At 44.1% G+C, this 121,896-nt stretch overlaps 1 protein-coding gene and 2 pseudogenes across 1 annotated transcript; 2 read left to right on the forward strand and 1 right to left on the reverse strand.

The window, feature by feature from the left end:
* Positions 1-463, forward strand: part of LOC119055231 (protein SET-like) — an 857-nt pseudogene extending 394 nt beyond the window's left edge.
* A 17,505-nt stretch (positions 464-17,968) lies between these two features.
* Positions 17,969-20,035, reverse strand: LOC119055232 (transducin-like enhancer protein 1; annotated as a pseudogene).
* Positions 20,036-58,046: 38,011 nt separating this feature from the next.
* Positions 58,047-121,653, forward strand: PCOLCE2 (procollagen C-endopeptidase enhancer 2). Its single transcript, XM_037153399.2, has 9 exons — positions 58,047-58,495; positions 59,576-59,684; positions 87,691-87,946; positions 94,761-94,885; positions 95,914-96,050; positions 107,803-107,957; positions 112,123-112,206; positions 116,269-116,436; positions 121,135-121,653. Exons 1-9 carry the CDS (start codon positions 58,419-58,421, stop codon positions 121,263-121,265), a joined length of 1,242 nt encoding a protein of 413 aa, XP_037009294.2. The 5' UTR covers positions 58,047-58,418; the 3' UTR covers positions 121,266-121,653.
* The last annotated feature ends 243 nt before the right edge of the window (positions 121,654-121,896 follow it).

A 121,896-nucleotide genomic window follows, 5' to 3' on the forward strand; every position in this document is an offset into this window, starting at 1 on the left:
TCTGATGAAAATTCTTACTTTAAAAATAAAGTTCTCCCCAAAGAACTTCATCTGAATGAGAGTGGTGATCCATCTTCAGCGTCCACTGAAATCAAGTGGAAATCTGGAAGGGTTTCGGTGAAACGTTCAAGTCAAACACAAACTAAAGCATGAGGAACCAGAGAGCTCCTTCACCTGCTTTACTGACCACTCTGATGCAGGTGCAGATGACTTAGGAGAAGTCAGCAAAGATGGCACTTGGCCAAATCCGTTACAGTACTGCTTGGTCCCTGACACGGATGCTGAAGAAGGGGAGGGGGATGATGATCATGAAGAGGAAGGAGGAGGAAGAGGTGGAGCAGGAGGAGGAGAAGGAGGAAAAAAGTTTGAAGATATTGATGAAAAGAGGGATGAGAATGAAGGTGGAGAAGCTGACGATGATGAAGAGGGGGAGGAGGGAGAGGAAGATGAAGAAGATAGCTAATCAAATATTGGTAGATTCCAACCTTTTAACAATTTTCTCCAGTCCCTGGGAGCAAGTTGCAGTCTCTCTCTCTCTCTCTCTCTCTCTCTCTCTTTTTCTCTCTAGTGCCCAGTTGCCCTGCTTTTGAGCCCTCTTTTCTCTCCTTTACACCATTGGTTCTCATCTGATTTGGGGGGGATAGGCCTTGAGCAGAATACAGTAGGGAAAAAATCTCTACCCCTTTCTGTCCCAAATTCATTCTTTCCTACCTCAAAAACCCATTACAGAATCAACAGCACCGTGCTCTGTGGGAACAAAGAAAAACCTTCTGCTCCCTTGGCCCTGCCAGAAGGTGCAGGGTGCTGGGACCCATGGAGTGCACGGAATTTTAGCTCCTCTCTTCCTTTGCTATATGCTGTGCTCAGAGATTACAGTGTCTCTGTGTGAATACGGACAGTTAGCATTTACCAACAGGTATCTGTCCACTTTCTCGTTTTTAAGAAAAGAAAACCCCTTTTAAAAAAGTGGGGAGCGGTTATGGAAGGCCAGCAAAGGGTGGGTTTGAGATGTTCGGGTGGTCATGTGGGTACCCCGCCAGCATGGCTTCTCCTTTGGCATGTTTAACTGTGATGTTTAACTAACATCCTTAGAATTTAAGATGACACTTTTAAAATACACTTTCCTCCTATTGTTGACTTGAGCCCTGCCACCCGATGGGATCTTATTGGAGCTGACATTTCTCTATTTGTAATTTTGTTCCCATTTATTTGTTAACTTGGATATAACTGTTATATCCAAGACAAAACTGTTATAACCAAAAGCAAAGACGAGGCTCAGTTTTAAATGTTAAAAGTGTACAGGTTGCTTTGTTATAATAAAACTGAGGGTGCACACGTATGTACAGCATCCTCTGCAGATTTAGACATTCTTACACTGACATGAGAAAATGGAGTACCAGCAAGGAGAGAAGCACCTGGACAGGAGAAACAGTCACTTCTCTGGGATTGTGTTTGGCTTAATATTTAGTTCTGAATGCTCAGCTCCCTGGCATGATTCTAAGAACCAATTTCTTACAAAAATTGTATTTGTCTGTGAATTTCCTAGGAACATTGTTTCGTGGGGACACAAAATTAGGTGGCTTTAGCTCTTTAAATACATGAACTGGCTCTTCGCTGACACGACTGTGTTTTCAGGTGGAGGCGTGTCAAGCAGAGCCACCTGCCGCCGCCCGGGGCAGGCCCAGCCCCCGGTGGCAGGCGCGGTCCCCGGGCGGCACTGTGTCTCCGGCTCCCTCGGACGTGCGGCAGCAGACCTTTTCTCGTGGTTTCCTGACAATGATCACGTAGCAACTCATTTGTTTTTATTTGGGATCCCATTTTTAACTATTCATTATAATAAAATTAAAGTATAGCTCAATATTTGCTAATGCACTGGCACTCTTACTATTGGGAAAAATCTATCTCTCTGGCATTATAAAGACATTGAGTTCCAGAATATTCTGAGAAAAGTCAGAAACATTCAGTAATAATCCCTACTTTGGCCAGGTTCCCAGAATGTCATTGTGCCTCTTTTAGAATTGCTGGCTTCTCATCTCTTAAACATGAGCAGTAGGGAGGGCCGCCCTTGTGTGATGTAAGAGGTTTCTCTTTTGGCCTGACTCCCTTTCTTCTCTCTGACCATCTGTCTTCCATCAAAAAGTGCTGCATGAACAATTTTTAAAATAGGAGGGAAATTAAAATGGCTGTGTGTCGAGGGTGTCCCCCGCAGAAGTCTGGGTCGAGCCTTCAGAGAGTCGGCTTCTGTCAGTAAAACTTCATCCCTCTTGATGAACCCTTTTATGAATTCCACTAGCATTTAAAAGTTTTATAACTGACTTACTACTTAATCCTTTTTACTTAATAAAAAAACTTAGAAGTGGGTTAAAATAATTTTGTCAACTAGAGGATGTTAGAGAGGCACCCAGCTCTGGAGGGACCTGATGTCCCATTTTCACCCAAGCAGTAGCTGGGCTTGGTCTCTGGTCTAGGCCCGGGGTGGGGGTGAGGAGTGCACCCCATCGCACACCCAGGGGGGCACAGCAGTGATGAAATGTGCAAGGGCCACACAGTCCTGGCATCAAATGACCCGGATCAAATCCCCTAAAACCACTTGGTGACTTTGGGAAATTCCTTAGCCTAGTGAACCCCTGTTTTCTCATTCATGAAATGGAAAACTGTTACATCCAAGACAGAATCCATACCAGGTGTCTGAGCAGTGAGAATTTTAGATATGTAATTGTCAACTAGCTATACAGTTGCTAACTAGGTAACAAAAACGGTAAAAAAAAAAAAAGGCACTAAGGAATTACTACAAAAGCAACTTCGGGAGCGGGGTTTGGGGAAGAACAGCCCTCCTAACCCCAGAGGTGGGACAGAGAAGAATTTAGAGGAGGGACCTGGGGTCTCTGAGAACGGGGTGCCAGTGGGCCTCAGTGCCCGTGTCTCTGGGTGGGAGTGGGGTGCAACGAGGCTGGTCCTGCAAGTGAGGGGAGGACAACACAATGGCTTCAGACAGCAATGGGAAGGCACCGCCCCGCTGGGATAGATGGACCTCACTAATGTGATGCTCACAGGGACACCAAGCAAATAAAGCCCAAGGGGAAGGAGCTAGTCCCTCCTCCCGCCCCCAGCCTTGAAGTGTCCCTCTGGCTTCCCCCTTTAGCAGCTCCCAATGCAGAGTAGTTTGTAAAGCAGAACCATGTCCTGCAGAGTCCCAGACAGAGCCAGCGCCACAGAGCACAGCACGGAAGGGTGGGCTAGAAACGAGAGACAAGAACCTAGTAACTGACACGCGTGTCATGTACCGTGTGCTCACTCCAGACCAGGCCCAATGCCCAGTGCTTCACCTGCATGACTTTAATTAATTAACAACTTACCAGAGCATCTCCAGTTTATGGGTGGGTAAGTGAAGAAGCCAGGTTCTGGCTTCTTAACTCCCCTTCTGTATACAGTAAGACACCATCTGAGCTGCATCTCCTAAGCAGATGCCGTCCCTCTCACCTTCCCCTCCCCTCCCTGCCCCAACCTACTCCACATGCTCAGAGCCTGATGGTCCCTAGGGAGAGGCCAGGACAGTGGAGTCAGGCAAATTTACGGAGGAGGTGCAGTGAGGAACTGGACCACTTTTGTGATTCAGAAGTACGTTGTGTGGCCCTGACTAACAGGCAGACGGGAGGAAAGAGCAAGAGAGCTGCAAGAGAATTCATCGGCAGGAAGGAGGAGACTGAACTAATGGCTGAGGTCCACACGGGAACATTAGTGCTGGTCACTGGCCCGAGAGGGTTGCTGGGATAAAAAAGTTCACAGGAAGGGCTATAAAGTTGGGCAGAGCTCCTGGGAGAATTGCTGAGGGAGAAACCAACATTCTTTGTGTCCTGAGCTGTCACTGTGGCCTGGGCAGGGACCTGCACAGGGGCACTCAGGCCAGAACGGCAGCTCCAGACATTCAGGCTGAACAAAGAGTTCAGGCTTTAGAGCAACAGTGGTGAAAAGTGGCATTTTTCTGAATTTTCAAGGTCACGGTGAAAAGCAAGACTATACAGCAGTAACAGCATATTTTATAGCAACTAGTTGCCATGTCACCTTAAAACCTCCAGAAATAAAGCCAGTCTACAGAAGGGGCTGTCAAGGTGAGAACTGCAAGGCTGTGTGAAGGACACGGTCCACATGCCTGGGGCCAAGTTCCCTGGAGACAAACCCTGACACGGAGACTTGTGCGCAGGGGGGTCCCTGAGGGGTGTAGTCAGTAAGAACATGTAAAGATGGCACAGAGAGACAGGTTAAACTGCAACGCAGATGCAACTGAGCTCTAGTTAATTCCGTCCTGAGGGGGAACTGGGATGACCCTCCAGAATATTTCCCAGTTGGGACCGATGTGCTAATTCCCACATAGAGCAGCCCCTGGGGACTGTCCTCAGAGAGGCTTGTAACCTTGTCCTGCTGGAAGTTCTCAGATGCTAGTGAAGTCTTCAGCAGCCAACACCCCAGCAGCTGGAAGAAGGATGCTTTGATCCTACAGAAGAGGTCAAGGAGGCCCACCACTCCATCTACTGCATGTCCATCAACTTAAAAAAGTATTTATTGAATTACTATTCACAGTATAAGTCGTATACTGTGCTGGGCGCTGGAAACACAGCAGTGATCAGTACAGACAATTGTGTAGCCTCTAGACAGAGAGTGTGATTTATTAAAATTTTTTGTCTCAATGACCTATAAACTGTGGATAATAACAGTGCCTAACTCATGGAATTATTATAGTGAACATAAAGCCCTTAAAACTCTGCCCAGCACATAGTAAGCTCTCAATTAGTACTAGATGTTGTTAAGTGTTTATAACGTCCACTCTACAGTGTTTAAGGGATGCCAGGAGGACAGCAGGGCCGTCAACTCAACTGCTACCGTGCTTTCCAGGCATGGATTTGCATGAAGAAAGGAGCTATAATGGAGAAAGAGTGGGAATGCCGGGCCTGGCTCAGGAGCCGTAATTAGCTGCCCTTGAAGGAGAGGCATGGTTCTCCGTAGTCTACAGTGTAGATTGATGGCCAGGCCAGCCCAGCCCCCAGGGACCCTTAGTGCAAGAGAACTGCAAGGAAGAGTGAATAGTAACACACTGGGCTGTCTGAATACAATCTCCATGGCCAAGTAAGCACAGCCCCTCTCAGAATATGGTACCCACCCAGGGAGCTGCTCTGGGAGAACAGCTGTGGGATACTCAGGCAATCAACTCAGGCTCAAGTTCATCTGTCCACTTTGGTGCTGCTCAACTCGTCCCCACCTTGCCGGATAAAAAGGCCCGATTCCTTCTCGCCCCCTCTCCCCGGCCTAACACTCTTGCCCCCACCCCCACCAACCTGCTTACTTGTGGGTGGCACACATCACCAGATCCTCATCTGTCAGGAAACAAGGACTGGATGGCAGAAATGGGAGTGAAGGGTTGTGTTGGCATGTGGAAAGATACATTATTTTTACAAAGAGTTTGGTCCTTCTGGCAACATACGCAGTGCCTCTGGAGAGGTGCAGACCACAGGAGCAGCACTGTGCTTTGAGTACCTTGCTCTTAGCGAGCACAGAAACATCACAGGGAAGAGGTTACAGGTTCTGAGTGCTGCCCCTAAGAACTGTTTCAGAAGTACACATAGGACTCCTCACCAGAGTCTCTAGAGACTCCCAGAATAATTTGAGAGGAAATTCAGGGGCTGGAGTCCCCTCCTAGCAGAGCGGGATAGAGCCAGAAGCATTCTAATTTGTATGCCCTTACTACTCTGCTGTCCCCCCCATCTGCCTCCTGCCAACGCTACCACCCTTGTGTGGCCTGTGGTATTAAGGGGCAGATGTGGGTAACTGGTATCTGTTGCTGTGTCACTCAGCCTCCGTGGTCCCCGCTGGTAAACAGCACAATCTCCCTCAGGGGGATCTCCAACTCTTCCTCTCAGAGACCATAAAATGAGGGCAGGGTTGACCGTATCCTTGGTTCTAGGTGTGGGCACGTGACAGAGCCCAGACCATCAGGGAAAACATGGCTTTTTCCTGGCCACCACAACTGGTTCGGGTATGGGTGCATGATCCAAATAGAGGCAGTAAGACTCAATGAGGTTTTTGCTGGGAGTTCTAGGAAATGACAATTACTCCCTTCTAGTAGACTTCAATGAGGTCTGCTGCTGCTTGAAACATCTTGTGACCACAAGGGACAGCAGTGTTTGGAAACTGGGCCAACAGCAGGGAGAACGGAGGTGAGAGAGAGCAGCTTGGTTCCAGGGACACCATGGGAACCCAGATACACATCTTTGAGTTTTTCAGTTGCGACAGCCCCTGGGTTTTGTTTCTGCTTCTGGCACGTGGGTTGTTTTTCTGTTACTTGCCATCAAGAAAACCAAGACAGAGCATTCCATAAAATAAACAGCACAAGACTAGGAACGTAAAAGGCATGCAAACTTTATTCCAGTCCCCCTTCTCTCCCTTCATTTAATAGTTATTACAACGAGGAGATGTAAGTATGAATGATGGTGCTACTGCCCCTTGGAAAATATGATAAAATTGTGCCATTGGTATTGTGAATGACTTGACCAAGGGCTTCTTGCTAACAGATGATAGACCTTAAGTTTGGGAAACAGGAAAAGTCAAAAGATCAACACACCAAACCAGGACAGTCAGTCAGACCTACTTACTGGTGTTATCTTAAGGATGGTGTTGAAAAATTATCTGATGCTTCCAACAATTTCCGTTTACATCTACAGTGTCATTCTACTCTGCTATTGGTTATATTTACAACTCCATGCAGCTCCTCTTATTCATGGACAAGAAAAGTGCTTCTAAGAAACTAATTCAATTGATTATTAAAAATGTATTAGATCCTAAACAAGATGGTGGAATAGGTGGATATTATGCTCACCTCCTTTGGGACCACATCCAAATTACAACTAAATTATAGAACAATCAACCTGAAGAACCATCTGAAGACTAGCTGAACAGAACCTTGTAACTAAGGATATAAAGAAGAAATCATGCTGAGACTAGTAGGAAGGGGAGAGATGCCAAACGTGAGGCCCCACCCCCACGAGTGGTAGTTGAGAACTGGGAGGGGTATCTCAGCTGTGGAGGTCCCCCCACGGAGTCATGAGGAGCCTTAGCCCCATGCTGGGTTCCCCGGGCCAGAACACTACCCCTGGGAACAGGAGCCCACGCAACATCTGGCTGTGAAAATTAGTGGAGATTCTGTCCACCCAGGTGAGCCTGAAGGCTGCTAGAAACCCAGGCTCACCCAAAAGGGCCTGTGCACAGACTCTCACTTGCAGGCACTCACCCTGGCTCTGGCAAAGGGACAGCGACTCAGGGGGCATCAGAGAAACTAAGTTATGTGACTTCAGGGTGAGGGCTGGAGAGACGGCCACCATTACCCCTGTGTTGAGCCCTCCTCCAACATAGCCAGCAGGCAGTTGAACATTTCTGCCCCTTACAAGGCCAAATCCGAGTCTTCATGAGCCTGGTGAACTCTACTCACTCCACTCTGATGACTCCCCAAGACCTGCCCCACCCACCTCTCACACCACCAGAGGCCCCTGATGATGGCAGGCAGCCAGGCTTAGCCTGTGCTGCAGTCTTTCTCTAAAAACTATCAAAGAGCTGTAGGTCCCAAGCCTTGGTGTACTCCGTGACTTTGTTGAGTGACCCGAGGCTCAGCTCTGGTGCTAAACTGAATTATCCATGAACCTGGTGAACACTACGCACACCACCCGAGACCCTGCCTCACCTAACTCACATACCATCCAAGGCTCTCTCAGTGGCTGAGCCTTATGGGCAATGGGCAAGTAGCAGCAGGCCTCCAAGAGCCCTGTGCCTTTTTCTGACATGCTCCAGGCCAGATACTAGTGGCAGCTGGCCTCAGTTTGCAGCGTTACCTCTCCCAAGTGTGTCCAAGCTCAGCAGAGGCAGCTACTTACCACTTTGTAGATCCTAACAGGTAGCCCTGGGCCACCCGCAGGCAGTGGCTGACGCTGGCCTGCAACAGAGCCCCCTTCCCAGCACTGACATACCTGATGGACAGCTTTAGACCACAGCAAAGCACTGCTCAATTAGCTCCTTAAGTGGCACACCGAAACAGTGTCTCAGCAGGCACCAGACCCCACCACGGCAAATCTTGTTTTGTGGGATCTGTCTCCATAGAGAAGCTTGTGGCCATGGCCAGTTCTCATAGCCAGTCAACCTGAGAGCCAATCCCACCCACTGACAAGCCAATAGTAATCAAGGCTCAGCTACAAAAGGAAGGGGCACACACACAGAAAAAGGGGATATGCTTGGAGCACCCAGCCCAGGAAACTAAGGAGATTATGCCACTGGGCCCCACAGGACACCTGCTTCATAAGGTGGCCCTGCCGAGACTGGGAGACACGGCAGAGCACCCTAAAGCATAGAAACAAATGCGGTGAGGCAGCCAAAATGCAGACAAAGAAACACACCCCATGAAAAAGAAAAAGAATACTCAAGAAAAAAGAACTTAAAGAAATGCAGGCAAGCAATCTACTAGATGCAGAGTTCGAGGTGCTGGTTATAAGGATGCTCATGGAACTTAAGTAAGAATTTCGGTAAGAGAGAGTAAGCACACACAAAAAGACACAGAAACCCTAAAAAAAGAACCAGTCCTAAACGAAGAATACAATGACTGAAATGAAGAATACACTAGAAAGAACCAAAGTCAGATTAAATAAAAAATATGACCAATTCAGAACTTTGAAAGACAAGGTAAAATAAACCACAAATTTGTAAAACCAAAATAATAATTTTAAAATGAGGATAGTATAAGGGACCTCTGGGACATCATCAAGCAAGAGAAGAGAGAGAGCAAAGAATTTAAAACCTATTTGAAGAAATAATGATTGTGCCCTGGCCAAGTGGCTCAACTGGATGGAGCACCATCCTGTGCACCAGAAGCTTTCGAGGTTGATCCCTGGTCAGGGCACGTATCTGGGTTGCGGATTCAATTCCTCGTCAGGAGACAACCGGTGTTTCTTTCCCAACCCCCACCCTCATCTCTCTGTGAACATGAATAAAAGCATATACTTGGGTGACGATGAAAAAAAAAAAAAGAAATGATGATTGAACACTTCTTTACCTGATGAAGACATACAAGTCTGGGAAGCAAATAGTCCCAAACAAGATAAACCCAATGAGACTCGGACCAAAACACAACCTTCTTAAAACAGATAAGGTTAAAGACAAAGAAAAATCTCAAAAAGAGCAAGAGAAAAGCAGTTAGTTAGCTACAAGAAGCTCCCATTAGACCGTCAGCTGATTCCTCAACAGAAACACTTCAGGTCATAAGGGATTGGCACAAAATATTCAAAGTGATTAAAACGAATAACCTACAAGCAAGACCACTCAAATCAGCAAGGCTATCATTTAAAATTGAAGAGCTTCCCAGAGGGGATAAAGCTGAAGGAGTTAATTAGCACCAAACTAGTACTGTAAGAAAAGTTACAGAGATTTCTTTAAGAAGTAGAAAACAATGCCTAGGCTGGTGTGGCTCAGTGGACCGAGCACCGGCCTGTGGACCAGAGGGTCACTGCTTCAGTTCCCGGTCAGGACACATGCCTGGGTTGAAGGCCTGCAGGAGGCAAACACACATCAACGTTTCCCTCCCTTTTTTGTCTCTCCCTTCCCTTCTCTCTAAAAGTACATAAATAAAGCCCTTTAAGAAGTAAAAAAGTAGAAAATAATTAAAAATATGAATAGTGAAATGGAAATAATTACACACCTATTAATAATCACTCTAAATGTAAGTGAATTAAATGCTCCAATCAAAAGCAATGGAAAAAGATATTTCATGCAAATAGGACCGAAAAAAGCTGGAATAGTAATACTCTTTAAAACTAAGAATATAACAAGAAACAAAGAAAGACATTTTACAGTCGCAAAGGGACTGATCCAATAAGAGGATGTAACCCCTGTAAACGTTTCTTCACCCAACGCAGGAGCACCCAAATACGTAAAGCAAATCTTGATGGGAAAGAAAGGCGAGACTGACAGGGACACAGTCATCACGCACGGTGCACTGACACCCGTGGACAGATCTCCCAAGACAGAAAGTCAAGGAGGAAATGTCAACCTTAGATGACATGGGAGGACACCCCAAACTAACAACTGACCTTCTAAATGGGAAATTTTGCATGCAGTATTTACTATTAGCAATTTCAGCAAATGTGACCTATGCTAGGTATGGTATATGTATGATTCAGAACAATATAAACACATGCATGTATGAGTTAGAGACAGAATTCATCATTATAAAAACTATGTTGTTATTTTTTGTTTATTAAGGGTTTGGGTGGGGTGTTCCTTTGAGAATTTGAAGCAGCTGTTCCATGATCAAAAAACATGAATTCAGCCCTGGCTGGTTTAGCTCAGTGGATTGAGCACGGGCCTGTGAACCAGACAGTTGAGGTTCGATTCCCAGTCAGGGCACATGCCTGGGCTGCAGGCCAGTTCCCAGCGGGGGACACGTGAGAGGCAACCATACACTGATATTTCTCTCCCTATCTCTTTCCCTTTCCCTCTAAAGATAAATGAGTAAAATTTTTTAAATAAGTAAATAAATAAATAATATGAATTCAGAATAAGAAAATGTGTACTAATTTAGATACAGACTACTTTACTCTAGCTAGTGACACTTCTATTAGTGTCCACCAGATGGCAGAAGACCATCAAATCATCTCAAAATGTGTGTGAGCTACTCACCTAAATTGTCATTGTAGTAACATAATTCCTCAGTTTTGCTTGTAATGATTGCCAACTCCACTTTGGAAGGTTAAACATGATTTTGGACAATATCGCTTATAAATTTTGTCCTAAAAAAACGAATCCAAGGTTTTAGAGTGTGGGAATGACAGTGATAAATAATTTTATTTATCCCCCAAATAAAACAATGGTATATAAAAATGCATTAAAGTTTCATGCATTCAAACAGAACATAAAAATTGCTTGAGAGAAACATAAAAGTATTCGCTGCAAAATAACCCAGAGACTACTCCCTAGAGATCCCAAGAAGGCTGCAGAGGAGGTGGAAGCTACAGTCACCTGCTCCTGGCACCGAACCAGATTTACAAGTAAATTATAGCGCAATGGACCGAATAACCAACTGAAGCTAGCTGAACTGAAATATAAAAACTAAAGACTTACAGACTGAGCCACATAGGGACTGGTAAGAAATTGCAGGTAGGGCTGGCCCCTGCACTCAGGTGCTGCAGGCTCTGAGAAGCCAGAGGGGTATTAAAGCCACAAAACTCCCTCCCTGCAAGAGTGGGCTCTCAACCCCACACAGAGATCCCCAACCCAGACCAACAGAGATGGGAGGAAGTGCCCACAGAGCATCTGGTGGTGAAGACCAGTGGGGATTCAGTCTGCCTGGGACACCCAGACACCACTTTCCCACAGAGGAGCACTCCTATTGGTGCAGCACTGGCCTGGGGAGTGCACGGCCTGGTCTCTGACTGCTGGTGAGACCACATGGCCACACTCATGTCCTGCAGAGGAGTCTTCCAGCTGCACCCAGCAGTGACTTCTATGGCCCTCTTTTTCTGGGGAGGCTTTTCATGGAGACTCAGTGACTTCACTGTGGCTGAGAGAGAGGGCTGGTAGGAGAACCGCTCAGAGCTGGGACATTCAGAATGTGAGTCCTCAGAGGCTACTGTTTGGGACCCTGGGACAAGCACAAAGTGCTTAGCTCCCTGCTTGCATCACACCTAATGGTAAACATTTTTGATCTGTTTTCTTGAGCCCAGGGTGACTGAGCTCACTCCTGCAGCTGGGATGCCTGGCTATACCCAACCTGAACCTGAACCTGCAGTGAGCCCCTCCAGGGAAAACTAGAATTGGAGACTCTGGCAGAGACTGAGTACTTTGGCTCTGGAGTAGAAGCTAATTTCACCTCATTAAGTGCCTGGCTGTGTTATCCCCAAGTAAGGGACCCACTCATCCTGCTCTCCCACCCCAGTTGCCCCACCCTACTGAGCTTATAACCTGTGGGAGAATATGTGTGTCACAACCAGCCTGAGCCCACTCTATGGTCTCTCTTCACAAGGCCCTGGAAGAAAACCAGGCAAACTCAGGGGGAGGTGGAACAGCTGACAGGTGAAAACTGACCTCAGGGAGTCTTGGTCCTTTTACAGATCTGCCCCCCACCAGGAAGAACCCAAATTTTATACACAGATTGACCCCTCCCATGCACACCAGGTCCAGTACATGCAGTTACAAACAGTAAACACTGTGGTAGCTCCAGCCAGGTAGCCAAGGCCAGTTACAGATCAGGAAGACTGTGCCACTCCCTACAGACACATTCATCACACACCACCATAATAGCTTGGGAGTCACAGCAGATTTACCTAGCACACAGAGAAAAATGGGGAGACAAAGAAATGTACCCCAAATAAAAAGATAAATACCCAGAAAAAGAATTAGATGAAATGGAAGCAAAAACAACAAGATACAGTGTTTAAAACAATAGCTAAAAAGATGCTAAAGGACCTTAGGGGAAGAATAAGTGATTTCAGTGAGAACTTAAATGAAGAGACAGTAAGCATTAACAATGACATAAGAACCACACAAAAGAACCAATCAGAAATGAAGACTACAATATCTGAAATAAAGAATACACTAAAAGGAATCAAAAGCAGGTTAGATGAGCCCTGGCTGGTGTGGCTCAGTGGATTGAGCGCGGGCCTGGGAACCGGACAATCGCGGTTCGATTCCCAGTCAGGGCACATACTGGGGTTGCAGGCCGGTTCCCTGCAGGCCAGTTCCCAGCAAGGGGATGCATGGAGGGCAACCATACATTGATGTTTCTCTCCCTCTCTCCTTCCCTTCCCCTCTAAAGATAAATAAATAAATCTTTAAAAAAAAAGCAGGTTAGATGAAACAGAGGGTCGAATCAGTGATTTAGAGGCAAAATAATAATAAGCACCCACAGATGCAGAGAAGTGGGTGGGGGAAAAGTTAGGGGATAGAGGGATTGAGAAAAAGGGAAAAGGACTTGTGGACATGGACAACAATGTGGTGATTGCTGGGGGAAGGGAGGTTTGAGGGGGACTACATGGTAATGGAAAAAAAGTACAATATTTAAAAAACAAATGGTAAGCACCCATGGAGAGCATCAAAAAGAAAAGAGAATTTCAAAAAAATAGGAAAGTCTGCCCTGGCTCGTGTAGCTCAGTGTATTGAGCACGGGCCTGTGAAGCAAAGGGTTGCCGGTTCAATTCCCAGTCAGGGCACATGCCTGGGTTGTAGGCCAGGTCCCCAGTAGGGGACACATGAAGCAACCAAACATTGATGTTTCTCTCCCACTCTTTCTCCTTCCCGTCCCCTTTCTCTAGAAATAAATAAATAATTTTTTTAAAAAAAGTAAAGTCTAAGGGACCTCTAGGACAACATCAAATAAAATCATCCTCATTATAGGGGTACCAGAAGGAGAAGAGAGTGAGTAAGGGACAGCGAACCTATCTGAAAAAATAATGGCTAAAAACTTCCCTAACCTGGTGAAGGAAAAGTCACACAAGTTCAGGAAGCACAGACAGTTCCAATTGAGATGAACTCACAGAGTCCCACACCAAGTCACATCAAAATTAAAATGGCAAAGGTTAACTGAAGACTTGAGAGAGAATCTTAAAGGCAGCAAGAGAGAGACAGTTACCTACAAGAGAGTTTCTATTAGGCTGTCAGCTGATTTCTCAACAGAAACTCTGCAGGTCAGAAGAGATTGACATGAAATACTCAAAGTGATGGAAGAGATTGACATGAAATACTCAAAGTGATGAAAAGTAAAGACCTGCAACCAAGACAGACTACTTTCTTTAGTAAGGTTCTCATAAAACTGAAGGCAAAATAAAGAGCTTCCCAGACCAAAAAAGAAAAAAGCTAAAGAAATTTATTACAACCAAATCAGTATTACAAGAAATATTAAAGGGCCTGCAAGAGGAAAGAGAAGGATAATGACGAGGAGGAGAACAAGAAGAACAAAAATGGGGAGGGGAGGGAAAGGAGAAATACAGTTATAAAGAATAAATAAGTATCTATTAATGCTAACCTTAAGTGTAAACAAATTAAATGTTCCAATCAAAAGACATAGGATAGCTGAATGGATAAGAAAACATGACCCATATGCATGTTCTCTACAAGAGATCCACCTTAGAACATAAGATATACACAGAGTGAAAATGAAGGGATGGGAAAAAATTCCATGCAAATGGAAACAAAAAGAAAGCTGAGTTAGCAATACTTATATCTCACAAAAAAGACTTCAAAACAAAGGCCATAAGAAGAAACAAAAAGATCAGTAAAGATCCAATAAGAGATATAACCTTTGTAAACATGTATGCACCCAACATAGGAGCACCTAAATATATAAAGAAAATCTTGGAGACCTTAAGAGAGACTGATGGCAATACAGTCCTAACAGAGGATTTTAACACCCCACCGTCATCAATGGACCGATCTCCCATATGAAAAACAGGGCAATGATGACCTTAAATGATGCACTGGGTTGGATGGATTTAATTGATATTTACATCACATTTCATGCTAAAGCAGCAAACTATACATTCTCAAGTACACATGAAACATTTGCAAACATAGACCACATATGAGACACAATAAGTCTCTTTTTTAATTTTTTATTTAATTATTGTTCAAGTACAGTTTTCTATCTTTTACTCCCATCCCAGCCCACCCCACAGTGCTCCCCACCTCCCTCCCATTTCTACCCCCCTTAGTTGTTGCCCATGTGTCTTTTATACTAGTTCCTGTAAGACACAATAAGTCTTAACAAACTCAAAAAATTGAAATTAAATCAAGCATCTTCTCAGATCGCAGTGGTATGAAACTAGGTATCAACTACAATTAAAAAACTGCAAAACACTGAAACACATGTGAGCTAAACAGCATGTTTTTAAACAATAAATAGGTTAGCAATGAGATCAAGGAAGAAATAAAAAACTACTGGAAACAAATGAACACACTACAACCCCAAATCTATGGCACGCAACCTTGTTAATTACATATACGTACACCTGCAGGTGTTCAAGAATAAAGCTGGGTAACGACCATGAACTATATTATTAATTTGCACTCAATTTTTCAGCTTTTCCTTATATTTCTTATTGAAATTAGTTTAATTATCTTACTGGAAGGACATATGCTTTATAAAGCACATCATCTGGATTTAAAATCAAGAGAGGTTTTCTAGATTATTATACAGGCAACAAATACAAGCTACCAATTGACATAACAAAATAATAATGAAAATGTAATTTCCTTGATTATGGGGAGTCCAGACTACACTGAGGTCCCATTTCCTAGAGCAGGACTGCATCACCGTCCCCTGCTGCTTTCCACAAGCTACATGTGATCTGGGTCATAGTTACTGAGTCTTTAAGGCACAGCTTGCCCCCAACAACCCCCAAGTGAACCAGTACCCTCCTGATCTCTACCTCCTGTCCGCCCCTCCTCCCCAGCCCCGGTCCATGGAAAAACCAATCCCTGGTGCCAAAAGGTTGGGGAGCGCTGCTTTAAGGAATTCTAGCCAAGAATGAGAATCTGGTTTCTGCAAGTCCTTGAGTCTGAGCCAGGCTGTGACAATCCTATGCTCCATGTCATGTCACAAAAGTACAAGTACCAGTAACTGCTACAGTGAAAATGTAAAGGATCCACACATAGAAAATGTAGTTCCCTTCTTCAGGATGCAATAAATGTTCTCACTGAAAAATGTGTGCTTAACATCCAACTCTCACCCACCTGGGTGCGGCTCTGCTGCTGCTGCTGCCCCTGACTCCACGAAGCTCATTCCTATGGTAGCCTCAACCCTCACTGTAGAGTAAGCTATACAACACGATGGGTGTTTTCAGTTTCTAGGTTTCAGATTCTATTTACAGAGCAATGCAAAATAAACCTGTAAAAAAACATGCCATTTAGACCAAATCAGGTTGTGCTCTTCAAAATTACACATTTTTCTTACTAAGAGTTGTAAAAGCTTTACAGACTTTCAGCTGACAGAGTGTCATTTATCCTCGAATCGTTTATATGAACTTACGCAAAGGGTGAGCACCTCACACGTGAGCATGTGCGGGACTTGGAGAGGAAGTACGAAAGATGAATAAGCACAGCACTGGGGCCACAGGGAAACAGGAAAAAGTGGGAGAGGGAAAAGGAGAGGCGAAGTCCACGTGAGGAAAACACGGCTACTCTGGCTGTGGGAATCTCTCGGCGGCTAATCCTGAGGCTGGCGCAGCAGACGGTCAAGGGGAGAGGTGCGTCTCCTGCTTTGCTGCCCCGCATTGGAAGGAGGGCAGTCAGCACTGAGGGAGGAGGTCTAGCCTCAGCTCCATAGATTGAGCGAACATGAAAAGGCTGAATGGTGATTCTTGGGGAGCACCCAAGAAAATGTCACAACTGCCCAGGATGTTATTTTACATTCACTTGAAGTTTGGTGCAGTTTCACACAGTCCATGACAAAGTATCTTGTTAGCACATATTGACAAATCTACATCTTCATTTGAGGTTTATGAGCACCATTTAAAAAACATTGTGACAGTCACCTGGACAACTATTGTGAGAGGACCTTAAGGATTTATAGACTTAGAAGACAATCAATAATAAGGCTGTGATTTCCGCTCGGGGAGTAGCAGATCTTGGCAAAACTAATATAAACATCGCCACTGTTAGCACAGTCAGGGCTCAGGCAGCCAGTGGCGGGGTGAACACGGGACTCAGGGGTGCCCCGTAGACTCCAACCAGCTTCCCTGGGTATGTGGCCATTGTGTCCAGCAGCCGGAGGCAGGCTGAAGGCTGCGGCATCTCCGGGCTTCCTGATGGGATCTGCAGTGCCCCCTGCCACCTCCCACCACTGACACTGACCCACCACAGACAGGGAGCAATGGGGAGTCTCCCCCAGCGGCCAAGAAGGCACAGGGAGAGGTTCTTAGACTAAGCAGGCCAAAGGCTAGAAAGATGAATGAACAAGGTCGGGTAGAACAAAAGCCCTCCCCTCTCTATACCTGTAAGAACCTTGGGCTTGAGCAGGAAGGGGATACGGTCTGTGAGGTGAGTGCACGCCATTCTCCCAGGTCCTGGCACCTGAATAAACCTCTTTCCTTTTGCACTAGCACCTGTCTCAGGAATTTGGCTTTCACTGCAGCAGGCAGCTGAACTTGTGTTTCTGGTTACACCACAACCATTAAAAATAATAACTAAAAATGATCTGTTACTGGTTTGTACCTCGAAAGCATTACATCATTCACCTGAGATAAATAGCCAAAAGAAATCTTTCAGTTAACCTTCTCTAACGGTACACAGCAACTTTGTCAATAGTCTGATTCGTAATACGTAGTCTTCTAAGAAGTAGTATCTCCACACCACTTCTCTGTATATAGTCAGAGCATAGAGTTAACGTACATGTGACATTAATGAATGCTACTTATAACTACTGACCTTCAAGAATGTGAGTCTGCTGATGTATAATTCATTGTGACATTTCTCAGGAAATTATAGAAAGTTTCTCATTACTCAAATATAACATTAAGATATACACTTCTTTTATGCCATGCTGCCTTGAAAAAGATTTTATATATATATATGTGTGTGTGTGTGTATAGAGTTTGCATTAAATACATTACAATGCTAGCAAGTGAGATTTGAAGTGTATTTATAATTCCACTCAACAAACAAAAGCCTTAAACACAGAAAACTTGCATGGCACCCCATACTTGCTGCAGCAGCTTGCCCCTCATAGAGACATATATGCACACACATGCACACACACGAATATGAGTGTGTTTTCACACACACTGCAATCACAGTAGCTATCAGTCCAGAGTACATTATGTTCAAAGGACCCATCTGCTTTGCAAACTTTAGTTCATGTACATTCTACCACGACCCTTCAAGGCAGCATTTTAACTCTCATTTATAGGTGAAAAACCTGAGGCTTTGATAAATGAAGTAAATTGGCAGTTTCTATATAGCCAATCAGTATTGGCACTGGGGTTTGAAACCAAAAGCCTACTGGACTTTAAAGCCCATGGCTTGTCCACTGTGCTCCCCGAGGCCCCTGCTCCTTGTGGGGAGTCTTGTGAGTGGACTGCAAGGGCAGACAGAAAGTGTCTGGCACCTGGAGAGCGTGGGACAAAGTTGAACTTCACTTATTTTATGCTCACGCTATGTCTGTATGGTTATTCAGCACACATATTCACCCTTATCTAAAAGCCAGCTTTTACTAACTCCTCCAAGGTCCAGTGGTTCTACTAAATGCTGGGAATCTTAGAACATTAACCACACAATTCTTTCAGTAGATAACTTCGCAGACTGTAGCCTTCTTGTCCCGAGCCAGTGACTAGTAGCTCTCACCCACAGCAATGTCACAGCTGAGCAGGGGTGAGGGATCTTTGGGCTGGAATGCACTAGCTCCACAGGGGGTCCACCAAGCAGTGTGGGGGCTGTCTTTTCTGGTACTCACAAGCCACTGACCACAATAAGCACCTTTCAGGGACAGCACACAGCTCTCCTGGAGATCCAGCTAGTGCTTGTCTGGCTAATGCTTGTTCGATGGAGAACTTCCCGGTTGCTGGTATCCATGCCCACAGCCAGCCACTCCCAGTTGGGCAGTCCATGAGAGTATCTGTGAGGTGCTACCATGCTGCTACAGCTGCGTCCCTTCTGCAGGATCTGACTGTGCTGTCCACACCGCGGTCCAGAGCTTGGGTGCCATCGTTAGGAGTGCCAGTACAGCTGTCCTCATCCGTGTGGACCTGGAATTGCCTCACCAGCGTCTGTTTGTGCAGGTCCCACATGGCAGTGCTGCCATCACTGCAACAGAAGCCGGTGTAGGAGTCGGCCAGGGCACGGCAGGCTGCGGGAGTCAGGGTAGGGGGCTAGGCCAAAGGACTGGGAGATGTCGGCGCTGCCTTAATGCACAAGGTCACAGCAGACAGGTCCCAAATGGACAAGTGCTGACCTCCCCTTCCACTATCAGAGTACAGCCACCAGGGAGCAATTTGCCAGAGTGGACGTAGTTACCTCCACTTAGTCTAGCTGAGAAATGGGGCTCATACTGCTGGGGTGGCTGATGTCCCAGACCTTGACGCAGCCCTTCTCACTCATGCATACATGCCTCAAGGGGTGGCCGATGGTCACTGCACCCACCACCTCCCAGTGGATCAGGGTGTTGATCTGGCAAGTGTGTCCAGGGATGCCAGGCACGAGGGCATCAGGAGGAAAGGGGACAGGCTGAGCCCACCCACCTGACATCATGTAGAAGGAGTGTGCAGATTTCCCCAGGGATTCCTGCCAGTCTGGGAGGGATCCAGATACTCCCACGTGAGGGGGGAGCATCAGACACAACCACAGGGGCACCCCCAGTAGGCCACCACAGCGGCCACGGCACTTGTCTGCCTGCACTGTTGCAGAGGCGGGAGGAGGTGCTACGAGGGCTGGTCAGCTTGCCCTTCACGCTGGTGCAGGGACACCATGCCCAACGGTCTGGGACACAGGCTGACAGCACCTTGGTTAATGAGGAGGTCCCTGGCAGGAGGCTTGCAGAGGCCTGGGCAGAGCCCTGGAGTGGTGCTGGGTGGGGTGCGCTGGCTCTTTCACGCAAGCTCATTTCTTCAGATTTCCAAGAAGAGTAGCTTCCCCAGCAGGCCGTGGACATCTGGCTGCAGAAAGCATCTTTCTTCTGCAGGCGGTTTTTGCCAATCCCATTTCCCTGGGTGAGTGGGCGGGGCGTCCTCTTGGATAAAAAGGGTCTTCATTAGACACATTCACAACTAAATTGTCACTGCTTTTGTCACCATCTCTGTCACAGTGGCTCCACTATGACACCATAGTATCATAGTAGAGTCCTTATCGTCCACCTTTCTTTTTTTGATGTTGGAAAATTCAGGCTCATTTCCACATTTATCTGTGCCTCTCAGCCTGTCTGGGACCACAAGGGGGAATGACCACTTGGGCCCGGTTCTCTCTCTCCGTGGTGTTCTGGAAGCTGTATTCTCAGCTCTAGCCCATTATAACCATGTAGATACATGTGTACGCCTATTTTTCAAAAGAAACTAGAAATTTCTATTTTTAGGTAAGACAGCTAATTTTAAACTTTGGGCTTCAATTTAGAAAACAACATAAGTGCTGCCTCAGCAAGTTATCACTGGGGCCATACACACCGGGGCAGTCTGGTCGAACCAGGAGAGCCGAATTCTGGTCACAGCACCTTCGGGATCCAATATTGGGGTCTTCCCAGCACGGAGAATGTGAGAGAGTCCCCGAGGGCTCCCGAGAATGTTCTGGTCCCTGCCCGCCCCCAGAGCCTGTAAGACCCTGTTTGCTGTGTCTGGGGGAACACACACCCACTCAGAGCTCCTTAGCTCCTTCCTGAAATCTGTGCGTTTCCCCCCCACCCCACCCCCAACCCCGGCGCCAAGCACTTCCAGTGGCCACTGGGAAACTGAACCTGACACTCATCGAGGTCCATTTGCAAGCGTTCTCTGATGACGATGATGATGATGGCAGCGCCAGGCCGGTTCTGGCAGATTGCCCAGTGTCTGCGAGCCAGGGCTGGAATGTTTTTACAGACGATGCTCCGGCTCAGAGCTACCACAGAAGTGAAGGCACTGGAGCAGAAACAGGGAGGAAGCACCAGGCCCGCAGGGTGAGGGCGTGGCCCACAGGTCCTCCCTGGGCGGGGGCCCCGGCCACCTCACCCTGCAGGTCCCAGCAGGAGTCTCCCAACTTTATTGATGCTGCACCCCCAGACCACACTGGGTATTCGTGATTTCACACTGGTATTTGTGCGCTGTGTATGTACAATAGTAGTGAGGCTTCATTTCCTTTCTGATACTGAAAAATAAGATGATGCACTTCCAACATAAATGTTGAGTGAACAAAGCAAGTTGTCTTCTAGTTACGGTGGGATTCGATTGAGACGGACATTTAAAATCATGCAAAATGAATCCCAATACTGTTTAGGAATCATCTCTATGTGGAAAAACTACACAGGCAGGCGTCGGAAACTTCAAAGGTTCATGCAGCTGTTGCCCCTGAAAGGGTGGTGGGTGCACAGATGTTCATTAAAAAACAACTGTTCACACATCTTTTATATACTCTCTAGTATGTATGTGTATGTTTTATTACCAAAAACGTTTAAAGAGAAATTGTGACTAGAATTCTAAGTGTTTTCTCCCCACAGGCCAATGGAGTACACGCATCCCCCTCTGGCCTACAGGAAGCTCATGCCTTTCTGGTAAGAGTGTCACTGAACGGATACATGTTGAACATCTATCAGGTGCCAGGCGCTATACTGGGAGACAGGCAAAGACCCTGTCCTCAAGGAGCTATGCAGGGAGATGACATACACACCATGCACGAATCCAACAGGCCCTTTCAGACAGTGACATACACTACAAAATCGGTAAGTAAAGATGCTGTGACAGCAATTATGGGTGCCTTTGGGAGGCAAGGGACAAGGCCCGCTTTACTGCAGTGGTCAAGGAGACCTCCCTGAGGAAGTGTCGGTGAAGCAGAGACCTGACTGGGCAGCAGTGGGAAGGTCCGGGATGAGCATTCTGAGCAGACCGAACAGAAAATGCGAAGTCCTGGGAGGGGAACAAGCTTGGGGTTGCCAAGGAACAGGAAGGATGAATTAGAAGATGGTGCAGACCAGAGCTTGGAAAGGAGGACACCCAGGGGACAAGAGAAGACCCAGGGCTGGAATTTTCTCAGCTGCCTCAGGAAGCACTGAAGGGCTGCAGCTGTGATACTCACAGGGTCCCATCTCCCCAGCCCCACAAGAGGAACAGGCAGAGTGGCTTGGTGTTGGCGGCAGTGATGGGGGTGGCTACAGATAGAGCTGATCACACTCGCTACGAACTGATGGGCTGATGGAGCTAAGGGGAGAGTTGGGGGAGGTGTAAGAGAAAGACAGGCATCAGAGTGCCTTGTGGGTAGAACCATTTCCTCATGTCAACATAACCCCACACAGGCTCCGAAGGGAAGATGAGCTAGCCCTCCTTTACACAAAGATGGCCCACTCACCTGCAGTTTCCTTTTGCATAATCCTCAATATTACTTTGAAAGAGAAGATCTCACCCCAGACTTCTCTCTCTGGTTATAATAAGAGCTCTCCGTGCTTGAGAGCCATGGCCAGCCACCGGGCTAAGCGCCTCATTCTCTCCAACCTGAGCTCTGGCATGGGAGTTGCCCTAAAATTGAGATTTCTTTAAGCACAGTTACCCTGTATGAACAGCATCAGAGGTGAGCTGACCCACTCCTTTCCAGGGGCATAACTGGCCGCTCCTGTCCTCTTTCCCTCCGCTCCTGTGTCTCACGCCAGCCTTCTTCCTGCCTCAGGCCCTTTTGTCTGTGGGTACGTCTCCCTAGCAGCTCTCTCAGTCCCTGAGCTTCACATGCGTGGCTTCTTGTCATCATTCATGTGACCTCACGAGTCACCTCCCTCACCAACCCTGCTAAGAGAACCTGCCTCCCCTAATTTTCTATCGCAATCTGTGTTTTGTTTACTTGATTCTCTTGCTACTCATGGCCCAGTCCTCTGAAATGTCCTAATGCATGTGTTTTTCATTTGTCTGCTCACTTGTTTATTGCCTTTCTCATTAGATTATGAGCTCTTTGAGAGCAGAAGCCTGTCTGCCAGTTTACTAAATGGCTACTGAACAAATGGATTGTGGAGCTTAAAAATGTCGCTTAGGGTGAGCACCTGCTCCCCAAATATGTACTGAACGCATCAGTGAAGTTTTGGAGCACCCCTACTATGTGCCAAGGCAGTCCTGTCACAAACACTAGCCCATGTGACCTTTCTAAGCAGTCCTGTTGGGCAGGACTCACCATGGCCATTCCACATATCTGAAAACTGAGGCTCACAGGGACAGACATGGAGGCTAGCAGGTGATGATGGGTTTGAATAGGAGCCGGAGGAGAGCTACTAGCCATCTCAGCCACTCAAACTGAACCGGAATGTTTGAAATGTGTGAGGGAGGCATGGTGTAAAACAATGACGTGGAGGTGCTGACCACAAGTCAATCTTTGAACACCTAGCTGACCCAGAGAAATCCCTATCCCAGCAGAGAAGTGTAATGATACATTAGGGTCAAAAATCCACAGAAACAATAGTGTAGCAGCTAAGAGGTCAGAGCCAAGGTGCCATCTAAGTTCCCCTCACCCACGAGCTGTGTGACCTTGGGCAAGTTATGTCCCTTTCCTGTACTTTCATGGCTAAAATGAAGATATTGATCATTAGTCTTCACTTCATAAAATTACTGTAAAAATGAAACATGTTAAAACACGTAAAGTACTTAGAAAATGCTATTGTTAAAGTTATTATTATTGGATCTGATTGTCACAGAGGCGTGGTGATTCGGTCACGTGAACTATGCAGATAAAAATAAGAACACCACAGATGCCCTACCACCAGTCTTGAGCAGGAAGGAGCCAATCACATCTGGGGGACTAGAAGGCCTATTAGGGACTTTACCTCTCATGCCCATTTTACAGATGGATAGCTGAAGGCCCAAACACCAGCAGGGCCTGGCTGCAAATCACCCTGTAACTCCTTCTCCCGACCTGGACCTCTCCCCGCCCCAAAGGGCAGAGCTTCCAGGCCACAAGTCAGCTCTCTCTCTGAATCCCTCCCTCCAAGGCAGCAGGGCCCCCCTCCCCCGCCCCAGGGGTCAATTAGGTCTTGGCGGCTGAAGGAGGTCGGGTGGGCTGCGCAGCCAGGCTGGTTATCTTCTGTTGTCTTCCCTTATCCTCTTTCCTCCAGAGTCCCTCAGTCTGGTCTCTAATTAAAAAGGAGATACAGCCACAAACGGATACAGCCAATCAGCCTTACCGGCTTCCTGGAGGCTGGATGTGCGGGGGGAGAAAAGCCACTTAGTCGCGGGCGAATCAATAACACTTAAAACATCAGGCAGGCAGCACGCCGTTCCAGCAGCGGCCTCCCTGCCCTGCCCGGGTCGGGGCTAGCCGGCCGCCTCGTTCGCTCTGTGCGCATCCGAGTGCTCCCATTGCGGCTCAACTTGGAAAATCCCCTCTCCGGAGACCCGGGGTGGGCAAAGGGGAGGAGTGAGTGACAAAACACGAAGGACCTGCCGCACACCAACCCTCGCTGTAGCTTCCTCAGCCTGACCCCTCCTCACTCAAGCAGAGCAATAGGAAGGTTCCCTGCTGGGGTTGGGGGCACAGGTAGCATGCGACCTGCCCATGCGGCCCATTAGCGCCGGGATCTCTATCAAGCTCTGAAGTACCCACACGCAACCTTCTGAGCTTCAGACACATTGTCTCCTAAGTACAAATGGAGGCTAGCTGTGCAAATGCAGCTCCAGGAGGGCTGCTCCGCCCGCGCGCAGACACCCGCGCCCAGTTTTGGGGGGTGGGGTGTCCCGCCTCTCTGGGGCTCTGGTGCTGCGAGTTTGTCTCCCTCGGTGTCTCGGGCCGCCTCTCGTCTTACCTTTGTGTTTGTTTCGGCTGGTACGCAGTCCCCTTGGCCAAGGAAAGGGCTCAGGGTGGCTGAGTGGCCTTGGAAATCACGTAGCGCCAGGGTTTGGGGCTGGGTTTGTGTGTGTGCGGGCGGGGGGGGGCGGTTGTTTTATTTTGGTTTGTTTGTTTGCTTGTTTTTCTGCCAGCGAACGTCCTTTCCTCTGGGTGCCTGTTCGCTGTTGCAGGGACTGGCCCCGCCTGCCACCTGGGGACTGCCGTCTCTCGGAGTGGCTGTGACCTCGCCTCTCGGGCTCCGGGGGCTGACCTCCCTGGGGGCGGTTGCGGTCCGGGATCCGGGCTCAGTGTTCCTGCCGGACCTGCTGGCCCCTGGGATTGGCTATCCCTTTGAAGCAGCCCGCCCTCTTGTGAGTCCCCCAAGCTGGAGCATCCCTACCGGCTGTCTCTGCTTCTGGGGACTTCCAGACTCGGATTTCCTTTAGATGTCTCTCTATTCAAGCCTTTCGGGCTTAGCGTGCCCCCGGGGCGCCCGTCTGCAGGGAGACCTTTGTATGATCACTGCTCCCGCACTTTGCCCACCCGACCTTTCTGTGGAGCCACGGCAGTTGGTGGCCGACCGGGGCTATCGGGCGACACAAGCTTTCTCCGGGACAGGCCAACTTTTCCGGGACACGAGTGCAGGGGCTGCGAACGGCCCTTACCAGATCCGGAGGTAGATCACGCCCAGGCTAAGAAAGAGGCGATCCACGCTTTCCGAGTTCATAGCCCCCGCTGGCCGCTGTGCTGATCCCGCTGGCGGACCCCACTAAGGCAATCAACACAGTCCGCCCGGGAGGCGTGGGCCTTGGAGTTCCGGGGGTCTGCGGTCTGTACGCCCGCCCCCGCACTCGGCGCCGGAGCCACTCTGGGAGCGGGCGATCCCGCAGGCCGGCGGAGGGTGGGAGGAGCGAGCGCGGCGCGTAGCGCCGCCTAGCGGTGCACAAGCTGCAGGTGCAAAACTCCCAGGAACCAGGTGTGCGGGTACCGTGCAACCGCTCCCTCCTCGCAGTCCCTCCCTCCTTTCTCCCGTCCCACCTCCGCCCGCCTCTCCGGAGCGCCCACCCAGCACCCCGCCAAAGGCGGGACCCTGCCTCCAGCTTTCCGCGCGCGCTCTCGCGCCTTGCCTCTCGCGCTCCCGTGGCGTCCTCTTCCCGCGCAGGGACGCTTAGTGGGAACCCGCTGGATCCCCAGAAGTCGCCAGCTCTCAAAACGCAGGACCTGTGGGCACCCCAGGACTGCGCTCGGGGCGGGGGAATCAGGGCTGGGCTAAGAACCATAAACCCTGACCTGTCTCCCTGTCCTCGCCAGGCCGAAAGCATGGAGCCGGCTGTGCGGTGTTAAGTCGCACCCGGGTTCCGTCTTTTCCTGGGCTTCCAAGACCCGCTTCGGGGGAAGGCAGCCCCTTCCTTAGGGCGGGGGTAACTGTCTCATCTTATTTCTCCCCTACCTCCGTCGATGGGAACAGCGGGTGCGTGCCCTGGTCCGACACTCTTCTCTGGAGTCCCATTTGTAGCGGACAAAGTCAGGAGGGGGCCTAGAGAGCGGGTATAGAACTAAGACTTGGGGCGCGAGGCTCAGAGGGCCTCTGAGTGCACGCTTGGGGCGACACCTGGTGGGCATTGAGAGTTGTGCAGCTCGGCCTCACTGTCGAGGACCCAGTCCTAGCTGGCCAAAGGTTCTGAAGTAGTCCAGTGATGCACCCTGTCCCGTGAGCTAGGAGCTGTTGAATTCAACTTTCAACTGATGAAATTGAGGCTCGGGGCCCGAAGGTATTTCCCCAAAGTCCTCAGCTGGTGAGTGGCAGTGCCCGACTCTAGTAAGTCACCTCCACCTCAGCTAGGCCAGACCTCTCTATCCTACTAGAATTGCTTTTCCAACCCACGCACCCAGTCCTTGAAAACTACCCTTTAAGCCTTCACTCACAATCTACAAATGCCTCTTCCAGGCGCCATGGTGGAGAACAGTGGGTACAACAAGGAATAAGAAAGACAAGGGTCTCTCTCAGAGAGGCCAAAAGTAAACAAATGCGTTAAGTTCAGACATCCCAGAGGCAAGTGAAGGGTGCTGGGGGGTTCATTTTAAATCCAAAGAGGCGGCATTCCAGCTGAGATCTGAAGGACACAGGATTTGGGGTTCTGACATTTCAGAAAGGATTGCTGCGCTGAAAATGAGTTGGGCATGAGCCCCAGGAGGGTGCGGAGCTGTGCTCCAGGAAGAGGAGGAAGCCTTTGAAGTGAGAAGGAAGGTTTGTGTAAACAGATCCCGCACAGCTGTGCGGGCGTGTCAAGGAGCTCAGATTTCAGTGGGAAGTTCAGCAGAAGGACTCGGAGGGATAGGCAGGAAGGATGACTCATCTCTTTTGTGGGGAATCCACTGAGGGGATGGGTGGGGCTGGACGAAGTGGAGCCAGGCAGACCAGAGAGCAGACTGCCCACCAGTCCAGGTACATGATGTTGGTGGTTTTGGTTCACGTGGTGACTTTTAAACATGGCCACAAGATTATTTGGCACGCTTCCCATTGAGAGGTGGGCTGTCTGTGCTCTTCCAGTTCGAATCTGGGCAGGTTTCGGAGGACTTTGACTGGTAAGGTGTAGTGCTGCAAGACTTGCAAGGCTCTATCATAAGAGGCAGTGCAGCCTCTGGCTGGTCTGGACCACTCGTGTTTGAGCCCTGAGCTGCTGTGGAAGGATCTGGAGGCTGCCATGCTGTGAGAAAGCCCAGGCATATTTAGAAGCCACATGTAAGTGTTCAGTCCACAGTCCCAGCTGAGTTCCCCAATGGAGCTAGCCCAGCCCTGGTGCCAGACGGTGGCTGGAGGAGCCTCCATCAGGTCACCCCTGCTGAGCCCATAATGTGTGAGCACCTTAAGTCTCACACATTTCTATATGCATCTCTCAGACCAAAGATTCATTTGTGTCACACTCACCACCAGGACATTGGGGCTGGGGACACAGGAGTGGGTCAGATCAATCCAGGGTCTTCTGTCCTGGAGTAAGTAGTCTGAGGAGTGACTGAATCATCAAACCAGAGACAGCACTGCCTCCAGGCCAGGCACTGTCATTGAGAACTGAGGCACATCACTCACTGAATCCTCTCACCACCGCTTCACCGCCGCTCTTCTTGTTAACATCGTTATCATCACAACTGCCATCATTGTAGAATATGGGGAAAGCAGATCATGCAGGGACCAAGTCAAGTTCCAAACTCCCACAGCCAGTACATGGCAGAGCTGGGATTCTAGCCCAGAGAGTTCTGGCTCTGACCTCTGCCCCTCAGTCACGCTGCCATCTGATGGTGAAGACAGACCTGGGCCACTGCAGTGGAAAAGGTGTCAGGCATGAAGCTGGGGGACGCACAATGGACTGCGGGCACACAAACAGGGGCTCCAGATCCAGCCTGGGTGAATCAGGGAAGGCTTCCTGGAGGAGATGTTCCTACACTGGGATCCAGAAGGAATGAGTTGGTGTTAACTAGGTTAGAGTGTTTGAAGCCAGAGGCAGCAGGGCCCGTGGAGGTCTGGCGGGTCTGGAGAACAGAGCATTAGAGGCAATGGGGGTGGGGGTGGGTTGCAGAGAAGAGGCCCAATATTTAGAGAATATTAACAAGTTTGGGCTTTATCATAAAAAGAAGTGGGGGTGTCACATAGTCCAATCTCTTTCAGAAGGCTCATGGCAGCTGTTAGGAGGAACCAGTAGGAAGGGGCGGGAGACAAGGGCAGGTGGTTAAACAGTTATCCTGGAGAAGAGGTCCAGCTAAGTCAGGGGTAGTGGCAGTTGGCATGGACAGAAGTGGGTCGAACTGAGAGGAGAACAGGATGAGGAGGCCCCACGGACAGGATTCTGGCCTGTGGGACAGTATGTATGACCGGACAACATGGAGCTGGGATTAGGGGAGGGCCGGCCTCAGGGTGATGAACTTGGTTTTGGAGTTTGGCATATCTGCCGGTCACTGGAAGGGCAACTGATTGTGTGTGCCTGGCACTCAAAAGGGAGGGTGTGGGCTTTCAAGGTGATGGATCTCCACCACCCAGAGGTGGGGTGTCCTTCAAACCAAGGCCTGGATGGGGTGCTCCAGGAGGCCAGGAAGGCCCAGTGGGCCCAGCATAAAGCCCCAGGAACCCAGTATGATGTACAGAACCAGCTGGGGAAAAGGAGAAGCCAGAGGCAACTGAAGAAGACTAGCCAGAGAGGCAGGAAGTTACTCAAATTGCTAGATAAGGAGCCAGGAGTTTGCAGAGTCTGACCTTGCAGGAGAGGCAAGGACTTAAAAGGGTCCAAACCATCACCCTGACTTCCAAAGGTCTTTACAGTCTGGCTCCAAATTCCACTGCCAGCCTCCAACTTCCCCCAATCCCCTGTGCCTACATCACAACCAATGCGAGGGTTGCCTCTAACAGTTCCAAAATGGAGACAGACCAAAAATGAGAGGGCATTGTATATAATAAAGTTCTTTTTTAATTTATTGGTTTTTATTTTTTCCATTATTGATGTACATTTATTTTAAAAAATTTATTGCATAATAAAGTTCTAATTGTGTGTGTGTACAACGTGTGTGCGTGCAGATATTGTACATGGCTGTGTTGTGGGTTGTGATTTCAAAAAGTCGAGCCCCTGCCAGGTGGCTTCCTCCGTTGGAGCACTGTCCCGGACCCCAAGAGGTAGCACTCGGATGCCCTGTCAAGGCACACACCCGGGCTGTGCATTCGGTCTCCTGTCAGGACGCGTAAGGGAGGCGAGCGATCGATGTTTCTCTCCCTTCTTCCTTGCTCTCTGAAATCAATAAGCATATCCCGGGATGAGGATTTATTTTAAAAATGGTTGACAGACGTTTTGTTCCACCCTGTTATTCCTTTGCACATGTGCCTGGGATGTCTTTGCCCTCTTCTCCACCTGACAAGCCCCTAACTCATCCTTCCAGGCCCACCCAAAGGGGAACTCATCTGAAAAGTCTTCCTTGATTAACCTTCCTTCTGTCCCGGACACTCGGGTCTCTTCCTCCTCCACACATTCATCAAACCCGCACTGAAGGTGACGGCATCCAGGCCTTGCACGGGGTGTGGAATACAGCAGGACACACAGCAGACGGAACCCCCTCCTCTGAGGAGAACACGCGTTCACGTGTCTCTTCCCTGTGCTCCCCGGCCCCTGAGCTGCTCAAGGCAGAGCCCTTCCCACGTGGTGTCGGGGCTCAAGCCCCTTGCCAAGAGGACCCTGCGTCTCTTTCCCAGCACCAGCGTCAACTGGGGACCATGACCTGATAAAAAGATCATCCACTTTGGGGTCACATTAGCCTGGGTCTGAGTCCCAGCTCTGCCACTTAGCAGCTGCATGATCCAGGGCAGTTTTATTTTTTTTAAGTTTTTTGGCTTTCTCTAGGGTTAATAATTGTCAGATGATTCTATCTTTGGGATAGAACGCAGTTGGGAGATTCCCCGCTGGGGCACCTGTATCTGACTCATTCCAAGACCCCAAACCAGGTGTGGATAACTGGGCACGTCTCTGTTCCAGGTTCAGGCACACGTATGTGCCTGGGACACGGGCACAGCAGGCCAGGGGCTTTGGGTCCTTCTGCTGGACACAGAAGGGGAGGTGGCCCGGGTTCCGAGGACCGCGCTGACAATCATTCACAACCCACACTGAGCTCTGCTTGTTACCAGACCCTGCTGTAAGTGAGGGCTCCAAAGGGGTTCAAATCCTGGCTCCACCCTTTATTTCCGTGACCTTAGGGAAGTTACTGAAATCTCCCCCAGTCTCAGTTTCCTTGTGTGTAAACTGGGAACAACAGTTTCTACCGCCTAGGGTTGTGAGGGTTGAGATGCTGCATGTCAAGGGCTTACAACGCTGCCTGAAGTGGTGAGTGCTGTGTCTGTGTTTGTAGAGTTGGATTCATGGGGATGCGGCAGCCACCACCGGGTGTCGCCACCCATCAGGAAAGGATGTCCCTGTTGGAGGTGGTTTCCACGGATAGATCCTGGGGCTGGACTTGTAGAGTATTTGCAATTGCTTCTTTCATTTTCTTCATCAGTGCTTTTGAGAAAACTTCAGCAACACAAAACAGAGGAAAAGCTTTTATTGCTAACATATTGGGAGCTGCTGGGAGCAGCTGGGAGGAGTGGAGATTCCCAGGCACCGGGCTCCCAGTGACTTGCCTCTGGGGAAGGCCGTTGAGACAGTGTGGGCCCTTTCAGCATCGGAGAACACTGGGCACATGCGGCCTGGGGCAGAAGCTTTAGTGTGGAAGCCAAGAGAGCGAGAGTCTCCTCTCAGCTCTGTCTTTACTGTACGGCTTTGAGAAAGCCCCTGAAATGTAACTTCTCAGATACACCTTCCGAGGCCACTCAGTCTAAAGTAGCCTCATCTCCAGCTACCTTCTTTCCCGTCATCCATTTTACCCCCTGTTCAGCACTGGCCACTGCAGGGAAGCCCGCCTTCACCTCCGTGTCCACTCTCTCTGTCACGTGCATGCCCGGCACTGGAAGGGAGCACCATGAGGTCAGGGCTAGCACAGTGTCCTGGCCACCATCACAGCGCAGCTCACACCAGGAGCTGTGAAAGAAGGTGGCTTGCTGGGGGACGTCACTGGTGCAGCCAGAGAAGGCCTCTCTAAAGGGGAGGCGTGTGCTGAGAACTGAATAACAAACACCATTTAAAATTCCTTCTCCTCTGGAAGCCATCCCCAATCAACTCCTCAAACCTGTTGGTCTCCACAGCCTGAGTCTGGCCCCTGTCACAGCAGCATCGGCCTGAGGGTTGTGCCACCTGCTTCCCTGACATTAGCACCTCCAGAGGCCCACGCCTGACACTGAGGTGACGCTCACAGGATCCCGTGATAACCAGCCCACAGAGAGCAAAGCATTAGGAGGAGGAGGAGGAGTGGGAAAAAAGTCTGCAGAGGCTGTTCAGAAGTCGATAGCCGAGCCTGCAGACGTCATTCCACAGATGTGGGAAGCTGCTCACATCACCTGTGTCTGAGAAGGGTAGTGACACAGTGACATGTGGGTCTTCACAGGGAAGGTGAGCCTCTGTTACTTGTGGCTGGGAGGCAGGAGTCAGATTAAGCTAGCCTCTGCCAGACTCGCTATGGGACCCTGGGTGAGCCCTTTGCCCTCTCTGGCTTCCATCGTTTGTACAATGAGGTTAGGACTGGCCTAGTGACTTGCATCCAGAAGTGAGCTGGACACCCGAAGCCTGATTTGCATGATGAGTGTAGAGCCTGATGGTTTTATTGATGAGAATTCAAGTCTCTGCAGGGAGCACGAGGAGGAGGAGGGCAGTGGCAGGCTCAGCTCCCTGCTTTGGGGAAGCAAGCTGAGGCCACAGAAAAGGCAAACTCCCGTTTCCAATCCCATCTCTGGCTGTGTGACTTTGAGGAAGCAACTTATCTGCAAGGTTCCATTTCTCACCTTTAAAGTGGAGGTGCTCGTCTTCACGCAGGGTCCCTGAGAAGTCACCTCTGGAAAGCACCTGGAGCTGGGGGGAGCTCTTAGATAGACCGAGTGCTCCAGCCACACTTGGCCTATCTGACCACTGGCCAGCTGACCCTGGGCTTCTGGTCATCCTGGGAGGAGGGCGCTGATCACTATCCCACCCCCAAGGACTTCCTCAGGATAATCTGTCCTGGGTGATTCATCTCTTGAGCTGGGTCCTTCCTCTCAGGCCTGAAATATTTCCCTCCCTTCATCATTTCTGGTCAGGCCTGTGACCCCCACCATGAGACTTCCTTCAGAACTTGCCCTGGAACCCTGCCTGCCTGCCAACCCTCCAGTCCCTGGCCAGTGTCCCATTCTGGGCCTGACATATCAGGCAGGGCTCAGGAGGGGAGGGGGAAGCCCACAGCTTGTCGTGCTGGGGAAAATGACGTCCCTACACCTAGCCCCCACGTTGGCCCAGCCACACCTCTGCATTCAGCAGCCTGGGCTGCTTCTGTACCTGCTGGCCTGGCCTGGCCTGAATATCACAGGCACGCACATACCCAAGGAGGCTTCTGAGCTGCAGGCTGGGACAGCAGGGCTGGCCAGCATGCTCCTCAAACTTACAGAAGCCACCTCTTTGTGGAAGCAAGGACAGCTCTTTGGAGAAAGGAGAGATGTGGGCACACATTCCAGTTCCGCTGAGGACTTGCTGTGTGAATTTGGGCAAGTGAGGCTACCTCTCTGGGTCTTAGTTTCCCCGGTTTTAAATAGCAAAACACCTCCATCTTCAGTGGCTGTGAGGATTACATAAGGTAGTACAATACTGATGCCTGGGCCTCTTTAGCATTTTCTTGTTTGGGAAATTCCTTGTCTCTTATTTGATTATTAGTGTTATCCTTGCTGAGCACATTAATCTTGGTGGCAGATCTGTGCTTTTCACCACTTTGAATATTTTGTGCCAGTTCTTTCTGATCTGCAAGTTTTTGTTGAGAAATCAGCTGACAGTCCAGTGGGAGCTCCATCGCATGTAACTATGTGCCTTTCCCTTGCTGCTTTTAAGATTCTCCCTTCGGCCCTGATTGGTGTGTTTCAGTGGGTTGGACATTGTCCCAGAAACGGAAAGGTCGCTGGTTCAATTCCAGGTCAGAGCACATGCTTGGGTTGCAGGCCAGGTCCCCAGTTGGGGTTGTACAAGAGGCAACCAATTGATAATTCTCTCCCACATTGATGCTTTTCTCCCTCTCTTCCCCTCTCTCTAAACAATAAATAAGTAAAACCTTTTTAAAAATCAAAAAAAGGCTTGTGGCTGCATGGTTAGGCTACATTCTATGCCAATACTGACCGTAGCTTACGACTGGCTTGGAGTCACCTGATGGGAGTCACAATACAAGCTGAGACCAGCCGCCATTGGTGCAGGCTTGGGTACACTTAGCAAGAGGTACAGGAGCACACTGAGGCCAGCCATTGCGTGTGTGAGGAATTTTAAGATAGTCTGCAGCCTGAGTCAAGGCAGGCTGCTCGCTGTGTGAAAAGACACCGGAAGCTGGCCCAGCCATATGTGTGTTTTGGGTAGGCTGGCATCTTGGAATCTCCAGGGAGAACAGTGTTATTCAGGTTAATAGAGAGCTCAGCTTTGGCGCCCCCCGCCCCGGACCAGCTGGGTTACGGAGAGAGCGCAACAAAGGAACGATGGCACCTGCCAGTACTTCTGTCCTGGATGGAGCTGCCCCAACCCCAGTTCCTCCAGTCCTCACCCTGAAGTTAGTCAATTTGATTCCTCCCCATATGTCCCTGATGCTTTTTGAGCTGCTGCCCCAACACTTGAGCTCACAGTGAGTGAGTTTGTCATCAACCGAGCACGTGTACGGATCCTGGAAGAGGAACTCCTGGGACTCCAGCAGCCCTTTATCTCACTTGGAGGTTATCTGGATGTTACAGCCAGATGTTATCTCGTCCTGGCACAGGAGCCTTGTTCTGGGGCCCCTAGTGTGGGGCTGGGGCCTTTCGCACCTCAAGGGGACCTCCACAGCTGAGATATCCCTCCTGTTTCTTAATGGCCACACCATGGGTTTGGGATCTGCCTTTTCTGTCTCTGCTTCTCCTACCAGTCTCATCTTGGTTTCTTCTTCACATTTTTAGTTATGGGGACTCTGTTTAGGTGGTTCTCAGTGATGGCTGTTTTATAACTTAGCTGTCATTTTAATGTGGTCATGGATAGAGATGAGTACAGTGTTCATCTACTCCGCCATCTTCACCAGAAGTCTGTGCAGCTTTCTGTTTGTCAATCATACCTCTATGAAGTGTTTTAAAAATAACCCAGTTTGCTCTGGCTGGTGAGGCTTGGTTGGAGCTTTGTCCTATAAACAAAAGGCTGCAAATTCGATTCCTGGTCAGGGCAATGCCTAGGTTGTGGGTTTGTTACCAAGTCTGGGTACATATGATTCCTGCTCTGGGCACATATGTGAGGCAACCAATTGGTTGGTTCTTCTCTCTCGTGTTGATATTTCTCTTTCTCCCTTTTATTCCCCCTCCCCACCCACTCCTCTCTCTCTCTAAAAGCAATTTAAAAAATGTTCTCAGATGAGAACAAAAAAAAAAACAGGCTATATCTGTGTAATAGATCATTATGCATATGTAAAAAGAGTGAGTATAGTCTTTATGTCTCAAGTGATCTCCAATAACATTTTAAAATTCAAAAAGCTGCAAAAAAAGGCACTGTGTATTGCACTTAAGAAACTATGGGTCCAGCCCTGGCTAGTGTGGCTCAGTGGACTGGGTGCTGGCCTGCAAAACAAAGCGTCACTGGTTTGATTCTCATGTGCTTGGGTTGCGGGCCATGTCCCCCAGTAGGGGGCGCTTAAGAAACAACCACACATTGATGTTTCTCTCCCTTTCTCCCTCCTTTCCCCTCTCTCTAAAAATAAATAAATAAAATCTTTAAAAAAAAACCATGGGTCCATAGATTCTGCTCTAAATTTTCAGATAGTGTAATAAGATGCCTATAACTTTTTATATTTGTGTTTATGAAAATAACACAAACAGTAGCATATTTTCTATTGTCTGAGAATATCACAGAGTGTCCCTTTTGGAAAGTTCATGATATTGATGCGATTCTCTCCTGGAAACTGGGAGGGATCTGATACTTTTGTCCATCTCTGGCATTCATCTGGCAGCCTTTAGAGGACACCATAAGCTCACAATATCCGTATGAATAGTGTGTATGCTTCTCTTCCTATACTTCTGCCCCATTTCCTTTGTAGAACACAGCATATCTGGCTAACCTGTTTTAAAGAAGCTGTGCCAGTCATCACCTCCTCCTATGATGCCTCTCTGTGAGTATACAGGTGGGCAAAGTCCAGGCCATAGGAGCTACATCACCTACTGATAGCATCCCATGATATGACATCAGCCAGGTAACCTCTGTGATCTTGACTGGACTTCTCTATAGTGTGGTCTTAACTGCCCCACCTAACAGGATTATTGAAAGAGGAAGCTGAAAATAAGATGCAGTTTTTACATCAGTCTTTTTGAGTTGATCATTTTACCCCTTCAGCATTTTCTTCATGCACTAAACTCTCTGCTGAGTTGTATTTATATAAGCCGTAGGAATCTTTATCCCCTCAACAGTCATCACAAAAAAAATTACACCCAGCCCCTACCCTGTTGAAGTCCACCTTAACCCCTCCTATACCCAAGTGACCATGATACTTATCTTCACCCTGTATATGTCCACTGACAAAACCTGGGGGACACTAACAAAGGCTTGCCAACTGACTACTTACAGTCCAGCCTTCCAGCGGCTAAAGGGTTGGATCATGTGATTCTTCATACCTGTGAGTTTGTCATGGGGAAGGGCAGGTTTGCCTACCGCAACTGACTGCGGTAGGCAGTCATTAATTCCTGAAACCTTGACACCAGCTTCTGACCACCTGGCTTAGAGTACAACGATGCTGGCCCTGATCTGTTCAAAGCTTTTAGAAGGTCCTTTTTGGGTAGATGTCCTCCCCTTTTTTCTTAATTAATTTTTTTTTTAGTTAGCAAATATACTCAAGATCACTAAGTAGGAAAGGAGGAGAGTCACCGTAACTCCCATAATTTAATTGTAAGCACTGTTATTACTGGGTGCACTTCTCTCCAATCCTATTTTTGTGCATTATTTGTAAAATGGAATTACACTAAGCAATTTTTTATTTTTCTTCTTTTACTTCTTAGTGTATAGCATTAGTCTGCCCACAAGCCTTTATAAACTCTTCAACAATTTGATGACTATATGATAATATTTTATTTAACACCTTCTTTAAAGTTTTTTTCAACATTTTGGATTATATCCATAAGATGTATGTATGAAACTGAATCTTGAGTTGCTATTAAGATGGTAACTTTTCTATTCCACATGGTTAGTTTTCTTGTTTTTGTCTTTACTTATTAAATAAACACTGTATTTCTTTTATTATTTATATTTTTCCACTTTTTAATTTCACCTTTATTGTATTTTTTCCATTACCATTCAGTTCCCTTCATTTAGTTACCATTATACCCCCTGCCCACAGCAATCACCACACTGCTGTCTATGTGCTTTTTCTTTTTTGCTCAATCCTTGTTTTAAAGTTCTATCTCCTAATTCCATTACCGGGAAAATCAGTAGGTCTGCTTCTAGTCATTGTATTTTATTTTGACAAGTAAGTCACAGGGTCTCAATTTATCACATGTGTAATAGTTCTTTTTATTTTTTTATTTTTTCAATTATAGTTTACATTCAACATTATTTAGTATTGGTGTCAGGTGTACAGCATAGTGGTTAGACAATCATATACTTTACAAAGTGCTCCCTCAGATAACCCCAGGAGCCACCTGGCACCGTACACAGTCATTACAGTATCACTCACTGTGTTCCCTGTGCTGTGCTTTACATCCCTGTGACTGATTTGTAACTACCGATCTGTACGTCTCAGTCCCTTCACGTTTTTCACCCACTCCCTCAACACCCCCCCTCCTCTGGCAACCATCAGTCTCTTCTCCATTTCTAGGGGTCTGTTTCTGTTTTATTCGTTTACAGTGTTTTTTAGATTGCACACTTATGTGAAATCATATGATACTTGTCTTTCTCTAACTGACTTATTTTACTTAGCATAACATCCTCCAGGTCCATCTGTGCTGTTACAACTGTTAAGGTTTTGTTCCTTTTTGCGGCCAAGTAACGTTTCATTGTAACTATGTACCACAGCTTTTTTATCCAGTTGTCTCTTGCTGGTTTTATGGTTTCCAATCTTACATGGAAGTCTTTTCTCCATTCTAAGTTTATTCTTGTATAAGGTGTAAGAAGATAGTCTAGTTTCAATTTATTTTTTGCATGTATCTGCTCAATTTTTCAAATACCATTTATTAAATAGATTGTTCTTACCCCATTGCATGTTCTTGCCTCCGTTGTCAAATATTAATTGACCATGTAGACACAGGCTTATTTCTGTGATTTCTGTTCTATTCCACTGGTATAGATGTCAGTTTTCATGCCCGTTTGTCCAGATTGGAATTTGTCCGTGTTGTCCTGATTGTCAAATCTGTTGGCATACACTTGTTCATAATATTTTCTTTCAATTCCTTGTATTTCTGTTGAGTCAGTTGTTACTTCTGCTCTTTCATTTCTGGTTTTACTTATTTTGTTTTTTTTCTCTTTCTCTTTTTTTTTCTGATGACTCTGGTTAAATGTTTGTCAATCTTGTTTACTTTTCAAAGAACCATGTTTTGGTTTCATTGATCTTCCATATTGTTTTTAGACTCTATTTCATTTATTTATGCACTGATATTTATTATTTCCTTCCTTCCATTCACTTTGGGTTTTGTTCATTGTTTTTTTTTCAAGTTCCTTTAAGTATAAAGGTAAATTGTTTATTTGAGAGTTTTCTTGTTTCTCAAGGTAGGCCTGTAATGCTATGAACTTCCCTCATAGCATTTAAAGGAACTGTTTTTGCTGCCTCCCATAGATTTTGGGTTGTTTTGTCCTCATTTTCATTTGTTTCAAGGTATCTTCTGATTTATTCCTTGATCTCATTGGTAACCCACTCATTGTTTAGTACCATGTTATTTAGCCTCCATGTTTCTGTGTGTCTTTCAGTTTTTTTCTTCTGAATGATTTCAGTTTTATTGTGATGTGAGGAGATGCTTGATATGATTTCAATCTTCTTAAATTTACTGAGACTTGCTTCATTGTTTAACCTGTGGTCCATCCTAGAAAATGTTCCATGTGCACTTGTGAAGTATATTCTGCTGCCTTAGGGTGAAATGCTCTGAAGATAGCAAATCCATCGGTTTAGTGTCTTTTTTAAGGCCACCATTTCCTTGTTGATATTCTGACTGGAAAACTTATCCATCTGATGTCAGGGGGGTATTAAAGTCCCCTACGATGACGGCCAATCTCTCCCTTTATGTCCATCAAGATTTGCTTTATATATTTAGGTTCTCCTATGTAGGATACATGAATGTTTATAAGGGTTACATGCTCTTCTCGAATTGCTCTCTTTATCATTATGTAGTGTTCTTCTTTGTCTTAAACGATAACCATTGTTTTAAAGTCTACTTTGTCAGATATAAGTATTACTATTTCAACTTTTTTTCATTTCCATTTGCATTATATATATATTATATATATTATATTATTCCTTTACTTTATATATATATATATATTATATATATATAATATATATATATATATTATTCCTTTACTTTAAGCCTGTGTCTATTTTTTGTTCTGAAGTGGGTCTCTTGTAGACCGCATATGTATGGGTATTGCTTTCTTTTTTTTTTAGATTTTATTTATTTTTAGAGAAAGGGGAGGGAAGGGAAAAAGAGAGGAGAGAAACATCAATGTGTGAGAGAAGCATTAATTAGTTGCCTCTTACATATATATACCCCAACTAGGGACTGGGCGTGCAATCCAGGCATGTGCCCTTACTGGGAATCAAACCAGTGACCTTTTGCTTTTGGAACGACACTAATGAACTATCATATTTTGCTGTGTATAATGTGTGCCCACATTTTTGTGCACATTATACATGGGATTATTGTGCCCACTGTATGTAATCATTATACCCATGCATAATGTGCATCCTTATTTTTCCCTTAAAGATTTGGGCAGGAAAATGCGCATTATACACAGCAAAAGCAGCAGCAGTCAGGGTCGGTCCATTTTCTTATCCATTCAGCTACCCTGTGTCTTTTGATTGTAGCATTTAAGCCATTTACTTTTAAAATCATTACTGATAGGTATGTATTTATTTCCATTTTTGTCTTTTAACTATGTTTTTATGGGTTTCTTCTTCTTCTTTTTCTTAAAGCAGGCTCTTTGACATTTCTTATCATTCTAATTTGATGGTAAAAAAAACTCCTGTCTTTATTTCTTCTTCAATTTCAAATGAGAGCCTTGCTGGATAGTCTTGGTTGTAGGTCCTTCCTTTATACCACTTTGAATATTTCATGCCAGTCCCCTGTGGCTTGAAATGTTTCTGTTGAGAAATTATCTGACAGTCTTTTTTTTTAAATTTTATTTATTTATCTTTAGAGGGGAAGGGAAGGAGAGAGGAAGAGAAACATCAATGCATGGTTGCCTTTCATGCGTCCCCTGCTGGGAACTGGCCTGCAACCCCAGTATGTGCCCTGACTGGGAATCGAACCACGATTGTCTGGTTCGCAGGCCAGCGCTCAATCCACCAGGGCTACACCAGCTACACCAGCCAGGGCTATCTGACAGTCTTTTGATAGCTCCTTTATAAGTAACTGTTGTTCCTTTGCTGCTTTTAAGATTCTTTCTTTGTCCTTAACTTTTGCCATTTTAATAATGCTGTGTCTTGGTGTGTACCTCTTTGTGTTCATCTTGTTTGGGACTCTCCATATTTCCTGGACTCGTGCTGTTTTTCTTCACAGGCTAGTGAAATTTTCAGTCATTATTTCTTCAAACAGGTTTTTGGTTGTTGGCTCACTTTCTTTCCTTCTGGTACCTGTATGATGTCGATTTTGTTACATTTCATGTTGTCTCAAAGGTTCCTTAAACTATCCTCATTTTTAAAAAATACTTTTTTTTCTTTTTGCTGTTCTAATTGGGCTTTTTTTTCTACCTTGTCTCCCAAATTGCTGATTTTATTCTCTGATTCACCTGACCTACTGTGTATTCCTTCCAGTGTATTCTTCATTAGATGTTGTATTCTTTATTTCTAACTAGTTGTTTTTTATGTTTTCTATATCCTTTTTCATGATGTTGAGCTTTCTTATAACCATTTCTTTGGACTCTATATTTGATAAATAGCCAGCCTCCATTTTCTTTAGCTTTTTTTCTGGAGATTCCTTCTGTTCTTTCATCTGAGACTAGTTTCTTTGTCTCCTCACTTTGGTTGCCTCTTTATGTTTGTTTCTATGTACTGGGAAGATCTGCCATGACTCCCAGTCTTTGTGAGGTGGGATATGTAGTAAGTGTTGTGGGTTCCAATGACACTGCCTCCTTGATCACCTGACTGGATTCTCCAAAAATGACCTTCTTGTGAATTATGTGAGTCCTCCTGTTGTAAGTGAGTCTTGATTGCTATTGGCCTGTTTGTGTTTGGGGTTGACCCTGTGGCTGGCTGATTATGGGGCTCAACCCCAACCACAGCATGTCAACTGCTATATAGGTGCTGACCACACAATGCAGAGTCTGTCTCAGCAAGGTCTGGCGCCTGCTGAGATCTCCCTTCGGATATGCCACTTGTGAAGCTTATTGGATCCTACTCTGATGTTGTCTGAAGCTGGCCACTTGGTGTGTTGACTCTAGGCCATATGGGAGAGGCTCTGGTTCAGGTCAACGTAAAACTTGGCCTGTGACTGGCCTGGGGCAACCTGTTTGGAGCTACAAAGCAATCTACAATTTGTGGCTGCTTGTGCTGAGCCTGCTTGTACAATGGAAGGACCAAACTGTGTGCTGAGGCTTGCTTTTACCAGCACTGGTTCTAGGGATAGGTCAGCAAAAGTCCCAAGGCCCCCTAAGATCCTCCTCTGCCTACCTCTGGCTGCCTGTTATGCTCGGTCACTGAAAGAGCCTCTCTCTGGCTGTACTCCTCAACAAGAGCGTAAGCTCCTCAGGGTGGGGTGAGAGGGAGTCCAGAGGACAGGCTCATTACTTTCCTCCAGGCTGATGCCACAGGAAGGAGAGTGCTCCACCCATAAAGATGTCATCTGTGGTTTTGGAGAATGACTCAGCAGAGGAATCCTGGTGGTTGTCCCTTCAGCTCTCTTCCCAGAGCCTCAGACCCCAAGGTTTCTGTAAAGAAGTGATCTTTGAGCTGAGCCCTGACGGAAGAATATGAGTGGGGAAGGTGGGAGAGGCAGCTGGTCAAGGAGCAGTCCGAGCAGAGAGGACAAGGGAGGAAGGCCATGGTGCAACCAATGCAAGGCACTGAAGGAATGCGCTACTGCGCTTCTATGACCTGGGGAGTGCCCATCTCTACTGACCTCCAGTAACATGGACCAAGGGACATCTTTTCTACAGCAGTGCCATGTTTAATTGCTACTTGTCATGTCTGCCTGCCTCAGGCAATCCCCATAAGACTTCTAGCATGCATTTGAATTACCCAGGACTCTTGTTTACTGGAAATAAAGGGAACTGGTTCCTTCTCTCTGGGCATCTTCTCCAGAGAGTCAGTCACCCTCATCAGAGGAAACGAGATAGGCATTCTGTCCAAGGTGAACTAATGTAGGTGGTGGCAGCAATGGAAAAAGAGCTGGCCTGGCCTAGCCCTGGGAAATCCTGCTGACAGTGGACTGTTGGTCTACTATTTGGTCTAAATTGTCCTCTTCCCAGTTAAGGGGAGATGCCAAATCTTTTGCATACTTTGAATAATTTGATAGCCAAAGGTGTTCACTCCCTTACTTCTCACTGCCTGCCAACCCCATCAGTCTCACCTGAAAAAGAACAACACAAACTATTTCAGAGCATATAGCACCCTAAAGGAGGGTAACCAAGTTCAACTAGGCACAGCAGGTGGATCCTGCAGAAGCAGATGTCATGGAGGAAACAAGAATAAAATACCACGTTTCATAAACATCAACATGTTTCTTACCAAGTATCAAGCACAGGTCTAACTATTATGAGGAAAGAGAAAAATGCACCTGTTCTCAGAGAGCTTCCAGTCTACCGGAAGGTAACTCACTAGCTTCCTTAATTGTCTTAAAGTTGTGGAGGTGAGAAATTTGATGTGGCTAAAATTTAGGTGTGGGCAGGGCTGCACTCTTTCTAGGGAGTTTAGAGGAGAAATTATTTACTAGCCTTTTCTGGCTTTTGGAAAAAAAAAAAAAAAAACCCAGCCTGCCTAGCTTGGCTCCCTGCTTCAATCTTTCAAGCCAGCAAAGTTGCATTTACTAACTCTTCTTTTGTTACCACATCTTCTTCTTACTCCTACAGCCAGGAAAGGACTCGGCTTTTCTATCTTTTTTAAGGGCGTGTGATTAGATTGGGCTTGCCCAGAGAATTTGGGAAGCTCCCTGTCTCAGGGACCTTAAAGCATCCTCAGACTCTCCCCAGGGATGTGGATGTGAGTATACACAGGGGTCATTTTTCTGGCAAACACAAGGGAATGTGCACAGCTATAGTCAATGGTGTGAGATGTTCAAGTAAAGAACCACTGTGGTTAAGAGGAAAGAGAGGCCACTTTGAACTGAGGAAGGGAATAGGGAAGGCAGAGGGGAAAAAGGACCCATCTAATCAGTTAATCATTTTTGCCCCTAAAGCTTTCTATAGCAGGTGAACAGACAGTGGGTGTGGGCAGGTGAGATACGCTCATTTCCTCATTTATACGGAATTATAAAATTTTGTCTTAGCTTTTACTACCTTTCACCTCCCTCTTGGGGTGTGGCTTCATGGGCTTCAGGCAGCATTATTTGGTTTTAAACCCAAGGAGTTGTGGTCGGGTGGGATGACCTCTTATATCTCGGTGAGCACCTTTTAAAAATCAGGTGGGCTTCTTAATTATCTCTCTTAATTGGAGATTTTTCTGGGTCCTTTCAGGAAACTCTCCTGATTTCCTAGCCTCTGCAAATATGAATATTTATTAATTCTATTTATAAGCACCATCTCTCTATGTGTCTATCAAATCTATCACCTGCTTATTTTACCAAAACTCGTACTGTAACTAAATGCAGGTTCAGCTGCCTGCTGCTTTAAAAGCCAGTACTCAAGAGGAACTGGTGTAAAGGAAAGTGGTTTTATTCAGGCGCCAGCCCCCTGAATAAAGATGAGGGACTATAGTCTCAAAGCCCATTCCAGCATCCCTGGTGTCCTGGCTAGTTTATACGGGAGAACTGTGGGAAGAGGGGAACTAAGAAATTCCTGGCGACATGCAATTTCTGATCTCTGCTCTTGGGTGGTTCCAATGTTATTTCCACGTGCGTCATCACGTAGATTCATCGCTCCATCCGCAGCGTCACTGCCGATATCTGGGAACAGGACACATGGACAGCGTTTCTGCTGGTTCTGCTGTGAGTGGCTGACGCTCGCCCTGTTTCTTGTGGTCAGGGCCGTTCCTTGGTTATGCAGGAGCTGCAGCTGCTGATGTCCATAAATACTTAGAAGGAAACTTTACTACACAAGTGTTCTGTGAGTTTGTTAGTACAGCCTATTCTACAGTTACCACCTGATTGGCATATTATGTTTACTTCAACCACTGTTACAGTACACTTACCATTGTCACATTTTCTAGTTTACGTGCTTCCCAGGAGTCTCTAAAAATGTATTTCTAAAGCCTGCTTTATTTTTTGCCAGCTTTTCTTGGACTAGGAGACAGGAATTGCCTCATTGCAGACAAATTTGAAAAAGGACCATTTCTTTCCACCCCAGTGTTACTGACCGCATCTTCCAGGTGGGTCTCAGACACCTACCCCTTTATCCAGAGTTACCATTAAGGGCAGACCCGGAATGTGGAGCTGGTCTCTCTGCCTCCCCAACACCCTGCAGAGCTCCCCCACTGCTCCCACCAGTACACACACACACACACACACACACACACACACACACTCACACTCACTCCTCTTTAAAGAATAACGCAGTAGGTAACAGGTCCATATAGGACGCTGGGAATACCCCATGACTACCTGATAACACGCCTTATGGTTTGTAGAGAAAAACAAAAACAAAACAAAAAATAAAATAACATCCACAAAAGTGAAACATAAAAGGTTAAAATAAAATATTGCAAAGAAACAAAGACATTTGGAAAATATAAGGGGTCAAAGAAAAATATGATGTATAAAATGTAAAAAAAAAAAAAATGAAACATAAAACTGGCAGTGCTGAAAACCCAAATAGGAATCAGGGAAATTTTAAAAAACAAAAGAAAACTGAAAGGTAAGAGATTTGGTGGAAATGTCAGAGGAAAACAAGTGTGACTAATACTTTCTATTTGAAATATGAAAATGTAACAATGGAAATGGAAATAAAATTATGAGAATGTAAACATTAAAGACATAATGATAATACATTTCCCTAACAAAAGAAAACTGAACTTTCAGGCTGAAATGCCTTGCCACATGAAAAACAAAATAAAAAACAAAAACAGAGACACAAATTCAGACCGCCATGTGTAGATGAACTGTGTGAATCCTAAGGATAAAGAAAAGCTTCAAAACAGGAGGAACAATTTTATTTACTGAAAAAAGACTCAGCAAAATATTAGCAAGCTGAATCCAGCAATATATTAAAAAGATCATACAACATTATCAGGTGAGATTTTTTTCCAGGGATGCAAGGATGGTACAATACTCAGAAATCAATAAATGTAATAGACCACATGAACAAAGTGAATGACAAAACTCACATAATCATATCAATAGATGCAGAAAAAGCATTTGATAAAATACAGCACCAATTTATGGTAAAAACACTCAGTGGAGTGGGAATAGAGGGAGCATACATCAACATAATAAAGGCCACATACAAGAAACCTACTGCCAACATCATACTCAATGGGCAAAAACTAGAAGCATTTCCCTTAAGATCATGAACAAGACAAGGGTGTTCACTTTCACCACTCTTATTCAACATAGTACTGGAAGTCCTAGCTGCAGTGATTAGACAAGAAGAAGAAATAAAAGGTATCGACATTGGAAAGGAGGAAGTAAAACTACCATTATCTGCAGACAACATGACAGTGTACATAGAAAACCCTATGGGCTCCACCAAAAACTACTTGACCTAAGATTTGGCAGAGTACTGGGATACAAAGTCAATATGCAGAAATCAATGGCATTTTTGTACATCAACAATGTATTATCAGAAAGAGGAACTAAGAAAAATATCCTGAGTACTATAGCAACAAAAAATATGTATATATCAAGTATCTAGGAATGAATTTAATGAAGGAGATAAAAGACCTGCACAGGTAAAAATAAAGAACACTGAAGAAAGAAACTGAGGAAGAAACAAATAAATGGAAGCATGTACCGTGAAGGTATTGACATTAAAATGTCCCTTCTACCCAAAGCAATCTATAGATTCATCACAATTCCTGTTAAAATAGCAATGGCATATTTCACAGATATAAAACAAATATTCCAAAAATTTATATGGAACCAAAAAAGACCCCGAATAGCCTCAACAATCTTGAGAAAGAAGAACAAAGTTGGAGGGATCACAATACCTGACATCAAACTATACTGCAAGGCCACTGTAATCAAAAGACTCTGGTACTGGCATAAGAACAGACACATAGATCAATGGAATAGAATAGAGTGCCCAGACATAAAAACACACTTTTATGGTCAATTTATATTTGACAAAGCGGGCACAAGCATACGATGGAGTAAAAAAAGCCTCGTCAATAAATGATGTTAGGAGAACTGGACTTACATACAAAAAAAAGTGAAACTAGACCACCAATTTACACCATACACCAGAATAAATTAAAAATAGATAAAAGACTTAAATGTAAGTTGTGATGCTGGTGTTGACTCCAGCCAGCAGTGCCCATGGTGTTGTGGACACAATGAACAAATTCAAAGGTACTGCAGAAGTCCAGTGGAGAAAAGGGATAACATGGCCACTCTCCGAGTGAGAGAGCACCTCAACGCTTGCCTGGACAGGCTTTTATTGCTTTCTATTAGCATACATGATAGAAGGTTCTCATTCATTACACTCAGGTTTGCTTTAGGTGATTACCTTTTACAGATAACAAAGGAAAGGATGTTGCTGATTGCTTCTTACAGATTAACATTGAAAGAACTATGAGGGCTTATTCTGAGTCAGGGTCAGTTAGTCAAAGGGCCATAAAACTTTGGGAAACAAACTCATTTCATGCTTGGACCCTTATCAGGAAATTGAGGACATTCTTAGCAAAGCAAGGTTCACAGGATTTATGAATTTTCTTAGACCTGATCACCCCAGGGAACTGCCCTTTCCTGTCCAGGTCTGCACCACCCTCTGGCATTGTTTCAGGCTTGAGTCAGGCAGAGAAAGTAAGGCAGCCAAGAGATTAGGAGATTTATTGCAGACAGAATGAGGACTCAGGCTATGTCAAAGCCAAGGGGTGAGGGTCCATCATCTCCTTTTTCTATAGCCCCCAAGTCCTTCCCTGAGGGCCCCTTCATGACCGTGTTTGTCTTAGGTCATCCCTCCCTTAAGGAATCTGACCCATCATTGGCTAACTGGTTGTCTGCTTGGGGCCAAGCAGGGTGAAGTAAAAGAGGTAGAGGCAGCACCCCTGCCAGGAAGATAAGCTTTGTCTGCTTAGTGGCTTATGGTCCCAAGTTCTTTCACTCAGCCTTAGGCATGGAGGGGTTACAGCTTCTGAAACCAGGCAGGGCAGTTCCCAACATGATGCCACCAAAATTCTAGCAGAAAATATAGACAGTAAAATTTCAGATCTTATGTAGCAATAGTTTTGCCAATATATCTTTTAGGGCAAGGGAAATAAAAGAAAAAATAAACAAATGGGATTACATCAAACTAAAAATCTTCTGCACGGCTAAAGAAACCACCATTAAAATGAAAAGGGAACCAACTGTATGGGAAAACATTTTTGCCAAAGATACATAGAACAAGGGTTTATTCTCCAAAATATGTAAAGAACCTATACACTCAACGCCAGGAAGACAAACAGTCCAATTAAAAAATGGTCAAAGGACCTGAATAGACACTTCTCCAAGGAGGACATGCAGATGGGCCATATGAAAAAAATGCTCAACATCACCAGCCATCAGAGAGATGCCAATCAAAACCACCATGAGATATGACCTCACCCCTGTCAAACTGGCTGTCATTAATAAATCAGCAAACAGCAAGTGCTGACGAGGATGTGGAGAAAAGGGAACCCTTCTGCCCTGCTGGTAGAAATGCAGACTGGTGCAGCCACTGTGGAAAACAGTGCGGAATTTCCGCAAAAAAAATTAAAAAAGGAACTGCCTTTTGACTGAAATATTCCACAGCTGGGAATGTACCCCAAGAAGCCAAAACACCAATTCTAGAGAATTTATGCACCCCTATGTTCATAGCAGGCCTACTTACAATAGCCTAGATTTACTGCAGCCCAAGTGCCCATCAGTAGATGAGTAGATTAAAAAACAGTGGAGCATTTACACAATGGGATACTATGCAGCAGGAAAAAAGGGTTCCCTGCCTTTTTGGACAGCATGGCTGGGACTGGAGAACATTATGCTAAGTGAAATAAGCCAGTCAAAGACAAATGCCTTATCATCTCACTTATAAGAGGAATCTAATGAACAAAATAAACTAATGAGCAAAATAAAACCAGAGGCATAGAATCATGGCATATATTGACAGCTATAAGAAGGAAGGGGAGAGGTGAGGACTGTCTGAAAGAAGGTGAAGGGATTAGTCAAAGAACATTTATGAAGGACCCATGAACATGGACAATGGTGTGGGGATCGACTGTGGAAGATGGGGGGGGGTGGGCAGGGTGGAGTTGGGGCAAAGGGAGGAAATTGGGACAACTGTAATAGCATAAACAATTAAAAAATTAAATAAAAAAAGAGTCAGACTGGCATGGAAGTTAGTTGTAAAATTGGGGAAGTGAAACATCTACACATTATAGAGGAAAAGAACAACAAGCAAATATTCCAGTGCCTGGCCAAGATATTCATAGTAACTGCAAGAGGGACACTTCTCGGCCATGCAGGATATACTTTCTGAGGAGATACACCTGCCAAAAGGAAATAGTCAGAACAAAGATCTCAACATGGAGAAAGCAAAGTGTACAAACAAGGTGTTTTTGAAATAAAAAGTTGTGTTTTTTCCCTAGTAGCAGGCCAGACTTCTTATTGTTCTGTTTTATTCGAATGGTTCTTATATGAAACACATTCAAGCTTCTTCTTTTTTTTTTACTGTAATGTAAACAGTTTATTTCTATGCACTAAGAACATAATTTTGAATATCCCTTTAAGAGACCCAAATTACTTTCACACTAAAATGATCCCTTAATTCAGCTAGGCTTAAAGATTCTATGTGTATGTGCTGTTGTTCTAAAAAAAAAGTAATATTTGTTAAATGTTTCAAATTGGTGTTTTTTTTTCTTTCTTCCTGTTAGCACTTTTAATTACACAATGCATAACATGGGGCAAATTGTGGGTCATGAACAGACAACAGAATATATCGTTTTTCCTGTTCTCCACTCTTCCTTCTGTTCATTTATGTTTTCATTTCAAGTTTGTATAAATCCCTTTCTAAACACATACACACCACGGACACCTGCTTTTCTTGGTGTCACTTATAAAAAGTGAAAGTGGAACACCTCAGCCTGTTATGTAACGATGTAGTTAGAAATGATTGGGTAAAAACACTATTTAAATGGTACTTAGCCACATGGAAATTTGAAATGTCTTTTTTTACATAGCACAGGGCCAAGGAAAACATTTGAAACACAATTTGATAGTGTCTGTAAATAAAGAAAATGACCATGATTCCATAAAAACAGTACATACAGTAAAATGATGAGTGCTTAAAATTTTTTTAAAAAGGAAAAGCATCATAAACTTTCAAGCCAAAAAGTATAAGGATATATAAAACATAAAACTGAGAAATAATAAAAAGTAAAATTAATAATCTAAATCTCTTTTTAAAATTCCAAAAATTGGTACCCTATTTATGGTTCACTGGGTATATACTAAGATATATAGAGAACTATTTTAACTTTTTATTTTGAAATAATTTCAAACTTAAATTTGTAAAAATAGTACAGAATTTTTGTATATCCTTTACCTCAGATTTGCCATGATTGCTTTATCTATCAATCCACTTACATTTATCCATTTATCCATTTATCTATTCATCCAATATACTATAGGATAGATAAATATTTATAATTTTCTGAGTTCTTTGAGAAAAGATTGTACATATCATGCTTTTTTTCTGTGTGTTTCCTAAGAACAAGAATATTGTCTTAAATATCTAAAATATAGTTATTAACTTCAGAAAATATAACATTGGCCCTGGCTGGTATGGCTTAATGAATTGAGTGCCGGACCGTGAACCAAAGGGTCACTAGTTCGATTCCCAGTCAGGGCACATGCTTGGGTTGCAGACCAGGTCCCCAGTCGGGGATACATGAGAGGCAACCACATATTGATGGTTCTCTCTCTCTCTTTCTCTCTCCTTTCCCCTGTGTCTAAAAATAAAAAATAAAATAAATATTTTTAAACAAGAAAATATGACATCAAATATAATCCATTTTTCAAATTTACAGTTCTTATTCCAGGTTTTTCAGCTGCCCCAGTAATGTCTTTCATGGTAATTTTGTTGTCAACACAAGATGCAGTCCAGGATTGCTTATTGGTTTTTTTTTTTTTTAAGATTTTATTTATCTTTAGAGAGGAAGGGAAGGAGAGAAGGAGAGAAACATCAATGTGTGTTTGCTTCTTGTGAGTCCCCTACCAGGAACTGGCCTGCAACCCAGGCATGTGCCCTGACTGGGAATCGAACTGTGATCCTTCGGTTAGCAGGCCCGCACTCAATCCACTGAGCTATGCCAGCCAGGGCTAGAGTTGCTTATTGTATAATTTTCTTTAACCTGGAACTTTTCCCTCAACTTCTGTTTTCTTTTTCATGCCATTGACATTTTTGAAGATATATAGACCAGTTACTTTTTAAAATGCCTTTCAGTTTGAGTTTCTCATTACAAGACACAGGTTATGTCATTTTGGCTGACATCCTCCATAATATATACATGGTGTCCTTCCCAGAATGTATACATGGAGATACAAGATACCTGTTAGTCTTATTTTGGTTCTTTTTATGTGTGTAGGATGATTTCTCCATTGTATAATTACTGTTTTTCCTCTTGTAATAAATAATGTGGGGAACTACATTGAGACTAGCTAAATATCCCATTTCTCAACAAACTTACTCCACCCCTAAATTTAAATTTAGCCTTCATCTATGATTCTTGCCTGACCAGTCTTTATTCTGATGGTTGCAAATGGTGTTTTCCAACTTCCTTGTTGCCTCTATGTTTGTTAGTTAGCATTCTGGAGTGTAAGAAGAACTTGCCCTTCTCCCATTAAACCTTTTATTATCAATATAAACTCCCGGTTTATTATTGAACAAGTTATACTTTCTATAGTTTTTATTTATTTATGCTCAGACTGAACTAGATTTGGCCAGTGAGAATCCCCTCATATTGACTTGTGCCTTTTAAATGTCTGTGTGTATTATTTTTTTAGCACATTCTCAGGTTCTGGCATAAGACTCACCTTGTGTTTTTCCTACCTCTGCCCTGGAATTAGGCAATTTCCCAATGAGTCGTCCCTCCTTTTAGTGGGAAATGGTATTTAAAAACAATGATTGAAGTGTCATTGCTCCTAGGCCCTTCCAGCAGAGCTAGAAGTACGTGTGCACGTGTGTGTGTATGTGTGTGTTTGAGAGAGAGAGAGAGATGCACACAAAAGTGTGCATATATGAAAAATCTTTCAGTTTATATTGTACCTCCAATTCCAGTCTAGCCCCTATGGGTCCTTGCTTGTCTTTCTCTTTTCTGTATTTTTGTAGAAAGAAGTAGAGGCCATGCTGAGGCCAGACACTAATGGTTTGGGCTCTGTGACCTTTTCAGAGATTTGTTTGGTTTTGTTTTTAATACTCACATGAGGACTGTCTATTGATTTTAGAGAAAGAGAGACATCAATGTGAGAGAGAGACATCGATCAGGTGCCTCCTGTACATGCCCCAACTGGGGATTGAACCTGCAACCTAGGAATGTGCCCTAACTGGGAATCAAACCCACAGCATTTTGGTGCATGGGACGAGGCTCCAACCAGCTGATCAACCCAGCCAGGGGGCTTTGGAGATTTTATGAAATTCTGCAGCATGAGCAGACCATCTGTGTGGAAAAGACTCTGAAAGCAGCTTGTGAGGGCTCACAAGTAGGGTGGGGCTGGGTCTCAGGGAATCGCCAATGCAGAGTGAATGCCATTAGCCATGTTGATGGAGACGCAGATGTGAGGCTCGCTCAGGCCTGCAGCGGGGTGGGAGCAGGGCTCAACACAGGACAATGGCTTCTGCCAGCACTTCAGCCCTGGGGAGAACTGCTCCTTCAGCCCTCGGCCCGAAGCCAGACTACTCAGTTCTGAAACCAATCATCATCAGTAAACAAATTTAGATATTAAATCGTAGAATCCAGAAATGTTCCCGTTGTTAACGTTTCAGCTGCTTTGCCTGTCACTGACCTACAGGAAGGAAAGCACGGCAGTCGTGTTCCGAAGGCCCACCTGTACAGCAAGTTCTGGGAGAAGTGTTCAAAGGTACACTTTACTTGAGGTAATAGAAAAATATGGCTAATTAGGCACATAGTTAATGAGAGCTTAAGCAGTGGCAATGGTCACAAGATATCTAGTGTCTGCTTTCCCCTTTAAAGCCAGTTTCACTGATGCACAATTATGAGATCTTTGGTGGAATCCTGGCCCTCAACCCAGTAGCCCTTGTTCTGACCATATCATTTGGTGTTGGTGACGTACTGTTTCTTCATCCAGCAGGAGCAGAGTTCTGGGGTCACAGGAGAATTTATGAGTTTGTTTTGCAAAAGGGAAAAATGCCTTCAAGAAAGTTGTGACCAGCTGCTGATGCTCAGAATCCTGTTTGGCCAAGATGTTATCTGTGGCTGAAGAGATGCAGACTTTCCACTCAGTTCTCTGACACTCCCCCTCGCTTACTCCCAAAGCGCGCGCACACACACACACACACACACACACACACACACACCTTCCCTAATTTTGCTTTTTGAGAAAGACAGATTTGAGAGATCTTGCTTTCCCTCCTCTTGCTTCGGCTAAATCAAATAAACCCTTTTCTACCTCCAAGCCCCAGTGTCTCGGTGTTTAGCTTACTAGCATATCAGGTATAAGAACCTGAGTCTGGGGGAATGGTTCAGTCATCCTTCCTCCCTGTGTCATCCTGGCACTTTCTGAGCTGCTGACTCAGTGCTGGACCTCACAGTGAGTGAGTGTGAGTAAGCCCATGATCTGGTCTTTTAGGAGGAACGCCTGAGGCCCAAGAAGCCCTCCATCTCACTCAGCCACAGTCTCTACTGGTTTTCCACAGCCAGAAGTTATGGGGACTTCTCCCAGTACTGGAACCCTGGGCCAGTAAGCCCAGAGTTAGGCTGGGACCCCTGATCCTCAAGGGGGACCTCTGCATCTGAGATATCCCTCCTGTTTATTATCAGCCATGTGTGGCTGTGGGACCAGCCCATTGCACGTCGCCACCCCTCCTGCCAGTCTCGATGTGACTTGTTCTTTACATCCTTAGCTGTAGGATTTCTGTTCAGTTAGTCTTCAGGTGGGTCTCAAGGGTGGTTGTTCTACAATGTAGTTGTAATTTTAATGTGGTCATGAGGGGAAGCAAGGGCAGTGTTTACCTGCCCCACCATCTTGACTGGAACTACACAGATGAAAACATTTTCCAGTATTATCTCCAGCAGAAAAGTCCTGGGAGAGCTCTCTGGGCCGTCCTTAGTCAGGGGACCTATGCAGGTGCTGGAGGATCTAATGAATGGAATCAATGGTCTCAGGTGGATAAAAAGCAGATGTCCCTCCCACAGCCATCTCCATGTGCACTGAGCACTCATGGGCCCCACAAGGGGCTTTGCTTGATTGGCATGCAATATTGATTAGGAGATGGAGCTCTCCAGTCAGCCTGGGTGCAAATCCCAGCATTTTACTTATGTATTGCGGGTTTTGGATTAGTGGTTAAGCTCTATAAATCTCACAGTCTTCACCCAGTAAATGGTGATCATTGTTCTTACCTCACAGGGCTTTTGAGGGAATTAAATAAAATACTACTGTAAAGCACTAATCACAGTTCCTCATGTATGTACAATAAGTGCCCAATAAAAGTTAGGGATGATGACAAAGATTCATTATGGAATATGGAATCTTCACTGGACAAGTTTTTATTCCAAAGCAGCACCAAGCAGCTGACACCTTGGTCCAGCCTGGACAGGTCATTGTAGTTGGTTCCCTTCAATGGACATCACATTGCCTCAGCACCTGTATTATCACATAAAGCCCCACTTGGGGCTGTTTCTCTCAGCAAGGGGCTGTAAGGAGATGGGTTAACTGAACTTTGTGGACCCCTCTCATGGGCATTAATCATATTGTGGCTGCCCATTATGTTTTGAGTAGTCTTTCAATATTTGGGAACATTTCTACAGTTGAATTACCCACCACAAAAGGTTGAATTCTGAGCCTCCTTTGCAGCCAGGTGACAGACATTGCCAGTCATAACCACTTGCATGAGATTCTTGAATTTGGAGATCAGCATGAGGAGAGAGGGTGGTGGTGGGCTTTCGTTCTGGAGGTGGCAGCAGCGCTGTCTGGCCTCCAGGCTGGAGCGCTGCTCGGCCGTGCTTCCCCGTGCAGTCACAGCAGCAGTAAGTTGGAGCACTTGCATTTGGTGTCCAATTTTGGTGGCAGCAATGGCAGCAGATTTCTCATTGGGCCCTTCTGAAGTGAAGCTTTGGCCACTATTCCAGAAAACTAGCCTTGAACCAGTTTCTCCGATTGTCCTCATGGTGATGTGAACTACCTTCTCCTTCTAAATTCGTTTCTTTTGCGGCTTGAACTGGCCAGGGTGGACTCAGTTGTTTATCTCAGAAGCTCACCTAGTGCAGTGCCCCTCCAATGTTCTCTTCCTGGGGCAACACTGGGGGAGGTCTACGTCCTACTGTGTGTTTACAAACATCCAAAACTATTGAACTGTGCATTCTAAAAATTCCTCTTCACAGCAGTATCTACTGATGGATCTCTGCAGAAGAATTCGAAGGTTATAGGGAGCTCCTAAATGTTGGTAGTATTGAAGAAGCTGCACTCAGTTCCTCAAACAAATTAAAAAAGGATCTGCTTTGTGACCCAGCAGTTCCACTTCTAGGTATTTATCCAAAGACACTTGAAAGACTCATTCGAAAGAATATATGCACCCCTATATTCATTGCAGCATTATGTACAATAGCTAAGCTATAGAAGCAACCCGAGTGCCATTAGACAAGTGGATAAAAATGTTGTGGTACATATATGCAATGGAATGTTACTGAGCTGTAAAAAATAATGAGTTCTTACCATTTGCATGGATGGGCCTAGAAAGTATTATGCTCAATGAAATAAGTCAGTCAGAGAAAGACAAATGCCACATGATTTCACTTGTATGTGGAATCTAAAGAACAAAGTAAATGAACAAACAAAATTGAAACAGACTCAGACCCAGAGAGGGAACAGATGATTGCCAAAGGAAGAGGGCTTGGGCAGATGGCTGCAAAGATGAAGGGATTAAGAAGCACAGCGTGGTAGTTAAGAATACAGTCATGGGCATGTGACGTACAGAATAGGGGATATAGTCAATAGTATTGTAATAACTGTATTTGGTGTCAGATGGGTATTAGTTTTATTGGGGAGACCACTTAATAAGTTATATAGTGTCTAATCACTGGGTTATACACCTGAAACTAATATACTATTATGTGTCAAATGTAATTGAAAATAAAAAATGCTTTAAAAAACAAATGTGTAAGAAATGAAGAGCTGAATTCAGAAAAGGAGATCTCATCACGAAGATATCATCCATATTATAACCACGCCATTATATTTTCCTAGGTAAAAAGAATGCGGGGAATATCAGTTCAGTAGCTCTGCAGAACCACATGTTATGGAAATGTCAGGAACATCGTATTATCACTAACTGGGGCTACATAAGGACTTTCTGCACCACACTAACCGCTTTCCAGATACTTTTCATTCCTGTCATGCATTTGTAGCACTTACAAATCAAGAGGTCATGTGCTGCAGCCAGAGCCTTGTCATGCTTGGGGGACCACAGACCACCCCTGAGTTCCAGATACAGCTCATGCCTGGAAAACACAGCAAGAGGGAGCTAAGGGCAGAGTCCAGCCCCCATCGTCCTCTCTCCCATCCTTTCCCCGTCAATCTAATGCAGCGCCCTGCACTGTTGCTTGGGCACCTTTGAAGATAATTGGCAATTTCCCATATCTGAGATGAATTGTACTGGAAAAGGCGAGTGAAATTTTACTTAAAACGGGCTTCAAATTTTCATGGCAGATATTGTTTAGTAGAATTTTATCTTCAAAATTGAAACTGGAAATTTGAAAATTAAGTTTACTTTCTATTTAACAAAATGTCATTATAGTTGCAACTAAATGCCAATTCTGATTATGAACAAAGAATGACTTGCACGTGGATTTTTTTAAGTATAATTTTCCCTACAAAAACATTTTCAAGCAAATACAAACCTCCCTCCCTGCATTACAATGTAGAAGATGACTTTTGAAAACAGTATTGTAGGGCCTCTTCATTTTTCTCACCACTATTTCCTTAGTGCTTTGGCATTAAAAATCATCCTTTTTTGAAGGAACTTTCAGTCAGCAGCCCTCTTTAGTTTCTGTCCTTTCATCGTGCACAGAAATAACTCACCCGGGTTTTCGTTTGTCGAAAGAACACGTTACCCCTCATTTCTTTCAACATCACCGCACCCACTTTATGAAGGTTCGGGTGTTTTACAAGGTCAGTACCACACTACAGATGTTTACAAGGTTGATAAACTGACCAGAGACTAACTGAGATGTTGACACATTGGGTCTAGCTAGATGCAAATAAGATGCAGCAAGGAAAGTCTGAGTGAAGCACCATTTTGTTAGTGGTCAATTCATCGGGACATATCTTCGTGTTCCCATCCATGACTGATTCTTTGTGCAACCTGGTTAACTGGGGAGACTCGGTAATACATTCTTTGAATCCCAAGGGTCCTTTTATCTGCCACTCTGCTTCTCTTTGGGGAATCCGCCCGCAGGGTTTTGTCCTCTCTGCTCACCCCTTTCCTGCCGCTCCCGGGCTCCCTGCCATGTCAGTTCCGCCCGCTACAGTCCAGAAACCGGGCTCGCAGACGTGGACTTGAGAAATGCTTTCAGAGTCCGCTTGGGTCTGTCTCAATTTTAATACATTAAACTTCTCAGGACATTGAAGGTTTATAACTTTGTCCAGAACTCTAGTTCCAAGTCCAATGGGTATTTCTGAGACAAAGTAATATGGGTTTCAGTAAACTTTCAATAGCACATGGTAACACCAAGGTCTTTCCATGTCTGTCAACAACCACAGAGTCATCGGTGTGGGGACCCGAACTGTCAGTGAGGGGTGTGAACAGGGTCGTGGGCCCGTGAATGTGAGGAAACACCACTGTACATTTTGTTCCAACAGTTTTCTGTTCATTTAGGCTTGCTTAATACTTTGTCTTTTAATTTTAAATTTTGAAAACTTCGCTTACTCCTAAGAATGAAGTATTTTCTGGCCATGATAACTTCAAATCATTACCAGAAAGTGAATTGAGCAATATTTTTCACTTTATAAATTAAAATATGACTTTTTAATAAAATATCATCTAAAACATTTATGCTATTGGATAACATATTCTTGAAATGTGTGCAAAATAAACAATCATTTATTTTGCTTTTTGCTATTTTGAAGCAGTTTTTATTAGTTTGAGGGAGTATATTTCAGCATATAAAGTACTTTGCCAAATTCTGTAATCCTTTTTTTGTTTTGTTTTTAATGTCATACAGGGTGTGGTGCCTTTAGAAAAATGTTTAAAAGTTGTAGTTCTTGCTGGTTTTTTTCCTTCTCTTTTTCAAAAATAATAAAATAATGTAAACTCCACAGGGAGATTCCGGTTCCTACTACTGGCTGCTAGGTTTTCCCACTGTTGAAAGTCAAATTATTCCCAGTGGCTAGTGTTTACTTATTTCCTTTGCCAACATTGTTTATGTTCTTCATATTGTAACAAATTACTAGAAATGAAGTCTTGATAAGTACTAATTTAATGCTTAATTTCTGTATGAAACGAGGCATCTAAATTCAGCTACATCCCTCTTGCGATGGTATACATCTCAACAAACCCATCCACTTCTCATTTTTCTTTTATTAATCCCTAATTATTGGGAAGCACTTAACAAAATAAAGATGTAAAATTCTTTTTCTGTAATTAAAGGAAAGCCTCGATTTCACAAAGCTGGAATTGCTCTCAGAAAAACAAGTTCTCTGTAAATCTTTACGCATCAACCCCACAGAAAGAAGTTGTTGGTGAGGGTCTTTTCAGAGAGACGCCGGCGAAGAGACACCCTTTTCAGAACGTGACAGGAGAGGGCGGGATGCAGGGTCCTGGTCTGTCCTCAGGGTTGGACAGAGTTGCTGACAACTCGCTCACACACCGTGCTTGGCCGACATAGCGTTTATAAATCCCCGCACAAAACTCTCTCCAGATTTTCATACACCAGAGAAGAGTCTCCAGACAGACAGACAGGCAGACAGATATTCAAGTAAGACGGTAAGAGCAGAGGAGCTGGAATATGATCGAGTTCCTCTTCTATTTTCCCTTTTCTTGCCTTCGATATGGCTGTTTGAAGGGAACAGAAATAAAGGAGGAACCCCAGGTTTTCCAGCAAGCCCTAATACTTTTTATCTAAACGCAACTAGGGAAAAACAGTCCCCAAAGCAAACTTTGACCCCACCCCGCCCCCAGCCCCGGGATGCTTGGGTACCAATGGGCGGCGGTGGGGGAACGGGAGTTCGTCCCCCTAGCATCCTTCCCACAGGCCTGCGGGGAGGACGTGACTGGGCTGTGGGTCCCAGGTGCCGGGTAGGAGACGCCCGCCCGCCCCTGGAGAGGAGGCGGCTCAGTCTTCGGAGCCGCCCCTCCCGTCCTCGAGAACAAACGGGATATTCAGCCGTGGCGAGTGGCTGCCAACTACTCCTTGGGGAAATGAAACTTCGAGTCAGGCTGCACCGCACTCGCCTTTAAAAGCGCCCCCACCCCGCCGGTAGCTCACACCCGGCTACCTGGGCTGCCGCGGCTGCGCGCGCCTGTGTGTGTGTGTTTGTGTGTGTGGTGTGCGCGCGCGGGTCAGATTGCGCGCACCAGTGAGGCTCCAGCGTGCGCCGGGCTGTGAGCCTGGGGGCCGGAGCCGGCGTGCGAAGGGCGGGCGAGCCCAGAGCGTCTCCACTGGCCATGGGCGGCGCGGGCGCCTGGGCTGTGCTCGGCCTGCTGCTGGCGGCCCAGCTGTCGCGGCAGCAGCCCCCGGAGAGGTAATAACGCGCCCCGGCTCCCTTCTTTCTCCCTCGCTCTGTCCCGGCAGCCTCGCACTCAGCTTCACTCAGTCCGCTCCGGGTCCTAGCTGTGGGCTGTCCCCAGGCCCTTGGACCGCAGGGGGCCACGGGGCTCCCGGCTGCCCCCATCCCTGGACACCCGCAGGCCATCCCACCCGGCCACCACGTGGCGAGGGTGTCATCTGACATACGTCTTTCCTCCCCTGGTGATGCAGGCGGAGGGAAATGTTAGGGCCCAGATATATGAACTTAGGTTTACTGCTCCCCCCCCCCCCCCCCCCCCCCCCGGAGAAAGACCTAAGCTTAGAGAATATCTCGAATCGAGTGGCGCCCAGCGAGCTGCTCCCGGACATTTAACCCTTCTCCAACATCTGGGCCACGGGGACCCACCCATGGCCAACCTTGGCCTCTTCTCTAACACCTCCTTTTCCAATGGGAGGCTCTGCCAGTGCCCAGCGATTTTCAGAAAAGGGGAGAAGAATTAGGCATCTCTCAAAATCTGGGAAATTAAAACTTTTTTGTATTGACCAGTTGCTTGTCTGTCTTTCAACCATGAACCTCACACAGCCTAGCAGTCGTCTTTCTTCTCACTAGTTAAGTTTTCCATTTACTGTTTTCCTATCAGATTTTACCATTGTGTGGAGGACTACTTGGTTACAGGTGGATGGGTGGATGGGTGGATGGCTGGGTGGCTGCGTGGGTAGGTGAGTGGATGGCTGGATGGGTAGGTGGATGGGTGGATGGCTGGATGGGTAGGTGGGTGGATGAATGGATGGGTGGGTGGATGAAGATGGATGGACGGACAGATGGGTGGCTGGCTGGCTGGATGGGTGGATGGGTGGATGGATGACAGAACGATTGATCTTGTGTCTTTATGAGACAGGTGGCAGCTGGATGGAAGGTTTACCAGGCTATAATTATAATATTCTAAGGGCTACTGAGCTTTCAGTTCCCTTATATGGTGCAGGCACTTATTAATCAGTATTAATTCATCCATATTAATAGACTACACCTTTCTGAAGTTGGCATGTTTCAAATTGTTTCTCTTTTATTTCCCAGACCTGTTTTCACATGTGGTGGTGTTTTTACTGGAGAGTCTGGATTTATTGGCAGCGAAGGTTTCCCTGGAGTGTACCCTCCAAATAGCAAATGCACTTGGAAAATCACAGTAAGCATATTTTAAAAGAGTATTCTCCTCAAAGTGGGTATTAGGAACAACTGAAGACTGCTGCTTTTTCCCTCTGGGATCAAAATTTGGGGTAGAGGCAAATGCCTGATAGTGAGATGTTGGATTTACCCCAACTATTTTGGAGATTTTTATTAATAGAACAAGTGGTATCCTGCATCAGTGGTTGGAAAGGATGCAAGACAAAACTTGAAGGAATAAATTCTTACAGCAGATGTGTTTCTGAAAGCCCAGCCTAACTCAATTGAGTTTCATGGATTAAAAATTAAAGCTATTTTCGGTCAAAGGTCTGTGCTAACAATTCTTAGAAGCTATTTGTTGCCTGTGCCTGGCATAAGTGGCTCCCAGTGGGGACTAGATCAAAGGTAGTGCTTGTCCCTGACTGCTTCCCACCCCTACAGAAAAAGGGGTGGTGGAGAGAGGGGGGAAAAAGAAAAAATCCCAGTTAATATCCCTGACATGAAACCATCAGTGAAAAACAATTTAAGAACAAGAATAGATTTACATGTGGAATCTAAAGAACAATATGAGTGAACAAACAAAAGAGAAACAGACCCATATAGATAGAGAAACCAGACTGAGGGCTGCCAGAGGGGAGGGGAGTTGGGTAACGGGTGAAAAGGTGAAGGGATTAGAAGTACAAAGTGGTAGTTACAAAATAGTCACAGGGATAGAGAGAACGGCATAGGGAATATAGTCGATAATATTGTAATAACTGCGGATGGTGCCAGGTGGGCACTGGAAATACCAGGTGAATACTTTGTAAAGTATATGACTGTCTAACCCCTATGCTGTACACCTGACACTAATAAAAAATAATATTGAATATAAAAAATAAATAAATTAGCAAAAAGGCGAGAATAATAATAAGTGGTGACTAAATATCAAACAAAGTCCAGTGAAATGCCTAGCTGGTTAGTAATGGCAAAAATGATGCTCAGTCAAGATAAGGCGTTGGGTTTACAGCCATGCAGCTTTTAAAAAATTGTCTGGGTTTAGAGTCAGCTAGATTGAGTCTTCTTTTCATTCAACATAATAGTGACTACTTTCTTTTGTTTTTATTTATTGATTTGAGAGAGTGAGTAAGAAACAGAGAAGCATCAATTTGTTGTTCCACTTATTTATGCATTCACTGGTTGTTTGTGAGTCTGGGCATCAGACTCACAACGCTGGTAAATTGGGACTGTGTTCTAACCAACTGAGCCACCTGTAGTGACTATTTTATCCTTCATCCTTTGGTTGTTGGGAAGTTGTTTGGTAACTGAACACATTAATTCACTGAGACATTCATTCAGATTGTGCCACCCACAGGTTATGATTTTTAAAAGTAGCTACCTCTTTTTTTTCCTTTTGAAGATTGTATTTATTTTTAGAGAGAGGAGAAAGGGAGGGAGAGGAAACATCAATGTGTGGTTGCCTCTTATATGCCCCCTACTGGGGACCTGGCCAGCAACCCAGGCATGTGTGCTGATTGGGAACTGAACCAGCAACCCTTTGGTTCTCAGGCCAGTGCTCAATCCACAGAGCCACACCGGCCAGGACAAAAAGAGCTACCTCTTATTGAGCCCTTACTCTGTGCCAGGCACCGTGCCAAGTAATTAACAAGCACAGTCTCACTGAATGCTCCAAATCACTCTAAGAAAGTAACATCATTACCCCCACTTTATAGATGGGGAAACCGAGGCCTAGAGCAGTTGTATAAAATGACTGGGTCAAACATTTGGTAAGTCTGACTTTATGTACAGTGAAACCTATTTTGCAATGAGGCATTCCCACCAGTCATTTGACAGGCATTGATATAAACCATGGTTCTTAGATGCATTGATGCCCATCCTGTCCAATATCAACTAGCTGATTAACTGGTTCAGATTTCATTATGTTATTGCAACACATGGGACCCAGACAGCATAAATCATAGACAATAGCTCTGAAATATTGATATTAGTATAAATGTGAAGGAAGGCTCCGAAAGAAACATAAAAGCAGCCTGGTTTTCATATCATAGTATATTTCCATTGGAATTAAATGGCTATAAGGTAAAAATAATCCAAGAAACTTAATGACTGAGAGGCCTCACATGCCTAACAAGCAGGAGTTCACAGCTGGCTGTTTGTTGGGGTCTTATGAGACATTGTTGGTGTGGCATCAGACTTTGATTGGGGCTGGGGGGTGTCCCATGAAGGCTTTTCTCGGGAAAGAAGTGCTGTGCCTCAGAAGGGGCCTGGCTGCCTCGCCTTTCGTTGGGGCCAGAGGCAGTGCAGTGGAGGCTGCACTTGGATGCCATGTAAGTCATGGGGGCTTAGCAGGCAGAAGTCCCCAGATTCAAATTCTCATTCTGTCACTCAAGCTGTGTGATCAGGATTCATCTTCTTTAAAACTCAGCATTGTCATGAAGATGAAATGAGATAATACAAATAAAGCCCTTTGGCAGTGCCTGGGATATAATAAGTGCTCAATAAATGTTAGCCATTAATGTCTGAGTTTTCATTATCCCCATTATTACTGCTATTGGTCCTGTCTTCTGTCCCAGAATGGCAGATCACTGCCACCCCCTCACCACAGTGGGCTTGGCACCAGCTCAAAACAATGCAGACTTTTAGGGAACTGTCTATGTTGTCGTGTGTATCTTGATGACCTTGTTCTGTGCTTGGGTTCTCCTATAATCTTATGGGAGCAGTTCTGCGTGAGTTTGGGCCAAGTCACCTTTCAGTAACAGAGACCTAAAATAGTGACAGCTCAAACAGAGGTTTGGTTCTCTCACATAAAAGGTCTGGAGGTAGGCAACCCAGGAGTGGTGTGGCAGCATCCAGTCATTAGGCACCCAGGATTTTTCTCTTCCTGCTTTGCCTGCCGCCTCCTGGTCCAAGATTACTGCCTAAGTTCCAGCCATTGTGTTCATGTTCCAGCCAACTAACAGAAAGAGAAGGGCATAACTCCTCCCTTTAAGGGCATTTTCCAGAATTACATGCAACTTGCTGCTTACATTTCATTGGTTGGTTCACTTACACGGCCACTTCTAGCAGCAAGGGAACTGAGAAATTCAGGTCTGCTTTTACTGTGGAAAGAAAGGGCAACAAGCAGATGACATATTATTTATTTGTGGCATGAAATTGAGAAACAAACACCAGCTTTTTTTTGAAAAAAAAAAGTCTTTGAAAACAGCTAATGCAAAAGAAATGACTGTACAATTTGCTTTCCTAGTTAAAACCTTTGTAGTTTTAACTCTTAGCTGGTTGAGTTTATTCTGTTTCAAGGGGCTGCCTCTTTTATGTTTGCATATGAGCAGCTACCAAGAACTTCCAGAGGAGCCCAGCCCTTTCTCTTGGGTTTAATTACGGCCTCAGTAGAATGCTCACAAGGCCACGGGTGCTCTCATGTCTCAATGTAACAACGTCTTTCTTTCTTTGTGTTTCACAAGGAATAGCACCAATTTGTAAACATCTTCATGGTCCTGTGGTTTGTCAGGGCAGCAGAAGGGAGCTCCCCAGCTCCTGCAGACCACAGGGGCGATGAAAGGACAGGCACTGTGGTAGAGCTGAGCTGGTAGCCCCGAGATCTTCACTCAGTCAGCACTGGGTGCAGAGTGCTGGGCACTGCTGAGGTTACTACGGCAGCAAACAAGGCAGCCAAGCTCCTCGCCCTCATGCAGCTCGTTTAAGGAGACAGGCAATTTATGTTTAAAAAAACAACTGAACAAGAAAATCAAGTATTGGTAAATGCATTGTAAAAATAGGATAGATGTTGCTTCAGAGCCATTAGGAAGGCTATTATGAAAAACAAAAACCAAATAGGCTTTGGCAAAGATGTAGAGAAATTGGAACCTTTGTGCATTGCTGGTGTAACTGCAAAAACAGTAGGGAGATTTCCCAAGAAATGAAACAGAATTACCGTAATATTTAGCAATTCCACTCCTGGGTATATTCCCCCAAGAAGGGAAAGCAAGGACTTGATCAGATATCTGTGTGTCCATGTTCATAACACCATTATTCCCAGTAGCTAGACGGTGGAAGCAGTCCAAGTATTTGTCCACAGATGAAGGGATAAACAAAATACGGTATAGACACATGTTGTAGGGTTCCACCTGTGTGGCGCGCCTGGAGCGGTCGGGCCATGAAGACAAAGTAGAATGGCGGTCGCCAGGGGCTTGGGGAGGGGGAGTGGGGATTGGTGTTCGGTGGGGACAGAGTTTTCATTTGGGAAAATGATAAAGTTCTGGACGTGGCTGGTGGTGTTGGTGGCACAGCAGTATGAATGTACTCGTGTCACCGAGCCGTACACTTAAAAATGGTTAGAATGGTAAGTTTTATGTATATTTTATCACAATAAATATATATTAAAAATAGAGTAAAGTGATGAAACGTTCTACAATTCCATTACATGAAATGTTTAGGAAAGGAAAATCTGTAGAAATGTAAAAGTAGATTAGTGGTTGCCTAGTACACAGGAGAATTATGGGATCAACAGTACATGGTCATCATGGTATTGAGAGGATGGAAGTGTTTCAAAATTGACTTACAGTGATTGTCATACAACCCGACACACAAAGATCATTGAATTGTGCACTCGAAGCGGGTTTTGTAGTTTGTAGAGTGCACTGTAGGAGAGTCGCAGACACACACGCACAGCAGAGCAGTGGCAGAGACTGGCCGTGGTGCTGGTTTTGATGGCCCTGTCTTGGGAGGCCACTCCAAGGAGGTGACATTGACGTGGAGGCCTGAGTGAGGAGCAGCTAGTCCTGCGAAAGTCTGGGGAGGAGCTGGTCTCTATTTAGGCTGAGAGACCAGCAAGTGCAAAGGTCCTGAGGTGTGAAGAGGCTCGATTTGTCTAAAGAACAGCTAGGTCAGTGTGGCTGGGACAGAATGAACAAGGGAGACAGTGGGAGGAGAATTTTAAAAGGTGAGCAGAGACCTGCAGGACCTGTTGAGGAGGAGTTTGAATTTTATTTGGAGCAGGAATCCACTAGAGACTCTTAAACAGAGGAATGAGATTACAGTGTAGTCCCCTTGTCCAAGGGGGATATATTCCAATGCCCCCAGCAGATGCCTGAGACTGAGGATAGTACTGAAACCTATAAATACTACTTTTCCTGTACATACAAAGCCTGTCCAGAAAAAAGTCCAGCCACTGTTAACATAACGAGAACAGTTTTTACAATATTGATGTAACCTGGCAGCCAAGGAGAGTGGACTCGAATGTGCGTGAGTGAACAATGATGACTTCACTATACTAGTCAGTGGGAGTGGCAGACACCATGAGTGAGCATGTGTACTGTGTTGCCATCACATTCAAATAACATACAAGTAGAGCAACACATCTGCATCAGATTTTGCATTAAGCTTGAACATTCCTGCATGGAAACTATCTGGATGATTCAGAAGGCTGCAGCCATGGGCAACTGGTGATTGGCAGCTTCATCACAACAACACACCTGCCCATGCATCACGTCTTGTGCAGTTTTTGGTGAAACATTCAATCACTCAGCTGACTTAGCCCCCCTTAGAGCCCAGATTTGGCACCCTGTGACTCCTGGCTTTTCCCAAAACTAAAGTCACTTTTGAAAGGGAGATTTTAGACCATTAATGAGATTCAGGAAAATATAATGGGGCAGCTGATGGTGATTTCAACAAAGGATTTTGAAGAGCGTTTTGAACAGTGGGGGAGATGCTGGAAGAACTGTGTGAGGTCCCAAGGTGCCTACTTTGAGGGGGACTAAGGTGTTATTGTCCTGTGTACTATGTTTCTTGTGTCTTCCTCCATAAATGTTTTTATTTTTCATATTACATGGCTGGGTACCTTCAGGACAGACCTCATACATACACACCTGTGATAAAGTTTAACTTATAAATTAGGCAGAATAAGAGATTAACAACTATAACTAATAATAAAATAGAACAAATATAGGAATATATTCCATTAAAAGTTATGTGAATGTGGTCTCTCTCTCAAAATATCTTATTGTATGTACAGTGTGGTTATGCTGGACAAAGGAATGATTCACGTCCTGGGTGAGACGGAGTGAAAGTTTATCATGCTCGTTTATTTCTAGAATTTCCCATTTAATACTTCCAGACCACAGTTGACCATGAGTAACAGAAGCCATGGAAGGTGAAATCATGGATGGGGGGTAGTGACTAGTCTATCTGATTTTAAAAGATTATTCTAGCTGCCGTGGGGGGGGATGAATCATAGGGCGTTAAGAATGGGATCAGGGAGACCAACTGGGAAGCCAATGTGTCACTGAGGAGAAAGAAGATGGTGGAGTGGACAAGGGTGGTAACAGAGGAAAAGAACAGACATGGCATCTGCCCACAACAGCTGTCTCAGCAGCTCTGGATGCAGTTAGCGGCACCAGCGGAGGGGCTGGGTGGGCCTGGCTCTGGACAGTCGCTGCGGTGGCTCCACCCAGGGCTGTGCTGCGGTTTGTCCTCACCCAAGGCTGTCACCTGAAGGCGTTCCCAAAGCTGGTCCATCCGGTCTGGTACTTTTTTCCTGCTCCTGCAGTCAGTAAGCCTAGAATAGCATGCTCACTGGGCGATTCAATACCACTTTTATTAAAACATCACAGGGACCCCTCCAGATGAAAGGGTCTCAGCGTAGCCAGAGAGAAATAGCCTGCCTCTCACTGTTCACCTGCCTCCCATTTGGTTCTTCCAGAGTGGAAGCGTGTTTCAGCAAGGCGACTTCACCACCAAATGTTTTTTGTTAAACTCTTATCAGTGGGGGATCAGGGAAAGTCCGATTTTGACATCTGTGTGTTTTGAGAAAGGTCAGCAGTAGTTGTCCCACCCAGACTTTCAGCCAGTGGTGTTGGACTTTCCGGTACAGAAGTATAGCACACAGACTGGACATTTAGATCTGTCCTTAGTATATGGTACTTTACATCTTTCATAGCGATTTCTTGGACTGCTGTACTGTCTCATACACTACGTACATTGGCTATTTACATTTAAAAGTTAAAGTAAAAATAAAAAATTCCATTCCTCAGTCACACTAGCCACATTTCACGTACTCAGTTGCTGTATGTGGGTAGTGGCTACCAATATCAAACAGTAGATAAGATGAATATTTCCATCATCACAAAAATGTCCCTTTGACAGTGCTAGTCTAGAGCATTTTTGAGGTTAATTTTTACTCATGGAAAGATATGTTGGGGCGAAGATGCTTGGTGCTGTTTAGTTGTACTTCTGCTTTGCAAGTGGGGACGCTGATACTTCTGCGTACTTGTTGGCACTGCGGCTGGAATCAGGCTTGTTGACTCAGCTTCGTTTTTCTGTCTACCAACTTTTTTTTTAATCCTCACCCAAGGCTGTATATATTCATTGATTTTATAGAGGAAGGGAGAGACAGAGAGAGACATCGATGTGAGAGAGAAACATTGATTGGTTACCTCCCATACATGCCCCTACCAGGGATTGAACCTGCAACCTAGGTGTGGGCCCTGACTGGGAATCCAACCTGCAGCCTTTCTGTGCGTGGACTGACATTCCAACTGACTGAGCCACCTTGCCAGGCAGGGCTGGCTACCAATTTTTGGTGTCCTCATATAGTTTCAGGGTTTATTCATTAATTTTGCTGCTTATGTCCTCAAAAATCAGGTTAAATCAGGTAATTTGAGAGTTAAGAAATCATCAAATATTTTGCAATCCATAATGGAGTGGAGGGTTTCTTAGTTTTCTGTTGATTTTCAAAACTGTAACCTAAGGGTTTCTGCATAAAATACCTAATCTACCAATGTAGGCAGCAAGTAAGTATGATTTGACAGCAAAGATACATATAATCCTTTAAAAAATGGTGTCTGGTCTTCTTTTAAGAAGCTTGCAAGGATAATAGGGTTAGCCTGAGACAAAAGGTACCCCAGTTTTTAGGATATGAACCAATAACCACCAATACCCAGCCCTGCAACAAGAAATGAGCTCCCAAGTATCGGCATACAAACATCTGGGCCCCTCTATGACAGTGGCCCTCCTGCTGGGTGCGCACATGCAAAGGGGCAGAACTGTGTGCACCATGTGCAGAAGACGGCCAGAGGTCTCTGAGGTCCCTAAACGAAGTCAGGGAGGATGGGTCATTGTCAACAAGATCACAGGGATGTAGGTCACTGCTACGCAGGCAAAACCCATTTACAGAAAGTTCACCAGGCACCGTGTCAGGTGCTGGAGACACACAGATGAACACGAAGACTCTGTGAGCACGGGGGGCTGCCTGGGATGATGTGTTCCCCAGGCTCGGAGTGGGGAGTGAGTGAAAGCCCAACACCCAGCAGTAGGATCACCATTCTGTGTAGAGGTCAAGGAAATTGCCACAGTCATGTGGCCGTCCACTGGAAAAAACGGAAGTTCATCTTGCCACCTAAAAACTCAAAAATTTTCAAAGGTTGTCCATTTCCAACCAAATCAAGTCAGAACTCCTCTGCTATGAGTTTTAATACCCTTTGCAACATGGCCCAATCCAACCTACTTGACCTCATTTCCCTACATGGGTTCTTAGCGCCTCACTGTGCTTGGAACAATACTGACTACATAGTACGTGTTCAATAAATGCACACTGATTGATAGTTTTTAAGGATAAAAGCTATTCCCATAGACTCTCAATAAGATAAAAATTTTGAAGCTATTATAAAAATATTTGACAATTGAGGACAGTTTAACTTTGAGTAAATATTTGACAATAAGAGACTTAATATTAACATTTGACATTAATATTTGTTATTATTATGACTATTTTTAGGTATGATAATGGCATTGTGTTTATGTTTAAAAAATTTTTTTATTGTTGCGCAATAACAGTTGTTCCCATTTCCCCCCCCATTACTCTCCCCAGCCCTGCCCCCTACCCTTCACATTCAATCCTCCCTGTGACTGTTGGCCTTGCCCATGGGTCCTTCATACATGTTCCTTGACTTGACCCTGCCCCTTCTTTCCCTGTTAAAAAATCCTTCTGTTTTAGGCTGAATTATTTCCCCCCCAAATCCACATGTTGAAGCTCTAACACCTGTGAGACTATATTTGGAGTAGGGCCTCTCAGAAGGTAATTAAGCTTAAATGAGGTGGAGAGGTTGGGGTCCTAATCCAATAGGACTGTTGTTCCTATGAGAAGAGGAAGAGACACAAGGCGGGCAGGGGCACAGAGGAGAGGCCATGTGAAGACACAGTGAGAAGGCAGCCATCCGCCAGTCAGGAAGGGAGGCGTCACTGGAAACCAGCCCTGACGGCATCTTGGTCCTGGACTTCCAGCCTCCAGAATTATATGCCAGTCATTTCTGGTGTTTAAAAAAAAATCAGCATTTCGTTAATGATTTCATTATAAAATCACTGCCAACTTGGCAAACGCCCAAAACTTTTATCCCTTGGTCTTTGCTTCCATAACTTATGCATTTATAATCACGTAGTAGAAGTAGAGGTTCATGTGGATGATCTGACAGAATTTTTAAAAAAGAAGAATAGTTCTTGGTAGCAAAATAATACCTTGTGAAAGCAACTCTATTCAGAGTTGGACTTGGGCTACAAGCGGTGTGGCCGACTCAGTGGGGCCAGCTGAACCCCTGTTTATAACAACTGTGTGAATTACAGGGGACTTGAAGCTGAGGACCTCTGTGAACTCCCCTCTAATAGGTATGGAAGAGTCATTGTTTAAAATTGCTTCCAGAAGTTAAAACTAAATATCACATGTGAACGTGGTAGGCGACCACTGCTGTTACCCAGCAGAAACCACAATCAGTATGCAGAGATTGATGCAAATGATTCCGTTCCTAGATTTAAAGCTGGGCGTGATTTCCAAGACAGTTGTAAAATGAGATAATCCAGGTATCTGGTCCTATTGTTAGAAATCGTTATTGAAATTACAAGGTATTTGTTATTATATCATTTTATTCAAAAAAATTTAGGTACAGACATTAGCCAATTATCGAAGAGTTCATTTATTATTTTCAGCATTATTTTCAGGAAAATCAGCAAGCATTCGAGCAGTTTAAACTTTGATACTTATCGAGGACCTTTAACTCTAGAGTACATAATGCGGAAGGGCCAGAAAGTCAAGACCTTTACATTAATATCAGGAGAATTCTAACAATGAATAGAATCAGTCACATTTAAGCTCAAAGCATGTGGCAAATTTTTTGTTATTTAGCTAATTCATGCAGAAGGGAAAAAAGCACAAACTGTCATATGTAGATGTTCGGATTCCCCAGGGAGCGTGTGTGCTGTCATTTTGATAACTACCTATTGTTTTCTGTTCAGCTGGAATCAGATATACCAGTTATTATATAGCTCATGGAGCTAAAGTGATAATGTGTATGATTTTCAGCATTCCTTCTGTCAGCCGATGGTTTTGGTGCCAACTCAGTGCCAATGATAATTCCCCATTTGGGGTGTGCTGAAGAAAGAAACTCTATTCAGTGCCAAACAGCTCACTGTGATCCAGCAAGGCTGTGAAAACAGGACCGCTGTGGCAAGAGCGTGGCCATGATGTGGCTCTGGGGCCAGGACCCTCTTGGCCTACAGTGCTCTGCTGGGCTCCTCACTGGTTTTCTTTGCTCTGTGCCAGTCTGCTCTGCTCTTCCCTCTGTTCTGCTGTGGTGTTTAATCTCCAGTGTTTCAGCTCCTGGTGTGGGAACAGTTTTCAGTGAAAAGGGAAAGTGCTCTTCTCTCAGAGCCAGGGGGAGCTGACTTATACAGACAGAAGTTCCCTCCCCTGGTCCCTGATTGGTCTGTCATCATGCAAATGAGGACTCTAAATTCTTGCAGTTAGATTGTTCCAAAATCTAACTAGATTGTTCTGTTTGGTCAGAATGGAGTTTCTCTGATTGGTGGGTGAAGAAGCTGATGGGGAGGTAGCTGAAGAAGCTGATGGGAGGTAGCAACTCTGATTAGCTGAGGAGTCTCAGTCCTATTGCTTGAATAGGATTCCAGGAACTTCTTTATAAGGGCTGGCTCAGCCAGCTGGAATGAGGATCGCAGGACAGGCAGGTAGGTCAGTTCAGGCTTCTCCCTGAAGTGCAGTTGGCATGAGAGGTCTGTGTGTAGAAAGGGCTGCTATGTTTTGTGTGTGTGTCGTTTTGTTTTGAGCCCAGTTAGCCACTGGGAGCCCTTTCTAGTAGCTATCTTCTTTCGCAGGTTCCACACTTCAAATATATTGTATCATGTCATTTGCATCCAATTCTGTGAAATCAGTGGGACATACATTAATATGCCCATTTCACAGGTGGGGAAACTGAGGTTTAAAGAACTTTTATCTTGCCTATTATGGTCATGCTTGCAATTGGTATGAAAAGATTAGCACAAAATTTCTGACTAAGTGATATAAATGCACTGTTATGCACTTATTGAGCATAACATTCACTCAATACTTACTGAGTGCCTACTATGTACTAAGCATGGGTTGGCCCAAGGGGCTACAAAGACAAGGCATAGTTTCTGTCCTCCGGGAGTTTATAGCCTGGTAAGGAGTAAACAAGAAAATCAGCACTAGTTATGTGTGCAAATAATTATCATGCTCATTGTAAGTAGTTTTAAGTATTGAAAAACTAAAATTTAAATATTAAGAGTCTTAGACTGTTTAAGATGAACATATTTGTCACCTCATGCACATAATAAAAGATCTTATGATCCATTTTACATTTACACTACTCTAAGACTTGAGAAATTGTTTCTATGCCCTTTGATGGATTTCGCAGAGCTATTTACTATACATTCCTTGATATTTCCAAATGCACTTAACAGGCAATTATGCACCATTGCCTTGAGGATAATTTTGTTATTAATGTATGTTAAAGTCATTCCACAGAATCCATGTTCCAAAAGGCCTGGTTAAATTGAAATGATATTCATATTTAGTTTAAAGAAATGATAAATTAAAATATGATGAGATTTACGTCTTCACAATAACCTTCATGCGGCTTCATGAGAAGAAATTCCTCAATGGCGGGGCAGGGGTGTGCAAACATTGAAACATGCAGTGACGTTCTAGTAAGATCAGTACAAGGTGTATAATTTGAGGAAACAAATCGTGAATTTAGACAGGAACTCAATATTTAAGTCAATTATACCTAAGGACCTAGCAAGGGGCTCTGTGACTATTATTTGCCTGACGTAACCACAGCAGGAAGATATAAGGGAATGGAAATTTGGCCTTAAACACTTATTTCCTGGCTTTAAACTACATGCAGGATTTGAAATTATATGAAGACTTAAATTACAGTTTAGCTATGGGGTTTTTAAAAAATGTACGCATACATTGTGGGACTAAGCTCCGTTAGGTCAGTTGCCTGAATAATCATTTAACTCAGTGCTGGAGTTAATACAACTTACATCTGACTCTTCAGTGAAGGTGGATGTGATTAACAGAGAAGGTCTGCAGACCCAGGCTTGGGGTCTGTGTGATTAGGACAAGGGCACTCTAGCTGGGTTTTTTGTTTCGCCTTTTTATTAACAGAGCATAATTCAGGGACTTTGTGATTCTTATGACACTATAACTGTCCCAATTAGGTTTCAGCTGATAGGAGAGTGGAAGAATTGAAACGTCTTCCTTGCTGCCTTGAACCCTGCTGGGAAGCAGGGAGACTATAAATCCTAAATAAATAAGCAAGTAGGTGGCATTTTCCCACTGGGGCCTCAGTCCAGTTTTTTCTAAATTTGTTAATTTTTCTTTGGTTTAAAAGGCTTCTGCTGCTTGTTTTTGTTCTGTTTTTCTTTGCTTTTTTATATGGAAATCAAGTATGTTTTTATTGATTGAAAACCTGATGTTTTATAAATGTGCTTATTTGTACTGCTTGTATTTTTAGTGCTTTGCTCAGGCAGAAGCCTTAATGAGCAGAGAAGAAAATGAGAAAACACAAAAGTAGAATCTTCATCGGGTACTTCTCTTTTCTGCAAGAGATTCTCTTTCACGTATTAATGACCAAAAAGCCATTCTTTCCTGAAACACTACTACAATAATGGAGCACAGAGAGAACACATTTAAAAGTCCTCTCTTACACAGATTCAAAGGGCCTTAATGGGATTTAAAGAATGTGTTATTAATGAGACTGATTTTTACTTTCACATCCCTTGCCCATTCAAGTTATGATGTGAAATTATGGGCAAATTTGAATTATTCCATGAATTTGCAGATTCTACTTAAAAAAAAATCTATCAGCTACTGACAGTGAAAAAAGGAAGTGGTCTCATGGGTTGGTTGCTTTAAGCTGGAGACCTGGGAAGCACTCACAGGGCCCTGAACTCCAAGATTTCTCTCCCGTCCTCACATTGTTCTGCTAAGAATTAGGAAAGGACTCCTGTCCGCGTTTTTTGCCCCATGTTCCTCCCACTGAAGTTTTATGTTGGAACTATTGGTCCTTGATCCAACAAAGAATGTAATCACTCCCTTCAATGTACATACCTGTGCTTCACCACTTAGCAGCTTTATCATCAGTGGCAACAGTACTTTTGGATCCCATGAAATTTCTTAGGCTGGGAACCTGGGAGAATAGAAGTGTTCTTCAGATACATCATTTGTTAGATGAGAGTCAATGTGGCAAGTCTCTGGAAAACCAATATAAACATCTAAAAATAAATGAAACAGCCACAGAGAAGTGGGGGGTTGGAATTAAAGCCACACAAGCCCTGCCACTAAATATCTCCTCTCTTTTCACTCACCCCCAGGACACCCCCGAGTGTGGAGTATAATAAAATAGTGTTTCCTGTAGTGTGGGGGGCAGGCAGAGACCTTTTACTTGGCTGTGGACCAGGCCGGCAAGAAGGACACAGGGAAGTCAGTGGCGATTCTATTCCTGCTTACTGTTCCTGCAGATGAATTGAGTGGGGTCTGATTGCTAGATACAAACTTTCTTTTTTTTTTTTTTTTTTAAGGTTTTACTTATTTATTTTTAGAGAGAGGAGAAGTGAGGGAGGAGGAGAGGGAGAAAAACATCAGTGTGTGCTTGCCTCTAGTGCGCCCCCTACTGGGGACCTGGCCTGTAACCCAGGTGTGTTCCCTGACTGGGAATCCAACTGATGGACCCTTTGGTTTGCAGGCTGGCATTCAATCCACTGAGCCACACCGGCCAGGGCTAGATACAAACTTTCCAAAAGACCTAGGCTACAGTTAACCTTTGAAGAAATCATAATTTATTAATTCATTAGAACTGTGTTTAAAGTACCTACAAGAGATCAGGTGCTGGGTTGGGTACAGTGACTAAGTGATTGGAAAACCACATCCCTGGGCTGGGCTGGAGGAGGCAGGGAGGCTCTCACTGGTCAGGGAGATGTCCCAGAAACGACAGTGGCACAGGGTGGCAGTTCACAATGGAGGACTGTGCCTGTGTCATTGCTCGGTGACTAGACCAACAATGGGCACTGGAGACTCTTACTGATGTCCTAGGAATGCGATGCCATTTCCAGAACTGTCTGAAGTCGGTATCATGGTCAGACCTGCCTTGTAAGGGTGATGTGAGGACTGAAGGCAGCAGTAGGTGGAAGGCCCTTGGCACAGTGCTTTGTGCAAGCAAGTACTCAATAAATGGTGCTAGTGATGATTTTTTACCTCTCTTCCAGGGCTATAATAAGGCATCAAAATGTGGTGTTTGTGTAGAATTTGTCTTCAAGCCAGTACCTTGCAAGCTGGAAGGTAATCCCTTCAGGGCATGGCTAGTGCCATTAGAAATACCCCTTCCCCCTCACTGTGGGCCTTCTTCATTTAGACTATGATTTCACAAGACTTTGTCCACAGAAGTGTTTCCAAACCCTCCCTGCCTCTCTGTGAGCCATGTCGCCTCGACCAGCCACCTCCCACGATAGCACCAACCGAGAGTGCCCCTTAACTTTTGAAACAAGTGTGTTTAGAAGCAGGGAAAGGATTGTCAGTTAAAACAGCAAATAATTGTCTGTCTTTAGAAATGGAATTTAATTCATCTGTGTCTTTACTTTATGTTTGGATCCCCAATTCACCAGGATTGGTTACAAAAATTAAGTAGTGAATTTATTCATTTATTCCCAATACAGACACTGCATGATACGGAGGGTTAGAGTATATTAGGGTGGGTCAGAGTTTCCGGGGCCAGACTGCCTGGGTTCCATTACCAACTCCATTCTTGTGCTGATGAATTTCCGAAGATGGTGCCCCAATAACTACACTGCCTGGTATTCACACCTTTCGCTACCACCAAACATTGAACCTGGGCTCGCCCTGTGGAACAGGTACGATAGGGCAGAAATGACGGTGCATGAGTTCTGAGGCCAGGACATAAGAAATCTGAAAGCTTTTGCCTTTGTTTCTGAAACATGTGCTCTGGAGGAAGCTGGCTGCCCTGTAAGAACCCCCACACTGTGTGGAAGGAAGCCCACTCTAGTGACGTAGAGAGGCTTGTGGAGAGAGACGGTGCCCAGGAGGCCTCTGGCTGCTCCAGGCATCCCAGACCAGGAGCCGGGTGTGTGAGTGAAGAAGTCATCTTGGAGGACTAGCCCAGTGAAGCCTTCACACTGCTTAAGCCCAGCTGATAAATGATCATTCTTACACTCAGTGGAGAGCCATGAATCTTGTGAATCTGTTTTATTATTCCCCACACATCTTATCTATATATTTATTTACCCCCACAAATCCTACCTGTGCATATCCTAGCTGTTTGCCCCCTGGGGCAGTTGTTTGTGTGAAAATAGCATAATAAGTAATAAATAGTAATACAAGAATATACTCTGTGTTGAAACACAACTACAAATGTACTCACAACTACAAACCTACTTTTGCTCCACACTGTATTGTTTCATTATTCTCTATAAATCCTAGCTATATCCATCTGAAAATAATGAAACTATATTTCTTTATTTTTTAAATGTTTTGAGAAATATGTCTTTTTTTTTTAAAGATTTTATTTATTTATCTTTAGAGGGGAAGGGAAGGAGAGAGGGAGAGAAACATCAATGTACGGTTGCCTTTCATGCATCCCCTGCTGGGAAGTGGCCTGCAGGGAACTGGCTTGCAACCCAGGCATGTGCCCTGACTGGGAATCGAACCGCGATTGTCTGGTTTGCAGGCCCGTGCTCAATCCACTGAACTACACCAGCCAGGGTGAAACTATATTTCTTAAAATAGAAGTAAATCATAGGATTATTAAGTCAGGAAAGAATTAGCACACAGCCTTCCTGCCCACCTCTCTCTCCCGCAGTGCAGCGTGGGTGTCCACTCTCCCTGTGTCCCCACAGCATCTGGGGAGTAGCTGCATTGCAGCAGTGGTCCCTGGTGTTCACTTGTATCTCCTCTATGAAACAGGAAAGCTCTGAGGACAAGGACCTTGTCATAGTTGTCTGCTCTCCAGGGAGCTAACATAATGTTTGACACATGTGATAATACTTGAGTGAAGGAAAGAATGTACAAATTAATGAATGAACAAGCTTATGAATGGGGCTATTACTCCACTGCCTACCTCTAGGCAGAACTGCACAAAAGCTACAGATCTCTGCAAAAAAGGGTCCTTCTATTACCAAGAGCTCTGGAGAAGGAGGCTTGTTCTGTGATGTTCTGTGCTCTGTAGAATGCTGCAGTTGAAAGAGCTGTTCTCCTCTGTCCCTCCTCCTGTGTCTCTGGTTGTGCTCTGTCTCGGCTATTTGCCCCCTGGCCCTGGTTGTGCGTTGCCAGCCACCATGTGGTTGTACTGAGTGACCACTAGTTAGTCAGTCAGCATCACAGCATCAGGGACACGCACACAGCCACTCACCCTTTGGATTCCATGTCAGTTTCTGGGTATTCACTGTCCAGTCTAGGTGACCATTCCAGATGCTACCTAGAGTGAAGCTCTTCTTATGCACTTGACACTGACACCCACTACCCACTGAAGTGTAAAGGTCCTTCAGACCTCTTGTGTATGCAGTTGTTCAACGCTGCGGTGTTCACGTGGGCTGTGAAAGCTATTACCTTAATGTATGAAACTACTTTTCATTGGGACTTGCAAACAGTTGAACAGGGAGATAGATAAACAGTATAAACTAAGAGAGTACATTATATTAGCTAATTAACTTTAGGAAAATACTAATTTTTTTTAGAACCAACAAATGCTTATACAAATGTAAGTAATGTGAGGCGGAATGATAGAGGTTAGATTAGATGATTATTCTAATTTGAAGACCTGTTTGGTAAACTAACATATTAACATAATATTACATGAAGTACATTTAAGTTTTAGGTATTTCATTTTATGTAGGCCCTAAGTCTTTTGGAGAAAACCACATCATTTTGAGGGGAATTGTTCACATTTTGTGAGGAGGAACTAACAGTAAAATGTCATCCTGTTGATGAAGATACTGGACTCTGGCTGGAGAGTGATTTTCACGCCTTCCCAAGATGCATATCCAGTGACCGAGTAGAGCTCCGAGGGAGCAGACTGGTCACTTGTGTTGCAGAGCCGTGCAACACGACGTGAGGTCTTTCTCCCACTTAGTGCTGGACTGTGAGCTGGGATGAAGACAGAATCAGAGCACCCGCAGCAGGAAGCCCGCTGGTTGGGAAGTCATGAAATGGTTTTACTGGGCTGAGCAACACATATTCACTGAGCACCTGCCACGTACCAGGACCATGTAGGTACCTGGAATACAGCAGAGAGCCAAGCAGACAGAGGCTCGTGCCCTGGAGGAGCTTTCCGTGCCCGGCCTGTGCTGGGAACAGCAGGAAGGCCTGTAGAGGGCACAGAGTGGGCAGTGGAAGCTGAGGTCGGGCAGGGAAGAGGGCATGGATCCTGTAAAGCCTTGTACGCCAAAGTGTGCTCCGAGGAAATGGAGACAATGCAAAGAGCAGAAGAAAACTTCAAAATGATTATTATCTTCAGAGAGATAAGAAAAAATAATTGTGTACATAAAGTAAAAGTGGGATACTAAAAAAACTGTAAGATAAAAGTGCACTTGGAAATTAATGACTTGATATAGAAATAAATTAATAGAAAGGCTGCAAGAGAAACTTGAAGAAGACACTCAGAAAATACAACAGGAGAAGAGATAAAATATCTGAGAGCGAAGATGAGAAAATTCAAGGATGTAACCAGGAAGTCTTGGTCTAATGAGAATTCTAGAAAAAGAACAGAGAGTATGGAAAAAAATGAATTATCAAAAAAAAATAGTACCATCAGTGAAAGAAGACAAACACCAAGGTACATCTTTGTTCAAAATCCGACAAGTTTCTGGAGGGAGGAAACCACATGGCAAAGGAAAAGAACGTCAGCCTTTTGGAAGCTGGAAGGCTGTGCAACAATACCTTTAAACTGTGGCGACAGTTATTGTACTGCTACAGTTCTGTGCCCTGCCAAACTGGCAGACAAACGTGAGCACAGAATGCAAGACCTTAAGCTTTTTATCTCTGTACACCCTTTGTAATAAAATGACAAGAGGATGAGCTCCAGCAAAATGAGGGAATAAAGCAAGCAAGAAAAAAGATAAAGGAGCCCAGGGGGCAATTCCTGAGTTGCTGGAGAAGCAAGTCTCAGCCCCCCAGCCGTGCAGCAGCCTGGAGAGCAGCCAGTCCAGGCCGATGGAGGGGACCAGATGGCCGTGGTTCTAGGATGGGACTGAGAGCCAGTGCCTGCCCGTCCATTGCCGAGAGGGGTGATAGTGGTAGGCACCCAGGGAACTAAGAAAACTTAAAGAAGAAGGCAACAATTAGCTCTAGGGAAAGAGTGACAGATTAGCTCAGCAGAGAGCGTTTATGTGGTCATAGTAATGCAAACCCTGAATACCGATATAACCAGAATTTTGATGAGGAATGGAGGAAATAACAGTAGGCACAAAGATAAAATGTTAAAGGACTAAATCAAGAAGTAGCAGCACAGCATGTTATTAAGAAACAAGGAGGTAAATTCCAAAGAAAACTGGAAAGAACGGAACTGGTTGCCTCTGAGGAGCGGGCATCAGCGATTGGCAGGAGAGGCAGGAACGGTTATGTTCAGTGACCGCCTGGTGGTGCTATTTTAGATGATACAGTATGGACATTAATTTCTGGATCTAAACTAGGTTTAAAACCAGTTTTAGTTCTCCTGTAGAAACCCAGCGCTGCCACGTAAGCCCTGCTGCTGAAGGGGGAACGACCACTGACATTCGCCTCTGTGCTACTTTCTGTGTGTCTGTCACCTTGCCGCGACTTCTCCCAGCTCAGAAGGGAAGGCCTTTTTGCTTCACTCCTTAAAAATATACAATTTGGTGTTTCTGATCCATTACAGATTTCTCAGGTGAAATGACAGATTATGGCCCTGGCTGGTGTAGCTCAGCGGATTGAGCTCGGGCCTACAAACCAGGGGGTCACCGGTTCGATTCCTAGTCAGGGCACATGCCTCGGTTTGGGGCCAGTACTGGGGGATGCTTGAGAGGCAATCACACACTGACGTTTCTCTCCCCCTCTTTCTCCTTCCCTTCCCCTCTCCCTAAAAATAAATAAGTAAAAATATTTTTTAAACAAATGACAGATTATGAAAGTATTTTCTTAAAAATGTCAATTCAGGTTTTTTCTTAGATCCTTGCATAGACATCCACTCTGTCCTATAAGAGCTTCCCAGAACTCATGCCCATGCATCAGTACGGAGAAAACACGGTGGTGCAGGCCACAGAGGGCCCTGGTGTCGTCCCCTAGCCTCGCCGTCAGACAATGTGTGCACGTGGCTTTTTCTCTGAGAACCTCCACCGGTCTCGTCCGCACTGTGCTCTATTAGTTTATGTTGACAAGAACTTTTCATTCTTCTCAAGAATTGAAAGAATATCCAAAAATGACGTAAGTCCAGCTTTCATTTCCATGGCCTATCTGCAATCTTCAATCATGAAACACAACTAAGGAAATGAATACCCTTACTTCAGAAAAAGTATGGTCCTGTACATGCAGATCGAGAGCTTATAACAGCCAACTACTCGCGATGGACGTTTCTACAGACTTTTGGGGCCATCTCTCACGCATCTCAGCGTGGCCCCAACTCATCCTGGGGGGCGGCGATAGCAGTGCTAGGGGTTCTCGTCACACTCTGGCGTGCACCATTGGAGTTGCAGCATGTACCTCGGTGAGACTTTTTCTCACTTTTGTGATTGCTCCAAAGAGTTTGTTGTCGTTCTTGCTATTCACGCAGGCTGAGATTGTGTCTATCTTTTGGTGGCCATATTACACTGCTAATTCATGTAGAATTTATAATCCCCTGAAACAACGAAGATATCTCCACTCTTGCCTGTCCCAGAGCTGCTGGGTAAGGATGACTGGTGAATGTCACTATCCATTTGTCAATCACAGTAATTCATGCTAAGTGCAAAGCAAAGGACTCCCAAACATCAGTGGCCCACACGACAAATGGTTATTTCTTGCCCACGTCCCAGCCCGGGGCAGTTGGCTGGCTGTCCTGGGCAGTGATCCTGGGAGCACTAACTCCTGTGTAGCTCCATGTCTCCGAGGACCCCCTGTTTCATCCACCGAATCTGCTCACCGGAGCGTGAAGAGAACTCCAAAAGGATCGCACAGAAACCTGATGGCTGGGCCCAGAGGTGGCTACATCACTTCTACCTACGGCCTGTTGCTCGGGACTTAGTTCCAGTACCCCAGGCTGGCTAAAAGGGAGGCTGGCTAACCTTGACTTCCTATGTGCCAGGGAAAGAGGAAACAAAATTGGTGAGCATGCCCCTGGTCTCTGCCACAGTTAGGCCATGGAAAACCCGGTGGGGCAGAAGTCAGGAGGCCTGGCCTCTGGCACTGCCTTGCCAGGCGGCTTTAAGTAAGTCATTCTAACCACTCTGAGCTGTTCCTTCCCGTAAGGGCACTGGTGCTGCCTGCCCCACGCCGGTGAGTGAGTTTACATTGTTCCGTAAATGTAGGTGCTAGTAGCAGGAGTGGTGGCCTGTACTATTACTATTTTTTTAAAGCAAGGGTCCCAGTGATTTCTTCAACAACTAGTTCTGAATACCTGTAACAGTCAGGCATTGGACTAGCTACCGCCTGGCTAGTAGCTCTGATACCTGGAGGTTGCGTTCTGGTGGGGGCATGGGCGGTAAAGAATCTGTGGAGAAATACCATGGTTGTGTGACCTCATGCGGCTGAGGGGACAGGCCTCTCTAGAAAAGTGACACGTGAGCTGAGACCTGCATGGTGAGGTAGAAGCAGACAGGTGACCATCAGGGACTAGAGTTGCCAAGCAGAGAAACTGGACTGCGCCAAGGCCCTGAGGTGGAAAACCAGCTTGGAGAGTTTCTCGAACAGACAAATAGCTGTATGGGAGGGAAAGATGAAGTTTGAGAGGTGGTCAGGGGCCATGTCCCACAGGGCTTTAATCTCTCTGTGCCTCAGTTTCCTCACCTGCAAACTCAAATTGGGCTAATAATATCAACTTTATAAGGTTGCTTGTAGGGGACAGAATGAAATAATATGTGTAATGTGCTTAGAAAAATACCTGTCACACATTACACAAGTGGGCGCCTACAAGTGAGGATTTCATTCCAAATGCAATGAGAGATTGTTGGACAGTTTCCAGCAGGGATATAACCCAACGTCTATACTGGTGCCTCGGGCCAGGTAGGCTCAAGGTAGTTGGGGGTTTCTTTCCTCCCAGACATGGAGGGTGGGGGGGAAGGGCTTTCTCTCTCCTCCCTCCCTCCCTCCCTCCCTCCCTTCCTTCCTTCCTCTTTTCCTTTCTTCTCTTTCTTTATTTGGAGGGGTTTGAAATCCCTCCTCAAAGTTTAAAACATCACATGTTATTTCCACTAATCAATGTTTCCTTTTTCCAAACATTTATAAGATTCCATTATTTAAAATGAAGAATATTAAATATATACCAATAAGGTCTTATAACCTTCTGCTGTATCCTAATCTTGAAATATAGCCAAGTACCTATCACATGTAAATGCTTCTGGATTCTGTTTGGGGCATATGTGAGACGGTCATGCATCCCACACCTCTTGAACTGTATGTAAGTAGAATGTGCCCTGCATTTTAGAACATGCTTACTCTCCCCCAAATCTCTTTGTAGAAAAGGAAAATCTTAGAAGATTAAAACAATGGCTTTGAAACCACCATTTCTACAGAAACCTACTCCTCCCTGCAGAGGAAGCTGGCCTTGTGTTTGTATTTTGCTCGTAGTATCCTGAAAACACAAAGCATCAGCTCAAAACAAGGTCCCCCATTTATTCTCTGGCAGCAGCTCCAGCACTGGCTTCGAGAGACTTGGCACCTTAGCCTGTGACAGTGAGGACATCCCAGGGGCTGCGGGGTGAGCTCAGGTCACTATTGCAGCACCAGGCTTTGGCTCACACAGGACTTGGCTGTTGATTAAAAAAACAAAACATGAACATAGAATTGTTTTTCTACAAGCAGATAATGAACTCCCTGGTCAAAATAATCTCACAAAACAGTAGCTTTGTCTAATTGCCACCAAAAATCTTCTTAACTGAGTTTCTGCATTAAGTGTTAGCATTTCCACGAGATTTGAAATATCAAGTTTCTCAGAAGATACATATCTTCCACTTCGTAAGGAATGACTTAGAAAGGAGAGTGGCCTTCTGGAGCTCTGCTGCCAGGCAGGGTTTAGAGCTCCTGGAACTATGGAAGTGGGGCCCTTGCCTCCTTCCTTGTCCAGGATTTGTGCAAAGAGGCTGGTTTTCCACTTAGCTCCTGATGATTCATGCACTGAACAACCCTTTATGATGTGCCTTGAGACCACACACTGTCCAGAGGCTGGGATGCAACAGGGAACAAGGCAGAAGGGATCCTGTTCTCCCAGATGAAAACCTGACGGTGAGTAGGTGGGCCGAGCCATCCCGTGCTCAGAGCCTGAGGGGCAGGCTGCCAACCTTGCAGAACCCATCTTGGGAGGCGGAGTGGGGGTCTGGGGATGCCTCCAGGAAGAGGTGACGTGGAAACTGAGGCCCTGAGCCTGAGTGAGGGAAAGGCAGGCAGGGGTGGGAAAGTGTGCCAGGCAGAAGGGATGGCTTGTGAAGACCCTGTGTGTGTTTTTTTGTTTTTATTTCTCCATCTTCTTCACCCAGAACATTCAAGAATGCTCCGGTTGTAGGGTGATACAGCCTATCCCATTTTTATTAATTTTTAAAACACAATATACGTTGCATGGATACACATACATGTACATAAAAGTATTTTGATTACTGTGGAAGGAAACCCACTAAATTCGTGACCGACAGTGGTTGCTTCTGAGAAAGGAAGGAGAAAGAGGACAAAGAAAACCTTATTTTCACATGAAAATTTTAATTTATTTTATTAGAGGAGACTTTAAAAACATGTTGACAAAATGTTAACAATAATCAGTTCTGCATTGTTGGTGCCCAGGTGTTGGTTATATTGCTCTATATATCTGTGTATATTTCTGTACTTTCAAAATAGTCTTAACACTCCCAGGCTCGGGGGGTTGGGAGTCATCCCACCAACCAAAAGGTCGCCAGTTCGATTCCTCACCAGAGCACGTGTTTAGGTTGCAGGTTCGGTCCCAGGTCAGGGCACCTACAGAAGGCAACCAATCAATGTTTCTCTCGCACATCAATGTTTTTCTCCCTCTCATTCTCCACCCCCCTTCCCCTCTAAAATCAAAAATAAAAATAAAAAAGTAATTAAAAATACATCTTTAACAAGAAAAACAAGGATACAGACAGTAAATTCTTCGAGTGGAAGGGTCATCTTCAGAGAACATGCCTTCCGACGTCCTTCAGAGTGTCAGTACAGGGACTGTCAGCAAAGTTCACGTCACGCGGCACCAGAGGGTCCTGGTGACTCACGTAAGTGTGAAGAACAGCTGCCGTGTTACCGTGAAGAGCCGTGGTGCGCTTCTCACTTGCTATAGAATTTCTCTTTGGCCTTTCTAGAGCCAGGTGGCATTTGTCTCCGGTTACAGCGGACCCACAGCCCTCCTCTGCCTGCTTCTTCAGAAGAGTTTTTGCGGGGGTTGTTGGGGATCAACATGTGTTCAGATTGCAATGATGTAATCCACTTTCTATTGCTGAATATACTGTGTCTCATTCCTGGAGAAGCTTCACATTTTCATTCCCATGGGACCAAGTAAAGAACTCCTGAGAAGGAGTGATTTATCCCAGTGGGGATGACTACCCAAAGGCTGTGTTTGTTTCAACAGCCAGACTACGGGATGAATCAACAGAATTTTCTTAGGGTCAAAGAACTGAGAACTTGGCAATGAAACGGACTGTGCCTCTCTGTGCCCCTCCTTGTTGTAGTCATCTAAAGACCTCAGCAGAGTCTCCCTCACTCCTCGTAAATTTTAGCTCCTGGCTCACTCTCATTGTCTTCAACATTCTTCCTTGTCATTAGTCACAGTAATTTCAATATCTGTGTGAATGATCCTTTTGAGCCTTTAACCTCATCTCCTCCAAAGAGCTTATCCTTCATCATTCCTCAGCCATCCATCCCTTTGTCGTCAGCCTGGTCTCTACCACAATCTAGGTTGTTACTGTCCTCACCCCACTGCCTCCTGATTTCTATCCTTACCCAACTTGAATTCTCTGGTCCATCTTTATGGCCATTCCCCTGCCTACATCCTCGACTCTCATGGCCCTCCCTTCTTCCTTAGTCCTTATTTAGCGAATACCTCTGTCTCCTGGCCCCCAGTCTACCACTGCTTAAATCCAACTCTCTGCCTGCTCTCCATCCCCACCTAGGGAGCCAAATGTGGCATGACAGCCCTATATTTTCCTAGTCCCTTTAACCACCTCCTCAGTTCTTAAACTCCCAAAGCTGCCCTCACATCCACTGTCACTGCTGATGACTTTGTTTTAAAGGAAATCAGAAGGGCCCAGGCTAGTGTGGGTCAGTGGACTGAGTGTAGGCCTTGAACCAAAGGGTTGCTGTTCCAATTCCCAGTCAGGGCACATGCCTGTATTTCTGGCCAGGTAGGGGGCACATGGGAGGCAACCACACACAGATGTTTCTCTCCCTCTCTTTCTCCCTCCCTTCCCCGCTCTCTGAAAGTAAATGAATAAAACCTTAAAAAAAAAGGAAATCAGGAGAAAAGTTTCCTATGCCATCGCAACCTCACCTACTAACCTGCTTGCATCTGCCTTCCCTCCTCTCATGCTACTGAGGCGCCTCCCGCATCTGCGCCTTAGACCGCATCTCCCTGTGCTGCTCAGCATTTCAGCAGCAGTTCTTCCTCTGTCCTGCTTCATCCGTCTGCCCTCTCTACAGAACTGCTTCTGTTGGCTGCAAACATGCCTTAATATAGCCCATCGTAAAACCCTGCCTTGACCTCACGTTCCCCTCCAGTAACCCCCATATTACTCCATCCTTCCAGCACAACTCCCTGAAAGGTTTGTCTCCATTTATTACCACCAGTTCCTCTCACCGCATCTTCACTTTGATCCTGCTTTTACCGGGCTTTGTCCCTGTGCTCCTCAAACATGTCTTGGTCAGAGTAACCGGTGGCCTGTGGTTGCTAAACATAGCAAATGTGGTTTGGTTGATCATTGCTCAGTCCTCAACAAATGTGGTTGACCATTTCTCAGTCCTCACCTTCCTCTGGACTCGCCTCACTTGGGTTCCAGGTGCCACCTTCTAGTTGCCTTCTCCTTACCGATTCAGTCTCTGTTGTGGTTTGACCTCATCTCGAAGAGCTCATGACACTGGAGTGAGCGCCCCAGAGCTCTGCTCTCAGGCCTCATTCCCTGCACCCCCTTTTTAGAAATCTGACTCATCTCTGGGTGGAGAGTCTCACAGCTTTGAACTACTTTCCATAATGTTTATCAATGCATTTGTATCAATAGTCATTATTCATGCAAGGACAATCCAAATTCAATTAATTTAGTTCAAAATGTTTTCCTTGGCTGGGAATTTTTTAATGAATCATAGCAAACCTGTTTATATTTAAGGTTACAGATGGTATCATATTTTCCACAACAGAGACTGCATGCAACAAAACAAGAAAACAAGGATGTTCTATAACAGATTATCTCATGAGAATGTTTCAACATTAAATTGCATTTACTGCTACCAGTTTCTCAGACTGTGGCTTTGGAACTTCCAGTATTTATATGATTAATATAAGCTCCTGGCAGTATCTTCAAATAATTAAAAATAGATTTTTTCTTATGACCCAGCAATTCTACTTCTGGGGATTTATCTGAAGAAATGCAAAATACTTAATTTGAAAAAATATATGCACTCCTATGTTCATTGTAGCATATTTACAATAGCCAAGCTATGGAAGCAACCTGAGTACCCATCAATAGATGAGTGGACAACAAAACTATGGTATATGTATACAGTGGAATATTAGTCAGCCTTAAAAAAAGAAGGAAATCTTAACTTTTGAGACAGCATGGATGGACCTAGAGGATATGATGTTCAGTGAAATAAGTCAGGCAGAAAAAGCTAAATACCGTATGATTGCACTCATGTGGAATCTAAAAACAAAGTAAACAAAATTGAAACAGACTCCTAGACACAGAGAGAAAACTGGCAGGTACCAGAGGGGATGGAGGTTGGGGCACTGGGTGAAAGAGGTGAAGAGATTAAGAACTACAAATAGCAGTTACAAAGTAGTCATGTGAAGTGCAGCATGGGGAATACAGTCAATACTATTGCGCGAACTATGTATGGGGCCAGTTGGGGCACTGGAAATATGGAGGGAACACTTTGTAAAGTATATGTTTGTCTAACCACTATGCTGTACACCTAAAACCGATACAAAATGACATTGAAAGGGAAAACACCAACTTCCTAACAAGAATGCAGCCGTGGCAGAGCAGAAGCTTCCCCCTCTTGTGGCTGCTCTATCGCTGTTCCTACACTGGGATGGGTGGGTGACGGACGCAGGGTTAGACAGCACTGAAACATTTCCTTTTACCATAAAAAAGTCACGTGGCCGAGCACGCCTGCCACAGCCCCTAGTTCGAGGGGACAAAGGCAACTAATTGATTTCTCTTCTCTCCTTCCCCTCTTCCCCTCTAAAGATAAATAAATAAAATCTTTAAAAAAAAAAAGTCAGGGCACTGCACTCACCAACACGGGGAAGCTGTATGTATGGTAAAGCATCTAGTGACTCCTGAGTCTGCGGTAGTTAATTAGAATGAATATAAACCAACCGGTGTTGCTTGTGGGTTGTGTGTGTGTGTGTTTTAAAGTCACTGACCTTTGTCATCTGTAAATTTTTACAGCATGAAATTTTTATGCTATTCAGTGGGGACCTCATCCAGTTGAAAAGGTGAAATAAATCTGATTGAGACTTTATCCTTAAACTACTTTAATGAAGAAGTTAAAAGATAGTGTGAACTGGGAAAGAAATGGGGCTTTTTAAAGAATTCTGCCAAATGCTTTTTGCAGCCACTTTTTCCTACCTACTCAGGAAACAAGGAGGGAAGCCTCCTAAAAATTACATGGGGAAATTATGGTGAAGAAGGTTTTGTAAGAAAGTGAAACCTCATCTTTTTCATCAGAGCATTGTGTTTCAGGGCTACCAAGTAGATAAAGTTTTCACCTAGAAAACAAACAAAAACTCAGTGACTTTCAGAAGAGAATGGTCAACTATTTCTGAGTTAATGTAACCAGTACTCACAGTTGACCTGGAGTTCTCAGTGCCCAGAGTGAATTATCTATAAATTAGCTGCATAATTGTCAAATAATCGTCAAATTGGGAGGGTTAGAAATATGCTATGTGTTGAGACTGTCCCATTGCATTATTTGTGAGAAGTGACATTTCGGATGTTTCTTTGCCACGCAGCGTCTCTGGGTGCAGTGGTGCTTTACTGCGTGCAAATGCGCACTGACGTCCTGTCAGCACCGGTGTTCTTCGTAAGCAACGCCATGACTTAATAAGGCTGGTCCAGTATTTTGAAGCTTTGCTGAGATCAATTTCCTAAGAATAACTCTGTGTATCCTAAAGAATTGTGGAATTTGTCAAAGCTGATACTTATATTTTATTAAGAGTACCTTCTCTGGCTTAGTTCAGGTTTGAGGGAAGAAAAAGTACCATCTGGGATGTTACGCTTTTATCTGCTCACTTTAGTAATTGACTGAATATGAAGGGCTCGGGCAGTTTTCCAACTGGGCTTTTTCTTGGCAGGTCCCCAAGGGGAAAGTTGTCGTTCTCAACTTCCGGTTCATAGACCTGGAGAGCGACAGCCTGTGTCGCTACGACTTTGTGGACGTGTACAGTGGCCACAGCAACGGCCAGCGCATCGGGCGCTTCTGCGGCACGTTCCGGCCTGCAGCCCTGGTGTCCAGTGGCAACAAGATGATGGTGCAGATGATCTCCGATGCTAACACGGCTGGGAACGGCTTCATGGCCGCGTTCTCAGCTGCCGAACCCAATGAAAGAGGTATTGTTTCCGCATCATGGCAATAATAGCGGTAAGGGTGGCTCATGGCTACTGAAGGCCTACTGGGTGGCAAGGCACTGTTCTAGGCACTTGATATGTGTTTCTCCTTGAAAGTTTAAGAGAAGTTTTTCTCAACAGAGAGCCACTAAAGCACCAAGGGACTATAAAAAATCAGTTATGTTTTTAGAAGTTCATATATATTCTTTTAAATGTTCAACTATAGAAATTCAGAGAGCAAAAATGTGAAGTTTGCATATACATATACGCACACAGAGATAGAAACATGGCCCACCACCCAATTCTAGTCCCCTCTGAGAAACCGCCATGGCGGATGGTTCTCATACCTTTCTATGTTTATATATGTGTGTGTTTATATACATACATGTACACATATACATATGTGTGTATACATACACTCTTGCAATAGCCTTTTAAAAATGTAAGTGGGATCATGCATTCATATTGTTTAACAACTTTCTCTTTTCACTTAACACTGTGTTGTGCTGTTTTCGTGTCAGTACATGTGAGCTCCCAAGGATAGAAACCTCTACTCTTGAAAGTGAACTGCAGAAGGCAAGATCCATTGGGTTTGCAGCCTTCTGCCCCAGGGCGCTCGCTGATCTGCCCTTGCTTTGGCCTGCAGCGCAATGGTACTGATTTGGGACGTCAGAGCACAGAATGTGGGGCTGACAGGGCAGCCAGATTGTTTGGGAGGAAATCCTGTCTGGGAACTACAGAGGAATTGAGGCACAAAGTATACATACAAAACCCACCCTAATCTTCGTCTGACTGCTGAATCTACATATGTGGGGAGAGCTCAGCCGGCCTGGCACAGAAGCACCAGCTGGTAAATGGAAGAACTGAGAGGCACTGTAGCTGCTGCCCACTGCTGGAAAGACATATTTTGGGCTTGAGTCTAGCCAAGTTAAATGCCAGCTAGAACAAAAATTACTTTTCATAGGAACACAACTGAGTCTAGAGTGTCTATAATGTATCATTCATAATGTCTACTATCCAGTCATGTCATGATACTAGAAAAGTGTGTCTATATTCAAGAAAAAAAGCAGTCATTAAAATCTGACCCCAAAACAACTCAGCTGTTGCAATTAGCAAACAGCACTTGAAAGCAGCTGTTAGAAATATGTTTAAAGCTTAAAGGGAAATATATGTATAATAAATAAACAGACTGAGAATCTCAAAAGAGAAACAGCAACTATAGAAAAGAACAAAATGGTAATTCTAGAACTGAAAGATACCGAATTTGAAATTTTAAAATTTATCTTATGGGTTTACAAGTAGATAGGAGAGGATAGAAGAGTCACTGGATTTGAATAGAAATGATCTAATCTGAAGAGCCAGGAGGGAAAATATTAACAAGAAAGAGCCCCCAAGACCAGTGAGACAATATCAAGTGGTCTTGCACAGGTGTCATTTGTATCCCAGAGAATAAGAGAGTGATAATAGTGTGGAAAAAGTATCTGAAGAAATAATGGCTGGAAGCCACCAAACTTTAGGGGAGCACATCACTTTATAGACCAAGATCAACCCAAATAGGATAAATAAAAGTGAAGCCACACGTAGGCTTATCGAAATTAAATTCCAGAGACCTAAGGATAAAAAGAAAATCTTAAAATCAATCAGATAAAAATTGAATTGCACACAAAGGAAAGAAAGTGTGAATTATGACTTCCTTTTTTTTCATCAGAAACAATGGCATCCAGAGGCAGCGGAACAGCGTTTTTAAAATGCTGGATAAAGCTGTCAATCTAGAATTTTATAGCCAGTTCAAAAATGAAAGCAAAATAAAGACATTTTCAGATAAACTCTCACATCACAAAAAAAAATAGTAAAAGAAGTTCCTCAAGTTGAAGGGAAATGGCTCCACAGGATAAAATGAAGGTGATGGGAGGGTTGAAGGCCACTGGAGATGGTGAATGCAAGAGAATACATAGTCTTCTCTTCTCTCAGTTCCTTCACATGTGTCTCTTCAAAACAAAACCAAAACCTTAACACTGTTTTGTGGAGTGTATGACGTATATGTATAATGTGTATCCTATAAGTATGTATATGACAACATTAGAACAAAGGATGGAGAGGTAAATGGAACTCTACTATTGCCCATGTACAATACATGAAAAATACAATATTGACTTTAGACAGATTGTGATAAGTTAAAGATGCATGTAATAATCACTGGAGTAACCATTAAAAATGCAAGCTAGAGTTAAAAGGGAAAAGATTAAAATACAGTACTATAATTATTCAACCAATTCAAAGAAGGCAGGAAAGAGAGAACAGATGAAACAAAAGAAAGTTGAGATGAACGGAACAAAATAGTAAATGGTACACTAAATTCAAGCATATCAATAAATACATTAAATTCAAAGGATTAAATGTTCCAATTAGAAGACCATAATTATTGAAACAGGTGAAATAGGAAATCCCAACACTATGTGTTGGGTATACAAGAAAGAGCTGGAAATACAAAGTTCTAAGGACTTCCAGTCAAGGTGGAAGTGTAGGCAGACATGCTACGCCACCTCGCATAGCTATAGAAAGAATTACAACTAGATCTCAAAACAAGTAATACCTGGAACTGTTAAAAAATCAAGCCACATGGAAATCCGACAACCAAGGACTTAAAGAGGCCACATTCATCCAGATGGGGAGGAAGGTGAGGGTCATGGTGTTGCAGGGAAAGGGGGCAGTGGAACAGTTGATCCCACATTCACATAGGGTGGATGAAAATTAGGAAGGATTCCTCAGAGCGAGTGATCCCAGGCCCATGCCAGACGGCCCACCCCAGGGTTCCAGCACCGGGAAAATAAATCCCCAAAACTTCTGGCTATAAAAACCACTGGGGGTTAGGACCACAGAAGAAACTGACAGATTTTCAGGAGACTTGGCTAAGAGGGCCTGCACAGACTTAGAACATAGGCAAACCCACCCACTCTGGGATTCACCACCAGGGCAACAGGTGGAAGGGTGCCAGTCACACATGGGAAATGGGTGAAGTGACTGGAAAAGGTGTGAGTGCTGGGCAAACCTCTAGAAGCCAGGCAACAGCACAATCCCCTCTGTGAACGCTCCCCCTCACAGAGCCACAAAGAAGTGAAGCAGGTTGCTCCACCTCCTCAATTACCAAAGGCTCTGACCCACAAAACTTACAGGTGCCTTTTCTACAACAGGCCATGGTACTAAGGCAGGGAGTCAAAGCAGCTCTACCTAATATGCAGAATCAAACACAGGGAGGCTGCCAAATTGAGGAGACAAAGAAATATGGCCCAAATGAAAGAACAGAACAAAACCCCAGAAAAGGAACTAAACAGACTGGCAATAACCAACCTATTAGATGCAGTGTTCAAAAACACTGGTAATCAGGCTGCTCAAAGAAGTATTTGATTATGGCAACAATATAAAGGAAGAAATGAAAGTCACACTAAAGGAAATAAAGAAAAATCTACAGGGAACAATCAATGGAGGTGAGGAAGCCAGGATTCAAATCAACAAGTTGGAACATAAGGAAGAAATAAACATTCAACCAGAAATAGCAAGAAGAAAAAAGAATTTAAAAAAATAAGGGTAGTATAAGGACCCTTGGGGACATCTCCAAATGTACTAATATCCAAATCATAGGGATGCCAGAAGGAGAAGAGGAAGAGCAAGAAATTGAAAACTTATTTGAAAACATAATGAAAGAAAACTTCCCTAATTTGGTGAAGAAAATAGACATAGTCCAGGAAGCACAGAGAGTTCCAAACAAATTGAACCCAAAGAAGAGCACGCCAACACACATCATAATTAAAATGCCAAAGGTTAAAGATAAAGAGAGAATCTTAAAAGCATCATGAGAAAAGCACAGTTACCTACAAATGAGTTCCTATAAGACTATCAACTGGTTTCTCAAAAGAAACTTTGTAGGCAAGAAAGGACTGGCAAGAAGTAATCATGGCGATGAAAGGCAAGGACCTACAATTTAGATTACTCTATCCAGCAAAGCTATCATTTAGAATGAAAGGGCAGATAAAGTGCTTCCCAGATAAAATAAAGCTAAAAGAGTTCATCATCACCAAGCCCTTATTATATGAAATGTTAAAGGGACTTATTTAGGAAACAGAAGATAAAAACGGGCAACAAATGGACATTAAACTGGCAACAAATTCACAACTATCAACAACTGAATCTAAAAAAAAAAAAACCAAATTAACCTAACAACCAGAACAGAAATAGAATCAGAGATATGGAGTTCATTGGGGGATGTTGTCAGCTTGGAAGGGGGAAGGGGAGGGTGGGGGAAAAGGCGCAGGGATTAAGAAGTATAATTGGTAGGTACAAAACAGACAGGGGGATGTTAAAATAGTATAGGAAATGGAGAAGCCAAAGAACTGATATGTGCAACCCATGAACATGAACTAAAGGGGAGGAATTGCTGTAGAGAAGTGGGGATAACGGGCAGAGGAGAGCAAAGGGGGAAGAGTTGGGACAACTGTAATAGCATAATCGACAAAATATATTTAAAAAAATACAAAGTCAAAATAGTTTGAATGTAAAAGGATGGAAAAATATGTACCATGTAAACATCATTAAGATTAAAACCAATACTTACAAAAAGACATTGTTACAAAGATGAATAGGCAACCTACATAATGGAAGAAAGCATTTGCAGCAAAATCTAATAAAGGACTTTTACTTAGAATAAACAAAAACCTCATACAACTCAACAATAAAAGATAAAGATCCCAATAAATGTAAAAATGGGCCCACAATTGAACAGTCACTTCACAAAGGAAGATATATGAATAGCTAATAAGTACATGAAAAACTACTCATCATCATTAGTTAACAGAAATGCAAATTAAAACCACACTGAGATATCAGTATGTACCCACCAGCTTGGCTAAAACATCAAGTGGTGGTGAGTGAGGATGTAGTGCAACCAGAGAGCTCACACCTGGACAGGTATAAAATGCTACATCCACCTGGGAAAATTTTTCAGTAGTTTCACATGAGGTTAAACAGCTGCATGTACTCTTGGCCCAAAAATTGTACTCCGTATTTATGCCAAAGCAATGAAAATACATTCCACAAAGAGATTTGTACAAAAATGTTTCTAGCAGCTTTACCCACCCAAAATACAAACTGAAAACATCCAAGTGCATATCCACAAGAAAATGGGTAAACAAACAGCGGTGTTTCCAAACACTGGAGTACTCCTTAGCCATGTAAAGGAACAGATTCCCAGCACACACGGCTGTATGAATGAATCTGGGGTGCTGTTCTAAGCAGGAAGAACCAGACACACAAGAGTACACACTGTGTGACTTCATTTACGTGAGGGCTAGAGTAAAACTAAGGTCAGGTGAAATTGTTCAGAAGAGCAGTGTGGAAAGTCAGCAGATTGACACAGGGAAGGGATACACTCAGCGGTGGTGTCACACTCTTTTTCACCGAAGGCCACATCAGCCTGGCGGTTGCCTTCAAGGGGCCGAGTGTAATTTTAGGACTGTATACATGTAACTACTCCTTAACTAGGGGCTAGGAGCCTGGCACTGCTGCCGGGTAGAAACAAGGTGCTGGGCCGGATAAAACAAGGTGGAGGGCCAGGTTTGGCCCATGGGCCTTGTGTTTGCCACCTGTGGGCTACAGGAATTCTGTGGGAAACGGATTCTGTATCATCCTTTGAAGTATGGCTCACAGGACACATCCAGTTTTCAACAGTTTACAGCCAAGATTTGTGCATTTCAAAGCATGTGAATTTACCTCCCCCAAACCTGTAAATTAATAATAATAATAAAACAGGTGGTGGGGATTGAGCAGCAGTATTAATAACAATAATAGTAATTTGATGCTAATTGTTGTAACTGGATGATGGATTCACAGAAGTTCATTGTATACTTACTTCATATATACTTGAAATATTTCATGAATAAAAAGTTTTAGAAATCATTCCAACGTTAATTTTTAAAGTACTGTTTAAAAAATTTACAGATTTCTTTTAAGAATGATCATCTTCTGTGTTAAAAGAAGTGTTTCATTAAACTATATAGATTTTGAATTTCAATTCAGTTTCTTTGTTAAATTTGAGTAAAAAATCAAACTTAGAACTTTGTATTAAAATGTCTTTCTAAAATTATTACTGTTAACCTATTGACCCATATGCGCAGCAAGGTCTGAAATAATGTTTGTAAAATCTGTACTGTGGTTAGATTTAGGTGCTGGTATTTGGGGTAAGTTTTCACTTTCTTCTTTATGCTTTTCTGTATTGCTGAAATTTTATAAACATATATTGTTTTCATGAGGAAATTATTTTTAAAGTTATTAAATATGTATATAACATGTGAAGTGTTTTAGGTAGAGTTTTCTATACCAGCTAATTCAAATTGTGTCCATTGGCATGGATTTCAACCCTGCTCACAAATACCCCTGCCTTGGGGGGTTCTTATAATCTCCGTCAGTTGTTGAGCCCACGTGATTTCTGAGTGAGTGCATGCCCAATGTTTTGTCTTGTCTGGAAAAAGGAAAGAAAGAAAAGAAGCTACAGCCCTGACTCCACTCTTTTACTCTCTTGCGCTGATGTGGTGTGTCAGGTCACAGAGATCACTTGGGGGTGTGTGTGTGTGTGTGTGTGTGTGTGTGTGTGTGTGTAGAGACCATGTGACCATTTTTAAGAGAAAATTGAAGAGTTTTGAAGCATCATTGTCTTTACTTCCATACTACCACCTAGCATTCTGAATTCCAAATCTCCTCATGGCTGCATTGTGATAATCTCTGTGAGGATATAAACTTGGACTTTTTTCATGTTTAATAACTTCAGGGGATCAGTATTGTGGAGGACGCCTTGAAAGACCTTCCGGCTCTTTTAAGACCCCCAACTGGCCAGACCGTGATTACCCTGCAGGAGTCACTTGTTTGTGGCACATTGTAGCCCCAAAGAATCAGGTGAGATTCCCTGAAACCATGAAGAAAGTATTCATGTGTCATTTGTCTAGACAGTGCGAGGGGCCCAACTCTCAAGAGCTACTGATGCAGAGCAAGGAAGGCGCTGCTGGGCATAGGAAGACTCAGATTCAGACTGCTTTTGCACTATTTGACTTGCAAAGTCATGGATCCAGTTTCCTATTCCATAATTGCAATTTTCAAAACAGGTTTTGAAATGCAAATGGTAAGCAAATCTCATGTGAGACCGTTTAACCCTGTAGAAATGTTGTAAGCAGCAGCCACGAATAGTGGGAAGGTGAAAATCCCCAAGGACATGTATGTATGTTTCAGGTTAGCCTTTGCTCACATGGCAAACCCATCACGTCCTCAAAATAGCCACCCAGTCACCAAATCGAGAACGGTCTGACTGCTTCACTTTGACAAAGCCAAGGCCAACACGCCACATCTTCTCTTCAAAGAACAAGTGGTCTGCTGTAAAAGCTAGTCTGCTTTATGGGTGGGGTGGGTTTTTTTTTTGGTTGTTCTTTAAAGTAGAATTTGTGTAGGTTTCCCACAAATAACATTATTCGTGTGTACAACAATCATCAGAGAAGGTCTTGGTTCCAATGCTCAGTAGTTTGTGCTGATTAGGAATATGGGCTTTTCTGGGACCCACTTTCATGTATTAACTGCAGGGCAGAACTTAGAATGGCAATAGACCAAGCCTACTTTGTGGACTTTTGCAAACAACTCATCCCATACTTTTATAGCTGTAACTGAACAGAGCTCCTAAGTTGAAGATCCTAACTGTGGTTGATCTGAGAGTGAGATAATCTTTTGGAATAATTTAAACTTAAAGCAAAAGAATAGCACCAGAAATATGAATGCCACCGAAGAAATATGAAAATAAGCAAGAATAATTTAAACAGAATGAATAATTTTACGAAGGAAAGTCATGGTACCCTTTAAATCTGGGGAGAGGAAGAATTCCACTTGAGGATGATCAGCAATGCTGTTCTGACCCTTCTAATGTTGTGCTTTCACTAAAGCTTATAGAATTAAAGTTCGAGAAGTTCGATGTTGAGCGCGATAACTACTGCCGGTATGATTATGTGGCTGTGTTTAATGGAGGAGAAGTCAACGACGCCAGAAGAATTGGGAAGTATTGCGGTGATAGTCCACCTGCGTGAGTAGCACCTGTTTTGTTTTCTGAATATTTTAGAGGCCCTAAACTTGTTTCTTATCCAATTGCTCAATTCTATTTTATTTTCTGAAAGATTTTATGTTGTTGTTTTGTTCACAAAATCGTGGTTCCATAACAGTGCAGCTGACACAAATAGTAGCAACTTTTACAAGTGTAGAGAGGCCTCGACAGCCAAATAGATAAAAGGAAGCAGAGTTGATACCCCAGGGGCCCGTTTTGAGTCAGATGTGTGGATTTGTCCCTGCCCTGCGAAAGTGAAGTAAAGCATCAGAGCCAATGGGAAATTCTGAGAAAAACACAGAGAGCTACCTACTGGGGATCCAGACAAGGAAACTAGAAGCTTATGGCAGAGTCGGATGATTTTGCCTGACCAGGTCCTGTTCTGGGCCTTTAGGAGCCTTGTAGCTACTCGTCACGTTGTTTTGCTCAGATTTTTGGTGAATGAACCTGAAAGGTACTTATCATAACATTTATGGAGCTAAGAGCTCTGCCGCTTACGAGCTGTGTGACTCTGGGCGCGTTACTTAACCTCTCTATGCTGTATTTTAGTGCAACACATGGCTTCTGGGGGTGAGATATTTCAACCTTCATATACAATACTGGGCAAAGTGACCACTGACATTACTATAGCTTACCATCAAAGTCACCATTCTGCCAAAGTAAATACACTTTTCTACTCTGTTGCCTAAACATGAGAGGATTAAATGCATTGCCTGCTTTTACATTCATTTCTATGGTTTCCACAGACACATTTAAGTTAAAAAGGTTTTTTTCTATTTCAATTTATTTATGTTTAAGTTTAATTAAGAATTAAGAATTTTTAATGCATTTATATACATTTCTATGGTTTCTGCCTACATATTTGGATTTAAAAAGGGGTTTTATTTCAATTAAATTTATTTATGTTTAAGTTAATAATTAAGGTTTTTTAATTTATTTAAGTTCGTTATAATTCAAACATTAGTATGTCCAAATTTGGCTTCATAGATAAGTGTGTTGGAGAGAGGCCCATTTCTAACCTGAAAAAGAGTCCCTTATGTTCTCTTCCTGTGGCTGCTGTAACAAATCACCACACACAGAGTGGTTTGTTCTCTCCCAGGTCTAGAGGTCAGGAGTCTGGAATCAGCCTCACCGGGCCGACATCAGTGTCAGCAGGGCTGGTTCCTTTGGGACGCTCGGAGGGAAGAATCGTTTCCTGGCCTTTTTCAGCTTCTGGAGGGTGCCTGCGTTCCCCACTGGGGCTGCTTCCCCAGCTGTGCTCCTTCCTCCGTCTCCACAGCACATCACTCCCACCTCTCCTGGTCATCATATTCCTTCTCCTCTCTGGTCGCAGCCTTCCTCTTACCAGGATGCTTGTGGTTACATTTAGAGCCTAGGATGCTCTCCCCTTCCTAGGTGCCTTAATTTAATCTTTTCCACCAAGTCCCTTTGCATATAAAGTAACACAGTCACAAATTCCAGGAATTGGAACATGGACATTTCAGGGCCATTAGCCTATCGTGCTGTCTTGAGCGCCTCCTTTTCTTCCTGAAATTTTTCTATACCCAGCAGTCCTGTTTTTCTCCATCTTCAGCTCTACCTCCTTTTTCTGTTCCTCTCCTGTAACCTATAAACTTAAGTTCTAACAAAACAAAACAAGCAAGTCCCTCTTGACTCTCTACCCTGCTCCAGCTTTTTCTGACATGTCTCTTTCTCTTCATATCCAAATATTTCAAAAAGCAAGTTTCACTTTCTAGAAATAAGGCAAATAAGCTACCCTTTGAAACCATCCCAGAAAAAATCTCTATCAGTGTTCCTAAAGTTAAGAGAAGTTAAAGCATTGCAGAGTTGGCAAAACCATCCAAGATGGTAAGGATGAGAAGCCTAAATCCAGAGAGATAAAGAAGTACTGTACTTGAAGGTGGCAGCTTTCTTCTGGACACATGTCAGTTTTTGATGACCTAGAACTTCATTCTTAACAGACCATGCTTGGGAACAGAAGACAAAGCTCAGAGTCCAGGCAAGGAGGAAGACTGCATCAAAGACACAGCATAAATTAGGGACCTAAAGAAAGTGCCACCAACGTGATTGAACTAATTTTCCCCATGACCCAGGGCGATAGTAGAGAAAATTGGTTGTTTTGGCCTTCGCTTTTGGTGAAAGTAAGAAGAGGTAGTTTCTTGTGAGAATCCAACAGTCCACATGTGAGTTTGAGGTTACATTTTATACTGCTTAACTGTTCAAACAAACAAACAAACAAACAAACAAAACAAATTGCTGTCAGGAACTTAGTTTAAAGAGTTTCCAAGTTGGCCCTAGTTGTGGCTGGGCTGGAGCATCATCCTATAACCAAAAGTTTGCAGGTTCGATTCCTGGCCATGGCACATGTCTAGGTTTACAGGTTCGGCCTCAGTCTGGGCAACCAATCAATGTTTCCTGTCCTGTCTCCCTCCATCTCACTCTGTAAACAATTAAAATATTTCCTCAGGTACGTCCACAGGGGCTGATGGAAGAAAACACAAATTCTTTGTGGAAGAATGCATCTTAACTTAGACTTTAAGAATACCTGTTAGTAAAGTTTTAAGAAACATGAGTTCCCAATCAAATCACAAAACACAAATGGAAAGCAAACATAAACAAGAATTAGCAGAAATAAGTAGTAAAATCAGGCCCACAGAGGGCATATATAGTGAAGTTATGAGATACAGAATATGAATGATTACAGAAATTCATGCAAAATATATTAATTGAGAGCCTATAAAGGGCAGTCTATTGAATATATGACAAGAAACAAGAGACTCTCAGAAATGTTCAGACAGATTTTAACAAAGAGTTTGACACATTTTCCTGAACTGAGACATATAATAATTTACTCAAAAAATTTAATATATGTGTTAAATAAATGATAAGATACAGCTCCAGAAAGAATGAGAGAACTGAAAAATAGATGTAAAATAATTAACTGGAGTACAGCACAGAGAGACAAATAAATGGAAAATACGAAGGGGAGGTTAAGAGTCACATAGGCTGAAGTGAAAGGATCTTAATACACATTCAGTCAGAGTTCCCTAACAAAACATAGGGAACGGAGGAAATTTGACATTTGAAGAAATAATACCTGATATTTTTCCAATATGGATAAAAAATCCACATTGGATCAGTCATCAAACCTAAGAACTCAATAAATCCTAAGCAACATATATATTAACATATCCATGCCCATGTGTATTACAATAAAACCACAGAATGGCAGGGAGATGTTAAAAATAGCCAGAGAGAAGACAGATTATCACAAAGGAAAGATGATTAACCTAACAGCTGACTTCTCAGTAGCAACAGTGGAAGTTAGAAAATCTTAGAAGAATATCTTCAAAGTACTGAGACAAAATAACTGTCAAGCTCGAATTATGAAAAGCCTCTTTTGTGAGTGTGGGTGAAATAAAGACCTTTTCAGTTAAATAAGAGCTGAGAGAGTTTACCACCAATAGACCTTAACCAAAGAAACTTCATTATGTACTTCAGACAGAAAGATAATGATCTCGGGATAAAGGACTGAGATGCAGAAAGAAACACTGAACAAAGATATTGGTAATGAGAGTTGAAAGATTCTGAGGTCCTTGTGTTATCTGAAAGTGGGATGAAGATAATAAATTTTATAATAATCTAAAGTAAACATGGATGTTAAATTTAGGGTAACCTCTAGAAAAAGTAGAAGTCTTTAACTTTCAAAATAGTGGGGGGAAATGTGAAATGAGAAAAAAGATCCAAAATGAAAAAGTGTAGGTGGTCAAGATGGTAGCATAAGTAAATGTGGCTCACCTCCTTGCACAACCACAGCAAAATTAGAGCTAAGCTATTATTCAGAACTGCCAGAAAATCAAACTATATGACAACTAAATAATTAAAGAAACCCCACTCATCCAGACTAGTAGGAGGGACAGAAGGGAGGAAACAGAGACACAGAACAGGCTGGTCCCAAACCCACATGTGGTGGATATAAAGCAGGGGGATATCTTGGAAGCAAGGGATCCCAACCCCATACCAGATCACCCAGCCCAGGGTTCCAGTGCCAGGAAAATAAGAACCCATAACCTCTGGCTATAAAAACTTGTAGAGGTTGGGTTGGTGAAAGAAACTGGGATTCTCACGCACCTCCTCTTGGAGAGCCCCACATACAGACTTACTCAGACTTACTCCCTCAAAGTTCCACCATCAGGGCAGCACCTTGAAGAGCACCAGTGACTGAGGAACTGAAGTGTCTGGCATCAGGGTGAGAGCTGGTGGACAGCTTCCTCCTGGACAGAACTGCAGATAGCAACCATCGTTCCTTTTCTGAGCCCTCCCGCACACAGAGCCACAGTGCAGCAGCCCCATATCTGAGACTCCACCAACCTGTCTCCATGGTTAGCCCCACCCTACAACTTCCTATGGCCCCACCCTATCCAACTTATGGACACACCAAGGTGATAACAGTCTTTTCCTTAGGAATGGCTGGGCTAGGCACAAGCTTCGGACCTTCCTACAATCATTCAGAAACAACCAACAGCTGAGCCCAGCTTCCCATTCCTTCTGCTGAGTGGCCCCAGGCCCTGCACAAGCAGCAGCCATCTGTAGATCACTTCATACCTTACACCCAGGGGCCCCAGACAGAACACTGGTAGTGGCAGACCTTGGCCTGCACCACCGGGGAAACCCCAGAGCCTACACAGCAAGTGGACGGTTACCAGGGTGGAGCACCGCCACCCAGCCATCCATCTCCACAAGCAACAGAGGGAGGTGGTTGCTGGCCAGTCATCACAGCCATTCTTACCAGCTGTCTGGCCTAGGCAAAAAAAAATCCCTCCCATTGACCAGCTGACAGCAATCAAGATTTAACTACAAGTGGAGGAAGTAATTAGCCCACATGGAGGGCACACCTTGAGTTCCCAGGATGGGAGATAGCAGAGGCTGTGCCACTGGACCCTACAGGACACCTACTACATGGAGTTAAACAGCTCTCCCGAATACATAGAAACAAACACAGGGAGGCTGCCAAAACAAGGAAACAAAGAAACATGGCCCAAATAAAAGAACAGATCAAAACTCCAGAAAAAGAGCTAAATGAAATGGAGCTAAGCAATTTACCAGTTGCAGAGTTCAAAACACTGGTTAAAAGGATGCTCAAAGAACTTAGCAAGAATCTCAACAGCATAAGAAAGATCCAGTCAGAAATTAAGGAGACACTACTGAAATAAAGAACAATTTACAGGGAATCAACAATAGAGTGGATGAAGCCAAGAATCAAATCAATGATTTGGAACATAAGGGAGCAAAAGTCATCAAATCAGAATAATAATAAGAAAAAAGAATCCAAAAAAATTGAGGACAGTGTAAGGAGCCCCTGGGACAACTTCAAGCATTCCAACATTTGCGTCATAGGGGTGCCAGGAGGAGAAGAGAAAGAAAAATTAATTGGAAACCTATTTTAAAAAATAATAAAAGAAAACTTCCCTAACTTGATAAAGGAAATAGACATACAAATCCAGGAAGCACAGAGTCCCAAACAAGATGGATGCAGGGGGTCACACCAAGAAATGTCATAATTAAAAAGCCAACAGTTAAAGAGAGAATCTTTAAGGCAGCAAGAGAAAAGCTATAATTATCTACAAAGGAGTTCCCATAAGACTATCAGCTGATTTCCCAAAAGAAACTGCAGACTAAGAGAGATTGGCAAAAAAAGTATCAGAGTGATGAAAAACAAGGACCTACAACCTAGATGACTCTATCCAGCAAAGCTATCACTTAGAATCAAAGGGCAAATAAAGTGTTTCCCAGACAAGATAAAGCTAAAGGAGTTCTTCTTCCCCAAACCATTATTATGTGAAATACTAAAGAGACTTATATTTATAAGAAAAAGAAGACCAAAACTATGAATATTAAAAAGGCAATAAATACATAACTATCAGCAATTGAATCTAAAAAACAAACTGAACAAACAAGCAGGGCAGAAACAGAATCATAGACATGGGGAACATTGGGAGGGTGGCCAGTTGGGAGGGAGTTCTGGGGGAATGGGGGAAAAGATGCAGGGACTGAGAAGTACAGATTGGTAGGTACACAACAGGCAGGGGGCTGTTAAGAGCAAGTGTAGGAAATGGAGTTGCCAAAGAACTTATACTCATGACCCATGGACATGAATAAAGGAGTGGGGAATGCTGGATGGAGGGGGGCCAAGAGGGGAAGTTGGGACACTGTAATATAGGATAATCAATTTTTTAAAAATGCAGGCCAAATAAAAAACACAAAATAAGATGGTAGACATATCTCTAGATGTACCTGTAATCAATATAAATGCAAATGGATCAAATCATTAATGGAAAGGTAAAGACTGTTAGACTGGATAGCAAAGCAAAACCAGCTATGTGCTGTTTATAAGACACATCTCCAAAAAACAAGGACACGGAGCATTTGAGAATAAAATGATAGAAAAACATATTGGAAGCAAACGCTAATTGAAAGGAAATTGGCATAGATTTACTCATATAAAAAAAGTAAATTTTAGGCAGAAAGCATCACTAAAAGTAGTTACTATATAATGATAAAAAGTGCAATTTATCATTTATCACAAAAGTGTATTAATTATAAACTTGTATTGATGTCAAAAATATGTAAAGCAAAAAAAATGAATAAAAAGTAAAAGATTTACAATATCCACTATTATTGCAGGAGATTTTAAATACATCTCTTTCAATAATTGATAGGTTAACTGTGAATTATAGAAAGATGGAAGATTAGGATACAGAAGATTTAAGACACACTCAACGGGCTTGTTCTAATGAATAGAAAACGCTGCACCCAACGACTGGAGAAAATACTTTTTTTTCAACCAAAAATTAACACAGCTTGGGGCAGTAAACACACAGCACAATATACAGATGGTATATTATAGAATTGTACACCTGAAACTTATATGCAATTATTAACCAATGTCACCCTGATAAATTCAATCAATTTTTTAAAAATAAGAGCAATACAAAGAGGATGCATAGCCGACCTCCTTGGCCCCCAAATTTTGACACTATGCTTAACTTACATCTCAAATAAAATACAATAACCACTCTTTAAAAAGCACAGAAAACAGCAATAATCCAGAATTGCCAAATAATTACTGAAGAAATTTGATCCACAGTTAAAAGTTGTGAAGGCGGGGTGGGCGGGCGAAGGCCTAAACCACGCTTCTCCGTGAGCCCCGACAGACATCTGAGGAGCAGGTCACTTTAACACTATGCGATTCCCTCAGAGGAAAATGGTGGTTCCATGACTATCTTCATAACGCCCATACAAATCGGCACCCAAACAAGTTAAGGCAGTACCAGAAAAGAATGTTAAAGACCAATCCCACTTATGAATGTGATGAAAAATAAATCCCAAAAGAAGAAAATATTAGCAAGCCAAATCTATCAATGTATAAAAAAATACTCTTTGACCAGGAATTCAAGATTGGCTTGAATTTAGAAAATCTATTTCATATATTACCAGATTATAGTGTGATTTGCAGATTTATGTTTTTACGTGTTGAAAAAAATTAATTTATTCAAGAATATCTTGTCTTAGATAGCTTGCATTTATAAGCTTTTATTTTTTAAAAGATATTTTAATAGCAACAAAAATATAAACCACTCAAGAGTAAATTTACCAAATTGTGTGCAAGGCCTTAAGAGATAAAATTATAAAACCTTAAAAGACCTAAATAAATGGAGTTCTATACTATCCTCATGAATAGGGAGAATCAAAACCATTAAAAATGTTGAAATTGGTTTTCATTAAAGCTGACAGTCTGACTCCAAAATGCGTGTGGAATTGCTGGACCGCAGGAGGGTGATGCTAAGACAGATTTGAAGAAGGACCTGGCAGGAGGATTTTCTCGCTGTGATGGAGCTGGATCAGACAGCTGCTGTGGCAAAGACGGTGTGGTTCCCCCAGAGGCATGGCCAGAAACCTCCCACCTGTGTCTGCACATTGGGCACTGCACAGAGACTCACGGGCCTGCTGGGGCCTGCTGGGGCCTGCTGGGTGATCCTAATGCAGAATAAGGCAGGGGCCACTGTTGGCCACATGGAAAAATGAATGTGTTCATATCTAACAGCACACAAAAATTAATTACAGAGGGATTGGAGTCTTAAAGGAGAAACTTCAATGAAAACTGCTCATCAAAATACACCTTAAAGAGAAGGCACAAAATGGAAGCATATTTGTATTTGACAAAGACTCAGGTTTCAGAATATAAGTATACCAAGAAATCCTAGCCCTGGCTGGAGTGGCTCAGTTGTTTGAGCATCGTACTGCAAAGTGAAGGTCACTGGTTCGATTCCCAGTCAGAGCACATGCCTGGGCTGAAGGCTGGGCCCCTGGTAAAGGGTGTGCAAGTGGCAACCACACATTGATGTTTCTCTCCCTCTTTCTCCTTCCCTTCCCTTCTCTCTAAATAAAATCTTTTTTAAAAAATCATAAAAATTAATAAGGAATATGGCACAACTAATTAGAAAAAGTGAGCAAAAGGCATTCCCCAAAGAAGAAAGGTACACAGTGAACAATCTTTGAAAAGAGTGTGAATTGGCACAACCACTTTGGAAATCAGTTTCATGTTATCTAGTAAAGTTGAAAATGAGCATCTATCCTGTGACCTTGGGGTAGCGTGTGTACCCCCTCCCAGGGTGCCCGCCAATCATACCTTTGCCCATGTATACCCCAGACATGTGTAAGCATGTTCTAGGCAGTATTGTTTGTAATTGGCAGGGTGCAGGGTCGGGGGGTGGGGGGGACCAAACAGCCAAATGTCAGTCAACAAGAGAACCGTTCAATTGTGTCACGGCACAACACAGCAGCGAAAACTGGATGACTTTCACAATTATAATGTTGAAAGTGAAAAAGTTACAGGAAAATGTACACCATAGCCTTTCATTTATATGAAGTTTAGAAGCATGCTCACTATATATTATATTGTTTAGTAATGCATATATATTTGTAACTCTACAGGTAAAAGCAAAAAAAGGACAAATACAGAACTCAGGGCAGTGGTCGCCTCCAGGCAGGGGGCTGGGTGGGGGCGATGGAGGGGCTGCTGAGCACCACTCGCCTCTGAGCACTTTGTCTGGAGTAGCTTGACCGCCTGCCAGCGACTAATGCTTTGACCTGAAGATTTTCCCATAGTGGAGTACTCTGGGGCGGGGCAGTGTGGGAAATACCAAACCTGTCCGGGGAGGTTTCCCTGTGAAAAGCCTGACCAGGAGGAAAAGAGTTGGGGTTGGGGGCGGGGCTACAAGGAAAAGCGTGTGGGTTCAGTGCTGTCTCAATACCACTGAACTGAGTTCAAAAACATTTACTTCACTCCTGTGTGTGTGGCATTATGTCAGGTACATGGAATACAAAGATAAATTAGTAAAAATAGGAAGTGAATCAAGGCGGATCCCTACCTTGGCAAAGGAGTGTCCTGGATGAATTTCTGACGAGTGGTAGGGAGGTCAGGGGAGGTTTTTTGAGGAGATGGTGCTTCTTGAAGGAAGAGCTGGAGTTGGAGGCCAGAGGAGGGACAGACTCGTTTAGGCAGAGTGAGTTCCGTTAGCACAGACACACAGGGGAGAGGCGTGCTCTTCTGGAGCCCAAACCTTGGGGTGGGGCTGAGAGAGAGAGAGAGGAGGCAGGAGGGTTCAGTTTGGTTCCTGTCCTGCAGGCATTGGAGCTCTCAACGTGCCTTTCGGCAGGAAGTGACAGGAGCAGAGCCTCCTGGACATGATGAGCAGGAGGCTGGTTAGGAGGCTGTGGCCAGGGTCCAGGTAAAGTCAAGGAGGTAGGTAGGAGTCATGGAGATGGAGAGCAGGAGGTGGAACAAGGAGTATAAAGGAGGCAAAACTGGCAGGATGTGGCGGTCGACTGACCAGTGATTGAAGAAGAGGCAGACTGGGATGGCAAAGAAGGGAGCCACATAGCGGCTCTCAAAATGAGCAGCCTCCTCCATGCACTCCTGGGGTGTGCCAGGGCGGAGTCGGGCCCAGTGAGATTTCATCCTGCCTTTCTAGTGATTTGCAACCTCAGTACATTTATGGCACCGTGGTTCTGCCACATTCATAGGAAAGCTCAGTAGTAGTGTAACCTCAGACAAAAATAAGACTGTTACTGAAATACTCTTCCTTGAGAAAAGTCAGTTTCTAATATATGCTTGCAAAATTAGTTCATAGAAAAGGCGTTGAATGGTCACTATAATTATAACATCCTGCCGAGAAGGACAACCTGGTTGGGTCTTCAGGTCTCCTTTGGTGATTATAATAACTGCCTTTTATAATTTTATCATTTAAACAAGAGTATCATTTTATTGGGTAATTATTGTTGAGAATTTGTGTTTTAAGCACACTGTTTATATTTACTTAATGGTATGTGTTTTCAAAAGCAAGATAGAATATTTCTGTTAAAGCCTTGATTCTCAGAAGCATTATTTCAATCTCCTTGCTCACTTTCATGACCCAAACCTCGTTAATGGAGATCACCAAGCTCACTCGTGGGTTTGCCGGATCCCTTGGCTCAGAAGATAACAACCTTCAGGGCAGAAAGAGATCTTGCAAGTTTTCTTGCTGGTTGGGTCAAGTACAGCTCTACCCTCCCCTTGACCGATCCCCACCCAAAGTAGCTGATAGGTGGGAAAAACGAGCTGCCTCGTTGTTTGCTGCCCATGATGCCAAGAAGTGATTCGGCTGAGAAGGTGCCTCAACAAAGGACTTTAGTCAAACCATCAATTAATTCAATGAAATGATGTGTTTATTTTTTCTACTTCTGCATTAGTTTTTAAATAGAATTGGCCAAACAGCATTTTTGCCATTGTTTAAATAATAACAGCACAGGTTGAATGAAACTACTGTCTTGTATAATACAGTTAACCCCTGAGATTTAAGAGAGCTTTTGATCCTCAGTTATTATCAACACTAGATCTTCAGTGTCAGCTAACCAAGCAAAAACCCTTAAGTAGCTTTACAACTAGAATTTTTAATGATGTCATTCATGACCACCAAAACAAAACAATCACTTCCTTTTTCTCCTTCAGAACGTTTGCTACCAAGATTACAGACCAAAATATTTCCACTTCAGGCACACGTAAGAAAGTGCATTGAACATGACACACAAGTTCAGTCACACCCTGCATGGCCTCCTTATCTCCAGGTGACCAGCCCTCTGGCTGGGTCTTCACAGGGTCTGGGAACTCATTCAGTTTCTTCACAGCCAGCATCCCTGACTCCCTGGCCACCTAACACCCAGAGTCCTCATTCAAAGAAGCCATGCGGTTTCCTCGTCTGGCTAAATCCTGAGATGCTTGTGGAGAACCAGCCACAGTTCAATGTTGACGTCGGTCTCCACGTCTACCACCTGGTCCTGGGTGCAAATCCCATCTCTCCTATGCACCACTCAAGGGCCTCAGGCAAATCCCGTGAACTCTCTGAACTTCAGTTGCCTATTCCATAAAAGGGGGATAATAATAGGGTTGTGGTGCTAATAGAATCTGATGGGTTTTCATAAAGCACAGTGCCTAACTTAGCAAACACTCAGTAAAAGTGTTAGCATTAATATTGAACAGAGTAAGGCATTCGCCTTTTTTAAGTATTTTAGCTTTTAAGTATAAACAAGTTGTAATTTGTCAGGAATTAATGGAAAGCTAGAAAAGTCTACATTTCAGAGGTACCACTTATGCTTTAAAATATATATTTATTTAAACATGTTTTTGTTCTTTTAGGCCAATTTTGTCTGAGAGAAATGAACTTCTCATTCAGTTTTTCTCAGACTTAAGCTTAACTGCAGATGGATTTATTGGTCACTACAAATTCAGGCCAAAAAAATTGCCAACAACTACAGCATCACCAGTCACCACCACGTTCCCTGCGACCACAGGTGAGTTTGTTTTGAAGTTTGTTCTGAAGTCTGTTCACAAACTTAAGAAATATTTTTATAAATCTTTTGAAGTACTAGATATCAAATAAAAGAAAGATATTTGAAACTAAAATAAATAAGATAAAAACATATGTAAGAGAATAATATGACTCCAATAATGAAAGAAAAGTGTATGGTATAATAATAGTAAAAATTTTTAAATGTCATCTAAGAAAATTATAGCCACTTAAAAATTACTAGGGAACCTAGTAACAGATCATTATAGGACTAATTTTTCTTTTTTGGCACTTATAAAATTATGGTTTTCTTTTTATTACATAGAATTACAGTATTTTAGGTTAAATTTCTAGGGCCTTCACACCTACCTGCTTTAGCATCTGCTGGTATTTGATGGGGCTTTTTTTTTTCTTTGCTCCAAAATGTGTCATGAAAAATATCTAATTTTTTTCAAATTTAAGGAAGTCAAGCAAAAATATAGAAGCCAGTTGGGGAAGTCTGGCTGGGATATGCTCTAAGAATTGGGGAGGCTAGTCTCTGTCAGCTCCATGCACTGGGATTTCAGACTTCAGATATCAAAATCTAAATCCGAGGAGGAGAGAAATGTGAGAAGGAAGGATCTAAGGTTAAGGAACGAAGCAGGTTGAAATAACAGCTTTATGACCCACTATTTTCTGTATGTTCAAAGTAAGGCTGTTTACTCAGTACAGGCACTTCTGGAAGAGCTGTTTTTCTGAGCACTCTCTTAGTGTGCCCCCTTGTGGTTTGAAAGAGTACTGCCTCATGTTTCAGCAGTATTTCTCTGGTTTATCTAAGTGGACTCTGGTGTCCTTCATCTTTTCAGTGAATTATCAGGTCACACCCACAGTGCTTAGGTGGTTCCCCAGCTTTTATCTCCAGTCCTAAAGTCTCTCTGAATCGCAAACATGGATTTGTATTTATCTCCTAGAGATTTGCAACTGCTAGACATTTAAATTAAAGCCCAACGAAGGCAACTTGTTTTTATCACACTGTCCTCCTCCTTGAACCTGCCGCTCTGCCCATTTCCCCGGACCTGGCCCACAGCATCAGAGCCACCCACTTAGGGCCATCTTCGACCTCCTCTGCCTTCCCTCCCCACTGCACACCCCTGCACACACACACACACACACACAGAGCCAAGTCCTACTCTACAACCGTCCCTCCAATACGTTAGCCACTGATGAGAACTTCAGATGTGGCCGGTGGTACTGAGGAATTTTTAATTTAATGGAATTTAGAAAGCCTCATGTGGCTAGTGGCTACCAAAGTGGACGGCACGAGAGCACAACTCTTTCATGGGGTGCGTAAGACCTTCACACTTCATCCCCATTTTCTCTAGACCCACCTTTAGTCCCTACCACCTCTCTCCTTATGCTCTAAGTATTTTGGATTTCATTCTAAGTGTAGGGGAAACTGTTGATAGATTAAGCAAAGTTCAGGATTAGATTTACACTGTGAAGAAGATCACTCAGGCCACTGTGAATCAATTGCAGGGATCAAGAGCATTGGTAGGTTCATGTGGCTATGCAGAGGAACTAAGCTGTGACAGAAAGACAGAGACAGTCAAGAGATGTTGACTGTTGTGCAAGCCAGGGACCTTGGGAGATACTGACAGGGCTCGGTAGTAAATTGGACTAGGAAGATCAGGAATGTGTCAAGAATGCTGCCCAGGCCCCTGGCTTGCAAAACCCAGGGGATAACATAACCATTCCCTGGAGCTGAGAGCTGGGGTTAGGGGTAGATGCATAAGTTAAGCTTGTTGCATCTGAGGTGTCTGAGATACTCAAAAGGAGATGTCATGCAGACAATTACATCTATGGGCTCCCAGACCAGAAGAGAGATTTAAGCTAGGTATCTGAATTTGAGAGCCATCAACATGTACATGGTTGATACCATGATCCAGAATGAGATTGCCTAGGGAGAGGTTAGGGTGAAAGAAGGAGAAGGGCTGGATTAAATCTCTAGGAATTCCAGCGTATTAAAGGGGAGAGAGTATGGTGGTATGGGGGACTCGAAAGGAGATGCTAGAGAGGAGGGAGGAAGCAGCAGCCTGGGTCATGGAGGCCACAGAAGGGAGTGTTTTAAGAAGGAAGTGGCCAGTAGAGCCAAGGGTTCACAGACTTCAAAAGAGAGAAGGATTTAAATGTTTCCATTTGATTTCATGGCGTGGCGGCTGCTGGAGACCCTAGCAGGACTTGTGCGAGTGCAACTGTGCGGGCGGCAGCCAGACAGAGCGGGCTGAGGCCTGTGGAACACGGTGAAAAAACAGAGGCAGTGAGTTCTGGCAACCCATTCCACAAGTTTGGCCCTGAGGGAGGGAGAGAGGCTTTGAGTGTCTGGAGCAGGTTAGAGCTAATGGGAAGTAGCCAGCAAAAGAAAACACAGCAGCAGACAGAGGGAACGAACTGAGGGGGACATTTCTGCAAAGGTGGGAGGCAGTGGCCTCCAGAAGGGCTGACGGAGCATACCTTAGACCAGAGGTGGGGCAGCCCTCTCTCTCGGGGGAAAGGAAGCTGGAGGCGGACAAGGACAACGTGAAGGTTGGGTGGGGAGCCTGAGGACGTTGTCTTCTATGACCTCTGTTCTCTCTAGGCACTAGGCAGCCTCACCTGCTGACAATGAAAGGGGAGGTGGGAGAATTGCGGGTTCGGAGAATGAGAAGGAAGTAGGAAAAGAGGAGACTGGGGAGTGAGTCGATGCACGAGACCACTTGGTGCCTCTGTCAGGGTCTATTTGTGTAGTCGCTGATGCCACTGCTCTTTGATTCAGTGAATTAGGTGCATGTCAGCCTCCAACTGCTGGGACAATGTTCCCTCTAGCAGGGCTGTCCGAACTTTCGGCATCTCTGGGCCACACTGGAAAAAGAAGAGTTGTCTTTGGCCGCACATTAAATACGAAAATACTAACGAAAACTGATGAGCAAAGAAAGGTTTTAAGTAAATTTACGATTTTTTGTTGGGCCATGTTCATAGCCATCCTGGGCCACATGGGGCCCCCTGGCCACAGGTTGGACACCCCTGCATGTTCACTGAGCTCTTCATCACACAAAGAAATGTGTGTGTGTGTGTGTGCTTAAACCATTGTATTATATGTATTTATCATTAAATTGTATATATTTTAATATTGCGATTCAGTTCAGATCCCTTTTGGAGTAAAGCAGGGCTACAAATTAAGAGTAAATAAATAATAAATTCACAAAAGAGTTGGCAGAACCTATGAACAGGGCAATATTCCAATTGCAAATTCTTACCTAACCAGTATCATTTTGTGACAGTTATTTTATATAAAATATTCTTCCTAGAATATTTAAAATAAAAATTAGTAAATATTGCTAAATTTGCTAAAACTTATTATCACTCCTATATCTGTGTAAATAATCAGCAAATATTTTTGAAACATTTTTAATGATGGTGGTATTAAATAGTTCCATTTTGTTACCTCACGGCTTCTCCGTCTACTGTTGACCTTGGGCCGTCTCCTTGGTCGCCCCTGGGCGCTGTCCAGTGTGAGACCTCCAGCAGCGCCCTACCCACCAGATGCTGCTGGCACCCTCGCAGCATGACAACCAAAAATATCTCTAGACAGGCAGTGACAGGCGCGACGTGAATGCTTAGTAGCTGGTTGCGGCCAAGTACGGGTACAGCACACTCTACACGTGAGCAGGTGTTTCTAAAAATAGCCTTTACCAGTCCCGTTCAGGCAACTGCCCATTTTAAATGCACCGAGAAGGCTCCCTCCGTCTCCAGGAGGAACACCGTGGGACTCCTCACGTAAAGTGGAGGATTAACCTGTATCTTCTGAGTTCATATTTGTTGTACTATGTTTTTCTAAGCAGGACAGATGGAGACTATATGTGTTTGGGGGATAGTGCTAGTTTTGTGTAAAGGGAGAGGAGAATAGGGGTAATGTGGGTTCTTTTATCTCAGGATTCACATGCAGGAAAGACCAGTCAGTTACCCGAGGAAACTGGTGTAGTCGTCGGTAGCATGAAGAATTTCTTGTGCACGCTCTTTAATTAGTTCACCGCAATGGCATTTTGGTGGCTCCAGGAAATAAATGGAATTATAAATTGATAGATTCATATTGAAATACCAACTATACTTGAATTCATATTCCTGAATCTTATGACTTTCTTCTTTGAATTAAGGTTTAAAACCTACCGTGGCCATGTGTCAACAAAAATGTAGATGGACGGGTACCCTGGAAAGCAACTACTGTTCAAGTAACTTTGGTAAGAAGTGAAACTAGCCTTTTCTCTCTGGTAATAAACTTGAGACTGCATGCTTAGTCTCAAAGGAATCGCCATGAATGTGATGGTGAAGGGTAAGTTACGCTCTCGATTCACCCAAGAAAATGTTTTCCCACACACCACAGTGTGTTAACTTGTGTTCTTCAAAGTGCTGGATTTCACAAATGAGAAATACATGTGGACAGAAAGTATACTTTTTCCCATAAACTTAATTTTACTCCTGGTAAATGATACTGTTATTCTGTGTATTCTGGCTGGCTCAGTATTCCTGGAAAAGAAAAGAAACCTGTATACTTTTTGTTCTCACATATTTTCATGCATTGATTATTTTTCCACACATCTGTAATCAATTTAAGTAAATTTGGAACAGAGCCAACCTGGCCCCTCTCACGAGAAATCCAAGTATCTCCTCTGTGGGGTCCTTCTAAAGCTCTCTATTAAAACCTACAAATCAGAAATCCACTTGGAGATGTTTGTAAATTAGAAACTGAGAAGACATTAGCTAATTAATGACTTCGAATTTGTAAGAGCTTTTTACACTAAAAAATAATTGCATTTTTTGTGAAACATACCCAGAAGCAAAAGATACCAAATTTCATTATGTTGCTTATTTTCCAAAGGAATATTTAAGAAAAGTATTATCAGGAAAAAGTGGCTGAAGCCCAAAGGTTACCCCGGACCCAGGGCCTCCTGGAAGAGGCCCCGCCTGCTGCCAGCAACGCAGCAGGCCGAGTGGTGGGGACGCGGGTGCTGAGGAGCCCGGGCCCTAGGTCCACCTGGAGTTCCCATGTGGTGTCTTCACGTAACTGGTGAAAAATGGAAACAAGCAGCACCAGGTGTCACTGCCAGCACAGCCGGTCTAGGCTCCCGTCAGAGGCGCTTAAGGAAATATCCCTGCCTGTCCTTTGGAGCCACCCAACTCCCCCTTGGCAATGGACTGACGTTCTGCACTGAGCATTCATCACCAAGAACTGAAGTAAGGCAGGAGAAGGGCTCTGAGCTTTTGTGAGCTTTGCACACCACATAAGCAGTACATCCTCACTTTACCCCAAAAAGCTCATATCGGCCAAGTCCAAAACTTGATTTATTCTGCTGTTACTCATTTACATGACAAAATGGTCAAATACTAGCCCCAGTTGCTCGTCAGTTGTCAACCAGCATCGGTGACATTCTCTTGTGGCAGTTTGGGTTGTTGCGGTAATCGAGGAGGCGCCTGGTTTTTCCAGGCAGGGACAAGGTGCATGAAAAAGTCGTTCAGTGCAAGTCCTGTACCACATGGAACTGCCTCCAGCCAAGTGCCAAAAGCCTGCCTTTCAGAAACGTAGTGCCTTGCCTTCTGTGGCTCACAAACGAGGCTTCTTTCTCCGAGGGTCACAATGGAAAAATGAGAATTACATAATGAAAAGCAACTGAATCTTGCTAGAGTTGTTTTTTTTTTTGTAAGCAAGAAAATGTCTTGTTATACCTCAGTTTTCAACTCTGACTTGGTAAATGATATGAACAGGGTAGATAAAAAAGAGAATATCAAAGACCCAGAAAAAGACAGATATTTACTGACAATCAGAGAGAGATGGGGACCCATGGTATGAACCAAAGTTGTGGGAGAAAGGACAGCTAAAGAAAGGAATGTGGGGAGACCCAGAAAGGTAGGCATCCACCCATTTTCATGGCCCAAACCCCCTCATATTGTGTCGCCCCTAAAGAGTCAGGGTCTTTGAACTTCAGGCCAACATGGAGGTGTAGGTAGTTACACTGTGCCTCCTCACACAACCAAAGAAGGACAACAACAATTTAAAAACAAAAAACAACCAGAACTGCCAGAAAATTGACCTGTATGGAAGTCCAACAACCAAGGAGGTAAAGAAGAAACATTCATACAGACCGGTAGGAGGGGCGGAGACAGGCAGCCAGGCAGAGAGGGGTCAGGGCAAGGTGGCAGCTAGAGGACCCAGTGAGGCGGTGGCTGGTGGAGCAGGCGGCCCCACATTTGCATGGTGATAAACTCAGAGGAACAACTGGGGAGCGAGACAGACCATGCAACCCAAGTTTCCAGTACCGAGAAATAAAGCCTCAAAGCCTCTGACTGAAAACACCTGTGGGGCTTCAGGCGGCAATGGGAGAAACTCCCAGCCTCACAGGAGAGTTCATTGGAGAAACCCACAGGCTCCTAGAATGTACACAAAACCATCCACCTGGGAATCAGCACCAGAAGAGCCCACTTTGCTGGTGGGAAGCAGGGAAAATGACTGAAATCTGGCAGACAGCAGAGCAAGCACCATTGTTCCCTCTCAGACCCCTCACCCACATACAGCATCACAACGCAGCCACGTGGGTTGCCCTGCCAGGGTGAACACCTAAGGCTCCACCCCTCACTACGTAATAGGTGCACTGAGACAAAAAATAGTGGCCCAAATGAAAGAACAGATCAAAGCTCCAGAAAAAATACAACTAAGGGACGGAAAGATAGCCAACCTATCAGATACACAGTTCGAAACACTGGTAATCAGGATGCTCACAGAAATGGTTGAAAATGGTCACAAAATAGAGGAAAAAGTGGAGGCTATAAAAAGTGAAATAAAGGAAAATGTACAGGGAACCAACAGAGAAGGGACAGAAACTGGGACTCAAATCAACAATTTGGAGCAGAAGAAAAATAAACATTCAACTGGAACAAAATGAAGAAACAAGAATTTTTAAAAATGAGGAGAGGTTTAGGAACTTGTGGGACAACTTTAAACATTCTAACATCTGAATCATAGGGGTGCCAAAAAGAGAAGAGGAAGAGCAAGAAATTGAAAACTTATTTGAAAATATAATAGGGGAGAACTTTCCTAAACTGGCAAAGGAAATAGACTTCCGAGTAGTCCAGGAAAGCTCAAAGAGAGTCCTAAAGAAGTGGGACCAAAGGAAGCACACACCAAGGCACGTCATAATTAAGTTATTGAAGATTAAAGATAAGCAGAGACTCTCAAAAGCAGCAAGAAAAAAGGAGAAAGTTACCTATACAAAGGAGTTCCCATAAGACTGTCAGCTGATCTATCAATAGAAACTTTGCAGTCAAGAAGGAGCTAGAAAGAAGTATTTGAAGTCTTGAAAGGCAGGGACCTATATCCAAGATTACTCTCTTCAGCAAAGCTATCATTTAGAATGAAAGGGCAGATAAAGTGCTTCCCAGATAAGGTAAAGTTAAAGGAATTCGTCATTACCAAGCCCTTATTATATGAAATGTTAAAGGGACTTATCTAAGAAACTGAAGAAGATCAAAAACTATGAATAGTAAAATGACAACAAACTCACAACTATCAACAAATGCACCTAAAAAAAGGAAAACAACAAAAACAAAAACTAAGCAAACAACTAGAACAGGAACAGATTCACAGAAATGGAGATCACATGGAGGGTTATCAGTGGGGAGGGGACTTGGGGAGAATGAGAGAAGAGGTACAGGGAATAAGAAGCATAAATGATAGGTACAAAATAGACAGGGGGAGGTTAGGAATAGTATGGGAAATGGAAAAGCCAAAGAACTTATATGTATGACCATGGACATGAACTAAGGTAGGAGAATGGTCGTGGGGTGGGGGGGGGTACAGGGCAGAGGGGAATAAAAGGGAGAAAAAATGGGACAACTGTCATAGCATAATCAATAAAATATCTTTTTAAAAAAGATTCAAGGTCTTGTTGAGTATGCACAGGTAGAGGCTCACAAGCCTGTACTACCCTACTTGGTAGTTGGCCCACATGTCGGATGAGACATTGTAGAGTCCCCTGCTCAGCACTGGACCACGACGCAGCAGCTACTTAGGTTTCTCTCCTAGGTTTCCACACCCAGCAACACGGGCAGCGTGACAGTGCCACAGCTCCTTTCTTCAACCTGAATTTTGGTGACAAGCACACAAAATCAAATGTGATAGCTCTGTTAGGGCCTTCTCTTTAACATGAAAAGGTTTGCTATGTAAAACTTAGAAGAACGTAAAATTATTTACAGTTCTGCTCACATCTGCCTTCACTGTTACGTTATTTCCAAAACATTTTCTTCTGCAGTATTTGCCGGCACGGTCATCACAACGACCCCTCGAGGTGGAAGTCTGCATGCCACAGTCTCACTCATCAACATCTATAAAGAGGGAAACCTGGCAATTCAACAGGCTGGCAAGAACATGAGTGCCAAGATCATCGTGGTCTGCAAGCAGTGCCCTCTCCTCAGAAGAGGTAAGTGTGGAGGAAAGCGTGAGCCTTTGCTGTAGGGGAGCTCAGGGCAGAGGAGGGGACAAGAGAGCCTCTCTGAGCCACTCAGGGGTCTGTCCACGCCGTGGCTGCTTCAGAGAAGTCAAGTCAGGGCTTCTGGTAGAGAAGAAAGACCCATGGAGTCAAGCAGAATTGGGCTCTAGTCCAAGTTCTTGTAATGTGGACAAGGACAAGGTGGTGGAAACAATGAACGAGTCCAAGAAACATTTGAAGTCGAATCAATGTGGAATGGACACAGAGGAGCAGTTCAGGAGAAAATGTTCAATTATCGCACTTAAGGTGCCAACACTATATTTAGAGGAAAATATGCATCAAGGAAAAGGCTATTCAGAGCTCAAGTTTAGAAGAGAAAGGGGTACACATGGGCCGGAGTTAAAGATTTGGGAATCATTTTCAGATATAGGAGCAGTCAACCCATAGATGGGAATGAATTTATTAACAGGAGTTATGGAAAAGGGAAAGTTACTCTCAGAACCAGAGGCACATAACTTAACCAAGTTCTTTAACATATAAAAGTAATATATATTCCATGGTTTTTTTAAAGTTTAAATAAGTAGAGAAGGATATAAAATAAAATGTGAAGCTCTTTCCCTTTCTAACCTAGGGGTACTATGAAAACTTCCAGAAAGTTTCTATCCATATATACACTTGGAAAATAGAATTAGACTATACATATTCTATCACCACTTTCTCCCACGTGATATATGTGTTGAGGTCTTTCCAAAAACAGCAAACCTAGAACCATCTCTTTGAAATGGTAATAACGCCTATTGTGTAATGTGCCATGATTTATCTATCCAATTTAAGCTCATTCCTTTCCTCAGACTTGTTACAAAACCAAAAGCAAAACAAATGAGAGACAGAGGGAGAAATACAGAATATTCACTTAGAGAGCTTTACCACGAGCTCAGCTTGTTCAGAAGAGTCAGGAAGCCAGCTGTCTCACATTGATTTTTCAGAGGAAATAACAGAGGCTCTATAAAAGATAACACTTCTCTCCAGAACTTCCAGGGATGGCAAATAAAGCACATCTAAATACTTTAATATCCCATAATGATGCAAGCCTTGAGGTGGCAGGGCTGGCCTTGCCTGACAAGCTTTCCTGGGCTCCGGATCTCTGTGATGGCATTTTCAGCCCATAGAGGAAGGGTTGTGCAAGAGGAAAGGGAAGCACATATTCCTCTGAGGATGCACTGGGGAAGAGGGGGGAAAAGGAGGTCATGATATGCACTTTCTTTATGACTTATCTAAGAAAGAGAAGAAGATCAAAGTATGACAGTAAAATGACAACAAACTCACAACTATCAACAACTGAACCTAAAAGAACAAAAACAAAAATGAACTAAGCAAACAACTAGAACAGGAACAGATTCACAGAAATAGAGATCACATGGAGGGTTATCAGTGAGGAGGGGGAGGAGGGCGAGTGGGGGAAAAGGTACAGGGAATAAGAAGCCTCAATGTAGGTACAAAATAGACAGGGGGAGGTTAAAAATAGTATGGGAAATGGAGAAGCCAAAGAACTTTATGTACGACCCATGGACATGAACTAAGGTGGGGGAATGATGGTGGGAGGGGGGTACAGAATGGAGGGGAATCAAAGGGAGAAAAAATGGAACAACTGTAATAGCATAATCAATACAATAGATTTTTCTGAGGCAACGTAAGTCTTCAGAATTGAACCCACCTTACCACAGCATAGATTCCAGCCTAGGCCTAACTTAGCCAAAAAATGTGGCTATGTCGTATAATTTAATATATATAATATAAATAGTATAATTTAATTTAAATCATAAGTTAAAAAATATGTAACGGGGGTGAGCTGGGATGGGAATAAAAGACAGAAAACTTGAACAACGATTAAAATCCAGGAGCACAGTGGGACTCCGAGAGGCCATCTGAGGATGGCGTGTCAGGGAGCAATTGAGGAATGAGAGCCATTCGCACGAACACAGGGCACTCTTCTTGGCAGACACTCAGTAAGGACACAAGACCTACGCACCGAAGAGCAGGACATGCCTGGGTCTCAGCATTCCAGCTACTCTCCTAGTGTTAGCATACCTGGAACGTGTTACTCAGTTACATTTAGGTTTTTGCTAATGAGAGTATTTTTTTCATTATATTTTATTGTTTATACTACTACAGCTGTCCCAGTTTTTCTCCCTTGGCCCCCTCCTCCCACCCCCCACACCCTCAGGCAATCCCCACATCATTGCTCATGTCCATGGCTCACGTATGTATGTTCTTTGGCTATTACAATCCCTGGGCTGTACTTCACATCCTTATGACTATTTTGTAATAACCAATTTGTACTTAATCCCTTCACTTGTTTTTTCCATACTCCTGACCCCTCCCACCTGGCAATCAACAAAATGTTCTCTGTAACTGCAACTGTTTCTGTTTTACTTGTTTGTTTTTTAGATTCAATTGTTGATAATACATATTTATTGCTATTTTAATGTTCATATTTTTGATCTTCGTAAAAAAGATGCTTTCACATTTCATATAATAATTGCTTTGGTGGTGATGAGCTCCTTTAGCTTTTTCTTGTCTGGGAAGCTATCTGTCTTCAGTGCTAAATGATAGCTTTGTTGGGTAGAGTAGTCTTGGTTGTAGGTCCCTGCTTTTCATCACTTTAAATATTTGTTGCCAATCTCTTCTAGCCTGCAAAGTTTCCTCTGAGAAATCAGCTGGCTGTCTATGGGAGCTCCCTTATAGATAGCTAACTGATTTTCTCTTGTGGCTTTTAAGATTCTCTCTTTATCTTTAAACTTTGGCATTTTAATTATAATGTGTCTTGTAGTGGGCCTCTTTGAATTCATCTTATTTGGGACTGCACTTCCTGGACTTGTATGTCTATGATCTTCACCAAATTTGGGAAGTTTTCTGTCATTATTTTTTCACATAGATTTCCAATTTCTTGTTCTTTCTCTTCTCCTTCTGGAACCCCCATGATGTGAATGTTGGTATGCTTGAAGTTGTCCCAGAGAGTCCTTACAGTGACCTAGTATTTTTGGATTCTTTTTCTTCTTTCTGTTCTGATTGAGTGTTTTTGCTTCCTCATATTGCAAATTGCTGATTTGATCAGCAATTACTGTTAATCATCCAGTTGATTCCCTGTTAATTGTTCTTCCACTGTTAATCATCTACTTGATTCCCTGCTAATTGTTCTTTATTTCAGTTAGTGCATCCTCCATTTCTGACTGGATCTTTTTTATGCTGTTGAGATTCCCACTAAGTTCCTTGAGCAGCCTTTTAACCAGTTTTTGAAGTCTTCATCTGGTAGATTGTCTCCATTTTGTTTAGTTGTTTTTCTAGAGTTGTTTTCTGTTCTTTCTTTTGGACCATGTTTCTTTGTTTTGTCATTTTGGCAGCCTTCCTGTGTTTGTTTCTGTGTTCTAGATAGAGCTTCTATGTTTTCCAGGCTTGGTGGAATGTACTAATGTAGCAGGTGTGCTGTAGGGTCCAATGGCACAGCCTCTCCTATGACCCAAGCTAGGTACTCAAGGTGTGCCCATCAAGTGGGCTGTGTCTGTGCTTCCCTTGTAATTGAGCTTTGATTGCTGTTGGCACATCTGAGGTCAGCCACCACCTGTGTTCTGTCTGAGACCACCTGGCATAAGCTACAGAGTGGCTTGCAGATGGCTGCTACTTGTGTTGGGCTTGGAGGAGTCCAGACAAGGCCAAGTTGTTTACTAAGGCCACCTGCTGCTAGTGCCAGGTCTACAGCCACTTAACAAGAGGTACAGGCTCACTGAGGCTAGATGCCGCTTGTTTGAGAGAATTTAGGAAAATCTGAAGCATGAGCCAGACAAGCCATTCATGTGGGAAAGTCACTGGAAGCAGCTTGGGTGAATCCCAAAGTTGGGTAGAGTAAAACCTCAGGAAATCACCAGGGTGAGATGAACAGGTTGGTCAGGTTGGTGGAGACTCCAGATATGGCACCCACCTGCCAGCTCTGTCGGGGGAGGACTCAGAAAAGAAACAACGTCCTCTGGCAGCTTTTCTGTCTGGGAGGAAGCTGGCTTCTAGCTCTCACCCTGGTGCTAGACATTTCAGTTTCTCCCTGTCTGTCTTGGGTGCCTTTCAAGCTGCTGCTGCAGGCTGGAGCTCAGAGGGAGTGAGTCTGAGTAAGTCTGTGTGTAAGCTCTTTAAGAAGAATTTCACGGGACTTCAAAAGTTTGTGTCTTCCACAGCTTGGATCCCCATGGACTTTTACAGCCAGAAGTTACAGGGACCTATCTTCCTGGGTTGAGGGGCCTGGTGTAGGGTTGGGATCCCTGGCTCCTGATATATCCATCCTGATTTTTATCCAGCATATGTAGGTGTGAGACCAGCCCATTCCATGTCTCCACCCCTCCTACAAGTCTCAATGTGGTTTCTTCTGTAATTCCATAGGTGTAGGACTGCCATTCAGCTCTGTTTCTGGTGGTTCTGAATGATGGTGGTTCTGAAGTTTAATTGTAATTTGCTACGGTTGTGTGAGGAGGTGAGCCTTGTTTACCTACACTGCCATCTTGACTGGAAGCTGTGTGATGAGAGTCTTAAACCAGATCTTATCCTAGATGGCATAATCATATAACTGGTATTTATAGAACAGTTATCTAGCTATTGTTTCAAACAAGGACATGTAGAAAAAATTAACTTATATTCTTTTTTTAGGTCAAAATTACATTATTATGGGCCAAGTGGGTGAAGACGGGCAAGCCAAAATCATGCCAAACAGCTTTGTCATGATGTTCAAGACCAAGAATCAAAAGCTCCTGAATGCCTTGGAAAACAAGAGATGCTAACAGAGAACTGTGTCAGTTGAAGCTTCATTCTGCCATTGCCCTCGAGAGATCTATTTTTTCAGTAGAAAAACAATCTTATATTAAATATTGAGCATTCAGAAAGATTTACTCTTCACACGATGTAAGGCTGAGGCCTCCAGTTTTGCTGATGGAAGCTCTGCGCCTGCGCCCAGAGAAGCAGGCGTCTCAGTGTGGTCACAGGGATCTGATGGTTCGAGAGTTGACTGTTCGGAAGCAGTTTATTTATACATCTCTGTAGAAGGGGGATTTTAGAAATGAGTTCTGTGAAGATGTAAAAGAAGAGATAAGTGCAATATTTGCTCTAAGGTGTTATATTCTTTTCTTGCATTTTTTAAAATCAATGCTTAATAAAATATTTTAAATGATTACACAACAGCCATTGAATGGCTTTTATATAAAGTGGAGCCTGGAAAAAAGAATATCCCCTGCTATTCACACAGAAGGCTGCCTTTGTAACAATCTGTACTTTGCTAAAAGACAGCCTTCTGAGAACTTCTGGGACTGGATGGATCCAGTAATGTAAACAGACTATAATTCTTCTTTGTGGAACAAGAAAATGTTAGTGCCTAAGTGGTGTCCTTCAGGGATCTAATTTAACTTCAATTTCTAT

The sequence above is a fragment of the Artibeus jamaicensis genome, unplaced genomic scaffold (assembly GCF_021234435.1).
Source record: "Artibeus jamaicensis isolate MK-2021 breed Jamaican fruit bat unplaced genomic scaffold, CSHL_Jam_final contig_466, whole genome shotgun sequence".
NCBI classification, from domain to species: domain Eukaryota; kingdom Metazoa; phylum Chordata; class Mammalia; order Chiroptera; family Phyllostomidae; genus Artibeus; species Artibeus jamaicensis.

Excerpts from the sequence above, each read along its gene's own strand:
- PCOLCE2 (XM_037153399.2), top strand. The coding sequence starts at position 58,419 with ATGGGCGGCGCGGGCGCCTGGGCTGTGCTCGGCCTGCTGCTGGCGGCC. Across the intron at positions 58,496-59,575 it reads CGGCAGCAGCCCCCGGAGAG|ACCTGTTTTCACATGTGGTG; the intron begins GTAATAACGCGC and ends TTTATTTCCCAG. Across the intron at positions 94,886-95,913 it reads TTGTAGCCCCAAAGAATCAG|CTTATAGAATTAAAGTTCGA; the intron begins GTGAGATTCCCT and ends CTTTCACTAAAG.